Source organism: Telmatherina bonti (assembly GCF_933228915.1).
Source record: "Telmatherina bonti genome assembly, chromosome: 20".
NCBI lineage: Eukaryota > Metazoa > Chordata > Actinopteri > Atheriniformes > Telmatherinidae > Telmatherina > Telmatherina bonti.
In genome coordinates this window covers 13,547,103-13,668,998 of record NC_136618.1, presented here as the reverse complement: position 1 = coordinate 13,668,998, position 121,896 = coordinate 13,547,103, and the positions used below count along the sequence as shown (strand labels likewise).

General features: G+C 39.2%; 4 protein-coding genes across 6 annotated transcripts; 3 read left to right on the top strand and 1 right to left on the bottom strand.

Moving 5' to 3' along the window:
• Positions 1-1,301: 1,301 nt before the first annotated feature.
• Positions 1,302-33,612, bottom strand: relch (RAB11 binding and LisH domain, coiled-coil and HEAT repeat containing). 3 transcript variants are annotated; one of them, XM_079260095.1, is made up of 31 exons: positions 33,129-33,612; positions 28,028-28,117; positions 25,585-25,656; positions 25,378-25,433; positions 25,114-25,227; positions 24,710-24,904; positions 24,177-24,271; positions 23,733-23,862; positions 23,449-23,606; positions 22,201-22,276; positions 22,023-22,118; positions 21,450-21,473; positions 18,242-18,354; positions 18,013-18,103; positions 17,237-17,308; positions 16,989-17,129; positions 16,669-16,833; positions 16,424-16,571; positions 16,139-16,295; positions 14,725-14,848; positions 14,383-14,431; positions 13,556-13,635; positions 11,758-11,864; positions 11,540-11,639; positions 9,503-9,585; positions 7,529-7,592; positions 7,296-7,434; positions 7,037-7,153; positions 4,144-4,232; positions 3,544-3,614; positions 1,302-2,555 (listed from the first exon to the last, which is right to left on the bottom strand). In XM_079260095.1, the coding sequence occupies exons 1-31, from the start codon at positions 33,580-33,582 to the stop codon at positions 2,435-2,437; spliced, it is 3,591 nt and encodes a 1,196-aa protein (XP_079116221.1). In that variant the 5' UTR covers positions 33,583-33,612; the 3' UTR covers positions 1,302-2,434. The 3 variants fall into 3 exon arrangements, with proteins under 3 accessions (XP_079116221.1, XP_079116222.1, XP_079116223.1); XM_079260096.1 differs by lacking the exon at positions 21,450-21,473; XM_079260097.1 differs by lacking the exons at positions 1,302-2,555; positions 3,544-3,614; positions 4,144-4,232; ... (1 more) ...; positions 7,296-7,434; positions 7,529-7,592 and adding an exon at positions 8,732-8,812.
• Positions 33,613-34,250: 638 nt separating this feature from the next.
• Positions 34,251-46,426, top strand: pign (phosphatidylinositol glycan anchor biosynthesis, class N). Its single transcript, XM_079259851.1, has 29 exons — positions 34,251-34,353; positions 34,687-34,989; positions 35,165-35,286; positions 35,413-35,511; positions 35,760-35,866; positions 36,147-36,271; positions 36,359-36,489; positions 36,576-36,695; positions 36,800-36,840; positions 36,931-36,990; positions 37,215-37,307; positions 37,501-37,556; positions 37,755-37,833; positions 38,375-38,557; positions 38,668-38,807; positions 39,269-39,368; positions 39,553-39,645; positions 41,346-41,437; positions 41,857-41,962; positions 42,043-42,151; positions 42,284-42,386; positions 42,492-42,594; positions 44,552-44,638; positions 44,758-44,813; positions 45,158-45,233; positions 45,551-45,624; positions 45,746-45,788; positions 45,896-45,948; positions 46,131-46,426. Exons 2-29 carry the CDS (start codon positions 34,763-34,765, stop codon positions 46,252-46,254), a joined length of 2,802 nt encoding a protein of 933 aa, XP_079115977.1. The 5' UTR covers positions 34,251-34,353; positions 34,687-34,762; the 3' UTR covers positions 46,255-46,426.
• Positions 46,427-49,346: 2,920 nt separating this feature from the next.
• gpr141 (G protein-coupled receptor 141) lies at positions 49,347-50,255 on the top strand (the record flags this gene model as incomplete). The annotated part of the gene is made up of 1 exon (XM_079259617.1): positions 49,347-50,255. One exon carries the CDS (start codon positions 49,347-49,349, stop codon positions 50,253-50,255), a length of 909 nt encoding a protein of 302 aa, XP_079115743.1.
• A 3,767-nt stretch (positions 50,256-54,022) lies between these two features.
• Positions 54,023-62,196, top strand: hnf4g (hepatocyte nuclear factor 4, gamma; the record flags this gene model as incomplete). Its single annotated transcript, XM_079259536.1, has 11 exons — positions 54,023-54,152; positions 57,101-57,266; positions 57,472-57,566; positions 58,236-58,342; positions 58,442-58,591; positions 58,837-58,924; positions 59,339-59,491; positions 60,492-60,541; positions 60,679-60,865; positions 61,761-61,880; positions 62,075-62,196. The coding sequence occupies 11 exons, from the start codon at positions 54,023-54,025 to the stop codon at positions 62,194-62,196; spliced, it is 1,368 nt and encodes a 455-aa protein (XP_079115662.1).
• Between the last annotated feature and the right edge of the window lie 59,700 nt (positions 62,197-121,896).

Here is a 121,896-nt window from a genome sequence, read left to right as displayed (position 1 = left end):
GCTTAGCATCACAAGGCAGCAGGTCAAAGTTCAAGAAGTAGGGTTATTTCAGACAGCTCATGTATGCAAAACTGCACACACACACACGCACGCACACACACACACACACACATATATACACCATAAGTCAGGGAATGGTTTCCATTAGTTTAAAACACACTCGTTACAAAGAACAAAACAGCCACAGCCTGTTTTCATGCAAAGATTTTGGAAGAAGCTTCAAGGGTTAGGCTTCATTTCCCATGAGCACAAGGAAAAGAACACCGGGCAGAAAAACATGCACATTAACCCTCACAAACACACGTATACACAAATGAACATAAAGCAGGGTGGAATAATGCTGCTTAGCCACTATGTTCCAGTGGTTTTAGGATTTGATCTGCTCTGCTTCTGCTCCCTTCGGATGCAGATGTGATCAGTGAGTCATCCTGGTCTCTGCTGTGAGTAACAAGTTCCTGCTGGCGACGTTGCAAAACAACTAAATAGCAAAATTTTTCTTAGGAACCCAGGAAGCAACAGGTTCACACCCGGTGAAGCTACACCAACAAAATACTTTTCACCCTCACTAGAAAAACACTCTACAGATACACATCTAATAGACATGCACGCACACACCCCTCCTCCATTTGTGTATCAGGTATTTGCCCACCTGTCCAGTTATCTGTGATGGTGGTTGAATATTAGCCCAAATATGCAAATATTGTTCTCCTTGACAGGTAGACAGCCAACTTGTGTTATGTTCAAACACTAAATAACCATGACCCATTTTCTTTTTTTAACCAATAAACTCGCTGCACTTTACAGCAGCTCAGTAAAACTGATAGAATTGGATGCAAAATGTTGCAATTACTTCATCACCACGTCCTGATCTCTCTGGATTGTCTGTGAAATGATGTAGAGACAGTGTTACTAGTGCAGTGTTACTCAGAGATCAAGCTTTAGTCCGTGACCAAGTCGTTGGGACAATCCCATAAGATGGACTTTGGTTTGTTGCTCTATGCAGACAATGGACCACATCAAAGGGTGAGTCGTAAGAGACAGTAGGAGTGTTTTTTCTGTGAAAGGATTTGGTTTTACAGCCTTTAACACCTGTTGACACCCTGAGCCATAATCCAAACGGAAAGCTTTGTGTTTTTTGTTCCCCCCCCATCATCACACATCTAAAAGTGCTCGCAGGCAGTCAACAAAGTCTCCACAAGCTCATATAAATACACAACTGGTCTCCATCTTTTATTACACCATGACACAAATTTCAAATATACATAACGAGTACCACCCTCCTCAGTTTGCCTTTGAGCATATCCAAAAAAAACCAAACAAACAAAAGACATAGGCGCAAAAAACCCACTTTAGAAAACAAAAAGTACATTTATAAGAAACACTGCAACACTGAGACGAGATGCAACGGACAGAAAAGGAATAATTAAGATCAGTGTTCTCTTCAACTTCATATTGTCGAAATGACTCATAAAAACAAATCAAAACAAAAAAAAAAAACCCAATTCATAACAGTAGTGATAATCATTTAGAAGACTGAAAAAACCCCTAAAATACATAATAAAGAACAAAACAGTAAAGTGAAGTGCAAATTTCTTTGGAAGTTGGAAATAAGTAGTTTTGTTTTTCTTCATTAAGACATAAATAAGTTATAAAATAGAAGCTATCAAAAAAAAAAAAAAAAAGAAAAAAACCCAGAGATAGACTTTTATGAAATAAAGGCGAAACCATTTCTCTTTTCTTTTAGTTTCAAGTAGGCAAAACCTCTGAGCTGTGCAGACTGACTGAAGAAGCCATCCTGAACAGATGCGCAGCCATTTTCTGGTTGATGTGACCGTTTTCGAACCACATGATGCCTCCTGAAAACTGTACTAGAAAGCCAGCAGGCTTCAGCTCAGACTTTTGTTTTGGAAAGACGAGTAAATGTCTTCTGAAGCAAGATGTACGCTGTTGGAAATTAAATAAAACTCTATGTTTACATCCAGAAATGTCCAGGTAACGAGTTTCTTGTTATCGTGATATCGTCGATGCTCGGATTCCTTCCCCCCCTTCGCTTCTGTTCCCGAAATGATAATGTTAACACTGACTCGCACGGGAAAAGCAAACCCCAGTCCGTGGCGATCATCTGGTTGCGGTGAAGGATTAGGGAGGGGAAACAGGAGCGAAGGGTGAAAACGTCACAGGCTTCCACTGTGAAATAAACACATCTCTTCTCTCCTTCAAGCAGCAGGTAACTTTGCTGCGCAAAAGATGTTTCATCATTTCTATTATCAGCAAAGTCCCATTTCTCCAAACTGAATAGAAAACACGCGTGGCTTTCCTCTACTTTCAGCTTAACCGATGCTTTCTTCTGTTAAAAAGAAAAAAAAAAAAAAAGGAACCAAAGAGAGCAGTCCGTCGTCAGTCAGTCGTTGTAGCTGCTCAGTCAGAGCTGGGATTATTTCTTTCTCTGGAAGACATTCGCCAACATGGCTCCAGAAGTGGTCAGTTGACCCATCTTGCTAAGGAACTTGGTCTTGGCATCCTCACCCACCAAACTGGATGCAATGGATATAGATCTATAAGGAAAAGAAGTTTCATTTTAAACAGGAAATAATAAATAATAAATATACACACACACACACACACACACACACACACACACACACATACATATATATATATATATATATATATATATTGACTGAAAGAGAATGTAAGAAAACAATCTTGTGCTGTCAGAGCACACCTTACCCTTTCTTCTATTTCTAAAGAGGAAACGCAGTTTGCCAATACAACCCCTCCTGATTTTTACTGTCTAACGGCTCCACAAGTTCCTCTTTTGACTTAAAGATTTTGACGGACACTGAGAAATAAAAGCTTTCTGCCATGCGGCTGGATTGCTCAACAGATGGACAAACAAAGTCAAACCAGATATGATGAATCTGTTCATGCTTCGTAGCTTGTTTGAAGTTCCACTCGGCATCTGAAACACTTTTATGAATCTCTTGTGCATGAAGCAAAGACATCACAAGGGAATTCCTATTTTGATAATATTCAGATTATTTCATTCTTGGTTTATTTTTTTATTTTTGCTAAATTTTACAAAGCTGAACACTGAAATGTTTAACGCAAACTGCTTCAAAGATTTTGTTTTACAATTACCATGAATGAAAACTTTTACCTCAGTTTTGCTTTAGGTTTTTGGAGAAAAACTCAAAAGTGAACACATGTAGATCTATTAACGCTTCTTATTCCTTTATAAAAGTACATTTGAAGACCCAAAACACAAGCTAACAAGTTGGAGTAAAAAGCCATCAACATGGCTTTTGTCCCAGCTTTTGTCTCTTTACTTAAACATTTAATCTTTCTCCTCCTTCTTTCTGCCACATAATGATGCTGCTTTCAACACGCCTACACTCTCTTCCCCCCCTTAAGGCATAAAGCCACAGTTCTGAGTCCTGACATTTATTTAAGAGGAAGAATTACATCACAACTTTAGATCCCTTGTTGGTGTTTTAGGCTAAAAGCAGTTATTTTCGAAGGTGACCAAATGCCAGTTCTCACCCTTGTGCGTCTGACATCCCTCTGTTTTCCACCTTGATTTCACACTCTTTGATCATGGAACTGAGGATCACCTGTGGATGGACACAAATAAAATAAAATAAAATAGAAATGACGGCCACCAAAAACATGCAGGAACAGGACGCTGTGAGGTACTGAAGCAGAGCACGCCTGGTGGTTTGCATCTGTTTCTGTACCAACATGATCAAGACAAAAAAAACAAAAAAAACAACAAAAACTTTGCATGCATTTATGTTTTATGGCTGCGGTGTAGCGCTTCCAGACAGAGAGGACTTGCACAGAGGAAAAGAGTTCAGCTGATTGTTAGTCACCTTGGGAAAATGCTCACATGAAATGCATCGCATGAGACTCAGACACAAATAAGTTTGGTACGTAGGAGTGTGACGCTGAAAGATGTAAAGGTCCAGACTGTCTTTAATGTGTTTGATATCCTGGGAGCAAAAGACTGTTGCCGTGTTACTGCACAGATGGGTGAATAATGCACCAATGTATGAATCTGAAGTATGAGAAGTCAGTTTCTGATGAACCCAAGAAATCCCCCTGTGCATATTATTGCCTGCAGATGTGTGTGTGCCTCCTGACCTCGTGCTCCGGAGATAGTTGCTCCATGTCGGCGTGCAGACACCTGAGGCCGGGCAGGAAATGGTTGACCATCACCTCCTCAGAAATGACTGCAGAGCATGTTAAGGGCAGGGAGGTAAAAACAAAAAACTGTGCAATAAATTTAGAATTACACAAAGTTTTCAGACCCTTTAAAGGTTTCCACGTTTTGTTTTGTTTCACAGCAGCCTCAATAAGGATTCAATTAATTCCTTTGTTTCATCAGTTTACACGCAAATCTGCACAATGACCATAAAAAAATGAAAGAAGGCTTCACTGATTCACTTTGTTATGACACTCTGGTGCGCCCGACGTTTTTCAGCAGCTCTAGAGATGCTTAAGAATTGATTTATGTAGCAGTAAAAAGTCTGCACATACTTCCCCCACCGTTCAAATAAATCTCCCAAAAGCATAAGATTTACTGAACATTATGATTCACAAACATGTAAAGACTTCATCGACCAGACTGGGCGGCCGAGCCGAGGATCAGCAGTCACTATGAATGAGGTCTTCTGTGGAGGTATAAATAAAGAGTCACATGATTTCCCACAGGGATGTTTTAAATAGCACCTGCATGACTCTCTCTGATGTGACTTTGATGGAACCAAAACTGCATAATGCACTGAGCATCGCCTCATCAGTACCATCCCCACAGTCGTGCTGATGAAAAGGCCATTTTGCTTTTCCAGTCAAAAGGAGATCAATCAGGAACGACAACTGGTGGAAATAATGAAGCAATCCTGAATGAAAACATATTCAACTATGCTCAAAATATCAGGCTGGGATGAAAGTTTGCATCTAACAAAGAAGCAACAACTATAAAACAAAGGAGAGGCATCAAGAAAACTGTGTGGTGGTCCTCATGGTGATCCAGCTGGAGTCTGATCCTGAAGTCAGTATAGCATCTTTAAAAGGCAGAAATGACTGAACACATCCTGTCCAACCTTCATTCATTCATTCATTTTCTATACCACACCGTCCAGATCAGGGTTGTTGGGAAGCTGGAGCCTATCCCAGCAACCATCAGGCGAGAGGAAGGGACACCCTGGAAAGGTCGCCAGTCCGTCACAGCTGTCCAACATGGTGGAGCTCAAACAATTCTTCCAACATTTATGCCAGAAACTTCCAAAGAAAACATGTGCCAAGCTCACAGGATATTTAGCGAGAAGATGAGAACAAGCTCATATAACACAGGCGAGTTCTTCTTTTTAATGCTGTCGTTGCAATTAAACAATGTCCATAGTTTAGTAAATAATACATGATACGTGACCGTAAAATGTAAAATTTAAACCTGGAAAGTAATTAATTAATAATTAAAGAATTTATAGGATGTCAGACATTGATATCAAAGCTCTTTGAATGGTTTATACATCTATAAATAAACATGCTTTGCCTTATTTACAGACATAAAAAAATCAATCAGTGATGGAAAAAACATAACATAGGTTTTAAATCCTTACCTTTGATAGTGTACTTTATTTTATGCATATATATATATATATATATATATATATATATATATACATATATATATATATATATACATATATATATATATATATATATATACATATATATATATATATATACATATATACATATATACATATATATATACATATATACATATATACATATATATATACATATATACATATATATATATACATATATACATATATATATACATATATACATATATATATACATATATACATATATACATATATATATATACATATATACATATATATATATACATATATACATACATATATATATATATATATATATATATATATATATATATATATATATATATATATATATATATATATATATATATATATATATATATATGTGTATGTTCATATTCTTGGGCTGCTTTGGTCTCCCTGGCAACCATCTGTCACCAAAATAAATAGAAGGTTGCCACTTGGCCTCTGACTGCATGTGTTTTACCACAAACATCAAAAATCAATGGATAAATCTGGAACAAGCAGCAAATGCATCTATATTTTAGGAGATGGCAGTGTGTTCTTTCAGAGTTTGTCACGCTGATTACAAGAAAAAAAAGAAAAAAAAAAGAAGTGCTGTGGGAGGTAAAGCCTCTGAGGTTAGGGCTATACCTCCTGGACTACTGCACTGTGAAATGACAGCCTGACAAAAAGCCACAGGAATGAACCTCTGGCCAGCTGTCCTTTCAGAGTGTGTGTGTGTGTGTGTGTGTGTGTGTGTGAGTTTTGTAGCTGGGTGGGGCGCGGTCAACGGGGCAAAGGCGAAGTAGAGGAAGGTGAAAGAATCACAGAAGAGAATGATGACAGCGTTGGAGGAGAGGTAGCATAGACGCCATTCCTACCCTGGGAACCGTATCCAAGGAGCTGATGTTCAGTCTCACAAGCTTTCTCCTACATCCTTTCCTTTGCTTAACCAACCCTGTAATTACCTCTAGCCCCAAAATGGAGACAGCTTATTTTTCCTTTCTCCTACTGCTAAATGACAGGCAAACTCTGCCAACGCACACAGTCGAGCATACTCTCCGGCTCCAGGGCTGCACTGATATGTAGCAGCAAGCTGTTCAACACACACATTCAGGAGCAAATTGGAGCAAAGTACTGAGTGTTTGACCGGCAAGCTCTAACAGTCTGAAAATGACTCACTGTTACAACAGCTAACCCTGATTCACTGCCAACCATGACACAGACTTCTAGTAAGTCCTCTGGAAACATGTAAGATGAAGAGTTGTTAGAAAAGCATTAGTGCAAACATTTTCTTTTCGGCTTGCATCTGTAGCACGTTCAGTGTATTAAAAATGAAATCTGGGCAGCTGGACCAGCTTACGCAGGCTGGGAACGGTGACCAAAGGAAAGGATACAGCAGCATGAGAGGGCACTGTAGGCCTCGAACAGCTGGGTGGCGATGTCAATCCGCTTGTTTTCCACTGCCTGGCTGTTGTTAGCCAGCGCCAGCTTGTGAAGATGTGGGAGCACGACTTGAAGGGGGAAAGAAAAAAGGCAAACAAAAGTCAGCAACATGAAACAAGAGGTAAAACAAATGTTTAAAATGCAAGCGTGGTGGAACTTTTTTTTTTTTTTTTTTTTTTTTTTAAAATAGATTTTAAAGCTTTTATGTACATTCGTCTCTGAAGCGCGGCTCTGCGTTCGGCCCAACCCTTCCAAACGTCCTAATGATCTCCATGTGCAAAGAGTGCTGATCCTGGTACTGAGGGTCTTCTAGGAAGGATGCCAGCTGCATTTTTACACGCTCTAGTAGCTAAAAACACACGTTAAAAGCATTTTTAAGGATTTACAAGATGATCCTGAATGAATGTCGTCATCTGCATATGTGGATATTTTGCATCTTTTACCTCTTTTTGCGTGACAGTCTCCATGATGGTGCCAAAGGCGGGAATAGTTGAGATCCTCACTGAACTGAAAACAACAGGGAAGCAAGTCACCGAGCATTAGTAGAAGCTGCATCACTCATTCAGGTACTTTCCAAATTCTACATAGTGTGCAAACAAAGCTGGAATCCAAATGACTCAACTATTATCAAAGATACCAAACATATTTCAGAATGACTGAATCATCGGATTGTTGTGTTTTTTTTAAACCAGAGGAAAGCAACTTTGATGACTCCAGAGTATTTCATCAGCAGGGACGTAACCAGACAGCCTTCCCACGTCGCTTCCAGGTTTTCCAAACAATACGACAAGCAGATGTTTACATCAGCTGAAACTGAATATTTGCAGTTGTTACTAACCGATTAGTAATAATGTACTGAAGATAGAGTGAGATTTTTCTTTTGGTTTTATAGCTGGTTCACAAAGACTATGCTGTAGATAATATTTCACTTAAATATGCATTTCACATGTTGCATTCAGACTCAAAGCTTGCAATTTTTTCTAACTACAAAACAACTTCCTGTATTTATCATATAACTGGAAAGGTCACAGGTAACGGCTTCATTGATACTCTTATGAAAATTTAAAAAGGGAAGAGAGCAAAGAATGATCAAATTATTTGCATAAAGCAAGGTTAATTAATTATTAGAGCAATATTAGATAATCATTCCATTATCAGTGGCAATAGAAAAGACTGAAAGGTGAGGAAAAAAAAACAAACAAACAAACAAAACAAATGCCAAACAACTAAAAACCTTTCCTCATCATGTATGGACACAGCTTTACTTTTTTTTATTATTATTATCTTTTATTTCCTAAATATAAACAGTAAGATACATGAAGGATATTCAACTGAGTGCATCATAAGGGATTCTGATAAATAATTATGTGTATAAAAAAGTATACCGGCATTAATGTGTACAAACAGAGAATGATGAGATGAAAAAGGCCTGCATTCCAACAGTGATGCTAAGTTTTTCCTCTTCCATATCACGTTTGTGGAAGTTAAAAGATGCCACCACACTGGGCCAAATGTAAAGATTCTAGTTCGTACTGAAGCCCAAAGAGGCAAATTTAGAAGAAGTCACTGTTTTCCACTGTAAGGATGCAGCCCCACAAAGTGACAATGTTGTTCAGAGATGTTTTCTTGTGTCGATTGACTCACAATTCAGGCCCACTGCACAGAGTTATAAGGGCTGGAGCCGCCCGGCGATCAACTAATGCTTCACTCATGCCTCGGAGAACCAACTGCAAACCCACCACACAGCAGGATGAGAGTGGGAGAGGTAGGGTGGGAGATGGAGGAAAGGGAGAAGTGAAAGGTACAGTTTGAGGGAAAAACAAAGAAGAGAGAGTGAGAGAGAGAAAAATAGGGTAAGAGGGATAAATTGAGAGAGAGAGAGAGAGAGAGAGAGAGGGGGGGGGGGGGGGGGGGGTAAAGATAACCAACCACTAGCTGACGAGTCTGTCAGACAAAGTGGTCCTGCTTCAACCAGGAGGGGTGGGGGAAAGAGGAGGAGGAGGAGGAGGAAGGAGATGGGACACAGAGGAAGCATGCAGGGATGTGCTGCTGTCAGATGTGGGAAATGCACATGCACCTGCAGGAGTTAGTGCTTTTTGACTGATGAGGCGATGAGAGCTGGCGTGAGTTAGTGTTGCAGACCGACAACGCACACATGCATGATGTTAGTAGTTGTGCACAAGAACCACCCCAGCACAGCCTAAACCTTAACAGGAGCCGTTTCTCACTCATAAAAAGCCAAATGGATTCAACCTAACCAGTGTCCAAGAGAGCTAATAAGAACCTGAATTTGAAGTTGCTTTTGCGCTGAATATGCTCCATGCAGGTTACAGACTGGTCCAAGTGTGATAGTTCTCAGGCAGCAGAGAGAAGGGGGAGAGAGACGCGGCGCGGTTTGTTGTTGTTGTTCCACTTACATTTCAGGGTCGGAAGACAGTGTGATGAGAGCCGGCACCACTCTCTGAGCTACCAGCGTCTCATTCACCCCCTTCACCAGCAGCTGATCGGATTGGACAGAGCCAGCCATGATGTCACATAGGTTGGGCGGGGCATTGGGACAAGAGCGAGCAACACCGCCAACAGACAGGAAAAAAAAAACCAAACAAAACAAAGGGGGAAGGAAAAAAGAAAGACAAACACAAAAAAGATAGGAAGAAAGTGATATACAATGACAAGAAACAGCTGCAAGGCACAGTGCGGCGTATCACCAAGTACTTGTACACACACACACACCCGCACGCTTAAACACACGCACACACACAGACAAGCATGCACTCAACTAGCAAAGCCAACATATCTTAACTGCACAAGTACTTTTACAGTAAGGTGAGCGTAAAGCTGTGCTCTTTCCACAGACTCCAGATCAGATTTCTTTTCAGATGAGCCAATTTGATCTGGCATTTGTGGTCGAGGGCCACCTTTCAATCCACAGTCTTCACGATGGACCACTGTACGTTATGAAATGGTGACAAGTGAGGTGTTTTGGGGAAGTGGAAGTACTTGAGAAAACAAGAGGGGACATGAAGACAGACTACCACTCCTCCTCCTCCCCCAGGTTCCACTGTTGGAGCTAAATCCTCATCCCAACATTGGACCTGAGGTGTGCACACATCTGGGCTGGGACTTTTGTCTTAAATGCAAAGTATCTGCTAAAAAACACACTGCAGAAAAAGTGAACAGAGCAGCTACTGGTTTTATGTTTCCATAAGCTGCAAAATACTTAATGGCCAATCAGAAATACTTTTTCTTGTTTAAATTCCTTTGATTAGTCCAACACAGAGCAGGTACAGCATTTTTGTAGTCTTTTCTGAGATGAGTGCACAGAAAAAGGCCCTTAGTTAGCTCAGGATTGTTTAGCCGTACAGCTGGAACCAGAGTTTTGCTAAGCTACAGCTACATTCTTTACTTACACTGAAAATACAGAGCAGCTTAATGTTAAATACATGTTTAAAAGCAGCAGCAACAGCAAGCAGAGCTAGCCCATATACAGTAAACACATCAACAGTAAATGCATATTGTATCATTGTAGGAGTGGATGTCACTGCAGAAGATCATTTATACAGTTCACTAAACTGTAGAAAGGATTAAAATGACTTCATAGCATGCTTAAGCCTCCATAGCATATAAAGGAAATATGTTACAAACACAAATAATCACAATTTAACAACTAAATGACATCATTCTTATTTCATTAATAATGTACACTCACTGGCTACTTTATTTGGTACATCCATTAAACATGGTTAAGATGACTTGCTGAGGTTCAAACGGAGTACCAGAATGAGGACGAAAGGGAATTAATGTGACTTTAAATGCAACTGGTTGCAGAAACAGCTGATCTGCAGGCATTTTTAAAACCATTTCTAGTGTGCCACGCCTGGGGATAAGAACAGGAGAATTAGGCTACAATTCACACAGGCTTATCAAATCTGGACAATAAAAGATGGAAAAATGTCGCCTGGTCTGATGAATCTCGATTTAGGTGGCAACTTTCAGATGGTAGGGTCAGAATTGGATTCATCCTACCGACAGTTCAAGTTGCACAGTGGTGTAGTGTTGACAATATTATCTTGGCACGCTTTTGGCTCAGATGATGTCACACTGATTTCTTGAACATAATGAGTTCACTGTACTCCAGTGGGCTGCATTGTCACCACACCTCAATCTAATACAGCACCTTTGGGATGTGGTGGGATGACAGATTCCCATCAATCAGTCAGCAGCTCTGCAGCAACTGTGTGATGTTATCATGTCATGATGGTCCAAAACCTCTGAGCAATGTTTCCAACAGCTTGATGAACCTATTTCACCAAAAACTAAGGCAGTTCTGAAGGGAAAGGTGGTCCAACCCAGTACAAGGTGTACCAAATAAAGTAGCCTTTGAGCGTGATGTATAAGAAGCCATCATGACAGTTGAAGTCATATGAGTGAGCTGGTGTGTAGGTATTTTGTACCTCAAACATCCGTGCTGCAGTACACCGAACCAGAGCAGATGTATGGACCACACCGTACCACAGCACAGTGAGCAGCAGTTCGTGGTACACTGGGTTGGCACTGACACACACAAACAGATAGACGGGGTAATGTGTCACATTAAAACCTGCAAGTATTTAATCAAGGCTGCAATATAAAAGATTAAATCCATGGACATGTGTGTGTGTGTACGTCTCACCCCAACTCTACAAAGGAGGCCTTCAGGCTGTCGAGTGGTGCATGGGACAGAGACAGAGTCGTCATGACATCCTCCAGGAAACCCACCAACAGCTTGCGATCCTCCTCCTTTATAGATGTGATATGTTTAATTCAGACACATCACAGGATCAACCAAAAGTGCATGTAAATCCTCGGTTCCTGTTGTTACGGTTCGTTTTTCTTGCTATTCTGACATAAACTGTGCTGAGCTGCTGAGGACATTTTTTTTTTTTGTTGACACATTGTGCTTAAAGCTGACACCAAATCCAGCATTCCTCAGCTCCACTGTGTTTGGAAAGTGCTGGATTATTTTGTGAATCTAAAATCAAAACAGAATATGTGGTAAGTGGACTTGTTTTGGTGTGGAGTTCCCCAAATGGCAATAAATGGCGGCTGTAGCTCAGGAGAAACAGCAGTTGTCTTGCAACTGGAAACTGGAAAGTTGGGAGATTGATTCCAAGCTTCCCCTGATCATGTGCCGAAGTGTCCTTGGGCAAGACACTGAACCCCAAGTTGCCCCCCAATGTGCCTATTGGGCTATGATTGTGTATGTTTGGATAAAATTGTCTGCTAAATGACTGTAGAATAGAATAGAATAGAATAGAATAGACCAAACAATAATCCAAAGCGTAATGGTATTCACTTTCTTCATATAAAAATGAGAAGAAGGGGTCATTAAACTAGGGTTGTTTTTGTTTGTTCCAGCGAGACAAATTATTTCTCATTTAGATTCTTCATGTCTTTTGGGCCTAACACTTACCTCCATGTAGCAACATGTACTCATTTCATTAGTTTCTTGTTCAGCTTGTTTTCTTTACACATTAAAAGCGACACACTTCCCACTGTTAATACATGCAAAATGCTGTAAATATTCAATGTATTTAAATCTTAATAGAGCAGACCTGGAAAACAAAGAATCAGCTTTACACACTTCTACACATAAAACGGAGGGCTGCAGACCTTTTTCACAGCAGAAAGTCTGACCGGATGTCGGACAACAAGCTTTCAGACTCTGGTCTCCCCATTAGGGGATGCTGAGAACAGATGCCCAGCAACCGTGGAGACCTAAAAACATCTCTAAGTTTGTTCTGCTTTATTAAATCAGAGCGGTCTTTGAGTACATATGTTCACATATTGTTTTATGGTTTATTAGAAGTTTAGAGCTACAGCAGCATCGTTCCAGAGGGATATTCATAGAAATTTATCTTGAAAGTGACTTTTTTTTTATTTTTTTTTTTTTAGGCAAGCTTTTTTTCTCCATCTCTCCATCTGTACTTATTGTGTTTATTTTTTCTTTACCAGTAACAGATATGCAGGCATCTACCCATCTTAATAAATCAACAAGTGTTCCCTTTACAATAATTTCATAGGGTTCTACATCTTAAAAAACAGGCACAGGACACAAATTTTCTATATTTAGGATGACTCGTTGTGGCAGCTTTACTCTGCAGGAAACTCATGGAAATATTTAATAATGACTTTAAGCATTTTTCTAAGCTTCCTGTAAATACAATTCCCCATTTTACCACATATTTTTGTATATTCATGGTACTGTCATCGCTTCATTAAATTCATAAAATAGTTTGAGTCAGTTTTGCAGAGAAGATAAGAAGGATTTCTCATCCAACACAAACTTTTGTTGAAGAAAAAAGTAACAATATATGATATGCAAAATAAAGCACAGCACCAAATTAACATTTTACATGTAACTGAAGCAGATGCCGAACACTAGAAAGCATAAAAAGATTCGAGCTTTAAGTCAGATGTTGCTAAGTTACCTGGTTATAACATGTCAGGACCCCGGTGGCGTAGATGGGGACGGTGGCTTTGGTCAGAATACCATTCCCTGCTGAAGCATCTGACAAAATAGCAAACGGTTGAGAAGCACTTCAGAATACAAGTCATAAAATAAAGAAAGTGCAAGATAAATGACAGGATATAGAAGTTTGTTGAATTAATTAACATTAACTGCCTCTTTTATCCTGTAACTACCAGAATTTATTAATCTATTTTCTTGTAGTTGTGCTGTACAAGAAGCTATAGAGAGAGACAGAGAGAGTTGTTGTGACTTTATTACGTATGTGACTCAAGTGCAGGACTTATTTTTTTCTGTGGGAAAATCAGGGAAATTACTCCCAACATACAAATAAACATGACAGGGCATGAAGAAAAGAGTTACAATCGATCATATCGTACTGAACATTTGTTAACAAGAACGTGTCTACAAAAAATGTGGCCTCGGTGTACATTACATTGTTGTGGGATTGCAAAAACCCACTGAACTGGGCAATAAATACAAAAAGCTCGTGAAGACGTCAACAGCGACAGGGTCCCAGCACAAACCACATGTCGTGAATGGCCACAATACCAAAGCTAAATTACTTGGCAATGAAAGGAGACCGAGCACCTCCTCATAACGACAGAAACATGTCTGGAATCAGATAAAAAAAGAAAAGAAGGGGAACACCCATAACAGGCTGCAAATAGCTTGTTTACATCAATGGTGTCTGTGTCTTAACTCCACCTATCAACATTTTCATGACAGGGCCAGAAAAGTGTGCAAATGTTTAAAAAAAAACCAGCAAAAACAAAAAACAATCCTTACCAACATTTTCTTCAGATAGACGGAGAATCTCCTGGAACTGTGGTTTCACCTGAAAAGGTCAAAAGGAGACATAAAACATCACCATTTTATTTGTATATCCATCAAATACAGACTGTGCACGTCAGATTTATAATGCTGGAGAAAAAGATGAGGCACTGCACTGCAAGCCCTTTAGCAGGAAGTTGAAATTCACATCTCCAACTTCAATTTAAAGATTTTTCAGAACATAAATGATAATTTGGCCATTTTTCGAGGATAAATGGGCTTTTGGAGGACCTGCTCAGGCCGAACTGAACGTAGCTTCAGACGAGTATTTCATCTCCATGGATGAGATGACTGCACCTTAGTGTTGGTGAAAATCTTGCCGAACGTGCGACAGAACCTCCAGAAGAAGCGAGAGAACTCGTGGACACATGTGGATGACGTGACATTGATGCGACCAACAATCTCTATGAGCTGAGGCAGGCTGGAAGGAGAGCAGATGGACAGACATTGGTATGTACATATTGTCTTCTAGTATTGCCCTACAACATGTGTGTGTATGAGCAGGTGAGCGCTCATACTTTGGGGACATAAATCAATTTAATCTAATCAAAATGCCAAGCACGGCTCACTCTTTGAAAAGCAGAAGCAGGTTGTCGAGTACAGACAATGATGTCATAATGTAACAATCTGTGTACTTAATCTCAGGGTGACATAATTCATTAAAAAAAAAAATTGTCCCAAAGTAGAAGGCAGTAAATACTGTACTGTTTTACTATCATACAATGACAGTAAAACAGCCAAGCATAGAAAAAAAAAAACTATAAAAGAATTTTAACATACTTTAAATCTATATTGCTTATTTGTTTTCTTTGTAAATGCACATTTAGATTTAGATTTCATTTTATATCATATAATAAACAGAAACTATTTGGGTTAATATTGATGTCATAAATCAAATATATGCACAGCTGTGCTCTAATCTAAGATTTAATCCTGTTGCTTTTAAAATTTTAAAAATGTAAATCTTTTAAAATTTAATTTTTTAAAAATATTACAAACCTGAAGTACAATTTTACAAAAGTTGTAGCAATTTTTTCTTAATATGGACTTTTTTCTTCTTTTTTTTTTTCTTTTACAAATAAATAAAAACTGAAATCTCTATAATATCTTTACAGAACCCAAAAGCTAAGTTTTGCTCATTTAGCCAAAGCTGTCTGGCCATGCTCACATTTGATTGGCTCAAACAGAAGGGGCCTCAGGAGGGAGGTCTACATGTGGACCCAGTTTGAGCAGTGGAACAAGGAACGGACCAAAACCATGTGCCGGTCCCCATTTGAGTATACTGGAACACGTCTGACTGCATGTGGGAGTGCTAAGGTCAAACATTTGGGGAAAAAATCCAGGAAACAGGATGTGTGAAGTAAGGTATTCAGTTTATTTAGTGTGTAGAGGGCTCAGACAGGAAGCCCATCTGTATATTTACAGCTGATGTAGACAAACTAGCACATGAAGTATAAAATAATGATGTTTTAGATTAAATTTTGAGGGTGTACTTACCGACTTATTAGAAGTTAGATAAGGTTAGAAAGGTCTGGTTTAAGCAATCAGCATTGTTTAGGAGTTTTGTAAATCAGTATGAGTCTTGAATCATAAATGTTGTCGTTATGGTTACAACTCTTCAAAGTAACCAAAAAAAAAACAGTGTGAGTCAAAGGAATGCCCTCTGAGGGATGGAAATGCAACTTTGACTGAGTGTTTGTGTGTTTCTTACAATTGGTTGACCACCCATAGCAGGCTGTCCCAGCCAGTGGTTCCCTCGTGCTCCAGCTGGTGGTCATAGAGAAGCAGCAGGGCGCTTAGCATCTCTCTGCTGCCGATGATGGTGGCCACATCCTGCAGGGGAGAAGCTGGCCTGGGGAACCGGGTCACTGTAGAACCAAAGGAACAGGTTAAGTAAAGAAGTAGACATCAAACCACTGGTTAAGTAAACATAAACTAAATTCCTGTCATCTCCAATAGGTGACCCGTGTGTGCTTCTGTTAGACCACCATCCCACCTTCTATTGCAGGTAAATCTCCGTGGAGCCTGGCTCTGCTGGTGAAGGGTGCGTTCTGCAGCACCACGGCAAACAGAGGAGGGATAAGGGACTGAAGGGCCGACAGAAAAATATGTAGCTTGTGTTCATCCAGACTGTGCTCTCCTTGCTGCAGAAAGAAGCATCATTTAGCATGAAAAGATCATTTGTTCGGTTTCAAGCCTTGAATTTCTCCAGAAGTTTTAAGTCAACACACGATTACTCACCATAAGTAGTTTTTCTATACGTGTCAGCAGAGAAGGGATGAGTGCAGTGTGAAGGCTGCCAAGTTCTGTAGCCCAGGCAGAAAAGGCAGGAATAAAGACCTGGTGGACAGCATTGACCACTCGCTCTGATGGGTCCCCAAGGGACAGCAGCATTAACTCAAAACCCTGCAATGAACAAAAGAAAATCAAGTCAAAAGAATCAAGTCAGCAAACACTGATTAACAGCTCAAACAGCAGAGATACATCTTTGGAGCAATCATTTTAAGACATAATTAGTCTATTTAAAAAAAACCAACAACACAGTAACAGAACTAAAATACCTGGGAGTACTTGTCAGAGTCATCGATATACCCCATGATAATGCCCAGACTTTTGACCACAGCCTCCCTGACCATGTCAGCTTTATCGTCAGCAAGCATCTGCTGCAACATGGACAACACCAGGGAGCTGCGAATCTCCTTCTGCAGACACACAAAGCAACACAAAAAAATTCTCGCGTTTTTACATTCAGCCACATTTGTGCACTTTTTTTTTTTCCATTTTCATCACGCGCTCAATGTGTTCTTACAGGCAAGTAAGGCGCTAAGGCTCCACACGACTCGGCCACCAGCAATCTCCTCTCTGGATATTTGTGGTTGATCTGTGAAGGACAAATTTAGAAAAAGAATTGTTGGAGGTGAAAGAGAAACAAAAGCTGAAAGAAAAGGAAGGATAGACGGGAGTGCAGCCACTGTGGAATGGAAACAACGAGACGATCATCAACATCCTGACCCTGTGAAAACCACAATTTGTATTTTTCTGCAGATTCTCAGCCTCCAAACTGCTGGCAGCTGCCGTTGCCATGACAGCAGATTTTGTTGAACACGAATGCGGTGACACAGGTGGCAATAAAAACAAAACTGCTCTCACATCCATATCAAGGACACTCATCGGCTTCGTGATAAGAATTTTTGTAAATCCGAAAGTGAAATTAAAACAACACTGAATGGGATTCTCAATGGAAGCACGTCTGATTTTCTGAATGGTACACATCCTGGAGTAAAGTGAACCATGAGTTCACTTTACTCCAATGGCGTCAACAGTCACCAGACTGCAGTCCCATAGAGAAGCTTTGGGATGTGGCGGAACAGCACATCCTCATCATCGACATGCATCGGACAAACAACGTGATGCTATCATATCTATATGGAGCATAATATTAGAAGAATGTTTCCAACACCCTGTTGAATCTATGCCGAGAAGATTTAAGGTATTTTTGTTGGCAAAAGGAGTGGGTGAGTGAAACTTTACAGACATGCACTGTGATGGCAGATCGTTCAGTAAAACGCAGTAAATATACTGTACCTGTTCCCAGCACTGAGGAAGGAGCTCCGCCTCGACACGAGTGGGACCCACATGCTTTGCAAATGCAACGCAGCCCGTCAAGATCATTTGTCTTTTAAAAAAAAATAAAATATATATATAAATAACACAAGCACAGTTAACACTCCTGAAATTAGTAAATGTGTTAAAATGGTTCAGTTAATAACAACTATGCAGACGACTGGGCCAATATGCATCTAAATATCCATACCTCTGCTCATCATCTGGTCTTTTAATTAAGTTAAAGAGGATGTGGAGGAGCTGGTCCCTCTCTTTAGGCTCCGGGTGAAGGCATGCAGTACACAAGATGAGTGGAATCAACTCCTGATGTTAGAAAGAGAGACAGAAAGAGCTGCCATCAGATTTCACCACTATTTGCTAAATCTAGTAAAGGATAGTAATTGTTGTCATATAGGTTTGTCAATCTACGGAGGAGCACAAATAGGAAAGAACAAGGAAGTGTTTAAGGAGGAGAAGAGTCGGGGACAAAGGGAAACAACAGGGTCGCCTCTGAAAACCAACAGGAGTCAGTCAACACCGCTGACAACATGCTTACCTGTCATACCTTGCTGGTGTTACACACTGACTCATTTGGCTTTGGAGCCACATACGGGAAAAGCTTACCAAGTTGCATGCACATACTCGACACGACTCCACACTGACAGACACACATACACCTAAAGTCCCCCCACCCCCGCCCCCCTCCTAAAACGGAGCTCTATCCCAGAGTTCAGACAGAGTTCGTGGGTCTTGCAGCCAAAGGGGAGAGAGCTCAGCTGCCCTTGATGCAGGGCCTCCACGGCCAAACTGTGGTCAGCCCCACATTCCCGCCACACACACCGAAATTAGAGAGTGCACACAAAGTTAAAAATATGCTCCTTTTTTTTCAGTAAGATATCATATATTCCTGTCAAGTGTTGGAAGAACAAGCAAAACCCCAAACACTGGATGGATGGATGAACCCAACTCAGAGACTCTGGGATGAGTCACCGGACCGACGCTCTGAAGTCAGTGCCATGCTGGCAAACTTTTAAAGCATAAAAAAAAACAAAAACCGGTATTCACACGTCAGTTCAGTCCGGGAAAAAATCAGTTCAAGGGTCACAAAACTGCAAAAATCGGCAAGTGAGAAATCATTTTAGCTGTCACATTCAATCTTTTCTTCCCCCCTGTGGCCTCTGAAAGTACTATGAAACTTCTTAAGAGTTGTTATTCAAGGTCTGCCTTGATAAAAGTGGAGGAATTTATAACGAGAACACATCTAAAAGCCAAAAACCACGCTGACCCTTTTCTATTTCTGAGCGAACATCAGCATTTCTGATGTGAAGACTCCTTCAGGAGGCGAAACATCTGACCCGTCCTGGGTAAACACTGTGGGCAGGTAGAGCGGACAGAACGACGCCAAGATTCACAAACAGCGGCCACGATGCTGCTCTTCGAAGATCAGAGGTAGTAAACCTTCTACAAAGGATTAGTCTATAGATCTATCGCTCTTTTATCGGTAATGTTTCAACTAATTCTGGTTTTACTTAGTAGTGATGGTTTTGTGGGTTCCCTAACTTTTCCTCTACTGAAACATTTTGGGTTGAAAATCCTTGTAGAACCCTGACTCCTCAAACATGATGATCATCAAGTTAAATCTTTAACTTGTTCAAAATCAAATGCCTGCAAAACTAATGCCATATTTACATTAACTGTATGCACTACACAGTAATGTCTTCAGCCCTAAATCTCCCGTTTGTTTCCAGGAAAACGGTTTGTATATGTTGCCTCATTCTTCTAGATATTCACGCTGTTGGTGCATTAACTCATTAATCCAAACACCAACAATGCGGCTGATAAAAGAAGGTGCTGAGCACCCAACTTCTTGCAATATCTGACTGAACACCATTTAACAGCTCATTTTCAACACAGCAGGAATGAGCGAATGCATTCTTAGTATTTTTCTTTCATAAATCATTCCAGTAATATCTGTGCTTCCTTCTTCTGTCAGAAATTTATTAAATATCCAAGTAGAAAACAAAAGGATGTCAATTTGCAGAGCCTGCATGTACCTTACTCTCTCCATAAAGCAGAGCTTTGCTCTAGCAAATGAACACAAATCTCTCCTTTTCTACTAGTGCAAATAAAGAGTACGACGAATGCAAATCACATTGCTCCACTACAAGCCATTCCTGTATCTGGAAAAAAAGCATAATGATTTACAGATTCTGATAGTACAGCCAAGTGGCAGGCAGAGTCCCGCTATATCATACTACCGTTTCAAGTCAAACACCTTTTGTTCTTAAGTGGGTGTCACATTCAAACAGCTAAAGGTGTGTCTCCACGCTTGCGGTGGTTTGAAAGCTTCATGTTGCACGGTGGAAGCATGAGCAGCTGCATGTGTGTATGAATACACACTGTCATGGGCTGTGGATCTAACGGACACAGTGCAAAGTCCACATCAATCTAAAAGACACCCCTAAACATAATGTTCTGTTTTGACTTTCTTGCCAGCCTCTCCTTTCCATTTGTTTACTCTGATTTTGTGAAGAGATAAAGTTTTCTATAACTGCCTGTGGTTAATTCCAGCAAGGTAACCATGGTGATATGCAAAGCAGCCCCTCTTTGAACAAATCCAACCTGACTTACCTCTTTAAGACACTTAAATTTAATGTGCTATCAGGTTTCAGTGCTGCGCAAAAGACAGTGTTTGTGTACACAGTGGCTGACATTCACAAAACGGTAACTGCATGCAGGTAGTTAGTGTGAACGCAACACCTTAGCAGATGTCTGCATTACAGCTCAGAGCAAGCAGCTCATTCAGTTCAACTCCATTAAAAAAAATCCCATTTTTCTTTTCTTCTCAAAGGAAAAAAAAATAAAAAATCAGTTTTTAGAAAAAATAAAATGGACTTAGTTTGGCAACATTAGAGAAAAAGCTGGTTTATGTTTAGTAAATCTAAGAAAAACATGAACAAAAGAAAAAAAAACCTTTATTTAGATTCAGAGATATAGCATTTTATTGGAAATCTGTTTCCATTAACTGCTACCACTGCAACTAAAACTGCAAAACCCCAGTAAGCAAAGAAGCTGCAGCAAATAAAACAGAAAGGGGAACAACGGGCAAATAAAAGACAATATAAAATACAGTATGACCTGTATGAAGCTAAAACTGCTGAACTTAGTCAAACATTGCATTCTGCATGTTCAAATTACACGTCAATTTCTTTTAAAAAAAAAAAAAAATGTTCAGACTAACATAAGTCTTTTTTTTTTTTTTTTTTTTAGAAATGCCTGAACTTTGCACATGAAAAAAACGAAGAAAAAAGGAAGAAAAAAACTGTCTGTGTCAGCAGTTGTAGCTTTGGTCATTGTTCCCATATTTCTGATCTACAGGTCATGTCAGAACCATGCAGATGAGTGCATGAAAGACTCACCTGGCAAAGATGTGCAACCATTCTCTAGAAGAGAGGCATGCATGAGAGTGAGAGAATGAGTGAGACGAAGAGAGAGGAATAAAAATAAAACCAGTGAAGGTAAAAGGCAGCAAAATGTAAGAGGGCGACAAAACTAGCAGAGGAGAAATTATGATGATGACTGGTGAAAACCAGTGCCATCCTAAAAGAAGGCACAAATCCATCAATAGATGAGACACAAGCCAGCAAGGTTGACTTTAAGACTGAAAATTTCTAAACAAATTCTCTCCAAATATGTGACATGGATGCAATTTTAAAGGATAAAGGGTTTTTTTGTGACTTTAGAAGGTTTGACACATTTGTTTTTTGGTGTTTATGGTTGGAAAAAAAACAAAAAAAAAACTACCCAATTAAGATTTTAATTAAAAGTATGTCATCACATAAAATATAAGCTGAATCTTTGGAGCACCTTAACCTTGCTGCTCTGTGTGTATCTATTGGACATTAAGGCAAGGAGCCTGCGATGAAAACAATGAAGGCGGAAAACAGGGAACAGACGAAGAAGAGGAAGAAGAGCAGCAGAAATGGGATTACCTCTCGTTTAGCAAGGAGGACATTGGGGACGATGTGAGGAAGACAGCGGCCCAGCATTAGCATCACACTATCCTCGCTGTCTGCTATACGTGACACCTGGCGACAGGGGCGATAGCATAACGCTGCTGTGCTGTTCTGAAATGTATCAATTTCATTTGGAGTACTTTGTGGTGCTGACCTCTGCTCCGAGGCGGCTGTCGGAACACATTCTGCAGAAGGACAGCAAGGCTTGCTGGAAGGCCGGGGATAGTTTCCTAGAACACCAGAAACAGAAAATGAGATGGTCCTGTCACAACTACGAACTTAGAGATCGTTCTAACCACTGAAAAACAGGATGAGACTGAACCATGCAAGGAAGAAAGATCCATTCTTTTTCTTTTTCTTGTAACTACTCTAACATTTTGAAAAAAATATATACATACATATATTTTTAAACTATATCTAGTTGGATTTTTTTTTTTTTAAATTATAAGTCAAAAAGGGCATATTTACTCCAGGCAGCCACTTAATAATTGTTAACTACTTCCCTCTAGTGGTTATTTTTGTTACTGCAACAAAATGAGTGAGGAGACTTTAGTGGACACTGTGGGGCACTCAAAGTCACCATGGGTTCCCTCCTGCCACTAAAATGAGTAAAGATGACTCAAAGGAACTGAATTCATAGTTATTCATTTTATTCATACATTACTTACATATTTATTAAGACAAATCAACTTCTTACAAACACACTCCTAGTGACACAAGAATAATCATTATCTACTGTGTAGCACATATTTACATGGAGAACTTTTAAAAATAAATTTTAAAAAAAGGCCCCACTAACCAATCTGTAACATGCTGCAGTTGAAATAGAAAAGTGTTTTCTGTGAAAAGAAATAATCTGTTTCACCGTTACCTGGGAGTCTGTGGCAAGACACACAATAAATCAGTTTTGAAAAAAATCGAAGCCCTTTGAGTGTCAACAGTGAATCGCCACAAAACTTTTAAGAAGTTGCTGAAACGGAAGCTTCGATTTAGCTTGTTTGGTTCAATCAAACCCAGCCTGTGATAGAAGCAGCCATTGTAAAGTGGATTGATAATTCTCGGCTGCAAACTGCTCCCTTGAGAAGACCCTTGGTGATGGAAAAGGTAGATGGTCTGGCAATAAGCCCAGGAGGAGATACTTTCAGAGTTTCCACTGACTGATTTAAAAAAAATTATTGTGGTGTTTCAAAAAAATTGCATGAGGAAGTGACTGACACTGGAACAAATGGTTGTTTTCAGTCTTTTTTTTTTTTTAGACTAGTTTGCTTTTTTTTTTTTAAATTTAATACGGATAACATTGTTTGTATGAAGGTAATCCGCATGTTAAGGAAAAATAGCCTCTGTATAACCAGGATGGTTGGTATGTTTTTCACAAACATGTACATCTTCTCCTCAACCTCACCTGTTCGGTTGATCGAACTGGGCCCGTGGCTGGCTCTTGATTTTTCCACATGACGGTAGGTGGGGCTGTGATGAGTTCTGAGTGGACGGAGGGCCTTGGTTATTTTCAGCCTCTGAAACGCCTCTGATGTCTAGATACTTGCCGTTATCTGTAGGAGGCTGAAAGGAAGACCAAATTAGGATAAACGAATGAAATGCCCACTAATTTTATTGACTGCATTAATGGAAAGACACTGTTCTGATACGTCCTTACACAACCAGTCCATAGACAGAGTAACAACATACCACACAGGGAGGGTCAGTGGGGGAAGCTCTGGCGGTGGAAGAAGAGGAGGGGTTAGGAGAATTCTGGGAGCCCAGGTCCAGTGTGGCAGGAGGTGGGGAGGAGACGGTCCTTTTCAGAGTCTGAATCTCACTGTGAAGCAAATGAAAGACCTTGTCAACAACGCCATCTAACTGTTATCAGCGAAGCAACACAGAAATTAGTGGCAGAAACAGTAAAATGTCTCAAAAGTTTTTGCTTGTGGGAAGACAACATAAAAACTGCCTCCAACTCTGTGATTCTTTCATTGCATGTTATTATAAAGCAGAATGATGAATACACACACCCAGCCTGGTCGTAGCAGTAGTGGTGGACATTATTAACTGTAAAGGGAAACCTCGTCAGCATCAAAGCACACTGTGCTTTAGCCTGTCTGACACAGAAGCTTGTACCATTTGTGCACATACCTCTGCAGTTTCTTGATCTGCTCAGCAAGGCTCTGCTTCTCGCTGCTAAGTAGGCTGAGCTGGTACTCCAACTCTTGAACCACCTCCGTTTGTTGCTATTTAAGACATAATTTGAGTCAGATGTGTTGAAGCAGGGAATCCATGAAAAAAACTGCAGGATTTTGGCCGTTGAGAACCAGGGCTGGACGTCACTGGACTGGTGAGTATGTGTACAGACAGAGACTTGATACTTCATTTTGAATAAGACTGTTTCAGCAAAACATCACAAGTTAAATCATATCGGAGCAAAATTGACTTGTTCCACCTATTTATCTAACTGTGCATCTGTCCGATTCCTCTCGGACAGCTGCAGTGGGTGTCAGACTGTTTACATGTTTGCAGAGCACTTTTTCCACGTTGAACACAACACATACATGCTTTTATATGTTCCTATTGTTACTGCAACTTTGCAAAATCTGAAGCGACTGCGTAATGCTGCTGACGTTCCATCACTTTTAGTTAAAACTGAATGAGAGGTTCATTTTAACACACACCTGCTGTGACAAGTCGGGCTTCTTTGGGGTCTCTTGAGGGATGCAGTTTCCTGTGAGATCACCAAAATCCACCCCGACTGACACATCCACCATGTTCTTCAGTGAGGAGAGGGTGCTGCCACAATTCCTGTAGAGCTGCAGCAGGTCGGGGGGCTTTGGGATGTTGAGGCCGACATCGTCCCACAACTCAAAGTCCTAGGAATAAATAACAACACTTGTTTGTTACATGCATTTATGTAGCTCTAAGCAGGACACAAGGTAAAAAATCCAAACTAATGAATGAATATGTTTTGTCACATGACCAGTCATGATTTTACGTCTACCTCCTTTTCTTCCTTCTAACTACATCTAAACCTTTCTCACTCCATCTCCCACAGATGCAGCAGCCACAAAAAAGCCGTTACCTGATCATCGTTTTCATCAGAGAAGGTGATTGATGAGAGTTTGTATTCGTTTTTTAATAAATATTCATTCACAAGGAAGTTTAAGGCTCTTTTCTCCAGTGGACGTATAGGCTCCTGCGGTAGGAAGAAAACAGAAAGCTTGTCAGATATTGACTCAAGCCCTGACAAGTTATTGCTTCGCTTTGAATTTAAAGGAAAATATCTAAACTATTGATTGATTTTAACAAAAGAAAACATTTTACAAGCTTAAATGAGATTCCCCACCTGAATTTCAGGGCTTGACTTGAGGTTTTTTCTCTCCTGAGAGGGCAGTTCGCTCTCTGAGAAATTGAGAAGATATTAAATCTTTGACAGGATGCTGAACATCACTTTATCTACAGGAATGAACTCAATAAAAAAAAAAAAAGAAAAGAGAAAGCTGAAACAAAAAAAAGGGTTCAGGTGGAGAAGAAGTTTAAAAGTACGCCACACCTGCTGCCTGAGTCAAGTTGGCGCGCAGAGCCTGAATGGTCTCCTTTGCTTTCCGTAGCTCAAACTCCAGCACTGGACAGGAAATGACAACACACACACACACACACACACAGGAAGTGGATCCAACCAAAGACAGGGAAGAAACAAAACAAAGATGGGCATAAAAAAAAAAAAAAGAAGAAATAAAAAAAAAAAAAAACAACGACACAAACAGATCAAGAGTCATAAAACGGAACAAAAAAAGGAAGCATGCAAATCATGGGTTTAAAAACACATGCAGCAGAGGTACGTGGTAAAGATGGCTTGTGTTTGTTTGACAGGTGTGGGGAATGCATTGAGAGAAATCTCAATGACTGGATTCCCTGCCCTGATTTCCCCCTTTTATTACAAATATGTGCCTGAATGAATAAAAATGGGTCAAATTAAGAGTCAAACTGCAGTTAATGTAAGGAAAATAATCCAAATTCTGAAATCATCCTTAATAATCTAGGAGCTGTCTGACACAGGTTTTGTTTGTTTTTCCAAACATTTCTTATTATTATGTAATTAGACATTTGGATTCAAACCACTCAAAGGACAGCCACTGCTCGGGGAATTTGTCATCACCGATCAGACCATGACACAATATAAAACTAATCTCTATTGCATCTTTTTTTTTTTTTTAGCTCATTACAAAAACATATTGTTCAGAATACCACCATCAAACTGCGTCTGACATTTTACATAGCCAGAAGCAGCAGATGCTTGAATAGCACAATTTGCAAAAATAAAATCTGCATTTCTAATAGCTAACACTGAATAAAGGCAAATATAGTACACACAAGATCGTACGACACGTCAGAGTAATACCACACGCAAAAAAGCAATGGAGCAAGGAAACAAGGTTGCGTAGCTGTGCACTGAAAATCTGCTTTTTTATGTTTTGCTCCTAAAATAAACAATGCAATATCCAGGACAAGGGTGAAAATCAGCTGTGCAGTAGTTCTTCATAGAAAGCATCAAATACAGGCAGGATTTTAAGCTCTGATAACAAGTCGAGATCCATCATTTTTTTATGATCATTGCAAATTTTCAGTAGTGTCAGTAAGCCTGCAACACTGAAGAAGTAAATATCATAAACACTTCATCCTTTCTTTGTCTACAAGGTTTTCTAGCAGATCTAGAGTGCACAGGCTGCAATCGCAACAAAATGGAAAACAAAAAACTGAAAAAAGGGAGAAAGAAAATAAGAAAAAAAAAAAAAGCTAGTCTGGATGGAGTGACTTGTCCAGAATTTCACTGGGGTTTGATCAACGTCAGGAGGAAGCCAGAAAACCCAGAGTCAGACAGCTGGGGGCAGGCATCTTGGCAAGAATAACAGGTTGAGGGGAGGGGGTGAGAGCAGGTGTGGTTGAAAACTAAAGGAGGTGGGGAGATGAGAGAGATATGAGGGGGGGGGGGGCAATTTTGTAGACGGGGAATGTGTGTGAATAGAGGTCAATTTGAAAAGATGCACAGTTTGTATGTAAAGGTGAAACCAACATCTCTGCTGCATGGTTTTAACTTCGCCCTCGTTGTGGAACACGTCGTTTCAATCAGCTGATCAAAATCAAACCATTTAACTGTTAATAATAAAGATCAACAGCTGAAGTTTCTGTCCACAAATCCATGCTGCCGCTCTGAACTGGGACTTTTTGGGGCTCAGCGACCTACACTGGTAATGCATTAAACATTGTATTATGGCAGCATGGACATGGCTAGAAAGCCAAGTGTTCATGTTGGCGTCATTAAAGACAGATCAGATCAAGGCTACTGGTAGGTGACAGGAATGCACCCTGTTTCTCCTGCATGCTGTAATAAAACAATAAAAGGATTTGTAATGATCTAAAAATACTCACATGGAAAAGGATAACAGGCTCATATTTAAGCAGCTGCTCTTAAAACCAGCACGCGCTGATGTGTCATTATTATTAGATTAAACTGTTAATTTATTTTGGATTTAAAAAAAAAAAAAAAAAAAAAAAGCCTTTGCATAGTGTGTCACGACAGAGCTGCAGGAGGGGGGGAGTGTTATTTAGAAGAATGCTGAGACAGGTCTGCGTACCAGAAATTTCACTGACTGAGTCCACGGTGTGAGTGCTGATAGGAGGAGGCATGTTTACCTTAACCAAGGTGGGTGAATAAATAAATAAATAAAAATAACACACTGCATGTTGGAAAGTAAAATGTGTTGACAATACTTCCACCGTGTGGTTAAATACATCATGAAAATTAACATAGTTGGATGTCACAGCTCAACATGCATGCTAAAGCAGTGACTGTCAGTCATTAATGCAGCTTTCAGGTGCCTTTTTTTTGTTTTTAACTCTCCCAGCCAGCCATTATCTTTTCTCCTGATCTTACATTTCCCCAAAAGGTGAAACAGGCCTCTGACGTTGAGGCTGGTCAGTCTGGTTCATCTTACCTGCAACCCGTTCGTCTGACTCTCGGTTGCCGTCATCTGAGTAACGTGCGAAGTCCAGAGAGTCCAAGGTGCTAATGCTGCCTGCTCGATCTGAACAGAGACACAGAGGAGAGATTTAGACAAGGGTACAATCACATATGGTAATTATGTGATTTGACAGATGATCCCACAATTCACAGAGCTTAAAAAACAAAAAAAAAAAACACGTCACAGTGCATCAGTGGGATGTGTTCGATGAGGGCTAACTGCAACACAGATTCAGACAAGCCTGTAAATCTTTCAACAATCTGAAGTGAAACTTAAGTAAAGTTTCCTTTAGCTTTATAAACTGAGATATTTTTACTTTATGAACAACATAAATCAGTGATGGTGAAAGCTAACCCTGTCATGAAGTGCTCATTTAGCTGAACTTAATGAAAACACCCATTCCACATGAGTATAAAAGTAGCAGAAGCATTATTACCTCAATAACAAAATGAAGCTGATAAGTAAGCATACTCATGCTCACATTTCACTGAGAAAGGCTTCTCTGGTAGGTTTGTCAGTGTTATTAGCTTTCTTCCTTTCCACAGCAGTGCATGTGTGAGATTGGCCTATTTGCTTTCTGATATCCAGAACCAGGAGAAGGTCAGGCAAAATATGGCCTTTTTTTGGCCTAAAAGCCAGGCTTAGCAGACCTCACGAGCACAGAATGCGTGAGCAATGAAGAGAAGATGAAAAGACAGAAAAAAAAAGGAGGCTAATCTGTAAACCTGACTATGATTAAATAAATAGCGTTTACAAAGTAAAAGGATGGTGAAACTATGATGCCAATATGATCATACAAGAACTGACAGAAATGATTTCTTTTGTACTTAAAATACTTTTTACAACAAACTTCAAGACATGTGAAAATAACAAGACTGGATTTGTTCATTGTATGTGTGTGCGTGTTTATCACATGTATAACCATGCAGATTGACCCAGGACACACACCCTCTGGGTCCTGTGACCGAGAGCAATGCAGCGCTGGATGTGTGTCATTGCTCTGTTATGCTGGTTTCAACTGGGTTTTCCTGTGAAGACCAGGATTTCTGCTGTGAGTGGCTACTGTTTGCATGTGTGTATGGGGAAAAGAATGCAGTTCTAGTGTGCACGGATGCCTTTTATTCATGCATGGTTGACCTTTTATCCTGTATAGACACAAAGACCCTGAATAAATCCTGCTTTAGCCAGTAGAAAGAGACAGTGACAGAGGGATAGAGTAAATACATCATTTAGTACTTGACCAAAAACAATGTTTAAAAAAGAATGGGTAGAAATAAAAGAAACCAGAGAGAATGGACTATCAGAAGCAAGCCAGCAACCTCATTTAATTTAATTGAGGGATATTTTGGCAGGACTTACCCAGATCTAGAATGTGGTTATTATGAAGATGAGACACTGGCCAGCAAATTATAAAGACCGCAGAGACATGACCACAAATCTGTATGCACATTTTGGTCTCAAAATCACACTTTGTAAATGGATTTAGAAGGAAAATTACACCACTGAACCTATGTAGATAGAAGAAATACATCTGAATGGTTTGTTGTCACAGCAACAGTTTTGATGGAAAACGTTTTGGTACTTTGAATCTATTTAGTTGTGCAAATAACAGTCAAACCCTAGTACACAGTTATAATCCACGCTGAGATTGTGACCTAAGATGCTTGCACATAGACACCGGCATAACCCTGCACAAAACCACCTGCATGTGGAGACACACAAGTAAACACACATACTTCTGAAGGGCAGAGAAATATTAACAGCCAGCCAGTTGGAGCCAGCTCAAACGACATGGAGGCTTGCCAATACTCCAACTATGCCATCAATCACCGTCTCACACAATACCAAACCCCCCCTAACTTACTGCCCCGAGACAGACAAAAGGATGGAAAGACCAGAGAGAGCTTATGTGCTACTAAATGGTGAGGGTATGTTAATCATTAAAAACCAAAATTTATTGTAATTGTTTTTGATCAGACTCCCTCTATAGGTCAGTCAAAGCAGCCGATTAGGTTTCTGTTCCCTTTTCAAAAGAAACAGGGAGAGCTTGGTCACATCTTTACAAATTAGTATTAATATCACTGCTGTTTGGATATTTAATAACAGGGCTGCTTTGCACTTTTTAATGACGTTTGACTGAGAATCGTTGCATTTATATGATAAAATCAGAAATACAAGTGTGACAAAATGATCAAGAAAATGTCTAGAATGAAGCAAGCAACGCTGAATGAATGCAGGAGCGTCTTTCCTCCTCTGTGTATCTGTCTTTGTGTGTAAAGTCGAGACAAAGACAAAGATTTCAACAATTTTTACAAAATTAAAAACTTTTTAAAAAAAAAAAGGTTTCTGTTCAAAGTCAAGATGGGAAGTCATCAGCCCCAAATGTCTATAAGTGAGGTAAAATATCTGCATTCTCTCTCAGTAAGGACAGGGGAATGCATTACAATTTAGTCATAAGCTCCATATCTGATTTTACACTCATAGAAATTATTGTTACTTGACTCAACAACAAGGTTACTGGAGAATGTAGGTCTATGCAAAACAACTTAGATTAGATAAATACCATATTACTGTGCATTCTATGTTACAAAAAATGACACTATCTTGTGTTGCATTGTCTATCAAGCACATATTTTATACATCCCCAGCCCTTCCTGATAAAAATATTCTTCTCACTCATTGCCAGGCTAATCAGGGACAAAACAAAAATATCAATAAATCCACAATCTTTCCAAAGTCAGTGAGTTGTTGTTACATAATATTTATTTCAATGTTAAACATAGCATCTCAAATATAGAACTTAAGTGAGTATCTAGTGGTTTTATTAACTTATATAACATATTATATGCCTACAACAACTAAAAAGTATTCAGTTTCTTTGCAAAGGCTTTTCACAAAGCTATACTATACATTTTCATGCAACAATTAACATGACTGCTCTAAAATCTGTCACTTGAACTTGAACTACCTGACAGGCCAATGATGGGGCAAGGGAGTATCACTCATACCTCCTCGCTGCATATTAGAGATGTGGTGGAAGATGTCTTGGTGTCTCATGAGGCTGCAGATGCAGCACGCTGTCAATGCCATTAACTGCTTATAGCTCACAGGCACAGGTTGTGTAATCATAGTGATCTCATCAAGTACATGCCTGGCAGGTCACCTGATGACTTCTGTTATTCTGTATAAGATGATACATAGATCTCAATAAGGCATTGTTTAACCCAGATATAGATAAAGGCAAAGTTGAACCAAGCAATTTGCTATTAAATAATCCACAAGTTCTTGGTGCATCCTTTTAAAAGCTGAGTATTTGTGTGCTGTCACATAGTCTAGTCACATGTTAAAGCTACAACATGGATCTTTTCAACGCCATTTGACTGTCTCTCTCTGTAAAAACAAAACAAAACACACAGATCATTCCCTCGATAACGACTACTTAGATATGCCTGACTGTTGTGTTGCAACTGGGGAGTCCATCAAACAAGAAAAAGATCATTCCAGTGATCACATGATATCCTGGCTATCAGATTAATCTGCAGAGGAAATATGACAAAGCCTTGGGCGATGCATTTCTTTCATGTCTACTTATCATTTGTTTCAGGGTTTTCATTTTCTGTGTAAGACAGATTTTACATTTCAGTTTCTTGCAACTGCCAGACCTAAAAAAAAATCTGCAACCCTTATTTTTAGTTTATATTCACTGGCTCTGAGATGTACAATGCTGGAAATGCTACAGGTCTAAAATAATTAGAGTAGCAGTGCCACTACTATGACATTAAGCAATTCCCAATCCCAAGACTGGATTTTATCTGGAAGTCCAAACAAATACAGTTTGAAATTTATGATGAAAAAATAAAACTAACAACTAAAAACTTTTTCTCAGACAACCAATGGATAGATTTGAGACATAATAAATGCATTTTCACATCTTAATTTGGAATTACAGTCGAGGAGGCAAATTACACTCACCTGAGTGGCACGGCACTTTATCGTCAAGTTTCACAGATCATTAGAAAACAGGTGATGGTGGAAAAAAATATGTTTAAAAAAGAAAAAAAAAACAACAACTTTTTCCTGCCTGCATTTCCCAAACTAAATCACATTTAAAATTACTACAATAAAGAATTATAACAAGTCCTTTCTATTATTCAAAAAGTACAAATGGTCCATTCATATGGTTCATAACAGTAAAAAAATGTATTATTACTAAGTAATTATACCTAATGTTGTATTGTTTTATGAGTGTATATGTTTCCCAATTTAGCATACTTTGCTTTAGTGGGCTAACAATTCAGATGAAAAGAAACATGGTGCATTACATTGTAGGTGTAAGTTCAATGGGGCCAAAGTCTGAAATGGGACCACTAAGTTAGTCTTGTCACTCATATTCCCTTCAATCAAGGGACCCTACACCCAGTCAAAGCAAATGTGGAGTTTGAGCTACCATCTGAGCTCTAAGCAGTCTTTATTTGTGGCTTGGGCTGTAACTATGGTAACTATTTGCATACTATGTGTGTTATGAGCCTATTTCCAGAGAGCATACTGGTAAAAAATACACGAGGACGCTTTCAAAAAGCGATGGTCTAACTTTCAAATGCAAAATAGCCTTTTTTGGTATCTAAATTATTACAGTAAATGAATAATTTCATTAGTGGGAGTAGGTGCATTAAGTCTTTTACTGTTTTTTGCAGCTGATCCTCACCTCTGACCTCGCTGTGGCCTGAGTACAAGGGCTGTTTCCCACAGGGATCAAATGCCCTGGTTGTACCCGCTACAGGTTTGTCACGATATGACGCATCCGTCCACTTTAAGCAAGCTTATCACGTTTTAAGATATTTCCTTGGGCTTTATGCTGTTTACAAAGACATCTGACCCTTAAAACCCGTTTGATGACTGCGGCCCTCGAGCGGTGTAGCAGGAGCGGCAAGATGATACTTCAAGATCAATTGCCTTCCAAAAACCGCGTTTCAAGCTAACTTTAGCTTGCTAGGTTGGCTTTGTGTAATGAAACATTAAATATAGAGCATGCGAACTGCTGCGAATAGCATCGGGAGGAGCTAATGTTACTTACTCAGTGGTCCTCCAGGTCCAAGTACCTGGTCTTTGGCAGGTGGAGTGCCGCTCTGTCGCTCGAAGTTGCCAGGGTTGGAGAAATAATCCCTCAGCCGCGGAAGCTCCCTACCGGCTTCCAGCAGTTCGGAGTGAAACTCCAGTGCTGTTAAAATGTACTGATCTCGTAATAGCTGAGCAGCGATAACATCCGTAGATACCCGTGTCTCGGCGGTGCCTGCCATGGAGGAGGTGGCCGCGGCCGACACCGAGATGCCCTCACCACTGGGGCTCGTCCGGTTGCTAGACAGCAGGAGCGTCGGAGGTTCGACGTCTGCAGGCGGGGAGAACGGGTTGCCTGGCGGTGGCCCTGGTGCCCCTTCACTAGGGCTTCTCTCTGTGTCAACTGTTTCATTAGGCCGCCTTTCCGCTTCTTCTTCAGAATCACTGAGATTAAAAGGGTTGACCGACGCCATTTTTCCACTATAAAGATTTTCTTTCTTTTTTTTTTTTTTTTTTTTTTAGCAATCTAAGCTAGCTAAGCAAATCAGACTCGCTTCTTCCTGAATGGATAGAGGTGTAGGTGGCTTTTTGCAAGGGAAAGAAATGCGGAACGATGATTGGCCAAATTAGACGTACGTAATTCTAAAGCCCGCCTATTTTACAGGATAACCGGAAATAATTGGATATGACAGAGGTAACTGGGCAGGGCACGTTGGAGAGTTGACAGCTTATGCTAGTTCATATATTGTAAAAAATAATTATAATAATTGTGTAAATAGTTAAACTGTACTGTAATGGAAGAACAAAATTATTTATTTTTGCAACATTTTAAGACAAAACCAACTAAAAGAAAAAAACGTGGTTCAACTACACTACCCATAATTCAGCTGCAAAGCAAATGCGTCAACAATCAACGTCGGAATCACAACAAGGAAGAGAATGCTCGTGGTGCCTGTATTTCTTGCAGTAATCTCATTAGAAAGAGCGGCAGTAGGTTTTGTAAAAGGAACTACTTATAGATTAGTTTGATCTAGTTTTGGAATGCAGGGCCTCGATCTTCCCGGTTCTCTGGGCATATAATTAGTCATCTACGAAGGTTGAACTGAAGACAAATCCGTGTAGTCTGACAAATGAATGAATGGCCAAAATATGGAATAATGGTTTATAGCTTGGTTCGCCCATTCCTTCTTGAAGAAGACAGCATCTGCTGTTTAATGCAAGGGGTCCATTGATGAGATATACAGGTAAGGCTTTGAAAAAAAAAGTTTAATGAAGTAGTTGATTGTTTTTCAACATTTTGATAGTATGCTGGTAGAGATTCCAGCTAAGTTAAGTGTGACATTAGTTTTTGGACATTGGCTAATGACATATGGTGAACGGATTAGACCTGCCCTTAAGCAGCCTTTTCATGGCCAATGCTTTTGTTTAACTTGTTCTACACTAATGCTGTTGTTGTTTAATGTAACTTTTAAATCTGTTTTATTTAACTTTTAAATCCTGAATGGAAAGCCAGACTGTATTTCTGTCAGTTCTTTGTTTCCATATGTTATTTAATTCTGTCTTTTTTTTTCTTTCAGTCTTTTTCATTTACCTCTAGACAAAATCTCCATTCCTCTTTCTCAACTATCTTCATAGTTGTTGTTGTCACTCAAAATGAGGATGATCACCTTTTTTATGGTTGGACTGACAGTCCATGTAGTCTTCTTCCTGTCCATTTTTGACATCTACTTCACCTCTCCCTTGGTCCATGGGATGACACCACAGAGCACACAGATTTCTCCCCCTGCTACCAGACTGGTGCTGGTGGTGGCAGATGGCCTCAGAGCCGACAGTCTCTTCACTCTGCTCCCCAACGGCTCATCTAGGACTCCATACCTGAGGTCAGGAACAGATTTTAGTTAGTGATCTCTCATGTGGAGTGTTTGTGGGCTTATTTATTCTGTAATTGGAACAGTATGTTTTACAGTTTTTAGCATCAAAAGTGGGATTGTTTTTCTGCTCTGTGTATCATTAGCAACAAGCATGAGCATATATTTGTTTGTGTCCTTACATCAGGAGTGTTATAGAAAAGACTGGTACCTGGGGTGTGTCACACACACGTGTGCCCACTGAGTCCCGGCCCGGTCATGTTGCCCTTATCGCAGGCTTCTATGAGGACGTTAGTGCAGTTGCTAAAGGTGATTCTTTGACAACAACAAGCCAGAAGTTTTTTTATTTATATTTTATTTCTGTCTGCTTCAGAATATCATTGTATGATGTATCTTTTTGTACTTAGAGTTGACTGTGTTTGTGCATATTTTCAGGCTGGAAGGAGAACCCTGTGGAGTTTGATTCAGTGTTTAATGAGAGCAGATACACCTGGTGCTGGGGAAGCCCTGATATCTTGCCCATGTTTGCTAAAGGTGCTCGCCCTCACACCTTCATGAAGCTCACATATACAAACACTAATGCAGTTCTTGCAAAAAGCAAAATGTTACAGATGATGTCTATAAAAAATACAAATTTCAGCTAATCATAAAGCATGTGCTATGATTTATCATCACATCATTTGTACTATTATCTTTTCTTTAATTTCCAGATGTTTGGATAGTAAAAGCATTAAATTATTTAATGAAAATTTAGTTTAATTCCCTGGTTTGAATTCTTGTAGGTGCCAGTGGAGACCATGTGTACACCCACACATACCCAGCTGTGGAGGAGGACTTTGCCTCCACAGATGCCTCCAGGCTGGACAGCTGGGTTTTCACTCAAGTCAAAGTACGGTGGTGGAAATACCAAAAATAAATCTAGCTACTGCCATTGATCTTTTCATAATAATTAATTAGATTTCCAAAATCAGTTTATAAAAAGAACTGGCTGATGTAAAACACAGATGGACTTTATACTCACACAGTTCATGCTCTGAGTGTGAAGCCATTTTTATTCATTTCATAAGCCTGTAGCCTTGTTTTCATATTATTAAGAAACAGAAGATTTGCATGAAGATTTGCACAATTATTTTAAAAAGACATCAAACAGCCTTTTCTCTTTGTAACAGTCCTTTTTTAAGTCAGCGAAGACGAACTCCACCCTGAAGACCAGTCTGCTCGAGGATAAGAATGTCTTCTTCCTACATCTGCTTGGCATTGACACTAATGGACATGCTCACAGACCAATGTCACAGTCAGTTCCTTTCTTTGAGTTTTTCTTGAACTCAGATTCCTCCAAATCTGCACTGACCAATGAATACTGTACTTTGTTTTTTTGCAGGGAATACCTAGACAATATTCATCTGGTGGACATGGGTGTAGCTGAGATCGTGTCTGTTGTTGAGGAGTTTTTTGGTCATGATGGCAGAACAGCATATGTGTTTACCTCTGATCACGGCATGACAAACTGGGGTAAGATTTAGTGGTGGAATAATTACAGAGTATATTAAACTGCTATATTTTCCTTTTTTTAAAAACTTGTATACATGTGCTTAAAGGCTCCCACGGAGCAGGCCACCCTTCTGAGACACTCACCCCTTTAGTGGTGTGGGGAGCTGGAGTTAATAACGCCCAGAGAGTGACAGAACCTCAACCATACGAGGATGGATACCTGAAAGGTACTCTGAATCGCTTATATTTACTTTATCCTCTAGTTTTAACACCACATGTTTTGCTGAGTTTCTATTTTTTTCCCCCACATATTTCCTGCTGTTTCTCTCAGATTGGAAATTGGAGCACATTCGCAGAGTTGATGTCAGCCAGGTAAAGGTCACAAAAAAAAGACACTTTGGGGGAATTTGGCTGTCATGAGTTAATCAGTTTTAATCTTATGCTCTCCTGTTGTTTCTCCAGGCAGATATTGCTCCACTCATGGCTTCCCTCATTGGTTTGCCCATCCCTGTAAACTCAGTTGTAAGTCAGTGGATAAACGGCAGACAGAGAAATAATCTAGTTATTTTTATTTATAACCACTCGCTGCAGTACCAGAAATGCCAAAACCGACTTTTTGAAAGCACATTTAAGTCACTGCAAAAACAGTTGAACAGATTTTATGTGTAATAAAATATTTTCTAACAATCACAATCCAAACTCTGAGTTGTTGTGAAAATCTAAATGTTTTCTATGTGTCTGTTCAGGGTGTGTTGCCGCTCCTCTACCTAAACAACAGCGACCACTTCAAGGCAGAGAGCATGTACACAAATGCTATTCAAGTACTGGAGCAGTTCCAGGTATCACAGCAGACATTTTTGTTATACATAAGCTGGTGTGTTGATGTGGAATGACTCCAAACAAGAGAATTAAAGCTTAGTTTAATCTGTTTGGGACATTTGCTTGGTAACTCTTTGACTTTCTGCATGATGTGACATATTTGTGATGCTGTTATTAAGCACAGTAATTCATATATATCTGTGTTTTTATTAGATGAAAATGAAGCAGAAAAAGGAAACTACTTTGTCTTTTCTCTTTACACCATACCAGTAAGTACAATAAAAGTAATTTTACTTTGAATTTGTGAGAGATCAGTTAAGAGTTCTTAAGAATGTTTATTAATGCAAATTAAATAGGGTAATTTTTCAGCTTTTATGGTTGTATTTGTGTCAAGGCAAAGATTTCGCCCTTATGTTGTCAATATCTTTCACACTCCGTCTGTATTTCTTTCTTTTTCCTTTTTTCAGACACTTGACTGAGTCAAAACAAGCAGAATTCATCCATAAGGCACAAATACTGATTCAGCTAGAGAAGTTCAATGAGGCTGTAAGTATAAAGGAAAAGTTTAAGTTTGATCACAATACAATATTAGACTGATTTGATGTTTGCCAACAACACAAATTTTCCCATGATACTTTTTTCAAATTGAGTTCAGGAGCCAGCGATCAATAAGAGGCAAAGTCACATGCTGATTTAACACAAATACTTCCATTCAGGTTAAACCACAAAAAGCTACTGAAAAAAGTATTATTTTATTCCTGAGCCCAAACGTTTAAATGCAAAAATAAAAAAGCGCTTTAAAATCATCAGTAAAAAAAGAAACTAAAAGAAAAGTTGTTTCTACATAAGACTATTTTTTATGTTTTAATGCACCATACTGTTGTTTTACTGACTGCTGACTGATACAAACACACCATATAACACTAGAGCTGCATTGTTGAAATAAAAACCATTAGACTGATTTTACATGTTTTTTTTTTTTGGCCTTTTTTTAAATTTTTTTTTTATTTGTAATAAATGTTCCTTTTCACTATAGAATATTTACTAAAACACTCCCACTGATGTAGCCTGATCTGTATCCTGTCAGATTTCCCTGTGCCAGTCTCTGATAGCTTTGTCTCTGGAAGGACTGGTCTACTACCACACCTATGACCGCTTCTTTCTGGGCTGCAGCGTGGTTCTTGGATTTGTTGGCTGGACCTCATATGTCATCTTAATCATACTGAGAACTCACGCCAGCCTCAACAGACACCCTAATCTCACCAAACAGGTTGGGCTGCTGATGTTTAATCTTTGCATATTCACTTTATATTGCCTCTAAAACTGGTTCATGAAACTTGAAAGACTTGTTAAGTTGGTATTCATCTTCTGTGTGTGCAGATTCCCAGTCATAATTTAGCAAGGCTATGTTTATGTGTGGCAGTGGTGATTGCAGCGTTCCTGCTCATCCAAAGAAGCCCTCTTACTTACTATGTTTACTGCCTGCTGCCTGTCCCGGTGTGGTACTCTGTATTTAAAGAGTGAGTAACATACAAGTGGAAAAAAAAATCTTACTTTTCAAGTAACACACATGAGGAGTGAATGAATAATGGATTCAGCGTAAAGTGCTTTGAGTGCCTTGAAAAGCACTATATAAATCTATTGTTGTTTTATCCACAAATATACATCATTATTTCTATCAATTATTTAGATTCCTATTTGAAGTTCTTTGAGAGTGATGTTGTAGTCAGATAGGATTTCCAACATACTTGCAAACACCATATAATTGAATTAAAAAAGCAGATGCCATTTACATTGACATATAACCCAGGACATATAACTCCTGGGTTATATGTCAAACCCAGGAGTAGAAAAGCAATAATAACGCTCTTTGAATGAGTATTTCTGTCTGTTTTTCTCCTCTTTGAAAGGAATAGCATACTTCTTTTTCTCTTCGTTTTCATAGTAGAAAACATATCTTCTCTATGGTCCCTGTTTGTAGATCTGGAGCTCTTACAGATTTGATCCAGTCAGCCCCCTCCCTGCCACTGTGGAAATGTTTGGGCTACTTTTTGCTGGTGGCATGTGGGATCGAGCTGCTGGTAGGTGTTTCTGAATCAATTATTTCTGCTTGTGTGCAGATAAATGTACGGCTCTTTGTTACTAAAAAATAAACCAAGTAAGTAAATAATATTAGTCTGATCACATAGTTTTATCTTACAGTATATTAGGGTTTATGGGAGATGGCTGCATCTTCAGTGATTGTTTTACCTCTGCTGCCCCCAGGTGGCGAGTTTCTTTCATCGTGCCATGCTGACTGTAGGCCTGGCTGTCCTCTCCCTGTGGCCCCTCCTGTTGGGACTTTTTGGCAAGGCAAAGGTAACTTAATGTCAAATAATGTTGCTGGAGTGAAATTTAACCAGGTAAGTAATGTCATTCTTAATTTACATAACTTTTTTTCCTCCAATGTGGGATGTAAAAAAAGTCCCTACCAGGAAGTTTGCTACGGGGTTTTCCATGAAGAAGAGGAATACACACACTGTGGAAAATGTTCCAATTTAAAGTACAATATTATACTTTCATTAGAACTACACTCCATCACTGAAACTATTCTTAGATTTCCTAATCAGGTGGTTTCATTTAAGGTATGGATTCAATTTTCAGAATCCTCTACAGATAAAATATAAGACCTTTAAACATGGAACTTTGCAAAGAAACTTCCAGACCTCCAAAACCTGAGGTGAAGCATCCGGTTCTGTTAGAGTTGAGCTAATGTTCCTGAAGTTTTTGTTTAAAGCAAATGAATCTGAAGTTGGAGTACTATCCCAGCATTAGAAGATTTTCATCTCATCATCATGAAACCTACAATGGATCATCAGCTGATTTCACATCTAATTCAATTTTATTAGAATAACTCAATATTTAAAAAATAAAATATGCCATGATTTTATAACTGATAAGTGATTTATAAAATCTACATCATGATTCAGTTAATCCATTAATGTTTTTATTAATAAATTAAACTGAGTGTGACTTGTATATGTATTGAGACATTTCACCATCCAAACTTTAAAAGAACAACCAAACATCATCTAGTTTTACAAATTTTCTCTCTACATCCACAATTATTTGACAAAAGTTTGCTTCCTTGCAGTCAGCTTAGATATCTGCCTTTGAGTCCTACTCCCATACGTTGCTGCGGCCCTGAGGGGAACACGATTGTTTTCTGAGGCCCGGTCCCAAGCCCGGATAAATGCACCGGGCTGCGTCAAAATGAGCCATCCGGTGTAAAGCGTGTCCCAATTCACGCCGTGGCGACCCCTTCAGAGGGACAAGGAGAAAGGGGATCAACATTTACAAATGGGGAATAATTCATGTAAATGTTTATCTAAATATACAAGATTAGAGCCAAACAGTAATTTTCATTCCAGTCCTGGGCAGGTTGATGGACTTAAAACAGTACAATACCAAGACATCATACATAGACTACATTCATTCATTCATTCATTATCCTAACCGCTTAGTCCGATTAGGGGTCAGGGGGAAGCTGGAGCCCATCCCAGCAGTCTTTGGGTGAAAGGCAGGGTACACCCTGGACAGCTCGCAGTCCATCGCAGGACACAGACAATATGCTATATCATAATCAAAGGACAAAAGGTCAGTCAATCTGTTTTACCTAAAACTCAGTTACCATCTTAAAATGTTCTACTGGATACTCACACATTAATCCTATTGTGTTAATGTCTGTGTATCTGAGCCTCTATTCCCCGTTTTTAAATCGCGGCTCAAGTGGTAGAGCCGCTTGTCTTGTGACCTGACCTTGTGACCTTTATGTATTTTAATGTGTGTTTGTGTGAAGATTTTAAGATGAAAACTCATGAAAAGAGCCATGTTTTTGGGTAGGTGTGATGTAAACCGTTTCTGCATTGCTGCAGTCGGTGAGAGCTTGCTGACTAAGAAACAGCTTCGTGCAGTATAGCTGCTATGTGTGAAGCGCTCATTGAGTTGAACAGATGCTCAATTTTGTTGGATTGTGATCATTGCCGCTGACAGTTATATTTATCTTTGTTCCTGTGTAGTTTCGCTCACTCAGCTGGTTTCTGGGCTGTCTGTGTTTGGCTGCCTTTCCCCTGATGCCAGTTGTGGGTAGAGAGCCTAACCTACACCTGGTGTGAGTGCTTCCTTCATTTCTTCCCATTTCTCAGAATGTTTAGCACAATGTCTCGAATAATACTCAGAAATCACACTTAGGTCAGGTCAGTTACACTGAAATAGTTTACTTCGACATACTAAAGAAAATGTCTTCAGCAGTGCTGACGTGACATCTGACGTGACTGATGGGGGAATAAAAAAAACATATTTCTGGTCTCAGTTGAAAGATGTTGCAATCAAAATGAAAGCCACCCATAGATGGCAAACTACATAAATATCTGCATATTTCCTCTTTTACTAACACATAATGGTCTTGCTAGAGAGGTTAGAAGAAGATAAGTCTTTCATAAGTTGTTTATTTCCAGCAGAAGCTTCACACAGCATACATGTGTTTGCATGAAGCTGACACATATCATCCTGGGATGTTTGTGTACTCAGTACTTGTGCAGGTCTGCTCACTCTCTTCACCTCTGCCTGTTTCCTGTGGTCATCACATCGGAGGACACCTCTGCACTTCAGCGACAGGCAGCAGTTTTTCATTCAGGTAGCTACGATGCACTTTGCATAGGTGCTTGTTGGGTTTCGTCACTGAGTTTAGTAAATCATTTCCATCAACCGCAACAGATGCTCCACGTGGGTGTGTGCGCGTACGTGCCATCCCTAACACACTCCAGCTTGCAGCAGAAACAGGGCCTGCCACTTCCTAATCAGATCATCAGCTGGATTTCATTAGGTAGGAGGGTTGGAAGCAAGCACGAGATGCTGCCGGTGTTCAACACTGCAGAAATTCCAGATACATGCAGGTTTTTATGGACTGACCCGAAATAAAAAGACGTGTGTTCAAACTTCTGTTATCTTCTCCCAGCATCTTCTATATTTGTTCCTTTGCTGAGCTCTACGCGTCTTTTCCATCGACTCCTCAGCATATTTTTGTCTCTCACGTCCACATACCTGCTGCTCAGCACTGGGTGAGACATAAAACACATCAACACTTCAAATTAGATGTTGTATGGAGAGTTATCATTCCAGCAAAATGCATTGAATATCTTTAATATCTGCTTGCTTCTTACTAGGTCAGAGGCGTTGTTCCCCCCAGTGTTATCTTGGTTAATGTTTGTGTGGATCAACATTGAACAGGAGGCATTGCTCGCTCAAGGTGTCTCTGGCAGGCAAGAGGTAGATGTTTACCTCAACCTCATCACATCTGTTTCAGATTTACAGGGGCTACTTTTTTCTTTTTTCTTTTTTTTTTTTTTAACTTTTTTTTTAGAAGTATAGATATAGAATTAATTTAAAGATTATTTTATTTGTTTTTAAATCTTTAAATGGTCTGGCCCCTCCTTCCCTCTCTGAGCTTCTCCATCCCCACACTCCTGCTCAGTGCCTCAGGTCAGCTGACCTGCTGCTCCTGGACGTACTGAGGTCCAAACGGAAGCTCAGAGGGGAACGAAGCTTTTTCCTAAACTGTGGAATGAGCTCCCCCTCCACATTAGACAAGCTTCCTCACTGTTCATTTTTAAAACTTATCTGAAGACCCATTTTTATTCCTTGGCTTTTAACCCAGTGTGAATATGCTTCTGGTCAGTGTGCTATATTTTGGTTTTAATTTGGGTTTTATTTGGTTTTATTTATTTCTTCATTTTGTTTTATAATTTTATTTAATTTTTTATTCCTTATATGACCTATTGTTTTATTTATTTATCTAGTCATTTTAGGCTGATGTACAGCACGTTGTCCCAACTTTGGTCGCTTTAAAGAGCTTTATAAATAAAGTTGAGTTGAAAACAGTTAAAGTCATGGACCTGAGATGCTTAACCTTAACTGTATAAAATAACACCTCTTTTATTCAGGATACTTCTCTAAAGGCAGATTTGCACAGGTCATCTTGAGAAAACATGTTTCTAGTTTAAGTTTACATTTTTTTCCCTGCTCACCTCTTTAATACACTGAGGGTGATAATTTAATTTATAAAGCACTTTTAAATCCAGTACGAGCAGAAAAAAGTGCTGCGCAAACAAAACTTAAATAATCCAAGAACCCCATAAAAACAGTGAAGCACGGTGGGTTAAATGAGTCAAATAAATGGAAACAAACGGTTAAAGCTCTTTAAGCTTTCTGAAGTCTAAATAGATCTTCTATAAACAGACAAGTTGAGCAGCGAGTACAAAGACAGATCAACTCTGTTTCTGTATTTGCATCTTGGAACATCTGATTGGTCGAAATTCTTTAACTTGAATATGATGAAAGATTTAGCTTGAAAGGCTGAAGTCAGATCAACACAAAATAAAACCATAACCCTTTGATGTGCAGTGGACGCCTAGTTGCATTCTGTTTTCTAGTATTTTCATAAATGTGGACGGTATAGTTGCAAATTTGCCACTTCAGTGGACATTAGGAGAGTCACCCAACACCACGCTGCCACTCACTGAAGAATAAACTAATTTAGTATCAAATTTCATATACATGAACATTTAGTTTACTTCTGTGATAAACAGGACAAGATTATACTGCTCACTTTTTTAAAGAATATTTCTGCTATATAAATATGACAATATATTAGTTTATAAGTTTTTCTATAGAATGAATAAACTATGTAAAAAGTCAAATACTATTAAAGACAAAGGAAAGAGTCTCTGTACATGTCAGAGTAAAATATTGCATGTAAAAAAAAAAAAGTGGCATTCAGGATTAACATGAATCCATTAACAAACAGCAAGTCAGTGGATTGAAACCGACACTGACATTAAATAAAAACACTTTTCCCTCTCATAACACTGAAATCTACAAGACTGTGTGTTCAAATAGTTTAATCTCAGTCTTGTTTTTATTGAGATTAAACAAGTTTAGATCAGCAGTCCGTTACATGCGAGCAGAAAGTTTAGTTTTTATTTTTTGGTGACATGTAGAGTTTGGTCAAAGTCAACAAAGACCACCTGCACATTGAGGGGGGGCTGGACCAAGAATGGAGCCTTGAAGAGCTCCACACATGACAAAAAAAGAGAAAAATATTTGTGTGGACATAAGAAGCTCACACACTCATGTCAACCCCCTGTGTGAACGACCCAGCTCTTCATGATGTAGACTGATCTGTGTTTGCTTTGTAGACATATTGTCTTCGTGTTTTTTCTTGCAGTTGTCCACTATTGATTTCTCATCAAACATTGATATCAGCAAGATCCGACAACTAAAGCTGGATGACATCAGAAGAGCATATTTTTTTGTATCCTTTTTCATTAGCATTTCCAACAGTGATTTTGATGAAAACACACACACAGACACACACGTACAAAACGTTTCTTGTTGCCTCTGCTCTTTTTTTCTTGACAAAATTTTCTTTAGGTATTTTTTATAATAACAGCTTTCTTTGGCACTGGAAACATTGCATCTATTAATAGGTATATATTTTTGTGCTGTTAATGACGGTAAAATTACAAGTGGTTTTTTAGCCAGGTTTGCATGATGTGTCATTTTTCAGGTTCTTCGCACTGCATTATTTGTATACAGGAAGGAAACAAGTTCCCTGTGAAGACAGCACTGACTAGACCCTGACTTATTTGCATCATTTAGATAAACTACTGTGTTGCATTCTATATGTCTTTATATTTCTTTGGGGGTGGGGGGGGGCTTTAGGCAGTTTTAATATATGTATTAATCCAAAATACCCTTCAGTTGAGATATAAAGAGAGAGGTTGGGCTTTGTGTACATTCACTTACTCTGCTTCTTTCTCCTGGTGTTTAGCTTTGACCCGGCCTCTGTTTACTGTTTTCTCACGGTTTTCAACCCCTTTATCATGGGAGGGCTTATGATGTGGAAGGTACTGTTTGTTGAGTACGTTCTTTCTACATTACATGCTTGATTTCCAGGGCAGAGTTGCTGTCTTGCAGACTGGTTCAACATATACAGACGACTTAATGTGTTTTAATCTCTCTGTTTTGCTAGCATATGTGCATTCTCAGCAGCACATTTCACCTCCTGGATCTTTTTTTTTTTTTTTAAATGAAAAGCTAAGGTTTCTGATCTATTATTACCTAAAGGTGTTTTAGAACTTGCAGAAATGTCTATGCCATCACTTTTTTCCCTAGAATTATTCATGTATTCCTAAGTTTCCACTTGTTGTTTTTGTTCCTTTAGGTTATCATTCCATTCATCATAGTTATGTGTACATTTGAGACCATCCAAGTTGCAACTCAGCTCTCGTCAAGAAGGTAAACTTTTCCTGCTTCACCTAAAATAAGACAGCAGTGCAAGTTTAATCAGCCCTTTGGATCATTTTATTACACCCATAACAATACCCATATTTATTTTTCTTTTATCATTCTTTTGCAGTTTGTTCCTTATTGTTCTGGTTATCTCTGATGTGATGGCTCTGGTAAGGCCCGTTTTGCCAGATTGAAAGGTTTTGACCAGCAAATGCAACCATCTTTTTTTCTCCTTTCCTTTTCATACAATTTTGAACTAACCCCTCCTTCTCTTCAGCATTTTTTCTTCATGGTGCAGGACTATGGCAGCTGGTTGGACATTGGTACAAGGTAGGTTAACTAGAAAACTGGTTTTGTAAGTATTAATTAATAACAAATTAATACCCTGACTTATTTATAGACCTTCCCACCCCCCTCTCTCCTTGCATTGTTCTCCATCAGATCTGCTAGATTTACATTTACACTTAGACATGTTTCATTTGATTTCTGTATTTATTTTTGCTCTTTTGCAGCATCAGCCACTATGTGATAGTGATGTCAATGACGATCTTTCTGATGCTGCTCAGTGTGGTCACACACATGCTCACATCACAAAGACTCTTCCTGTGGAGGAAACCCAAAATGCACTTTCCCTAAATGAACATGTGTTTATGTTTTCAGGTGGCTGGTTATAAGTATTTACTATTTATCTCTTTTTTTTTTTTTTTTTTTTAAATAAGTTGTTTTGTGTTTCATGCGTATGACAAATTATGCACTGCTTTTTTAACAGCAGCCCAGGTCTGCTGTCTTTGGATAGAGGGTTTTTATATGTATTTATATAACTTCAGAAACAAAGTTTTCATTAATCATTGCCCAATGTGACCCATTGAAACTTTAATGTTTGACCATGAATTAAACTTTTGCTAAGAGTGGAGATATGTGATCTAATGAATGATAACTTCTTTAACTCTTAAAGTGTGCAACACTGTTTCCTGTTAAAAGTACCTGCTTGTTAACTGGAACAGAAAAGGGGACGTTGATTTGACTTATTGTTGGTATGTATTTGTTAATAAAAAATGTAGAAGGGAAAGGAAATCATGTGTCTTTACCAATGGGGTGATTTTAGTATTGCTGTGCGATAGAAAAAGCAAATTCCAGCCACATTTTTGCATTTAGCAGCATCTTGGCCTCCTTCTTATGCGTTCAGAAAAGGAGGTTGTGTGCGAGTCTGCTGAAGGCATAGCTAGTTTGGCAAACAGTAGGAAATTTGCTCAGGATAAGTTTCAAGGAGTCCTGATATTGCCTATATGTCAAGTGTGGGATGCATCTGGGAAAAATAGCTAATTTTGTGCAAAAAGTGCATTAAAGAAATCATAATTTATCAAGTATGGTGGGAAAATACATGCTAAAACAGCTTTTTTAGAGGAAATCGTTGAGTTACTGGGATGTTGAGGTTTGAGGTTCCTTTGCAGCTTTAGTGACTGGACGACTTGCATTTTTTTTACATAAGTGAATTCTGCATCATACCAAAGAGAGCTTGATGACAAAATGAGGCCATTCCTCAGAAAGTCAAAATTAGCATAGAAGTCAACCTGCAGAAAAAATGCCCAGTAAACTTATGCCATACACACACTGGCTTAAATGAACAAATTCTAGCCATCCCAGCTGCGGGTAAACAAGAGTGCACTCATTAAAGGACTAACACAGAGATGGACAACCAAACACACTTATTACTAGCTAGACTTTAAAGACACAAGTTAACTTACAAGCATGTTCTTAGACTATTAGAGGAAATCGTAATACCTGGCAAGAACCCATACATGCACAAACTACACAGGGAGGCTCCAGCAACGCAGTGCAGTCCAAAATACAGAAAAGCACTGATTAATATAGACTTGAAAGAATACGAATCTGCAGTGGCAGGCTACTTCTACACAGTATGTCTGTTCTCAGAGATGTGTTGCATCAACATCACATGGTGTCAGTTTTGTGGTCAGAGTAAATGCAATGTCTTCTTTTCTACTTTGTGTCGATGTGTTTAATGCACTGAAGTGTTAAACTACTGAAGCAGTCTTGTTAAAAGTATTCAAATGAACATATAGAACATCATGCTGATTTCCTTCCCTTGTTTTTGCATGTCATATCCTGTGAAGGGATGACATGCTGTACATTCTAACCCCGACCACTTACTATGCCTTTCCTAATGGTAGAAGAGGAATTCAGTGTATTCACACACATTACCTTGCAAACATGTTGCCATTAGAGGATGCAGGATAGATCTTATGCATTCATTCTGATTGGATTAGTTATGGATCGAGCCCTCTGTCAACACCACAGCTCTAACCACAACATTTCACACACATCTCTTTAGAATTTCCAAATACTAGACCATGATGGGTAAAATCTCACGACTAGAAAGTTATGCTTATATGAACTACTAACTTAGGTCAGTATTTTTTCTTTTTTTACTTAGAAGATTTTTTCTATTGTGCAGTCACTGTTATGTCATAACCCTGTTTACCCTGAATGTAATGTCATAGCAAACATGTCAAGACTATTTATTAAATTAATCATTTGACTTGATGTAAAATTATATATAACATTAATTTAGTTTGAATTGAATATTGCACTAAGCAAATTTTTCAAGAAGTATAAGAAAACGGTGTGTGTAGTAGTAGCAACCAGAAGGAGGAAGCTTCCAGCTCTGTGGTTATGCTAATGTGTGTGTGTGTGTCCGTGTGTGTTTGTATGTGTATGTAGTTGTCTGTTGTTTCTGGCAAAGCACTCCCACAGAGACAGACAGACGTAGACAGACAGAAGGTATGCAAAAGGGGACGGTGGTTTCTGACACAGTCTATTTTCACATCTTCAGCTTCCACCTGCTGCTGCTACAAAGACAACTTTTCTTCTTTTTTACTTTAGACATTCCCTCATGCCAACAGCCTGAACATTTTATTGCTCTGATGGCATTAAAGTAGTGCAGCGTGGAGACATTTAAGAGCAGTAGGCTAACAGATCTTCTTTGAGAGAAACGGTGAGTAAAGATCAAGTTTAAGCTATTTACCTCATTCATTTCACATCAGTCTGATAGCTGAGGTGCATGCCTGTTTCTTAACACGGCTACCATAGTTCAAACTGGTGCTTTGTCTAACATATCCATGCACAGCATTTCAATTTATCTCTCCATCCATATCTAACTAATAGACAGATATATGTATGATTGTTTCTTGTCAGATTGTCATTGTAGTATTTTAGTAATAAAGCAACAAGATGCTCGTTGATTCTTTGCCAACAGATTATTGGAAGCAGTGTCTAAGAGTGTTATCTGAAAAATACCCATGTTTGCTCTTTCATTCAAAGCTATAATTATAAAAGAGTCAATTCCTTGGTCAGATGAAATTTGGCTGAGATGCCACTGGAAGAAACACTACACTATATTTCTCTCCATAAGGATGGACTGTAAAGATGTCAGTCTTGCTAATGGAATGTCTGCTAAGTTTGGTGCATAGACTTACTACTGTTGGACATGTATCTGTAATATTAACAACAATAGAAAAAAACTGAGCAAATATCAATGTACATATTTTCTTTTTCTGTTTTGCATTTTGTATTTCTCTTTCTTTTTTTCTTCTCTGTAACTCTGTTACACATTTACCTTCCTCTTTTTTTGTTCTCTGCCACTTGCGTCAGTTTCTCCATCCTCCCTTTCATTTATCTCCTTTCTCATTTCAGCACACTTATCCGCAGCCATGATGAACACAACATCTTCTTATACCACCTCCAACCCGCCAAGTGATGAGAAACACGAGTACAGAACAATCCTGCTGGTCATCTACTCCGTGGTGCTGCTCTGTGGCACCATTAGCCTGAGCCTGATGATGCACATCATGAAATCCAGCACAGTGTCCACTACCTCCATCGCTGTGCTCAACCTGATCTTTGCCCACTTCATCTTCCTTTTCACTGTGCCCTTCAGGATTTACTATTATGCAACTGAATACTGGACACTTAGCCATGAGTGGTGTAAAATGGTAAGCGCCATGATTCACATCCATATGTACATGTCATTTATCCTCTATGTGGTCATCCTTGTCACCCGCCTTTTGACATTTTACCACAGAGCTGCACAAGTGGCCTCCTTCCAAAGAATGCATGCGGTGATTTGCAGCGTTTTGGTCTGGCTGATTGTGCTTGTTGTAGTCCCTTGCAGTATCCATTTCTTGTATGGCAAAGACCAGAACAAATCTACGAACCAAATTAACGGCACGGGACATTGCTTCAAGTTTGGAAAACACATTGACAATGAGTCCAAATACAGGGAGGGGAACTTCTTTATGAGCACAGTGATTATAGTAGTGGCTCTGGGGTTGACAGCCCTCCAAAGCAATGTCCTGTGGGTTTTATACAGGAAACATCGCCAGGGATGCACCTCTCAGCAGGACTTTGGAGCTCAGCTGAAGAGCCTCTTCTTTGTGCTAATCATGGTGATCTGCTTCGTTCCCTACCACATGTTTCGGATGTACTACGTGGATCACATTAAAGACCTGGAGAACATTAATGAGGTGTTTCTGAGTTTGACCACTTTTAACTGTTTGGACATGCTCACCTTTTTAGGTGGGAGAACCTGCAACATATGTCTGCCAAGAAGAGCAGTTTGAAAAGTTTTAGTACATTGCCTGTATGTTTTTGTGTGTTTTTGGAGACGATATGATACAAAAGCAGAAGGAAGAATTCTTACAGTCTTCATGTATTATTTCTGGGGTTTTTTTTTGTATTATTCTAATCATCTTAAAAGCCATAAAAAGACTAAAGCTCTTATCTAAGCTCCAACAGTCATGCTTAGCTCTGCTTTATTAGTTCCATCCATTGTATCATTTTCTGCTGTTTTTATGACCTAATATTTGCTTCTTTAAGTATTTTTTTTGTTTGTTTTTATTGGTGCTTTTATTATGTAAAACAGAGAAGCAGAGATTATCTTGCAAGCTGCAGTTCTGTTTTGTTCATTTTTTATATAATTTGTTATCTTGTGGGTAAAAAGTAACATTTTTGATGGAATTTAAAGTCCTCCTGCCATCTGCTGGTTTTTCCTTGTAGTACTTTGTTCAAACTTGGAATTTGTCTATAAAATATGGAACCGAGAATTGTTTTCTTTTTTTTTTTTTCTTTAAAGTATTTAAACATCTCGTCATTGTCTTATGAAACCAAATGTTCTGCTTTTTACTTGAGAAGAAAAATAAATGTTTGAAATCATTCATTTCTCCTCCATATTTTGTGAAACATTACCTCAGACCTCTTGGATGTCCTGCGTCATGCACTCAGAGGTGGTGGCAGAGGCCTGGCCTAACGTTCACACACACACACACACCTGGTGATCTTTTCCTTTTCGTTTTTTATGGCTCTGGGTTACTGTTTAACATCCCCACCCTAGTTTGAGTTTGTTTAGTAAATCGATCTAATGACAGGGCTATGGTGGCGCCATCCAATGTGTCGCTTCATGAATTATAGGCCGCTTAGCTCTCCAACCTTCCTTTTTAATGTTGTCCAACACCTTTACCACTTTCCAAAGCTCAGTGTCCCTTAGCTCCATGGCACTGTGAGCGCTGATCACTGTCGGAATACAGCGGCACACCTGCTTAAATGCACATACCACACGGAAACAGAAACACAGGTAAGTCAGGCTTTACTTCTAATATAAGCTGCTTTAGAAATGCAACATATTCACAAAGTAAGAATATTAAGAAGTTTTGCAGCTGAAATAGAGGAAGTGAGACCTACCTTAACTACTTTGCAAGGAAGTTTCCTAAGAAGTTCCTCTAAATCACGTGGTTTTGTAGTTTGCTGGTTAACAGTAGGATTCCTTGATTAACACACACGCCGCAGTTGCTGCTTTACAGTATGTCCTGTAGCAAAGACATGGGAAAACAGATAAGATAGACTCACTTTGTCACAAATGCTGTGCTGTAAAGATCATGTGATAACCCATTTCATCCACACAAGGACATAAACAAAAGCAACAGATTGCTCAGTTCAACATTGTATGTTTCTCTTCTGATGCATCACCACTTTTCAATATACCAGCAATGAAAGATACCCTCATTTTTATGAGCCAATCACCAATAAATTGGTACAATTTACAGTGTACGATCAATACTCTCAGATGAATGGCTGTAACACTTTTATACCTGCAGCAGTAAGTGTTAATGACAGTTTTCTTTTGAACTAATCATAATAATTGATTCATTTTTGAGCCTGTAATATGTGATGCTGTGTTGAACTTATTTTGGATTATAGCATGTTAAATATGTGTGCACTGACTAAAAGCACTCTGGGTTCACTACCATTGAAGAAATTATTCCTTATACACCATTCTTGAGCACATTATTCTAATATTTAAGAATCTTTATGGTGAGGCTGGTTTCTAGTTCTGATGAACTTCTGCAAAAACTAATATCCATGCAAACGCAGTCGATAATGTCGAGCTTTAGATGTGAATACTCGTCTGCTGATCTGTCTATCATTTACTGTTGCCTAGGTTTCAGGAAGTAGGGGTTTACAGGACTGACTTGAGAGACTGATCATCATCTGTGACTATTAAAACCTCCAGTCTAAACAGAGGTAGTGGTATTATGGCCAGTTCACACAGATATTGCCTCTTAACGCAGGGTTTTATGGCTCCAGAGAGCATTTGGTTGGTAGGCGGAAAAAAACATTTCCCAGTAGTGTCCTGGAAGAAGTCATAACACCTGTTTCTATAAACATATTAACCCTGCTTCTTATTAAGTGTATCCCTAATATAATCCCTAATATAATAAATAATCCCTTTATATTAGGTTTATAACAATTATGTGAACAACTATTACACAAACAGCCATTTAGGTTTCTGACTTAATACATTGTATGTTTTTCTTAAAGAAAGAACAGAAAAGTACTTGAATAACTCGGCTTGTTGTCTTTGCACTTAAAGGTGATGGTGCTCTATGTATGTTTAACCAACTTCATCACAGCTAACTAATTAACTCTTTTCTTCATACACACCGAGTCTGTCCTGTTCCGATTCATCTGACACAGCGTCAGCGTGTTTGGAAGCAGAAAACAGGATTGTAAAATGAAAATTCTTCATTTATTCCAAACTTGATGAGTCAGAAGACCTAACCTTACTGCCTGGTTAAAATATAATCTCTGTATCACTTCTCCCACCCCCACCCACAACCTCATTTCTTGACTCTTGCCTCTGAACACAGTTAGTTCGCCCTCCAGTATCATTGGACATTTTTAATGAACATGTGGCCAAATCCTAACTGCCTTTTCTCTTCATACTCTGTTAGCAATCTGCAGATATGTGCATTTTTATACCAACTGTGCCAAAACATTATCCTCCTATCTGCTGAAATACACTGCTGCTTTTCTGGTTGGTCCACTGGTCACTGATCCAGGTCATCAAATCACCCATAACACCATCACTTTATCATTTACTGCCTCCTTTCACACAATGCTTTTAAATAAGATTTACTGCAAACAAACGATTGATAGAAAATAAGTGGGTGGAGATATTTAATTATACATGATGAGAATATATTATTGTGTTTGTAGCATTCTTACCTCAAAAGAGGAAGGTTGGGGGTGGGGGTGTTACCTTTACTTGTGATTTCTACTTTTGAATTCCTCTTCCTCTCTTGGCATTACTCATGAAAAATGACTTACTTTATCAGTTAGAAATCTCAAAGAAGTGCGAAGCGTCTGCAACAAGTTTTCCCCACTGATCTGGAAATGAACTCTATTAGCTGAAAAAAAAGATGTCAGAAAAGGAGCGATGAGGTTTGCATGAGGTCGAATCATTTAGCAAAATGGAGAATTAAAGGCTGAAAACAAAGGGGTTGATTCAGACTGAGGTGTTATGAGTTTGAATGTGTGAGAGATAAAGGAAGTTATCAGTGTTCTCTAATTCATTCTGTGTTTTTATAGATTATATCTACTGAAGGGGTGGTGCCATTTTACTAAGGTATTGATTAGATTAGGAACCCTAAGGTGGCCACACACACTTTCATAAATCCATATGATAACACACATCCTTTTGGGCATAATCATGCACACACAAGCTCGTATAAGCTTGCACATACAGTATGCGTAAATTATAGAATGTGACTGATGGAAATGTACTGCATAAAATAATAAAACAAATGGAGAGAGAAGAGGGGAAAAAACCTTCACTATCTACTCATACTCATGATAAATGTCAGAGAAAAGAACAGATAAGTCAGGTGTAATAAGGTGAGAGGTCTTCGCTCAAGCTCCGCCTTTTTCCTTGTTCACGGCCCAATCGGATGGCATCATATCCCAAGGATCTCCCTTGTCATATCTGTAGCAATTAGATGAAACAGAGATAGTAAAAGAAAAATAAGAGAAGAGAAGAGGAGCTGAAACAGGAATGAAGTATCCTCCTGCTTCTCAGAGTAAATCTCTATTAGAAATGGAAGTAGCTAACTACTGCGAAGGCCTGGATCCATCATACAGTACTCTGGGATTTGAGAATGCAGAGGTTCTCTATGGAGGAGGAGGTAAGTCACACACTCAGAAAGTCACAAAATGTGTGCAAGAGACTGGAAATGATCCTCAGTATGTGTTAACTTACAGCCAGTCATGTACGCCAACCACAATTTTACAAATTAAACACAGTTACAGTAAACATACATACATCATTTTCATAACCACTCACACTGTAGAAAGATGTACGTCTCACAGCTCCCACAACGAAGTGGGTAACTGATGCAAACAGAAATAGGAGGAGTCTTGGTCTGCAGCCTCGTCTTTAAAATGATGCAGCTTATCTTAGTTTGGGTTCATCACACTGAGAACTGTGAGAGAAAGTGCGATAGTTACAGTAGCTTGAAATACACTGATGATGTGAGAAAAGATGAAAGCAAATGAGCAGCTGTTTCAAAGGCCTAAAAAGCTAACAGGTTAACACAGGTTAAGTGTTTCATATCAGCCAATTGTGTGTCCATCCAGTTACTGTAGCATATTTTCCACATGCCTATTGCTTGTAAATATGTGTATGTATCTGTGACTGTACTGCAGGTCATCTGTCAATGTCAGATACAGACCACTCCATTAATGTGCATCCTAAATTTTCTCTTGGCAAATTAATGAAGATGAACTCATAGAAAGCAGCTGATTTGTTGATATGCTGATCTGAAATAATGTGCATTTTGTTCTGTAGAGTCATCCATTGCATTACTGTCCACCACAAATCTGCACTTCTGTTTGCTGATTTGTAATGTTCTGTCCATCCAATTTGACAGGGTTCTGAAATGTCCTTTGAAGTTAAGAAAAAAGGGGAATTGTGTTACTATAAATGTTGGTCTTACCAGTCTTAACAAGGTCTCAGACTTTAATTCCTTTGTTAGGATTAGGACTTGTTCACAGTCATTCTGCAAGAGATGCAGCTCAAACCTTTTGGATATGTTCAATTCTCAAACCCTAACCCACCAGTCAGCAGCTACAAAATCCTGTAAACAGCATTTAATTAACATCACTGATCATCGTCCAAATCAACACAAAACAGCAAAAAAAGAAACACAAAAAACAAATAAATCAGAGCAGGTTTATATATTTAGTAGTTCAAAGAGCTGTGTAGGCTTAAGTCCTGGAAACTCCAAAATCTTTCGAATAGAAATTACTGGTGGGATTACTAATGCAGGAACCTGAAACCCCAGTTTGACAGCAACTGGGAAATTTAGCAGGCTCTAAAGTGTTCCTGCACTGTTCTGATGACACCTGGAAAAATATGATCTTCATGGAAAACAAAAGTAAAGCTCTCTTGTGTCCGAGTGCCAAATTTTGGTGTCCGAAGTTTACAAGAAAAAGTCTTCATGAAGCTGCTGATATGTTCTGAAGGAGTCCAAACAAACTTCTGAGCGACAAGGAGCAAAGACATGTATGGAGGAAAAAAGACAAAAGGCGATACATGATGGAAACAGCATGACTGTTGGTTAGATCGCTTCTGCAGGCCAGTATTGTAGAGGGTGGTAGGAGAAACTTTTCACTGGATGAAGCAAGGATCCCCTCATGGGGATCCTCCATGTTGGGGGGCGCACCTGTTTGGGGATGTTGGTAGGGGTTCTACACTTCAGCCAAATGGCTGTGGTGTGGACCCTGGTCTGCCCCGGCATGGGCGTTCCCTGTGGCTGTGTCTCTGTTGGTCATTCCTGGGGCGGTTCCTGACATGGACGGATACCCCAGATGTTGTTTCCGCCCAGCGGTGTCAAGCCAGATACAGATGACAGAATCCTGAAGTTATTAGTTGTTATTTTGACATTAATGGTCAGGGGAAGGGTTGGATTGTCTGCGTGTGTGGGTAACGGGCGTGTGTGTTTAGAAGTGTGAAACTGTGCTTTTGTATGAAAAGTGCTATACAAATAAAGTTTGATTTGGATGCAATTGGAGCAAACATTGCAACTTCAACTCCCCCCACCTAGCTGCGAAAAGCCAAAAGTTTCTCATATTCATAAAATATTAAACCTAAAAGAAAATCTGTGAATTAAAAAAAAATTATAAAAAATTAAAAACGAGCAAAATTCCAGCAATACTTCCATCTGCCTGTAAAAGTGTCTGGAATTGTGATAATAATATCATGTATTTCCTACTAAGTGTCAAGAAAGTTGTCTAAACTTCTGCATTGACTCTTGAGATGTTGGAGTGTGTTGATATCCTGGTTTCTTATTTGAACCTTTTATAAAATCGAAGCTCTGTCAAATGCTTTCTGTGAATCATTGCCCAAACTTTCATGTGTCACTGTGCCTGATCCCCCCCCCCCCCCCCCCCCCCCCCAGCAGCAAGGGAATAAAAACTGTAATCCACCTAGAAACTAAAGTTATTGTAAGCTGTAATGTAGTAAAGTATGTAGCAGGAGATATCTGCCATAAAGATAGCTTGCCAAACTAGAACCCACCTCAGTGATATGGTGATGTCAGATCAGCACTTGAACGGAGAATTAGTCGAACATTAACTCATCTCGCACTGATACACCTTGGTGTGGGACTGTGGAAAGATGTGTGCAGAAAGGATGTCAGCCTATCAAGCTTTTACATTTACAGCAGCATTATATTGTGCTCTGCGTGTGTGTGGCTCAACTGATTAATAAATACACAGACAATAATTATGAGTATGTGTTCAACTATGGTTCAGATTGTGGTTTTGATGTCATTAAAGAGTAAAAACAATCGATTGCCAGTACCGTTACATATTCCTGATAACTGACCTGGCATTTATTGTTTTTCCTGATTGCAAAACACACAAACGACTTTGCAGTTATCCAAAACCCCAACACTGCACGGAAACATCAACATTTTCTGTTAACAGCAGGATATTCTTTCAAATCATTAGACTGTATTGTAAAAAGTCATTATCAGTTTGTGTTGACTTGTAATATGCTTCAATGTTTCTGCTGATCAATATGCAAGCGTATTTAGCTGTGTGTGTGTGTGTGTGTTTCTGCATGTTTCAGACAGTATGCCAACAGAGCCAAGCCACCCTGGTCCAGAAGGGCTCAGCAGTAACTGTGCAATCTGCGGTGACAAAGCTACAGGCAAACACTACGGGGCGTCCAGCTGTGATGGCTGTAAAGGCTTCTTCAGACGATCCATACGCAAGAGCCACGTATACACCTGCAGGTACAACCAAGACACACCGTTTGAGCGCATGTACACACTTTTGAAAAACATGTATCAACATAAGTCAACATGATCTACATGCATAAGTGTGCAGAAACAAATGCATGCACATCTATGCTGATCTGGCTGTTTTGATGTATCACATCTGGTTTTAGCATGTCTTCTGTAAAGCTTTACTATAAGATTATGTGTTTTTCCTATGTAGGTTCAGCAGACAGTGCATTGTGGATAAAGATAAGAGGAACCAGTGTCGTTTCTGCAGACTCAACAAATGCTTCAGAGCTGGCATGAAAAAAGAAGGTAAACAGAACGTAGTGATAAACTATTACAGCTCATTAAAAAACAAATCATATATTCATATACTAAGAATTTATAGAATATAGTTGAAGGTCTGTAAAGGCTTTTTTTTTCTTTTTCTTCAGTTTATACAAAGATGACCTGATTTGTATTACATAGCTAGTTTTCAGTACATTTCTATGTTGTCATGAAGAGGATTTTTATTCTCGCCATCGAGACAAAAACAGGTTTAAAAGTGGTGGCAACGAAAGAAAAACTATCGTCACAGAATCTCAAAGCTTCTTTAAGATAATCGAAATGGGCTTGATCATAAAAGATGTGATTACTAAGTGTGTGTGCGTGTGTATTTATGAGGCGTATAACCTTGGCACAGAGTTTTATGACATGTAATGATGCGCTATTCAAACATGTTGTTCTGGATTGCAACAGGTTAACGTTTCACTCCTCTTTGCTGATGCCAGCCTGTATGACTATTTTCCTAAATATTAACTTCCAAAGTATCTGTTGTTATCATTTCTATTCAGGACACACACACAACCCAGCTTTTACTACTGATAAATACCAACTTGAGTTTATTCCCTAAATCTCTAAGCTGCAGCCCAACATGAGTGCAAGTATGCTGCTTTACTTCTGATATTATTCCAAAACAGTGACTGTAGCTTTTTATGTTAGCTGTACAGAACGAGAGAGATCGGATCAGTTCCCGAAGAAGCATCGCTGACTCCCAGGACCTGCCACCCATTACTATTTTGGCACAAGCGGAATCTTTATCCCAACAGGTTGAAGGAATTTTCAACACACGTCTACTAAAGAGAAAAGTTTGTATGTTAGCTTCACCAGTCTTCTTTACTGCAGTTTCTGTTCCTCTTTTCCTACAGATCACTACTCCGGTAGGACTGGCAGACATATCCGAGTTGAAATTGGCAACGGTAGGAGACGTTTGCGACTCTATGAGGCAGCAGTTGTTGGTGTTGGTGGAATGGGCCAAATACATTCCTGCCTTTGGAGAGCTGCCACTGGATGACCAAGTAATGACATTTGATGTACACCAGCTTGATCTGTACATTTTAATTTTCAGTTTATTTGGTTTGAATTGAAAAGAATCCTTCCTTGTAAGAAGAAAACACTCGTGCAGCTTTTTAAAACTAAAAATACAATGCACTTCAGTACAAATGTGGAACTTTTTCCATGTATGTAGAGCAAAAAGGGAGTTGTTATTCCACAGCTTGTTTTCTTTGTTTAACTGTGTGTGTGTGTGTGTGTGTTCCCCCAGGTGAGCTTGCTCAGGGCTCATGCAGGTGAACACCTCTTGCTTGGGGTTGCCAAAAGGTCAATGCCATTCAAGGACTTCCTGCTTTTAGGTAGAAACTGACCACTAGAGTGGCATCTTATTTCTGTGTGGTGTAATCATGTGGTTCAGCACTGGTGTGTGAACACTAAGAATGATTAACTAAAGCTTTATGTGTCTCTGCGACTTCAAAGGTGTTTTTGTAAATGACATTATTCATTGCTGGGACATTTACCAACATCATACAGTAAACAAAAAGCTCCCAATGACAAATACTCAAGCATATTTCTTGCATTACCATATGTTTTAAGAGCTTTTCAAGTTATTTACCATAGTCCTGACTAAAACCTTTAGATAGGCCCCCCCAATGGCAAGTAAAAGGGAAAAAAAATCCCAATAATGCCCCACCTCGTTCACACCCACATACCTTTCTATTCCAGCCAACTTGTCTCCACATTAACACACATTTTGCCCATTCTGCCTACAGGTAATGGCTGTACGATTCACAGGAACAGCCCTGAATCTGAGATTTGCAGGGTAGCCAACAGAGTCCTTGATGAGCTGGTCCACCCCTTTCAAGACATTCAAATAGATGACAACGAGTATGCGGCTCTTAAGGCAATTGTCTTCTTTGACCCAGGTAATGTGTGAAAAAATGAAAAAACATTAACTTGGCAGCCATTCAGGCCATTTGTGTGGTTTTTTTCTTTAATAAAGCAGCTTTTACTCTTTACTAGAGATGAGTGTACATTGCAAGATAGATGGATTCTCCCAAGAAGACGATCATTTAAGGATCAGTCTCTTTCGGCTTCTACTTAAACAATAGGAAGTGGCAGCTGCATGTGTTAAAAAGTGAGGTTAGCACATAGATTGCAGTGGCATCCGTCCTCAGAAGGCATTTCTTCATTGAAAGTACAAAGGAAAACACATTGCAATGCCAATATTATGATTCACCACATTATAGAAAGAAGGTCCAGCCCATTACTTACCAGATGTGGAAAGTGCTCTGTCTGTCAAAATGGAGTTCTGCAATCTTTTGTGTTTAATCACAGTGGTGTAGAGATATTTCATTTAGATGCACAGTTTGAAAGAAAAGCATGGAGACTGGATGAGTTCAGAACACATTACTATCACGTGGCCACAACTGAATTATCTTGTTCACACATGTTAGTCACACTAGATGTCGCTACATCATCCAAACTGAACCACGGTTTCATTTTTGGTCTTGTACTGTGCTGACAGACAAAAATTCAGATGCTCAGTTGAATACTAGAGATGATAAATACAGTGAAGACAAAAAAAAGGCAGAATTTTAGTGCAATATAACAGGATTTTATGTATGGTACGGATGAAATAAGTCGTTAAAAAGTGTCCAAGTTATATTTTCTCTCATCGTTAAACCCAGTCCCTCCTCACGGCTTTATGTGATTACCGTCTTTGTCCCAGTTTAGTGTTATCTGTGTCCCCTTTCTTTCTTCCTCACATAACTCCCTCATTTTAACTTCACATCCCATTTTGACCGAAATCATTCCAGCAATTTCACTCACAATTTGATTACCTGGTATACAGTTGTAATAATTTTTTGTTGTTGTCATGTCCTTCCATCCCTCCTTATCTTACCCTCGCTTTCTGTACTTCAGATGCAAAGTCTTTGCGGGACCCCTCAAAGATAAAAGCCATGCGTCTGCAGGTGAGTCACTCATTCTCGCCATGTTCTTTCCTTTGGTTTATGTATGTAAATAATTTATTTGCAAAGTCTATAAACTCAAACTCGCAGCCTGCTTACAGCAATGGGTGTTTGGCCTTGTATGTTTCTGTGTTCTTCAGGTTCAGATGAGTCTGGAAGATTACATAAACGACCGTCAGTACGACTCCAGGGGTCGTTTTGGTGAGCTCTTACTCCTGCTGCCCACCCTGCAGAGCATCACATGGCAGATGATCGAACAACTCCAGTTCATTAAGCTCTGCGGCCTGGCCAAGATAGACAACCTGCTGCACGAGATGCTGCTGGGAGGTGAGACTGCTGCTGTTTGGGCTTATAACTGTCTATACAAATAAGGTGACCTTCAGCACAGTTACTCAGAAGAGAGTGTACTTACAGTATGAAGCATTGTAGAAAACAAAAAAGAAAAAAAAGCATGCTCAGTAAAGTTTTCTGGGATATATACAAAAGCTAAAAAGTTCAAGATTGTGTGGAAGAAACTTTGCATAATCCACTTATATATTAGGCAACGCTGAAATAGACAATACAGGCTACATGATGTGCTGCTAGGGATATTTGCATGCATATCAAACTGTGTATAAATAATATAGTCTGAAGTTAAAGCTAGAACGCATCAAATATATTCTCTGGTGGGCCATGACAAACAATTCAAGCATAAGATGAGGTGTAAAAAGAAGTAAAAAGTCATCTCCAAACATGTCCCGCAGTTTTCACCGTGCAGACTAAAAAAAAAAAAAAAAAAAAAAAAAAAAAAAAAATCCTCCTGGAAATGACAGCTTGTCTTAGATGACAGTATGCAGAAAAAGCAGCGTTCTTTTTTTTTTTTTTTTTTCAACCATGTTGTCACACAAAGCAGCAACAACAAACCTGCTGCTATGCCAATTTTGTTGAGGCAGTATTATATTTACTTATGCGAGCTGACAGCGATGCAGTTTATTCACAAAAGTTTGAAACAAAACAAATAGTTCACCAAACCAGGCAATTAAATTTAAAAAAAAAGGAAAGAGGAAAAGGGATTTCCCAGTGGTTCTTATGAGTGATCAGAGTGAGCAGTCCGACACAGCGCAGTAACACTTAGTTTAGCATGTTGCTGTCAGAGCTGCTTATATTCCAGCATTAATTATGTAAAACATCTTTCACTGTGGTGGTTACAACTCTAGCATGTCTGTGTGTGTTATATACGCAGGACTAACAGCAGAGCCCACACACCTGCACCACTCAGCACACACCCAGTTGGCTCAGGACTCTGTAACTGGACACACACTGGTCATCAGCGCCATGCCTGTTGTTCACAATCCACAAATTGGTAAGATCCCTGAGAACAAACAATAAAAAGTTAAAATGATGCGTGCAGTTGCACAAATTACAGTCACTCAGTCTGGCATTTATTTTAACATTGAATTGATAAAAAGTCCATGTATGGGTTGTGAGTTTTTACACTTTGCATCCACACGTAAAAAATTAACCAAAATGGTGGTGTCATTGTCTTTCTTCCAGCAGCATCACCAGACACTCCCATCCCTTCACCGCCGCAGGGTCCTGCCTCAGAAATGTACAAACATTTTCCCCAGCCTCTCCGCTCTCCAGCCAGCCCATCACAGCCCACACAGACGGACCCCTGATTTTTTCCTCATATATGTCTGACATGGGATTAGATTTCTTGTACATTTTTGCAGAGTGAAAATATGAAAGCACGCTCTGTTCAGTATGTGTGGCGAGACTTTACCCCACTCATGTAACAGTAGCTCTGAGAATAATCACAGCAGCCATGTGTAGCTTTTTTTTTTTAAAAATCTCAGCAGCAAAACTGCCACAAACCTATTTCTCAGGAACCAGTGCGGGAAGTTCGCTGGGTGCGTCGATCAGATCAGTCTCTAGATTGTGTTACAGCTTGACTTAAACCTCATCAGTCCTGTAGTCATCACACAGCAGCAGGGATGACTTTAGCTGAATTATTTAAATGTCCAAAAGTGACAGCAGGATCAGACAGCTGGAAGCTCGTTACGCGCTTTTCAAAGCAACAATTTCTCACAAATTCCAGATTTAAATGTAAAATCATCTGGAGTAATGCAGCTGTCCCCAGGATGATTCCTGAGCTCTGACTAAAAATAATTTGTATTCATTTTATTTTCCTTCACATGGACTCTCACAGTGAGTTTTCAGTTTCACCACACAGGGTTTTTCTAATAAATATTTGCCCTCGCTCCTCCAGCCTTCCATTTACCATGAATTTACCATGAATTAATAAAGCATGCTGGAGCAGTTTGGAGTTTGCTTGGATAATGTGAGAAACAGGGAGGGACAGGGCGGCCGCCGTGCTGATCTGTTACCTGCAACAGTCTGAATCCAGCTCTGACCCTGCTGGGCTAGCTTGACCTGACCCATAAATACTTTTGGCCTCAGAGCAGCATGTTAGGTAGTGAAGATAAGTGTGTGCAGAAGAAAATGATGCAGCAAGACATCAAATTACACTACTATGTCAAGAGACAAAGCTTCCCTGTTAGTTTCAGGTGGGCTTCCGCTGAACTAAGGGGATAGCAGAGGATCGTGCACACAGCTCCGCAACTCTCAGCACAACACAATGGATGTCTTGATCATTTGTAAATCCAAAACAATTTTATTGTCAATTAAACTTGCAGTTTTCATTTTTAGTTTTTATAGTTAAGGAAGTTTATAGTTTTTTCAAAGGGTATTTCATCATGCTACATGTACAAACATGCAGGTCCTGATCAGATTTCTTTTGCATCTCACAGAAAAGTCAAATTTAATATGTCTCCTGGATTTTTATGGCTACATCAGCCTGTTTTGTAAATTTATTGTGCAGCATCTCTTTTTATTGTGGTCAGGAGAACGTACATGAACCTTAGTGACACAAAAGTGCTTCAAACTTTAGATCCTTTAAACTACTAATTTTCTGTTTTAATGTCTTTATTGACTTGCCACCCTAATGATCTTATGTGTGCAGTTTATTACTAATCAAATGCTGAAATCTAAAAATATGCAAATATCTAATATTTCATGCAATCAAAAGTTTCATGTAGGGGGTGATTAAAAGAATATTTTAAAAGCTGCCTTCAGAATGTGACCGTACAAAGTTACGCCTGCAACTAAATGCCGTTTTGTCTTGACCTTGAGTAACTATTTAAATAAGAAAAGTTGCAAACAGTTTCAACATATCAATTATTTTCAATATATTCTTTGATTATTTACTCATAACTTGGGCGTTTAAAGAGGAAGGACTTCAAAATTTCACTTCCTGGAAAAAAAAAACAACTTAATTTAATTTGATTCACCACAAACTGCAACATATTTACAGTTTACGTGCATTTTTAGCAGCTTAAATGTAGTTATATGTAGTTTTATGAACCCCATCTACAGACCTAAAAGGAAAGTGGAGTAAATGTAATATTTAAATTGCATGATGTAAATTGCATAACTGGAAATATTCCTGTCACTAACATGTTTAGTTTTGTTTGTTTGTTGCATGCTAATAATGTGTACATTTCCGAATTTTTTTCATTAATTAAAATAATTAAATACAGCATATCTCTAGATGAGGTATATATGTATATTATATTAAAAATGTTGTGCACATATTTTCTTATGCTCTTTTTTGATCAAGCAAAATTAAGTAAAACAGTCTCAGAGGGGAAAAATGTAATTCTTTTTCATTCTTTTGGTTTTTTTTCATGTGTTTAGTCGAAAATGAGAAACGGTCCAAACAGAAAGATGACAAATTGAAGAAGTATATTTCAAAGCGGTTCCATGCAGTAATACAGGTGGTGTGTCTATTACTCCCTTCATGGAAGCCATCATGTTTTATATAGTCACTCTGGTTCTGGATACACACTTTTTTATCCAAAGCTTTATTGGCACACTGCTGAGACCAGACTGTCTGATGATGCCGTCAATCTAAATCAAAGCAATTTTATCCATTTGCTCCTCTGAGAAAACACACTTTGTGACAAACACTAAAAACCAAAACAGAATGCAAAATGGTCATTTAGACTGAAACCAAGTGGCCGACTGTACTTTTAAATCTGTCATTTTCTTTCTGACTATCCCCACACAATCATTGTGCGTTTATGTGTGTGCAGCGGATGGGATCGGGGGATGAAGCTGAGAGCTCTTATTCTCTGTATATTGTTGTGTGACTCAGAGAAAACTCTCAGGTTATTTATGGCAAAGGAGATGATGTTGTCTAGAATCAACATTGCGAAATCCTTCTATCAACTCCATAATGTACAAGCTACCAGGCTTAGGTCAAAACAACACCACCTACGATGGGGAAATGTGTGTAGGTGCATATACAGTATGTGTGTATGCTTCTACCTGCAATTTATTTATAATCTGAGCAGGTGCATGTGTGTACTCTCCAATATGTGTGTTTTTGGAGGTGCGTGCATGTGCGTGTGTGTACCCAGGGAGCTTTAATCAAAGGGCCTATAGTGAGGAGATGTGGGGGCCTTGTCCCTCTCTTTTTCTGCAGATAAAACTGAGTGTTAGCATGCCAGTCACATATCTCATCTGAGACGCATCGCTCTCCTCCACACACCTCACCGCGGCCCACACTGACAGCCTGCTATTACACACCAGTATGATGCTTGCTCCACCTGAGGAGGATGACAAAGGGGAGAGACGGGAGGGGGTTGGGAAACAAAGGATGGACAGGAATATGAAATGTCTTTTTTTGTTTAGTTGCACATCTGTTTGACTAAATGAGGATGTTACCTTTCAAAATGTCCCCAGTCTCAGCCTCAGTTTAAATCTGGACATACAATCATACTTTTTTTCCTCCCTGTGGTTAATGTAACCAAAGGGAGGTTTAATGTAACTACTCTTAGGTTTAACTTTTCTGAAATAATTCACTGTCAACCAAATTTGCTAAATGAAAGCACATGGTTAAGACCAACTAATGTCCCAAAATAGAACTGTTATAAATATAAAGGTTATGTTTTTTTTTTTTTACTCTAAATTTAAAGCAATATTGTTAGTCTAAAATGATTTTAGACTAATCTGGACATCAGTTGTTTCTTCTTCTATCCTTACTTCCATTGGTAAATAAAGTAAGAATCCACCTGGCATCCAGCTTCTCTCTCTCATGACACTAGATGGCAGTATAAGTCTACGGTTTCCTGATAGATGGCTTTAAAATGGCTGTTATTCATGAGCGGTGCCCTTCTACTGCCACCCGAACCGAAGATGATTTGGAAAAAAAAAAAAAACTAAAAACAATGGCCTAATCATAATGTTTGAATTATTTATAATAATTAAGCAAATCCATGAAGAGTTGACAACATACTAATATGCATATTGAAGACAGAATTATTTAACATTATTAGGTGTTTATTTTCTTATTTGGTTGTTTTTTTTTGTCTTATATTTTTCTTAACTAAACACAAATGTTTTCACGTATTATATCAATCAAAGGTGGTTTTGTAATTTAGTCTGTTTCAAGAAAGGTGGAAAATGTTTTATATAAAGTGCTGCAAAGTCACACTTGCTTCTGCAGCATGCTGGGGAACATTGGTAAAGTCTGAAATGAATGGCACATGACAGCGACCCCAGATTAGAGCCAGAGATTGCAGACTATCATTCCTCACCAGTGCATTTACCCATAATTCCCCTCTGTCCGTAACATATCCAATGATTCCTCCACCAGAAGACAAGGTGAGGTGGTATGAATCTCTCCTTGTAACTCTGGAATGAATTTAAAACCTCTCCTGAGTGATTTTCTGTGTCTCTGTCCTGCGACTGTGTGTGTGTGTGTTGAATGCATGTGCGGTTTCTGATTATACCACAGGATGGGTGAAAGGAAGGAAAATACAGCGACAGCTTCATTTCCAAAGCTGAGTTCACATAAATGAGGGATTAAAGTAAGCAGGAGGGTGTGGGTTCACCTCGGTCTTCAATGACAGCTTTCCCTCCTTTAAATCACTCTTTTTCTCCCTCTGTCTACCTCTTCCTGTCTCACACCTCTTTAAGTCTCCACATCAATTTGTTGTCTTCCACTTGAACTGTCTCTTTCCCTTTTCAGAATATCTATTTTGCCTTGTTACTGCTCATTTTGCCAGCAGACAGGTAAAAAAAAAAAACAAAACATTAAAAAAAAGGAAATGCTTACTGATCTGTTGGCTACATGCACAGTGATTTACATAGGTGCAGGGTGATGGGGTGCACTCTACATCATGTTGATGGGGAATAGGTTAGAGCAATGAAATTAGGGGTTAGAACCATTCAAGGGTGTGTGTTGTGTGTGTGTGTGTGTTTGTTGGGGTGCATTAGGGAAATGAAAAGGGGTGGACCACTGATGGGTTCTGAGATGCAGACTTGTTAGAATAAAGGAATATATAAAGGACAGGAGACAGAGGAGATGACAAGGTGGATGATAAGATGAGTAGAGCAGTAATGAAAATGGTCCTGTGTACCCCGAGATTACGCTGGGAATGAGATTGGAGAGAAAGAGGGATAGGCAGCAGGAGGAGGAGGAGGAGAGGGGGGTGGGGGGTGTACGGCAGAGGAAGGAATGAATGGGGTTGCAGGGAATCTGAGGGGGAGTGGAAAAAAAATGGAGAAATATGGAGACTCGTATATGATGAACAATAGTGAAAGTCAACTGGAACAGACATGGCGTGTTGGCGTGAAAGGAAAAAATGGGAGAGAAGAGAGAAGAGGAGAAGAGGTATTACAACTCAGGACGATGCAGCCTCACTCTGAATGATAAGTGTCTGGCACACTCCGGGTTATGGGAAGTTCACACAAACAAATGACTCCCATTTGCCAGAGGCGAGGGACACAATTGAGAAAGAAGGGACAAGAGAGGAACGGGGTAGAAGAAGAGAGAAGGGAGAAGGGGAGAGGGAGGTAGAGAAAGCTATGATTTCTGATAAGTCCATCTACATTGAGGGAAGTCTTACTCCTTTTCGCTCATCTAATGTTGTCTCAGGTTTGTAGCGCACACTAAAGCACCTTCAATCCAAAGGATATTAGGAGTCCTGTAGAGAAGCACAGTGGAAGTCTGAGCTTGGAATCTTAAATTATAGGCGGTCTATGGACCTTGGTCAATAATACTAAATGTATTGCAAATTGTAGAATGTAGGTGGGCTATGTTTTGCACGATGAGAGGTGATATCAAACAGTAATAAGGGTTGCATGAATGCTGCCCTTATTTATACACAGCGGCATGGAATCAAAGCCAAGCATAGCTGGATGCCTCTCTTTGAAAATGACTTCACTGCAGCGGTTTTTAACCAAAAGTCCTCACATCTTCATCTTAACCACGCAGGGAGACATGTTTGCTTCTTAGTCCCACTGTTTAGGTTAAAGGTGGCTTAACATAATCAGATATTTAAGGGTTTGTTTGAATAAAATCCTATAACAGGAAGCCTTCGTAAGAACACTGAGCAGAGCTAGTTTTTGCTATAGGAGAGCTAAGAGGTCTAGTTGATGCTGTTAGCCTCAAAATGAGCTCAGAAATGTTAGTAGGAGTATCTTTTTTTAAAACATGTGCTTCAGTTTTCATTATTGTCTGCGTGCTAACACTTGGCATGAAATACAAAGCAGAAGCTAAATAAACATAAATAGTTACCACATTTTCAATTTCATTAGCTAGTCTAATTGATTTTTTACCCGTAGTTCATCAGTAATTGCCACTGTGAAACACACAAACATCAGACATGATTAACTCAGGTCAATGACCGACAGTGTGGTTGGTATTTTAGGATCTTAACCAAAGTGGCGAATCAGCAGGAATTTTACAGTTTTTTGTGGAACAGCACTGGACGGTTAAGTCCGATGCTTTGTGACTGTTGAGCATTTCTGCATGATGACTGGCAAAGAAGTACACACATGGACACAAAAATGTGTAAAAATTTAAATACATAGTGTCAGTATGTTATCCAAAGCCCTATCATCAAATCTGGTTTTAGCCGCTGAGAATCAAGTAGGATGAGCTTTTGACCATTTTCATGTTCGGCAGTCAGAGAAAAATCCATCAGACAAGAGGCAGAGGTGGCAATTTCTCCAGTGGCACTTGCATCAATTGTCTGTAATGTGATACTTCTGTCATAATACAAGTTGTTTCTCGTGTGGTCATTAACCATTAGTTTTTTCAGTTGCCCAGTCTTTTTTTTTTTTTTTTTAAAGTTGATTGCTCTCCACACGAATAAAAAACAGGCACAAGAGAATCCTTCTGAAATCTTCAAGACCATTTTAAAAACTGCAGGAAGTTGCCTGCAGAATTACATATAAATGATGCAGTGGGTATTCTTATGACAGAATTAATGTCTAACATGCATAAATATAAAAAAAAACATGCATGACTGATGCTTCAGCAGAAGCAGCTGCTTGTCAGCACTGCTGCAGTGAGGCAAATCAGTGTGAATCTGATCATTTCCGAGTAAATTAGGTTTAATCAAGAAAATAAAATAAGATCTAAATGCACCTGAGGAAGTTCAGTTAAATTAGACTATAGCCACTTTTATCTCCAGTTTACAAGACTGCAGGGTCTTCATTTCAAATTTTATCATCAGAAACAAACCAAGTGTAAATAATTTGTCTTTCATGGGAGAGGCGAGGCGTTTCATTTCCAAAACAGCTCCGGATCTAACTATTTTACCTCGAAATTAGAACTGAGCTCACTTAAAAAGGTACAAAGGAATTCACTGTAAGCGTGTAATTAATTTTATATTACTATTTACCTTTACGTCAGTAAATTATGGTCTCTATAGATGTGTGCTCCACATACAGACACACACACACAAGCCGTGACCATCTATAGAAAGACGGTGGTGGTAAAAAGGGGAAAAGTAAGAATTTTACACACATGACTTCCTGTCCTAATCAAGAGCTTTCTCAGCTCCTATCTGAAAGATACACATGACTGACTCCTTCAGTGGGATACCTACACAGCATGGGTGTGTGATGAGACAGTAAGTGTATGTGTGTATGCACGCTTGCCGAAGCTCACCAAGCCTGCAGCGGAGTGGTAAAAGATATTAGGCCGCAATTGCAAAAAGATTGCAAAAAGTGACATCCTTAATATAGAAAGATTACTGTGTGCAACATCACTTTGATTTGAGCTGAATTCATTTTCCCCCACCGACAGGCTTCTGGACATCTCCGAGCTCTGCAGAACGGATGCAAAAGCCTTTGTGTTAGTGCGTACAAATGCAAGAATTTGTTAACATGAATGTGTATACAGTTCGTTTGAAAGCAGGAGAGTGAAACACAAATGTCATTTCTGACAATTACTTTTGGCAGATGCACTCGCTACACCTGCTTTTCTCCAGAGAATTGATTGATGCTTTGGCTTTAAGCATGTTTGGACATCAAAACTCAGAAAAAAAACAAACTGTTGAGCCATGCTTGATTGTCAATTTCTTAGTCAAACGGCAGAGATAGTAATGGAAACTGGGCAGAGGCCGTCAGTCACTACTACTCAGCAAACAATAAATGTAACTATGTCTGAAGATAAAGTTTGTGACCCTCTCTTAATTTCAATAATAATAATGATATGCAAACCATGGATATAGAGAGAACATTTCACTGTGGAAAAATGTGGCAACACAGCGGGGAGTGGTAGCATTGTGGTTACAGAGGCGGGCTTGGGTCTGGGTTTGAGTCCTCAGAGAGCCTGGAGGTGATTCATTTTGGGCCCCTGATCAAGGCCCTTAATCCTTAAATCTGCTCGAAGGACACCAAAACATAGTATTCAGCTACTCTAAATCTAAAAATAGATAAAAGTTGTTAACCGTGGCTTGATAACAACATAATCTGCAATAAAATCAGCTAGAAAACTACTATAGAAACATTTCTAAGAACTGAGAGTTCATCAGTCCAACATACAGAAGCACATTGTCTTTATGAAACCAGGAATGTTGCCATTTTTCCTGGGAGCGGATGTCCTGCTCAGATCACTAATAACAATTCTGAGAAGTGATAACAAACCCAAGAAAGACAGAAAACACTTGCAGAAATGTCCAACGTGCAAACTTTTAAATGTTATTCATTCCTTCTTTACAAACCACTTGGTCCAGTTAAGGGTCAGGGGAAGCTGGAGCCTATCCCAGCAATCATTCAGTGAGACAAACAACAACAGAGAGACAAACAACGATCCACGTTCACAATTTAGAGTAAAAAACAAACCAAACATGCATGTCTTTGGAAGGTGGGAGGAAGCCGGAGCATCCGAAGAAAAACCCCAGCTGAGGTTCGAACTAGCGACCTCCAAGTGATATGATGGTTTTTCAGTTTGAAGTTTAATTCGTGTTATATTCTTGTTTCAAGTGATCTTTGATTTGCGCTTTAGGGTGTGTTCTTTCCATACTGAATTAAATAAATAAAATTGAGCATTGTAGTTGAGCTTTTTCTATTTGTATTAGTTATAGCTTTATTTTATCCGTCACACTTGGTTTCAGTCCCACCTGTTGTGCAGTTGATCGTCTCTGTGTAAGTACTGTGATTTCTTCCGTGCATTATCTGATCCTTTTCCATCCTATCCCCGTTTATCTTTAGATTCCCAGATTAACTTTGTCTGTTTAGTTCGTTATGGGTTTTGCTTTTTATTCTCAGCTCGATTTCTTTTTTTTCCCCTGACATTGCAGCATCTTCTGTCACTGCCTGTGTTTTTGGCTTGTAGTCCTTTGCATCCTATATCCTTGTTTCTGACTGTGGATCATGACACTTGTCATGCTTTTATATGCTAGGTCCTTAGTAAATGTTTTGTTATATCATGAACAAATGTGAATTCTGTTATACCATAAAGGTTTGTTTATTGCAATAAATAAAGCCAATAAATATTACTATTAGTAATAAGCAAATCTGTGTGTCAGGTACCCTTCAATTTGATGAAAACATGTTGAGTTCATTCACCTCCTATACTGCAGGACCTGCAATGTAACTATTGCACACACTCACATTGTGATGACGATGCTCAAACGATGTGTTTTGCAGATCTAAAAACATTTATAACCATATCAGAAAAGTTTACACAAGTTGGATGATGAAACAAGACACTGATCTGAAGCAAACAAATGATTTCTGACCAGTGTTTGAAAGAGAAAAAGATGCAGTGATGACAGAAATAAAAAATGATGTAATGTGGGAATGTGTGAGGACTGTTCACCTGTCAGTCAACCATAAATATTCATTTAGTGAATAGAGGATTGTACAAAAGGTTCAAAATTTCTCTTTATTAATGTGCACAACTATCGTCATCATAGTTAATATTCTAATCATGACAATTAAATTTACGTTACACAATTATGTTACAATTATGTTATATATTATATATATATATATATATATATATATATATATATATATATATATATATCAGGATCTATAGGTTACTTAAATGTTACATTTTTTTTTAAATTATTGCAGCTAATGAAGACAAGGATTTCATTTTCTTTTTTTTTTTGTTGTTTTTTTTTTGTTTTGCAGTACAACTATTATGAAACAAGGCGTGTCTGAGTTTAATTTTGTGTTTATCATATTTTTGAGACCTATTTCATCACCATATGGTAAAAACTTTGCCAAAAGCTCAGTTGTTTATAGTGTGAAGTGTGTCTTGTGCCCCCTGGTGGACAGTTTCATTCACTACAACAACGCAATACGTTTGCCTTAGCAAATAGTAACATACATTTATATGAATGTGTTTGCTTATTTGTTTTTGTATTTAGTCATTTACTTATACATTGTTAAAATGGTTAAATTAAGATTTAAGATAAAAAAAAAGAAAAATCCTCCGTACATTATTTACAGTGTGAGGCTTTAAAGAGTTAATGACTGTGTGACTGGATAAAAATACAACTTATGATTACTTTTAGTCATTCATTTCATACATGATTCCCTGTAGTCTTTACAACAAATAAAGCCATGATGGAATCATATTGTAGTCAGTCAGCCAGAGTTCTGGCTTGTACTGTTGTACAAAGTAAAGAAGATTTTCTTTGATACCTTAAAATAAACCCTGTTATTAGACTTGTGTGGTACACAACGTATGATGTATCAGTATAGCCAGCTCCATAGGCCAAATCATTTTATTAATTAGAACACTTCCTAGAAGGTTTACATCTCATTTCCACCTCATTAAAATAACAATCCCGATCACAACAGCCTTCAACACAGCTGGTGTCAAGTGCAGTATCAAATCTGGGACTGTGCCAGGGGAAAAGATGTCAAAAAAAGTCCCCCCGCCTCAGGTCAAAATATTCTCAAATCCCTGAGGTGGACTTTCAGAATCAATCGGAAATAAAGTTTTTTTAGTGTCGAGCCTGGAATCTGAGCAGGACAAATGCACCAGGGAGGTCCTTTATTTAGCTAATTCTCTTCTATTTGAGATGTACATATTTCTACTGTGCTTTGATAAGGCCTTGGGGACATGCATGTTTTAATTAGACCTGAGCAGCCTGGTTGAACAGTTCATAGGAAACTTTGAACATTTTTGCTGAAAGCATTTCTCTCTTTGTGACAGGCAATGTGTAATTAGTGGCATATGTGCATTTGCATATACGCACCCTGTGACATGTTGCATCCTATTTGAATAAGCAGACATGTCTCGATGTGATATCCCCGAAGTGAATACATGAATATGAGCCGCTAATTATACCAATCTTGCAAATGATCTATTTAAATATGAATATCCTTTCACTTTGCATTGTTTGCTCGTGGCTTTTTTAGTCAGTGAGTTGTGCGGTCTTGTTTGTGTCACCTCCACCTGGGCTGCAGTGGGTATTGTCCTCTGTTTGTAAATGTCTGCATTCTGTTTCATGTGTCAGTGCACATTTCTGTCTGAAAGCAGGTACATGGTCTCCAGTGGAGAATGACAGTGTGTGAGTTTGCTTTACACAAAGACAATAAAAGCTAATCAGTGAGGCCGTGATATATATGACAAGCAGGGGGAACAGGAGAAGGCAGCTTGTGAGGACGTTTGCAGCATCCACCTGACAAACAAGCTGCAGAAATTAGACCACTGCCACATGATCTTGTTATTCCGTCTTTCCTCATTATTTCATGGTCTCTGGTAACAAATTCATATTTTACATTTCAGCCTCCCTGTTGGAAATGGTCAGCTCCTCTTTTTACTGATATTTATAACTGTTGAGTAGGATCGTCTGATTGGTCGATTGGATAATGTTGGACAATAGCTGATGATTGAATTAGTGTAAGTGGATAACATTGTTGAAAACAAAACATGTATCATATTTGCTACAGCTGGTGTAACTAAAAAATAAGATAAAAATGCATAAATTCAGATTTTCTTTACAAATACCTTAAATACAGTAGAAGTGCCATGGTTCTTAGCTTTGTTGCCTTTGTATAATAAAAGACAACAATTTAAAAGCTGATCATTTGACATTTACTGATTTTGTTCAACCACACGTGCATACTGACATTTATTTTGCACTGTCCTGGACTTGTCATTGCGCTGCAGCGTCCTGAGACTGATAAACCACGCTCCACAACTTTGTCTTTTAACCCAGATCGTCATGCATCGGCTGCAGTTTGCGTCATCGCTCTGTGTTACAGACCAGTAGCTGGGTATCAACACGCATGCCATTTTGGATGTGCACCATGGCTGATTCAGTGAACGAAGCCAAAGCATACATTACTAAAGAAGGGAAGAAATGAAAAAAAAAAGGAAGTGATAGAGCAACAAATAAGAAAAGAGTTCAGAGTTCATTAGTGATGTTTTAAACCACAAGATAGAGAAATATTTAGATGCAACGTGGAGCCAGAAAATTTCAGTCAGCTTGCATCAAGAAAGGTGTGAGCACATTCACGCAAACCATTGATGGTTCAGGTTCACTCGTATACGAGCTGGACCTCAAAATGAAAACTAAATTATGCTTCCTGCTCTTTCAGGTTATATAAGGACCTACTTAGACTGAGATGTATACGATCAACTTGTTGTCAAACCAAACTTCCATTAGCACATCATCCAGCAAAAACAAAGGATGCAGCTGGTTTTGTTGAACAGCTCCTGCTGTAAGAGGTCAAGTCTTTGGCATTTACAGAATACTGGCAAATAAATGTATTTAGTATGGTGGTGTGATCAGATATGTGCCTCTTGGTGAAGCTTTATTCATGTTTATGTTAATTAGAATAACTTCCTGTTTTAAGGTGAGACATTAAACTTTGGCCAAAGACACAAATGAAAACTCAGGCTTTAATCATGTGCAGTTTGAGACTCTAATGGTCAATTTTTTAGGATAATATGATCAAATCTGTAGGAGACTTTGAACCAAGGTGACCAACTTCCTGTTTGTTTGGGATGAGGAGGTTTAATCTCTGCAGCTTAGATTCAACATTCCCCAAACATTTGCATTTTTGAGGGCTTTTTTTTTTCAAAATAATAGATTGACTTTTTAAGCATGTTTGGCCCCCAAAACTGTAATTCATTAGCTGGTAAAAATGAACACTAACAATACAGAAGGTCAAGATCAAATTATTTTCTTTGATTGCTGAATGACAAACTGCGGCAGTAAATCTGAAAATTTTTTTTTTTTTGTAAATGTCCTCAATTAAACCAGCAGAATCTTTGTACAAGAAAGAAATCTTCAATACAGCACAAAAACATACTGTGTATGAAGCACATTTACAATTTCACGAGTGCAAACATTAAAATGTACCAATATAAAATATTTTCACCAGCTTAAACAGAAATACTACAGGTTAAAGGTTCATTCATTTTTTTCTATATGTCTTTTTTTTCTTTCCATTTTTTTTATACAGACTGGTGATATGTAATTGCACTCATCTATGAGTCTCTGATGTTTGCTGCTAAGTGTGGCGGACAATGAAAAGTCTCTGGACAAAGCGAGGCCAGGCTGATGAACACTACTCAGGCCTAATTGCATGCTAGTTTTGATGTAAGGCAATCACGAGGTCATCTGTTTGAAGTGGATAGGTTTGTTTGATCCATCTTTGCGCGAGTCTGTGCATGTGGGTGTCTGAACGCCTTATCAGCTACCTGGAGTGATTAAGTCTGGCATAAGAATGGAGGAAAAATATGTTTTTGTATGTGCATGTGTAAACAGGCCCAAGTTTCTACATCTATATACACAAACTGAAGTTTAATAAAGGTCTGAGCCTGCGCTGTGTGGCTGCAACAATCAATCAATCAGCAGCACAAACTACAGGACACTGCTGCTTTCAAACTCATTAAAATGAGCAAGGCGTAACTGAGAAATATACCCTTTTGCAAATTAAGTTGTGTGTCCTAATTGTTTTCATGTTTTTGGGCCTTTCGACAACTTCAGAAGGCATTTGTTGTTGCTTGATGTATGCTTGCAGCGCCCGAGGCAGTGTTTTTTTATGACCATTATTATTCAAATGAGCTAGAAATGTGTTTTGAAAGTCCTAAATCATTGAGCATGAATGGCTACCCTTGGCGTTTATAAATGACTTTCCACACAAGCAAACCTCCGCCTGCATGGCTTACTCCACTGAGCTCATTTGGGTATTTGAGGCCTGTCAACAGAATTTGTGTCAGTCGTCCAACAGAATGACAAGTTGCATTAAAAACTTTGACAAGATTTTTCACTACTGTTTTGGACTTTTTGAGTGATAAACAGTGTTGTTTTGGAAGAACAAAAGGTGGTTAAAAAATGAGCTCGCTTTCTGTTCAGCAGGTGAAAACCCAATGAGGTTTTTAAGATGAAGTTTCTAATGTCGTGGGAGGGTGCACCTAACATGCATGCCAGGTCATATAAAAATGTACATTTTGCTCATCAAACGACTTCTTTAGAGTTTAATGAGTATAATTAATCAAATTTTCTAGCCAATACATTTATGTAATGTCCCATCAGCCATCTGGGGATCAGTGTGACCGTTCAGAGTCACACACCAAGGAGGAAATCCTTACATGATCATTATATGTATACTTTTCCCATTTAAAACTGATTTTGTGATGACTTGATCTTTTAGTGCAGTGATCTTCAACGAACAAACTCCATATGTTTATATGAAATATTAAGTGAGCTGAAATACAACTGGCTGAAGGATTTTGTGCATAATTAGTTATCCAAAGCCACTTTGTTAAGTTAGATTTTATTAAGACTATAAAAAAAACAAAAAACACACACACACACTTACACACACAAAAACGTGTGCAGACTCTTCACTGAACTAACATGTATGCATGAAATCTTGATTACATTTCTTAATTTTACTCCCATTATGACGCCTAATTGTTTTATTTTTCTTAAAGTTTTGTTTCTAACTGTGACAGTATACTGTTAAATAGCTGTGTCTGAAGTAGGGTTTTTTTTTTTCCAAGTCATCTACTGGCAACACTAAGGAGCTTTAAATGTTAAATAAGTTAACAGAAACCAGTTGGATGTGCTTATTAATAAGACAACGCAACTGTTGAAAACACAGCTCCAGATGATGCTAATAACCCGACAGATTAAGGGCACATTCACACTGGTGGTGTTTAGTTCATTTTAAACAAACTCTGATCTGTTTCCACAGAAAGTACAGCTGGTTTGGCATGGTGTGTCTCATTCAGAGACTGGTGCAGCTTGCTTACAGTGGGAAAACAAACGGATCATCCAGCGAGCCAAAGGGAGGAAGTAACGATCACTGGCTCATCTGCTTGTTCCTACTGGGAAGCCTCATTTAAAAACCTCCGTAGACTACATAGATTTGGTGTTGCTCCATTATTTACTTGTAGCGATGAGCCAGCTGAACGGAAAGTATTCTGTAGAGTCAGGTTTTCTTCGTCTTCCTGCTGTTTTTTAATTCTTGTTCAGTTGTTGTTTTGGGTATTGCCAGCAAAGCACTGCACGAAAGCAAAGCAAACCAAATGAAGATGAGACATTTTAAAGCTAACCAAACCAAATCTTCTGGACTATCTGTGGAATTAAATGTCATTAATGTCTGCATGTCTACATGATGAGATGGGGAATGATAAAAGCTGCCCATGTCTTAACAACGATATAAAACAAAGCATCTTTGTTTAATTTTCTTAGTGGAAATAAACACTATTGCGCCCATTATTATATGAAGAATCCTTCCAGTTGTCATTTCTAAAAACAGAAAATACAGTTTGTCATGCTGTTTTCTAAAGTATCGACTGTTATATTTCTGAAGGGATTTTTTGTGGTGACATGCAGAAGATACACTTGATCATCTGTTAGAAAGATCAGATTTATGAAACAAGCCTGACTGGCCATCAGTCTGGACGTTTGGGCTTGTTGCCAAATGAAAGCGAGACTGATCAGACTCTTCTCTGTGTCATGGCTAAAATTCAAAACATCTTAAGTGCCTAAAGCTTTTAAACTGAACGAACAAATAATAGCAAATTACAAACGGTACCGATTCACTTGAATTTTACATTAGAGAGGCTACAGCAGCTTGATGAAGAACAGTGGCAATAAAAGTCAAATACACTTTTTAAGATAATATCCTTCCACTGTTGCAGCAGCTAAAACAGAACTAACTTCTTTCTCGACTGATAAGATTTGGTTTTTAGATATTTCTTATCTGCTTTACTGCCCAGAGTCAGAGTAAAACATCCTGCTTATGCTAAGACAGAGGCGACACTCGTATGCACACGCATACAAATGCACGCGCGCAAATTCAAACTTAATGTCTCATCTTCTGTCCAGACACACACACACACACACACAAACACACACACACACACACACACACAGATACACACACAGACCACATCTTGATTAGGTTTTCATAAAGTCTGGGACTATGCTGAGTCTGTAATTGACTTTGACAGCAGAAGCCTCCATGTCCTATGGCTATGTTAAACGAACAATTTACATCTTCATTTCAAATTCTACATGGATAAAAAGCTATTAATTACATTAGTCTGCGGAGAGTCATTCCAGCTGCGTAGAATATGTGTGTGTATTTCTGTCTGTGTATATTCCCCATCCTTATATATATCCACTTTTGCTCATTTGTATATTAATGCTGTCTTGCGGCCAAACAATGCCCTGTAAGTGCTTCTCCAGAGATGAGTTTATGAGTGTGGAAAGGACTTTTACTTGGATGTATTGCTTTGCAAAGCAAACACATGGCTCCTCCTATATGAGCATTTTTATGGACAGGGGAACATTTATTAAATCTATTGACTTGGCACTGGTTGCACAGGTGTCGAGCTTCACACCACTTTCAATTTATTGTTTGTAATGCTGTTAGTTAGGACTTTCAGAACACCTTACAGTGCCTTGTGAAACACAATCACTTGATAAATTCACCTCGCCTGTTACTTAAAGAAACCGTAAAGCAGGACACAGAGATAGGCAGATAGCTCAGATTTGATTAGATTTATAAAAATCTATATAACAAAAAAAAAAAAGAGGAAACTGTTTTTGCATGACAATCAAGGAACTTTTTTCTCTTTCAGAGTGCTTCCTGTCGGCTTCAAAGAGCGCTTTAAGAGGCTGCGAAAGTGGCTCACTGAACAACAGCGAGAACAGAGGCATCTCAGCCATCATCTCTCAGCCATCTGCTTGATGGGGAGAACAACACAGACCCCTGTGTTTGCTTTGGAGATAGAACGATCAAAGAACAACACTAACCACATAATGAAGGGCCAGATGGACCTTATATGAAGTGGAGAGACAGGGAGAACCACAGTGAAACGGAGACGGGGGAGAGGTGTAGACAAAATCAAACTGCAAACGCAACAATCTTTTTTTGTAAAAAGAGAGAGAGAGAGAGAGAGAGAGAAAGAGTGAGAGGTGTGCGAAAGGGGGGGGGGGGGGCGGGGGCTGGTTATGATGTGGTGAAAAAGTGCGAGCCATCTCGTCGCATGCAGGCTGCCTGCGCTGAATGAGAAAGCTAAAAGGTAATTTCACGGATAAAGAGGAGGCCTAATGCATAGAGGTAATGTAGCAGGGGATGGAACAAAGGCAAACTTTCATCTCTTTAAGCTTGGATGGAGAGAGAGTGAGAGAAAGCCAGAGAAAAAGCTTTGATGCTTTGAAAATGATAATAACAATCTCAAAGTCAGGCTCAGAAGAGAATGTGCACCCCCTCCTCACCGCCACCTCTCTCTCTCTCTCACTCTCCCTCTGCCCCATCCCCTCCTCTTCTGCCCCCTACCACTTAATACAACCGCACAATGACTGTCTAGGACAAGGTGGGCTGTGGGTGTGTGTGTGTGTGTGTGCTGGTGCGAGGAGGAGGGGTTGGTGGGCAAATTGTGACACTTAGGGCCTCCAAAATTACTTGCAGAACAAACACAAAGATGATGAAAATAAAGGGAGTCATTATTATCTGAGATTAGAGGACTTTTGTGGACACACAAAGGGATGAATTTATGAAGACATGACATTTCACATACGGAGGACATAATGGAATATTGAAATATAAGCGTTGATATGATTCAGAGATGGCTGTTTTATGCTTTTTCTTTTTGTTCTACATTAAAGACAGGAACAAAACTTACTTAAAGTTTTTTTTTGCATAAAAAGAAAAAAATGTATTTGAAGTTCCTTTAAGTTACATCACTTGGCATCCTGGCTCCATCTGCTCCAATCAGGGATGGCAGATGCACAAAATAGCAGCATTAACTTCGAATTTAACATCTTTCCAAGACTTGACTAACTTAAATTATGTCTGCTTAAACCAAAAACGCAAATCACATGGCATGCAGTCATGTATTTACATGAGAATAAGGTGTTTAGGAAATATAATAACCGATTTGCCTTGAGTAATGCTTTACTACTGCACAATTTTTCCCAATTATCAGTGAGGTATGGACCATTTTTATTGCCTTTTATTGTCTTTAAATTGAACAGATGATGCATCTAAATGCGTCAAACCAATTTCAGTGTTAGAGCTCCTGATCTTTGACCCTCCTGTGCTGGGGGGGTAAACCATTAGTTGACTATGTTCAGTCACTTTGTGTGTAATCCGCATGAGTGTGTGAGTGCCTATCAAGTGGAGCACCTCCCCCACTTTTCTTTTCTTTCATGGAAAAACACAATTTAACACCCAATCTTCAATTATTCAAACCATTTGCTTCAAATGCAATCTGACCCAGTAACACTATCGCTCATCTCTAGAGTGTATCATGGATGGCTTAAACTCTCTAAATATAATATTTAATATTAATACATGTTGCTAAGCGAACTCATGTAAATACATTGTTATATTATTATCAAATTGTCTATATTATTTATGGTTTTGTCCAAGGTGTGGCCTTCTCCTGTTGATGGGAAGAATTTAGTTCACATCACAGATTGAATACCTGCATGAAATGTCCTTGTGTCTTCCCTCATTGGCTATTCTGTGCTGGTTAGCACCAATTGGAAATAGAGAAAGCCTTTTTTCTCTATCCTTCCTGCTCGTTTCTTTTTTTTTTTTTTTCTCTCCTGACCCTTCACAGTATCACCAGACCTCAAAATTGCCTTGAATATATAAATGCTAATGCTAATAACTGCTAGCAGGAGAAGATAATGTCCTTGAATGGTACAAGAAAAGATCCTTTTCTCTTACATGACTCACTGCTTCTGAATAACATTAGGAGAGTTCACATTCCAGCCTTTTATTTTTTTCTCCCACTCTCTCATTCACTTTTCTTTTTTCTTAATTTAACCCCACACTCCCACCCCCTCTCCAACTCTTGCCTTCTTTTAACAGAAAAAAAAAATCCAACTAAAGTGTAAAATATTAATTCATTTATCTGAGTGATAAGATCTTGCTGGCTCGCTTGAAAATTCCAACGACATCAATTTGCCATTAAGTCAACCCAACGCACAAGCAACGAGGCCTCTGGAGCCGGCCTGTCTTTGCATCCTCCTCCACATATTGCTGCTCCGTTTTAATGCCTCTGGAAGCTTTTCATGGTAGGAATTAAACTATAATACTTGTTTCAGTGGCATGCATGTTAATGACCGAGGCAAAGCTGTCAGTTAAGAGACAGGAGAAAACAGCTGCAGCGAACAAAATGGCCTCTTGTGGAACCGCTGAGGATGTCTTCAGGACTTTTTTTTTTTTTTATTGTGTCTCTAAAAATGGAGATCATCCTGATACTAAAATCCCTGCAGTTCTTCAGTTGTTATTGTGAATTCTGATTGGTCTATGTTTAAGAGTGTCCAGTGGGGTCCAAAAAGCTTCTTAGGCCTTCCCAGTGTGGCCTGTCAGCAACAATAGAAGAATTAAAGGACCCTGCTCTGGCAAAAAAAAAAAAAAAAAGCCCCATGACATGAGTAAGGAGCTAAATATTCCATTGTTTCATGCAGGAACTTGCTTCTCTTTGAAGATGGATGTGAAGGGAGCTGTGCGGTAGATTTGCCCTTGCCTAAGTTTCTTAAAAATGAATTATTTCTCGTTTGGCAGGCAGCTCTCCGGAGGTGAGAGGCTGCCTCTTTAACATGAGCAGGTATCAGTCTTAAAACCGCTCAAAGTAATTGTACCTTTGAAGTCACACACATCACAGATGGCATAGTCAATATTGCACCAAGTCGTCTGGGTACTTTCCTCCAGTTTCTGCTGTACTTAAGCTCTTTTTCTCCTCACACACACACACACAAATACATTATTTGTCAAAAACGTTTTATTAAAAGAGGCCAACCATCAATCGATCCCGCAATCACTCATGCAATCACATTAATCATTCCTCTATGCCTTATTTGCATCATTTGGTATAAGAACACTCTGTCCCCAAGAGAAATGTACTTCACAGCTACTTCTTGTTCTGCACAGTCTTTTTGACAGCGTAGTGCTCGTATCATGTCAGCAACGTTCAGTGAGAGCAATAGTCACTGATAACTGCCATTAGATTTCTCAGAATTTCAACTGAAGCAACTTTTCAAGGCTGTTTTTTTTTTTTCCTTTTTGTTTCATCAACTTCATTAAAGTTAGCAGTGCAGTTCTTTTGTAACAAAAGACTTGGAGTAGTTGAGGATCTAGCGGCAAAAAGAAGGGCTTAAAGTTAACCTCAAAATTTGTGGGAGCTTCATTGTATAATGGTGTTTTATTAACGTTAATTTTATGACACTTGAATACCCTGAATTTGCATGCAAAATAGAGATTTATACAGATGATGCCGATAACTGCTTAGCTCATGCAGAAATAAATAAAAATGAGATATTTAGCCATAAAGATTTGATCTTTTTGGTATAGATTACCTCATTTTAAATTAATAACTACAAACAAACAGGCAAAAAGAAAAGATATACCCGGCCTTTACCATACACATAGCAGCAACTTTATTACATCCGCCTGAAAATCCACCAGGTTTGACCGTCTTTTGTCTTCAGAACTACCTTAATTCTTCATGTATCATTTTTTTGGAATCATTTCTCAGAGATTTTGCTTCATATCGACATGATAACGTCATAAAGTTGCAGCAGATCCATGATGAGAACCACCTGTTTCACCCAAGCTGCAACCTCAGGCGGTTAAAAGTAAAGCCTAAAGGGAGTAAATCCTGACAGAGTACCATGTTAAAAGGCCAATTTCACAGCAGAAAGAATCATGTTTGCAGCCTGGTTAACAAAAAACAAACAAACTATTATTTCTTTTTCATAATTCATTGTTTTAGAAATTAATCTCAAAATTAATCACCTGATATATTCTATCATTTCAAACCAGTCTGCCCATTCTTCTCACCTCAAACAACAAGACATTTTTATCTATACAACTGCCACTCACTGGATTTTGCCTCTTCTTTGGGGCATTCTCTTTAAACTTTATATTGTTTGGTATAAAAATCCTCGTAGTCAGACGTGCCTCTCTGGCACCAACAACCATGGCACATTCAAGACCATTTAAATCCCATCTCTCCCTCAATCTGATGCTCAGTTTGAACATAAGCAAGCTGTCATGACCATGTCTACATGCATTAAGTTGCTGCCATGTGATTTGCTAATTATCTAATTGTGTTAACAAGCAGATGAACAGGTGTACAGTACTGAATAAAGTAGTTAGAAAGTCTGACAGTCATCAGTACAAAAAAAGAAAATCCCATAGTACGACACCACAACTAATCTCTGACAAGCACCAAATAAGGAGATAGCCACAGGTAGCCACATTCAACCACAAAACACTGACAATGAGCACAACAGTTCTGAAAAACATCCATAAACAACAAAGTTTTAAGGGGAAACGAAGGAGCAGACATCAATCCATCTGTGGTTTTGTAATGAGAAGATGAAACAGATTAATCACAGAGACAGAGGAGCTCCTCTGTCTCTGCAGGTATAATGCTCTAAATCATTACCACCTTTCAGAGTCGCTGCTTGAAAAGGTGTTGTTTCCAAATCCTTGTGCTGCTATCTGATCTTCTCAAAAACAAAATTTATCAGCAAAGAACATGAGCGAGACAGACAGTAAGGTCGGCACTGTCAGCTCGGGAAGAACAGAGGAAAGAAAAAAAAAAAAAAGGCTAATAACACAAACAGAAAAGTGCATTGAGACAGAGAAGCAGACGGTGCAGGAAGACAGCGGGGAAAGTCAAGCTTGAGAGGTTACACAAGTTTCCTGCCTTGATTAATAAAGTCTGGCTGGGGCTCAGGTCAGCTTGCTGTTCATCGAGCGCAGCTGCAACCTCACACACTTGCACACACTTGCTGCTGCCTGCCAGCTTAGCTGTGTTGACGGACATGCCCTGGCCCCTTTTAATTGTTCTTCAGATGGAGCCATGCCCAAGGCTGAATCTGTTAAAATTACAGATGCCGTTATGTTTGTGGCCATTTATGTGTCTGAATACAGTACTTGTGCTGCCCTATTCTGACATTTGATATGGCTGAATTGTGCATTTTAAGACTGCAGGTGAAAGTATGCATGTATGTGGATATCTGCTGGCCAGTCAGCAAAACCAATGATAATACAATAATAAGGTCATATCAGTATTCATCTGACAGGCAGGAACAGGGTGGAGTGTTGATAGATATTATATTAGACCAGTCAAGATTAAGCACATTCACTCAAATACATACTCAGGTACTTTAGGCCTAACCCCTCATAATGGGTCCATTCAGACACTGCATAATGGGGATCCTATTTCAAACTGGATTTAAAAGAATCAAATAAAACATGTCATTTTGATCAAAAAGTAAGAAACACTCACCAAAATGCATCATTAGGACAGCCCTTGCCCACAGTTTAAGACATTAGGGGCGTTTAGCCATAAGGAGTGGTGAGCATAATGGGCTGGGTGTGGGTTCATCGGGTTGTCTGCTAACATTTTTATTGCCTTTTTCCTCCATACTTTACCCATTAAAGAGTTGGAAATGTACAAAAATTGTGTGCCAATTTGCTAGTTATTTGCCCGCTAAATGTTGAAGCACTTTGCTGTCATTTGGGGTGATCAATGCTTAATGAATTAGTCTGTTTTTCACCTCCGTTAAAGGCAGACATGCTTAGCACCTTCCCAATCCCTCAGAGACCCTGTCTGATGGAAGCCTTCCACCCCTAATTTATGAAAAGTGAGGAGCTAAGCAGTTCATGCGTCTAGAAGTGCTAGCTTTTTGGTAAATTGCTTTTTGTGAATTCACTTGAGTCCAAAACGGAACTCAACCTCAACTTTCATTAAACGGAGGATGAAAGAATGTCTTGAGAAGTGGCGGAAATACAGGGGAAAACAGAGACAGAGAGACTCGAAGATAAATGGCAATAGCTCAAAGCAATGTTTACATGATGGGAATGAGCGTCCTAATGCAGTGATGATTGCTGAGTGTTTCCACTGATTCCATTTAGCCTATTGAATTAGCCGGAGCTGGAGTCAGCATGCTGGCCCCAGTGCTCCAGAAACAGACACCAAGGCATCGAAATCCAATTAAATACATTTGTTAAATAATGTAATGATTGCCCAAGCATACTTTTCAGTTGGATTCCATTCATTTCCAGCCATAAAAATGCCATTGTTTTCGAAGCTTCGGAAAAGGTTATGCAGATTGATAGAATTAATTGTCTGGCAGGCAAAAAATGTCATTAGAACACTTAGATGGCCATGATGGCCCATTTATATCCCCAGTCTGTTAGCGGCCGGGCATTTTAATTTGTAACTTGACATGATAATGTGGCTGGTCCCCTGCTCACAGACAAAAATATTACATTGATTAAAAGAGACCTTTCATTCCTCCTTCCCAGTCGCTGGACATGCAGTATCCATACCCCCGTTAACTTTATCTCACTAACATTTAGTTTGCCACGTAACAGCACTAATCAGTAAAATGCATATTCAAAATCACGCAGCCAAGTGTAAATGGACGTTAGTGCAAAGGGTTGTGATAAAACTAGCTTTGTTCTCAAATATATAAATCAAACTTTGAGAATAGCTATGTGTAAACCATGACGAGGGGCAGCACATAAAAGCAGATGGATGGTTCTTCTTGTAATATACAAGAAAAAACAAATACTTAATGTAGTAATACTTATGTTTATTATCAGTTTTAAAAAAGCCAAAGACTTTGTGTTTCCAGATATATATATATTTTTTTGATGGTGGACAGAAGCCACAGTCAATGATATTAACTGTGGCACTTAACCTGAAGCAATCCTGACATTAGCTACAGCAGCATGTCTGAATATACTGACCAGACTCCAAACACCTCCTCAGAGGTCGTGGTCTTGGCTTGAGACTGAATTAGACACGGATGGAGAGCTCTCCTGCATTATTAGTGGGGGGAATGGGCTATGTTTCCACAGTAACATATTCCAGGGTGAGAAAGGACTGGATCATTAAGCCTGACTGGAGATTTCAAGGTGAAAGGTCAGAGGCACTGCAGCCCAAAGGGAGAAGTGTGTGGATCTATCGTTGCATGAGGCTCACAAACATAATAGCGATGCACGATATGAAGCAAATTGAAGAAGAGCTCTTGAGTCCTGGCAATTAAAGAAAAGATATTCCCCTCACTGAGCAACTTAGCTTGGTTTCTCCTCGTCTCCATCCTTCAAAAATCTGCCTGCGAGCGTGTCGTAGTTACAAACTTTCTCAAATTTTTTAGTAAAAAAGTGAAACAGATGGATTGTAGTGATCACAGTCCTGTCTTACTTTCCCTTGTTTGTTCTTTTGGAGCTGCTTCTGCAAAATATTTAATTTAATCCAATAATAGCTCCAAATGGCTTTTTGATGTATCTCACACACAAACAGGTAAGTGTGTATCATCAGTCATTCTAATTACACATCTAAATAATTTATTTAAAAAAAAACAAAAAAAAAACAAAAAACAAACAGTTACTGATTTTTACTTGGTTCAAATTAGCTGTCAAAGATATTTTATCACCACCTTTTTGTACAAATGCAGGAGGAATATACCTGACAGAAGTCAACATTTACAAATTGTGTTAAAGCAGTGATTCAGCGAGAATAAGCCACAAGCAAAGCGCGCAACGAGAACACAAACAGACGCGTTTGCTGCTTAGCAGCTAATGAATGCCTTCATCGAAGCTCCATTTTTTTCTCTCCCAAGTGTCACAGTTGCCGAGCTTCTGTGACACATTTTTTTTTTTTTTTTTTGTATTTGTGCCATATTGTCTTTGAAACTGATAAAGCAGAATGATCAAAATACTTGGCGACAAACGGAGAGCCACTGGTTTGGATTTTTGATTTGCGAGACTGGAAGGTGCGAAACAAAGAACAACTGATGACAGTTTCTACTGTAGTTCTATATATCGTTATCAACCCTTATCAACTTTCTCTTCAAAGCAGCCAGATATGTTGCATGTCCACACTTTGTACCGGGTGTCTTACACTAGAAAGGATACACCGCTGGTGCCTTGTAAGATGATGTATGTGTGCAGATGTCTAAAATTAAGATCTCAGCTTCGCTAACAGAGACGGTGCTCAGAATATTAGGAATAGCACTTTAATAACAAGCCTCATCATTTCACGCCATCAGCGTGTCAGTTTGCAGGCCCTTATTTTTCTACCTGTGTCTTCAGTATAATCTGAATCTCGCCCTCAGGAGGGATGCGATCTGAAAGGGAGAAATCAATACAGAATCAAAGCATTCACGTGGACTCCCCCCTTAAACTCAGCTCATCTCAGGGAAAATATCAAAAACAAAAACAAAACTCATTCCCAATGTTTTTCACAGTTGGTTTCCACATGATTTTGACAGGCTAGGAAAAACAGGCAAGCCAATCTTAAAAGACGACTACCAATGACTCATAAATCAGTACAACTAATCCATTATTTAACATATAGAGACCCACATATACCGTCTCTGATTTTCAAGTATCAAAAACAGTGTAAGCTACTTCTGGATTCTTTCTGACCTCTGAAAAAAAATAAAAATATGCACAAGGCAAAATGGAGCAAGAAAAAGTTATTTCAAGTAGCAAAGCAAGATCATTGAATGTGATTGCTAATAGTGTACAAATGTCTCTTTATTATTTCCTGCAAAGTCAGAGTGGGCAAAACAAAGAAACACTGCATAAATAACCTGGAATGGAAAAGTATCTATTGGATGCCCATGCTGTATCCGACAACAACATTAGTAAAATATCCGTTCCACTTAAGCTTCATACAGCTTTTGATTAAAAAAAAAAAAAAAAAAAAAAAAAAAAAAATCAAAAATGTGTTGCAAAAACAAAACATGCCACTTTTAATGTAAGTTAGGAGCAATGAATCATTGTTCGGTCTTGGTTTTAGCTTTTTATTCACAATCAAATATGCCAATTAAAAGAAAATCTTTAAAAAATAGTTTGTTGGCAGAAGGATTTTATCAAACTGCTCCAACAGTGGCGTAAAAGGCTGCTGCCGTCACGTTGCAATGCTCCGTCTAAGCAGCTGAAACAAAGACTCTCCAGGAGGTTCATGTCAAAACATCTGAAATGTAAAAAATGATTTTAGAAAGCCAAATTGTAATTCCATCAACAGTCTATTTATATTATAACATTAAATTTAACACCGAGCTGAGCCCTGGAGGCCTTTTTTTTTTTCTTTCTTTTTTTAAATGTGGGTGTGTATGTATTTTCTTTTACAGTGAAATTCAATGCAAATGGCTTTTGGAGCACATAAGACGCAAAGCTTCAGTAAGCAGCATTGCTTCGTCACTGGCGCTGAAAACAGCTGCTTTGTCGAGGCTGGCAGCATCTCTGAGATATACAAATGTCTTTCTTGTGCATCAATGTCAAGATGCAACAAACCTTGGCATTGTTTGAAGCAAACACTATCATATAATTGAGGAATAAAACCAACATGAGGTGTTGGTGGAATAAGTTGTAGCACTTTGGTTTTGGGGTCATAAGTTTAATGGGATTTTTTTTTTTTAACTACTCATAGTTTAACTTTGAGAAACTTAAACTACATATTATGTCTTTTTAAACATTTTATAATACTTTTGAATTACCTTTAAATTTAAGATTTAGCGATAATTCACATCTTTCTGATTAACAATTAACCCCTTCTTGCTTGTCGTTTGGTGAACTTTAGCAAAAATTGTGCTTGTTTATACCATTTACTTATGGAGTTGTTCTTTTACAAACGTCACCTGAATTAAAATGATTTAACTAACAGATTGGCAGGGCCAAACTGATCATTTATCAAATCAAACTTTATTTATAAAGCCCTTTGCAGACAAGAGCAGCACCAAGTGTTTCTCATGATAAAAACTACATTTGAATTTATATAAGACTTTCACACACAAAACATCAAAGATCAATAACACAACTGATCTCTTTTTCACAGATACTCCATCACACCCACTTAGCACACACATGCAACCTCCACCACTCCCTCCAACCCCACTCCTTTCTTTAACTGAAACAGCAATATAAAAACACAACTGGTAAGAAACATCTGAGGATAAACATCTGGATTGACTTTCTTGTTAAGAAATGATTAGGGATACATATACACATGGAACCTCTGCAGTGCAGACCCCACCACCCACTCCAACCATGGCCATCTCCACAGCAATGACCCCCGCAGGCCGAGTAGGCACAGCTCCTGACTTGGAGGATCCACATGAGGAAGATACTGGAGTTAAAAAGTAAAAATAGTCAAGCTCTTCACAATGATCCATTAATTTAAGACAAGTGTGTTGAATCTGGGAAATATCTAAAACCTGCAGGACACTGGCCCTCCAGGACTGGAGTTTCAGATTCCTGGCTTAAGTAGTTACATAAGAATAATAAATCAATGATGCTGAAGTTAAAAATTCTCAACACAAAGCTGCCAATGAAAGGTAACAAAAGTTAACTTTTGCAGCCTTAGAGGCTGAATTGTGGATTGCAGTGTGACACCAAAGCAACAGGAGGTGATGTGCAGACGGTGTGACCAGGTTCCCAATACTTACATGAAAACGTTCGATAACAAATCACCCCATTATCATCTGACGTAGCTTCACGTGTTTTAATTAAGCCATGTACAGTCACATCACCATAAATGTGGGAAAATGGGGCGAGGTCTAATCCAATACTCCATCAGTTATTAATAATGATCATATTTTGTACTTCTGTTTGAAGCAGTGCACACTATGGTCACACACCAGGAGTCTGGAGGGGCTCAGATTACATAAAATCCATCTTATTTCAGTGTGGATCATCAAAAGCTCTTTATTATCCCTTTTTAATATCAGAAATCTGTGGCACAAAGAAGCACATTGGAAAAAAAGTAATTCCAGCTCCCTGTAACTTACATCTCTGGTGGCACCTGCATAGGGCTACTTCACTGAACCTCAGTCATAGAAAGGGTGTAGAATGAGCCCCCCCATTACATCCGAGGGTGACTGAATAACAAGTGTGAGGCAGTGAGAGAAAGGTGGAGAAAATAACCTCAATTTACACTCATTTTCACATTTCTTTGGCAAATGTTGCAACATATTGGGTTTTGCCGTTGCACAGCCTGTTTTCTGTCCGGCATGTGTGTGTGTGTGTGGCATGTGTGGACAATGGGCAGACTCTCCTGCTCTCCGAGTTGTCCTAACCCCCTGTGGCGAGGCTGAATAACACACCTCATCCTGGGCTTCTTTTCTCCTGCTCACTCATTTTCACCCTTGCTTTTTCTCTTCTTCCAAAAGGCTGAGACAAAAGAAGGCCTGTGTTATTGCCATTTTGTTTGTGTGTGTGCGTGTGTGTTAATGTATGTGTGTATCTGGACGTCCTGTCTTGTTCCTTCAGGAAACGGTGCATCAATGGGCTTTATGTAGATGTTTAAATAGCAGCCACCCAGGGTCTGTCGGTAAATTGCTGTTCCCATAACTCTGTCTGTGTTTTGTTTGCATAATACAGAAACTCGATGATTATCATTAAAAAAAAAAACAAAAAAAAAGTATGTATGTGCACTTATATTCGTTCAAGGAGGACTTCATGACTGCATGCAGTACATTACATGTGTTTTCCCTTGATAATACAAACAGAATGCAAGGATTTGTAACTATTTTAAGCCCATGCACATACATAAAACATCACGTAATGTGCAAATGGACAAATGATGTTGTTTTGAAAGTGAAACAATTTTTTGCATAAAAAGGATTTGAGTTAAAACTTTCAGTTTTTCATTTCAAAGCAGTTTGAAGCATTTAAGCAGATTTAGATGGAACATCTACTCTTTTTCTTTTCATCATCAAGTTTTAACAAACTTTGCTCATTAGCAGTTTTTTTTTTTTTTTTTTTTAGAAAAGTTTCAAAGCCTGTACAATCTTTTTTATCACATATTCGAGCATAAGATCATGTTCAGGATTGATTTGTCTTTTCTACAATATTAAACCAAAATAAAAGGTTTTAGTAATTGCTAATCATTGCATTTATGTTCGTTTTACCCAGCATTTCAAATTCATTTAATGAGAAATAATTGTGTTTATAATAATTATTTTTCATCACTCAACTCTAAGAGATAACATATGACCAAACATCCTTCATTTCAGCCTCTTAAGTGTGTATTTGATGTATTTTGTTGTCTGTAAAACCTAATCAGGAAGATTCCTATTTGACTCCCGAGCAAAACTAAGACTGCGTCAAACACAAAGTCTAAACAGCAAAGAGAAACGAACAGGCCCTTCATCATCGCAACTCTGCTGCAGTGTAATAAATTAAAACCATTACTCTAACCCCACTATAATAATAATAATCTTTGATACACTGTAGATTTATGTTATTTATCATATGAAAATAATGTTTTTTTCTTTTCCTAAAGCCATCCCTTGCTGATTAAGAAAAGACTGCTGCTTTAACAAGGACACAAATGATCAAAGACAGCTCCCAATCTACATATCTGTCAGTTTATCTCTCTGTCAAATTACCTCGCACATCTCACATCTCTATGTGGCCATTACATCAGATTACTTGGCAATAAAAGCAAATCATCATGAAATTTTTTATCTAGATTTGCGTCTGCATTCCACAATTAATCCTTTACTTCCACCAATCTCTCCGATCTCGATGCCCGTCTCCGAGAACCATTTTATGCCCGCTTCAATTTTTCACAGGACTTGTGATGAAGTGCAATATTAAAGCAGGTAGAAAATGCTCATTTTCTACTCATCAGCAGGCCCAGCATGCGAACGGGAATTTCCTGTGGTGGCGTGGAAGAGGAAACGGATCACCGAGTCTCCCTGAGGTCCTGCAGAGTGATTAGGCTTTCGGATAGGAGATCATCAATTCATACTGGGATCTATACTGGACATAATGACGGGGGAGTTTGTGTCTGTGTACAGTACATGTGTGTTTGTGTTAGTGTGTGTTTGTGGGAGGGAGGAGAGGTGGGGGGAGATAGTCAATTAAAATGTGAGGCAGGCTAAAGAGAGTGATTATGTGCTGACCTTTCCAGCAGTTTTAGACACCCTGAGCGTGAAGGGGTTATAAGGAAACCTAAATGGAAACAGACAGAGCGCGCACACACACACACACTTAGAAATACAGAGTCTCCATACACAGCATGCCCTGTGGATTGAAATTAATTAAACTTCTAGGTGATTTAGTGGAGGCTGATTGGAAGCTAATGTCCTTCTGACTGTTTACCTGCCCAAAGCTGAAACAACACACACCATATCTAATAGGCTGAGGAGTGGGTGGAAGAGTGTGCAGCCATACACACGCACTGAAAAAGCTGTCTGACACACTACAGAGCAATTAACGAACTTCCTCAGCTGAGATTGTGTGTGTTGCAAAAGCAATTGTTAAGTATGACCAAGTGATACAGCGAGCTCAGAAGCTGGAACTTTATTTATGCTCAGGATAAGTTTACAGTCAGTAAAGTGTTACGGAAACAGAGCAAAACTCCAGTTTGTTTCAACAAAGCCCTGACTATCTAAACTGTTGGAAATTGAATACAGTATACAATAAATATAGCAAGCAATGACGTCAAAGTTCAATGTCTGGAAAAAAGTGAGCTAGTTAAAGTGAGCTGATTACAAACAACCGTGGAGTAACAATGAAGAAATAATGCTTAGCATAATGAGGAAATTTGTGTTTATTTGATTATTTCTTCCCTTTGATTCTAAAACGCGTGTTATTACATACACTTTCTTGCCAAAAGTATTTACTCACCCATCCATATAACTGAATTCAGGTGTTCTGGGAACTTCCAAGGTCAAGGTGTATAAAACTACAAGCATTTGTAAAGGAATGGGTCTCTCTCTGAAGCTTGGTAAAATCCACCTTTATTTTCTTGCTGCTAAGTTCTCCACATCCAACTGTCGGTGGTTTTATAGCTAAACTGAAGCTAGCAGCCCAGCAACAAAGTGGTAGCCATGCAACATGACAGAGCGGGGTCAGCGGATGCTGAGGTGCGTAGAGCACAGTGATCACAAACTTTCAATTATTGCAGACCTCTAAACTTCATTTGGACTTCAGATTAGCTCCACAACAGAACCTGGACAGCTTGGTGGTTCGGTTTTCATGGCTGAGCGGCTGCATCACCAGGTGCAATGCAAAGGGTTGGATGCAGTGGTGTGAAACCCACCACCACTGGACACCAGAGCAGTGGAGATTTTTCTAGAGTGACAGAGCACACCTCTCCATCTAGCAATCTGACAGATGAGTCTGGGTTTGGCAGCTGCACGGACAGCAGCACCTGTTTTACTGCCTTCTACCCATAGACTGTATATAAAGCAGCTCTGTGACGTCATCCATAGGTTTCTGAAGAGCTGAATTGAAGCTCGGTGGGCGGTTCCTACCATCGCCATCTTGGCAGCGTCATGCACGTCGTCTCGCCCGGAAGATACAAATATGGGCAAAGAGGTGGAGCTGAGAGGGCAGCTGTGAGCGTCATGGTGGATGATTGACATCAAGTGAACTTCGAGCTTTCTGTAGCTAAAAGCTAACTGAGCTAACCCCAAGATAACGGGAGCTAACCAGCTAACGGAGGTAAGTGGGCTAAAGCTAAGCCACGTTGTTAACCGGCTAAAAACCGCGGTTGTTCTACATTCTTCTTACTTGAAGCGTGAGGTCCAGTACCTGTCAATCAAAAGGACACACCTCTAAATATGCCAAACTTCGAGATTAAATTACTTTTAAGAGGCAAGTTAGAAAAAAATTCACTCCCCCCACAGTTGTCATGAAGGTAAACCTGACCTATTAACTGAAAATGGATTTTTGAACCAGGTTGTAAACATGTTTATTTCTGCCGTGAAGTTGACCTTTTTAACATGGGAGTCTATGGGGATTTGCTCTGTTTTGCAGCCAGCCCCTAGTGGATGAAGGGGGAACTGCAGTTTTATGCACTTCCACATAGGCTTCACTTTTAACCGCCGGAGGTTGCCGCTTGCTTCTACCACGTGTGATGTTTGAAGGAGGGGGGATTATGGTGCAAGGTTGGTCTCCGGGAGCTGCTCTTTGCCCCTTAGTTCCAGTGAAAAGAACTCTGAATGCTTCAGTATGAAGAGATTAAGGGATTTTCAACAATTCCATGTTCCTAAATTAATGGGAACAGTTTGGAGATGGTTCCTTCCTATTCCAACATGACTGCACACCAGGACACAAAGCAAGCTCCAGAAAGACATGGATGAGCGGGTTTGGTGTAAGAACTTGACTGATCTGCACAGGGTCCTGACCTTAAAAGGATAGAACACCTTTGGGGTGATTTAAAGTATAGACTGCAAGTCAGACCTTCTTGTTCAACATCAGTGTCTGACCTCACAAATGTGCTTCAGGAAGAATGGCCAAAAATGCGCTAAACACACTCCTAAACCTGCTGTTCACTTCTAGCTATTCTAACTTCAAAGGGTGGGCTGATACCATGTTAAACCCATATGGCTTAAGAATGGGATGTCACATACGTTTGCATGCATGTGAAAGCAGGTGAGCGAATACTTTTGGCAATATCATGTTGGAAAATTCATCTTTCCACTGAGCTTACACACATATTTATCTGTAGGACTCATGCCACAGAATCACTATCCCTTCAAGTTATATGTTGTTATATATTACAACACCAGTTTGCACAATAAACAAAAATTTCCTTATATTTTATGCAAGATTTACATTTAGAAAATTTAAAATTGTAGATCTGCATAATAAAGACTAGCCAGCCTCTTTATAAGGAAAAAAAAGATGTAATTGGTTGATTTTTTTAATGTTTGTATAACTGGCAAATGAAAGTCTGAGACCTGCAGAAACTGATAAAGTCAAAATCTTCTCTTCTGAACACAGTAGGTGGCTGTTGATCATTGGAAGTAGATATTCTGCAACACAGGAATAAATCAGAACATCATGACAAATTTCAGCGACAGTGTCTGTTGACTGAAAGTTGCACATCAGCATTACAGAAGAGGGTCCTCACACTGAATACCAGCTTTTCCAGAGTAAAAAAAACACGCATGGTCTGCATTTTCAGCATGATCGTCGCAAATGCAAAGATTGCAATGCAAACCAAAGTGGGAGAATGTGTTTGCTTCAAGTGTCGAACAATTTGTTTAAACAAGAGAGTGTTGAATTATTCATTTAGCTAAAAAGGAAGAAAGTACTTGTGATATTTTTAGATAGATTAGTTACTTCATTGCAGCTTTCCCTCAGAAGTCAAAGGCAATATTTTTGAAACATTTTCAGTGTGTTCATATCTATAAAACAAATGAGTTTTCTGGGGAATCAGTTCTGCGTGTCTGTAAATGGTGACCTTAGCATTTCATCCATGGCTCAGAAACGGGCTATTGTGTCAGGAAATTATTGTGTGAGCTGTTTTGGTCAAAACATTGAGATATTCTGAACCATAGCAATCAACTCTGGAAATGTTCCATGTATACAAATCTCTCTTTTGGTCTGCTTGTTGTTGACACTGTTTACTATACAAGGATGCCGGTTTTGTGTGGTTGGATGCTGTGAATGTTGTGTATCACACTGAGGTTCACCAATCTTAACAGGAAGTTAAATGTTACGGGTATAAGGGAATGCGTTACGCACCGTCTCCTCACAGCAAGAAGGTTTGAACCACTATGGCGCCTTTCTGTGGGACGCTTTCTCTTCTTCCCTCAGTCCAAAAAACCATGCATGTTTGGTTTATCGGTGATACTAAATTCCCCTTTGAAGTGAATGCGAGTGGTTGTTTGCTGCTCGGATGGACTAGTGACCTCCCCAGGGTTCCCCGTTGTCTCTCGCCCGTTAGCAGGTGGGATACACTCCAGCCTCCTCCATTGAATTTGATCAAGCAAATACAGAAAATGGATGGATGACAGTCATTTTCAATCAATTAAAAGGAATGAGGAAGAAATGGTTGTGTATTAAATGTAAGATGTAATCATTTCCAATCTGACAGAAATCAAGTGGAAGCTGATGTGAAATATATAAACTAAACATTCTATGAGTCAGCCCTGGAAAAAAAAAAACAACCTTACATTTCTGCTCCTAGATACAGAGGCTGACAATAATAACAGAAAGCATAACGCACATTTGCATTTATATCTGAAATCCATGCTTTACAACATGGCCCTGACATGCAGCTTCATGCCTGGGAAAGTCTGTTATAGTGTTATTTGCGATATTTAATCAATTCATTCCCATGTTTAAGTTTTTGTTAATTGTGCACAAGTTCATTTGTGTAAATGAATATCTCAAGTCGGTGCAGCTGAAATAAAAAAGCAATGCGCTATAAAAGCGTCATGCACCATGAATTGTGGAGTGGAGAAGGGAGACAGACTCTTTACTGACATGAAATGATGATCTCACAATGAATGAAAAAGTGAAATGCATAAGAAATAGCAGCATATTGGCAATATTTTAGAGAACAACAACAACAAAAAAAAAAAAAACCCACAAACAAATAAATAGTTTTAGTATTTCTTGGAGTATTTCTCATCTACAATGAGAGTAACCATTGGTTTTGGTGTGAGAAACTGATTTGCGGCAAAATAACTCAATTATTTCATTTCTAAACACAAAATGAATAAAACCCACAAACTAATTGTTTCTTGTGTGTGCATTATACTGAAATGTCACATGAAGACAACAATTGTTCAAGACAATTAACAAAATAAAAGAAAGAAATATTGTGAGATGTTGGTTAAATATGAATGTAACTATTCACGCTTTGGAAAAGCTCTTCTAAAATGACATCTACTGCTGAATTTCCCATAACTGCACCCTTAACTGCTGTGGTTATCAGTGAGATGAATGTGCTAAAGAGGGCAATGACACGTTGGCTCTTATCTCTAATGTTCATTTCCACCAACGACATTATCAACTGTCCTGCAGCAGCGCTCTACATGAGCAACAACGTTTCTGGCTTCCATTCAGAAATGTTGATTCTTTCAATTCCTCCGCGCATTCTCCTAACGCACAGCAAAGGGTAAAAAAAAAAAAGACACTAGATGGTGATAAATATAAGAAGCAAGAGACAGGGGGCTGTGATGACACTGAAGGTGGACGTCCTGTGTGGGAGACAATCATCTCGCAGGCTGGCTGTCCTTTATGACTCTCAGGGCTCATAATAACCCTGCTAAACGTTTATATTAACACAGCATATCAGCCTTGCCATCAAAGCAGTCAATGATAGAGAGAGAGAGAGAGAGAGAGAAAAAAAAGCACACGTAATTATACCTGGGTCTGGAAATGAACTGTCGTTAGTTTCATACACGTAAGGAGGGAAGGAGGGAGGAGAAACGTGAGAAAAGCAGAGAAGCAAAATCTAATTTACCCCTTCAAATCACATTCATAGGCTGGGACTGCTGGGGACCTCCTGAGAGGAAAAGATGACAGAGAGAGAAAGACTTAGGAGGTTGAAAAGGTCAGGGGACCTCAGCTTATGGGAGATAGCCAAATATTATGTTAATATGGACTCCATTTTACATACAGAGCTAATCAGCGTGGCCCAGAATTAAAGGGGCAGATAATTAATTCTAGAGTAAAGGGTTATCCTGCTTGCCTATTGTCTTGGCAGGAAAGAGGAGGGCATAGCGAGAGAAGGGGGGATGAAGAAAGGGTGAGGAGTCCCTCGGCCTGTGTTGAACATGCAGTGATAAGGGACGAGCTGGGACACAGGCATGAAGCGACAGACCAGAAGAGGAGAGGAGGGATTCAAAGAGGAAAGTGCAAAAGTATGTTGGATGGAAGTCACACACAAAGGCAAATCTTACAGAAAGCTCTCAGTGTGGGAATGATGTCTGCAAGGGGGATTTTTTTTTCTTCACCTTCTTCGCATCTATTCTCTCATTTCTTTCATTTGGGAGGGAGGGAGACATATGAAGGATGAACTGGCTCGTTTGGACAAGTTGGGTGACCAATGCATCCAAAGGTGTGATAATGGTCTTTGATAAGTGTGCTTGATGTATATGCTGTCAGCGGCGTTGTGAGGTATAGGGTAAAGGTGTTCGACTTGAAAGTAATCTGTCTTAACAGATAGTACAAGTCAGTGAATCATGCCGAGGCCGAAATCTAATTTTTCTCTTAGAAAAAGTGCAAATAAATGACGGAAGGGTGAGACGACTTGATTTGTTTCTGATGTAGCTTCACATGATTGCTTCTCTTGTTTCAGGATTGTGTTTCCTCTGACTCTGTGTGAGAATTCTTCAGGCAAATAGTGATGCGTTCGTATGAAATTCCTCAGGTACTGCAAGTTATATTTATGTTATTCTTTATGTTTAAGGCTTGTTTTTTCCCTTTTGTACTGCTTTGATTAAATGACGGCAAAAAAAGAAATTGTACAATGATTTTGCTTTTATAGGAGAAGTTTCAAGGTTATGTAGGTTTTTCTTCATTGACATCAATAAAAACTTTTTTATGAGTTTTTTTTTAGATTTTGTGCAAAAAGATCTGAAATTTTACAACATGATTAATTTTTTTTTTTAAAGTTTCTTTTGCTGTTACATTTATATTTTGAGTCTCACAAGTTGTACGTACAAATACCAAACTTCACTTCCATTCTTGCATATTTTCTGACATTTATTTTTCTAGGAAAGACGTTTTACACATGATTTGTAGATTGACTGACAGAAAAAAGAGAATAGCAAAGGGTGGTTTGGATTTAATTTTTTGTGTGTAAGATATCAATATTTTTTATTCTTTTTTCTGATTTAATAACCAGATTTCCTTCTGTATAAATATTTGACTGTAATACACAAACAAACTAAAAATATGGATTCTGAATCTTGCTCTCAGAATTGTGATTTCTGTTTTGTAAAAGCATCCAAATCAGTGTATTTTTTAATTGGTGATACAAAAAAAACCACAATAAAACGTTAGAGTCAGTAATGAAGAAAATATATAAAATTACTTTAATAATAGTAGTTAATACAGAAGCTCATTGGTAAAGTGTGTTCCTGCTGCCAAGCATGCATTCCAACTGTCCCTCTTTCCACAACAACGCCACTAATTCTTCTCAACGTGGACTAGAACTACACATAAATGGGCTTGTATGGACAAAAAAGGTACACAACCCTCCACCCTCTTGTTTCTTTATACTATAAGAATATGACACTTCTTGTATTTTAAAGGAGTATTTCCAGGGAAAGCAATTCTACTTGGAGTCATTTTCCTGAAAGTGTACATTTCAAAGCAAATTGGGAGTATAGATGCATCTGGCGTGTCGTGCCATTTAAGACGAGAGCGCAGGATCGGGTACATATCATGCAGCAAGCTACTGGTAGTAAAGAGTCACTTCGTTGACCTCAGAATGGTCTTTAATTCTGGCAAAAGCAACAACATCAGAGCTTTTGCTATACGCAGCTTTTTTCTTTTATGATGTTTCATGCCTTATGTACTCCAGCACAGGCTGTCTTTTTTTAAAGTGTGTGAAATGAATCAATGCAAAGATGTAAAAAAAAAAAAAAAAAAAAGCATCTTTCTTTTACCACAGGGTAAGAAAAAAAAAGGTGTAGTAAAATGTGGTAAACTGTTCCACAGCCTGAAGCTGAGTCCCTCTTTATTTCTCTGCCTGGAGAAACTGAACTGATTCTCCGTGTGTCTCCATCTTTCCATGCTCATGTTTAAATCATAAGGGAGACAGCCTCATTACATGTGACTCCCTCACCTGCCACTACAGAGGCAATATGACATGCAAACACGCCGCACACACTTCCACATACGCGCACACATTTGTATGTACAAGCCGAAATGTCCAGAACTGCATCATTTGTACACAAATATAAAAATTATAACTAGACTACGATGCAGTTTTTTTTTTAAATGAATATGCCATTGCACCTTTGTGTGCATGCAAAAAAAACATTCTGCATGTGCACGTGCACACACATAGAACTATATACCCAGCTTAAGTAGAGTATTCCCTGTTTACATGGACTAATGTCTGTTAGCAGGTACTTACTTTGAAGTATCATCCTCCATGCCTGTAGAGCCAGCTCAGATTATGTTGAGGCTGTCACTAAAGGGTATAAACAGAGGCCCACACACACTCGTAACCACACTCACTCATGCACGTCAAAACCACACACTAGCACGCATAAACACTGAGAGCTTACATTGTATCAGTCCCCCCCCTAAGCAGTCTAAATGCATCGTCTAGCCGGCCTCAGAAGGTGTGCATCACTGTTCTGATTTACATACATGAAGTGCAGCGAATGCAGTCTGATGTTTTCACCTCTGCAAAAAAGATTACACCGACTGGTGCTTTGCTACATGAAACGTTCCAGCTAAAATGTAATTTTTCCCCCCATTGTTGGGGGATGAAAACCAGGCAAACGACAAAAGATAGGATATGACAGAAAAGATATGGCGGAGGGAAAGGGGAAGAAAAGACTGGAGGTAAAGAGGGATAAAAGAAGGAAGATTCAAGTCTTTGATATTCCAGGAATTGGGGCTCTAAGGGAAAGAAAACACTGTAGTTTGTGAAGTATGATTATGCAAACTTGACCTGTGGTAGGTGAGGAGAAAAAACAAAAAAAAAACCCAAAAAGGACTACGTTCAAGTTTCACGTGAACCCCTTCTCTTCTCCTCCTTTGCTCTCTTTATTCAAACTTCAGTGCTTAACACTACATTTAAACACTTAATCAATTGACCTCCATTGTGGGCTAATCCTTAACTGTGCCTAATTCATTGAGCTGAAAGTGTCATTCGACGGAGCTCTGTTCACTATCTTTTCAATGACACTCACCCAAATGGGACTAATATGGCCTCAAAAGATTCACTTAATTTCTATCGGCTCCATTTAGAGGAGGATGAGTATTAATGTGGGGAGAAATAGGCTCGATTCAACCTTGTTCCTCTTGTTTCCGCTCAGACTGAAGCTTGACATCTATGTTCAATTTACAAAGGATGTTTTGATGTTTTAGGTTCTTGCAGTGTATGAAAAGTAAAGTGCAGCAATGTTGAAGCCGTTCAAACGTGCACAAACACCTAAAAAGCCACTGGATTTCTTAGCTCAGGTCTGGGGAGGGAGGGGAGGGGCTACTGTCTTTATGAATTTTAGCCAACGCGTTTTTATGGAAGCAGCGTTTTGCTGGTTGAATCTGAGCCGCGTTCAATGGTAATGCAATCTTCTAAGTTTTACTCCATTTTCTGTCTCTTCTGGCTGGAAGATCAGAGTGTAAATCTCAGACAGGATCCCATGCATGTAAAAGTACTTACACACACAAATATACAAGACATATAGATGATTTTTTTTTTCTACTAACATATGAAAGCTATATTTCAGAAACCGATCTAAAATATATCAAATAAAAATCAATCAAAATATCAGTCTTTACTGAAACACATGCCAGTCCTTACTTCACCCTTGATCCAGGTATTTGAATGGGATACAAAGAGATGGGAAAGGGAAAGAAAGAACTGAGACTAAGGACATGAAGAGGACAGAGAATCCAGGAAACAAAAAAAAAAAAAGAAAGGGAGAAAGGTGAGAGAGGGAAGACACAGATGGGAGAAAAAGAGAAAGCAAGTGGACTAAGAAAGGAGACAGTTACAGTCAAGGAGATGATTTCTGGTGTCATTACCAAGGAGAAAAACCACCTATCTGAATCCCGAAACCTCATCTGATTTTATAGTTATTCTGCAATCTAATGAACATAATGCAGTTTTATCAAGGCACCAATCACTGCAAGATGCCTTTACTTGATTTCAGCCTTTCTGGAAATCACAATGACATAATTAAATTGCAATGACTGCGACGGTCCGAAAGAGCGGCATTTTGCCTGCTGAACCAGCCCAGAGATCATTTGTGCTTTTGGATTTATCAAGGAATCATTAGTGTGTTATACCTCAAGGTCATTAAGGTGTGATGTTAGCATTGTAAACAATACGGTATAGTCTGGAGGGCTGTTTGTTGGGGAAACATTATCTGCAATTTGCCTTCACATTGCATATCTCCTCATCTCAGCGAGGTACTGGAGGTTCATTGGTTCTGATGAATCAGGACTGAAGAAACATTTACTCAGGGACGTAGCTTCAGTTGTTGGCAATAACGCTGTGGTCTAAATGAACTCCAACTATGTAATTGTCAGGGAATTTTTTTTTTTTTTTTTTTTTTTTTTGTTCTTGTTATTGAGAGGCATTTTTGTACAATTATTTCCATTTCCACTGTCAGATATATAAGCCATTGGAAGGAGCAGACGGCGCGATGGTTATCATAACTCAGAAATGCATTAAAAAATAACTACACTGCAGCTGTCAAAGACAATTGCATTTACACGCACGCACACATTCACGCATGGGTGAGCACTTTAGGTGCGCGTATGCACAGATGCAAACGTACTGAGGCGAACTCAAACACATTCAAGTGCACACATACAGAGGGAGAAGGTGTTCCCACAGATAGTGGAGTCGATGTTCTTAATCCAAAGCAGACCCCATCTGTCTCCCATTATAAAGACTCTGCCTTAGCCCCAAGAATGTCTACATTTCATAAATATTATCTGGGCCTGGCAAAGACGGCCGGACAAAAGCCAGAGCACAGAGCGTTTCTCAGGGCCGCATCAGGGCATAATTAGCAATCATAACATCATCCCTACATGCCATATAGTCTTATTTTCTGCAAGCCTCTTAATTGCCTTGAGGTACAAAAAGGAGGGGGAAAAAAGAAGAAATTCTTCAATCTAGAAATTAGAAGTAATAACTACCTAAAACTGGGTCAACTATTTTTTTTTTTTTATAAACAAAACAAAAAAAGTTTAATGAAATTACTGCGCTGGACACGAGGGCTATAGTTTTTATTTATTTCATCTCTCAGGTCAAATGCATAAAACAAACTGGTCACTTTTATTCATTAATCTCAACATGCCAGAGCAGCAGGACAGAGAGAGAACAGGAGGGGTACAAGAAGAGGAAAAGCAAGAAGAAGAAGAAGAAGAAGAAGATGTAAGCTCATTACTGAGACAAGTTTTAAAACCAGGGTGAAGAAAGGAGAAAAGTAAAAGTTAAGCACTTCCTGAAACTTTGGCTTCCTTCCTTTCCATCTTTCTTGAAGAGTTTACCCCCTCCCTACCTTCCCCCACCATACCACCTGTACTCCCTCCCTCCACCCCTCTCTCTTACTCATTCTCTCTCTTCACTCTCTTTGAGTTAAGGAGGGTAAGGTAATCGTAATGAAATGACCCCGTGAGGCACGATGGCAGCCCTCGCCTGATAAGTTATTCCTGACTGGCTTTTAAGCTGCTGTCAAGCAATTTCCCTTGAAACCTTGCTTTGTTTTTTAAGGATGGTGTGTGTAGTTGTGATGGTGGCATTGGTAGTGTGTCTGCATGTGTGGTGATGGTGGTACTGGGTGGAGGCGGAGGGAGGGAGGGTTGCTTTGACACCCCTACTTGTCTCCCATGAGAGGTACAGATGACAACCTAAAGGTATAGGTATGTGTGTGTGCCGAGGTGTGCACACGAGGGTGTGTCTATGCATGAGTGCAGTGGGAGACATCTCATAGATGACAATCCTGCTAATTGAAATGACAGATTATTCTAATGTGCAGAAAGTCATTAAAAACCCAGCCGCCGTTTTTCTCCCTTTTTTCTGTTTCCCCTCGCTGAGAATATTTCTGACTCTAAGTCTGAGCTGGAAAATCTGCACTTAAAGGGGATGTTAGCTTTCCCTGCCTTCAAGCTCATGATTATTATCAGGATCACCTGCCACATAGTTAACATCCAGGAGATACTTTTTCCAACTTTTACTCAAATTAATACCAATGCTAAGTGATGGGGGGGGGGGGGGTTTGCTGGGTTGGACGGTAAATTTTCAATTTGCTGTTGAGGGTAAAAACTGGTCTGATGACTCACAGTATCCATGATTATCCAGGGACACAACTGCATGTACAGCTGGATTATTTCAGCTTACCAGTGGCTCCGAAAGGCTAAGACACATTCCCATTACTTCCTGTGTTATCTCACTAAGCACAGTGCACATGCTACATTGCATTTTTATTAGTTCTGTATATATGACAACAGTGAAGAAAGCCAGAGTCAAGCTAAAACCAAGGCAACAGTATCTGAGCAAAGGATCATCCAATGTGCCTGGAAATTAAGGTCAAGTGTCAAATGTTTATTTTTGTTCCTCATCCCCAGAGTGTTGAAAACTTTACTTTTCTTCCTAGCTGGGGTTTGACACAGAACAGCACAGTGCATCTCTGAATATGTGGGATTTAAAAATAAAGACAAAAGTCTGCTAAAAGAAGCATTGTTAGCAGCAAAGCCATGCAATGCAGATGCTTGGTTCCAACCCACAACAGCACTTTCATGGCAAGTATTGGTAAGTTTTGCCCAGGGTCTCTGCAGGGGGGGCCTACCATTCATTTGAGTCAAAGGCTTGCCAGGATATAAAGTTCTGGCACATTGCAGGCTGCTTGAAGATCATAAATAAAAGGCACAAAGAGTCAGTCAATTTTTGTGCATCCAAATACTTCCCTTTTCCTCTACTTCCCTGTCTGAGACATAAATATCCAACTATTTTTTAATTTTCAGTCCTTCCCTTCCTTTTTTTTTTTCTTTTCTTGCTCCTCACTCGAGCAAGCAGACTACACTGATATGGCGTCACAATATCCTCAAACATTCTGCAAGCTGATATGGTTTTTCTCCATGCAACAGATCCAGACAGCTAAAACACCAGCCGGGGACACATTTTTCCATTTCTCTCCTCTGTCTCCTCTCCTCCTCCACTGACATTCAGCGGAGGTAAATATTTAACAGCATGCTATTGAGTGCCGTGTGCAGTGTGGCACAGGCCGGGCTGTGGTTGAGATATGTATATAGACAAGACTGTTTTATTAAGAGTCGCTGCAGACATATTAAGGTAAAGTATGCCTGACACCTGGGGAGGAAATTGCCAGTATATGACACTATTCCTCAATACTGTGGCAGCTCGCTTCAGTGCAATTTTGCACAAGGCGAGTGACAGAGAATGACATGCAGAGAGGGAGGGAGAGAGAATGAGAGAAAGATGAAAAAGTGAGTGTGTGCAAGGTGGTTCGAATCGAGGGGTGTGTCTCCAGGTGTGCGCGTACAGTAGATGTGTGCGCATGTGTGTAGGTGGCGCGGTGTGGTGACATGCAGAGTTTGTAATTGCCTTACCCCATGTGAAGGATTGGCCCAGAGATTGTGCTGTTTACCTGTGCTTTGCTATGGTTGCCGTTTGTGGGTGTGATGGAGGGGGGAGAGGGGACTGCATTGAATGATTAAATTGGTGACACTGGTGTCTAACTTGTTGGCAAACACATACAGGTATATAGAGAGGCAGATAAATGTAGTGAAATGTGTCATTTATGCACCAGATGCAGCCCTTTTAGAACTTCCCAGTTCCTTTCCTCCTTAAAGTACCTTCGTAAAGTCATGGCGGGGTGGTTGGGCAGAAAGGCAATCCTGCGACACGACAGCGCTTTACACAAAACCCATTTCCATTCCAAAACATCAGCCTAAGAATGGAAAAAAAAATATGTTACCTAACATCATAAGTATGTCCAAGTATGAACGCCTTGAAAATAGATATTGTTCCATGAGTGCTCACTTTAATTTATGACTCACTGATGAATCATTAAGTGGAGCATTTTTCATAAAAGCATATCTTTTTTTCTCTCTCTTTTTTTTTTTTTTTTTCCACATAGGCCTTTTTTTTTACACACACACACACACACACTGACACACAACTAATCACACAATCCACCCTTCTAAGACTGAGAAGGCCAGTTTTAACACAACAGTGTGTTTTTACTTCTAACACCTAGAGGGCGCTGTTGTCCACAGTCTCAGCTGCATGGACAGACTGAACTGCCTGTGCTGTCTGATGGCCTGCCTTGAAAAGACACCAATTCACACAATTACATTCTAATTAAAAAGAACAACCTAATTAACCCGGAGAATATGTCCTATAATTCGGTAATATTAACATGATCATCCTTGTGCTTGTAAATGATTGGTGATAAAAGCAAAAGCAGAAATTAAAGCCACTTACTAATTAAAATGGGGAGATAAACATGGGCTTGTGAAAATGAGGGAATTGGGAAAGACTTTATAGTTTTAAGTAGTTTTATTATTACCGTGTCAAATATGAATTTGAGTAATCATATTTTCTTTGAAGGCTCAACGCTGTGATTGGGATGAGCGGAGCATCACACAGCATGCTCTTCTCCTCGCCAACTCCCCAACTTGATATTTCAAGAGCTACACTATATCTTAAAACATGCAGAACAAGAGTTGAGCTGAAAGTGATACACTAGATCAAATTGCTATAATAAATTCTTTATAATTCAATATAAAAAAAAAAAGAAAAATAAAAAAAACAGAGCGCAGACTTTGTCATTAATACATTTCCCAACGTCTTCCTTTAGCATTCCCAGACACGTCGCTGCACGCAGGAATGGCAGCACTTGACTGCTCCTGACTTGTGATTCGAAAATTGAACCAAAGGACAAAGAGGTGAAGTGAGGATGAAGTGGAAAGACACAAGGATAGAATGAAAGTGCAGAATAGCAGCACACTTTTCTGGCTCATCATCACCATCTATTCCCGCTTGGCAATATATCTGTCAAAGCCCTCATCACCATCCCAAGGTAGAGTCTTCCACTGATAATGACCCATTTAGGTAAATAGCTCTGATCATCAGCACAGTAACCATTATCATAGATATATGGACAAGTATGGAACTACTGAGGTGTCACTAGCAAAGTGAATCTGTAATTTGTAGATATATATGTATAGATGAATGTGTGTGTGTGTGTGTGTGTGTGTGTGTGAGAGCATGTGTGCAACACTAACCATCCAGTTAAGCATCATTAACATACAGCTATGGCTTTCTGACTGAGTATCTGAAAAGATACATTTGGCAAATAGTCTTACTATTTAAAAGCTAATTTCTGTCATTATAAAACAAATGTGATTCGTTTGTCGAAAGCACTGATTGAAATGTGAGAAAATGAATGTCTAAATGATCAGGAGGCCTCTTGCTGGAGAGGACTGAGGCTGTCAGGCTGAGCTCCACATGAAAAACAACATACTGGAACAAAAATATTTAAAGCATCTCTTCTTTCAGGACTTCTATTGTTGTGCATCAGTGAATATATACACGGTACGCTTTTGGATTGCTGCACACTCAAATGACACCGCTTCCTCCTTAAAGCAACACAACACATATGGGCATCTCTGCAAAATTGAACTGATGAAGCACTAATATATATGTATTACTTTTATTCAAGTCTTTCACTTTGATGTGCTTTTAGTATTCATAGTGATGCGCAATCAGGAATATGCTGTGTGTGTATACTTGAGTCATATAAGACTGTCTGCTCTTCCAAGATTTAAGTAATAAAATGACATATATTCTTTCATAGATAGATATAAGTGCAAGTGTTCTGCATTAGCATAATTCCATGCATATTGCATACTTGAGTATTGCATCTTTTAATGCCGGTCACAATCAATTGAAGGGCAGAAAGAAAAAAAAAAAAATAGAGCACTTGTTTTGATAAATTATTCTGTTGCAAAACCACCACTGGAGAGCTGTTTCCAATGTGTATTAGCCATGTAATGTCCAGGAATTAGCTGGAACATGATGTGTGGAATGTGCATATTTCCCTGTCCTTCACTGGAAAAGTAATAAATTATGCAAATGGAGCATTCCAGTGATTACTATTTAATAAAGCAGCTTAATTAAAATTCAAGCTTTAAAGATGTGTTTTGTAGTGACAGTATGGGTGTAAGATGTACATTTGCAGAATCGTATACAAAATCAGTTGGACACACACTCACATGGAGGCAGTGCAGGCGGTGTGTGGCATGGCCCGAGGCTATCCGTCTGCCGTAGTGACTCCTGACGCACCTCCTGCCTGCATCACACCATCAGTCATAGCAACACTGCTTCTTTTTCCCTTTTATTGAATGGACGGAAAAATGTTTGATGCAGTTCCCTAACTGAGAGGACCTCTAGGTTTGTTCTAATGACCTGAGGTTCAAGGCCATGCTTAAATGTCCTCTCCTCCTCACAGCTGGGGAAAAAGAAAACACCGTTCTGTCACACCTACAGTGGAAAAAACTACAATCAAAGAGAAATGTCAGAACTTTAAAAATTGCAGCTTAGACTGCAAACTTCATCCTCACTAATATGTGGTAAATAATGAATGAATGTTTATGTTTGATCCTATCCAAGACTCATGTACTACATGACCCTGCCAGATTACCAGGGTTCATCTGTTTTTAATTACAGTTACTGAATGTGAAATTGCAAGTGTTGCAGAAGGGGCTGCAGGCGGTTTTTTAAAAAAAACAAAAAAAAAACCAACTTTTCACTCTCTCTTTCATGTACATAATACACTGAGTAGCAGTGAATATGTTTATGTAAAACTACATGAATCATATGCCTGTATAGCTGCTTTTTTGTCCTTTCTAAGAAATGTCACATTACTCTGATGCTTTATCATTCAATCATAATATCAACTGGACTACAACTTGGTTTTGTCGTGCGTATTCCCTCCCTGCACAGTTTGAGGTTTGGATCACAAAGATTTACTGTACATCATGCAGATAGGGACTCACTTTCCTTCAAAACAGCCAATATCAACTTATTCCAGCCCATTATGTGTCAGGGTAACATTCAGAAAATGAATGTCATAAAAACAGTCATGTGTCCTTATAAAAGTTAACGAATACAAATATAAACAGTGAGACATCAGCATAATTTCATATAGTACATCATGAACAGCGCTCAGGTAGTTTGTCTGGCCTCCGCTGGCAGCGGCGAGTGCTTGAGAGGAGGTAGTTAGGGCCTGGTGCTTTGCCAAGCCAAACTCCTGAAGCATGCAGAAGGCTAATGCTCTGCCTCTGATGTGTGGCTCTGAAAAACCACAGGACCACTCGCAGGGTCCACTAAAACTCCATCACTCACTCACACCCTGGCAGACGGAGGAGAGAGCGAGCGCACGTTGAAGGAGGACGGGAGGGAAAGAGAGAGATGGAAGTGAAGAGGGAGCAAAGGGAAAGCGAGGAAAAGGGTTGTGGGGGTTCCAGTCACGCTGTTACAACCGCATGATTGAGGAATGGCTGCATATGAAGAGAGAAAAGGGGAGAGCAAGGCGGAAAAATAGAGTGACTGTATAGCTGGGGTGTCTTAATGCATATTCCATTCATCTTTTTGCCTTGAAAATTTCTCATTCCTCAGTGGTGTGGGTAAATCAGATAGCCTGTATCAGATGGAAACCAGTGGGAGATTCTGGAGTAGATCAAAGGTGTGGCTGTGGTTTAGATAAGTCTACACGCCATCCCCATACAGTTCATCTGTCTTAAATGGCTGCTCATTTCTCTTGTCAGATAGAAGAAAGGGTATATATAGCTGTGATTAAGATGTCTGGAGCAACTCGCTCAGTCTTTAGTCAATTGGAGGATTCCAAGGCCTTTGTTGCCATTGCATCACTGCAGGAGATTTGTTTCATATTAACTGTTGCTCTAGGGCTCTTTTCTTTTTTTTTTTATTTGACATACTTGTGTTCCTGTGGAGTAACACTTTTATTTGGCGCACATCTCATAATTTACAAGTCATTTATGAGCCAAAGTGCTTATTGTGATTTCATGGTTAGCTTTCTAAAGAAATTTGCAGCCAAGAAAAATAATGTTTCAGACACTTGAGCTGCAGCGAACATGTATTTCTAAAGAAAAGCCCACATGGTTCAGAACCAAAGTTGATTTAAAAAAAAAAAAAGAGTTAAAAAGGCATGTTTTTAAAAGATTAACATACTCCTCTAATTTCAAATGACTGGAGTTCCTTTGAATAACAAGTAGGATTATGGTGGCTGTAGCGGGAGGGGTGTTGGAGAGGGGGAAGGGGGGGGGGGGGGGGGGGGGGGGGGGGGCATTTAATCTACGTCATATTCTATAAATGTTTCAATAGACCATAGTCAATTCGATGGGCTTTCCTTACTGTGTCGCTTGTGAGCAAACCAAAGGAAGATTTTCCCTCCCACAGACGACACTGCTCTTCAACAACGTGATATGCCTGGTTTGTGGTCCAGATTTATTTTCCTCACTTGTTTACATCGCCATGAAATGGTTTCCTAAGTTGCCTTTCAAGTGATTTCAGAGGAGGACAACAAGTCCTACAATCCATACAGCCTTATCTGTCATTTGCTCATGCACTGTTAAGACGACTCGTAGGGAAACTGGAAACTAGTGCCCCTAGAGCTGGAGGTATTTTATGTATCTAATCCCAGTCGTCCTTTCTGGCTCTACCCCAGAGGTAAATCGTGTCTTTTTGTTTAGGAATCAAAGCATAGTGGTCTTCCAACTATTTAAATTGTCCCCAAAGACCCAGCTGAAGGGCTAGATGACCAGTACTTATTGATCCCAGAAGAAAAAGGTCTGTATACATCTGAAAGCTGAGGATTAGAACCGAATGGTAGGACTAAGGGGGGGGGGAAGCAAGGAAGCAAACTCCACTTTAGTACAGGGTGCCTTCGATCATGGAACTACACAGAAAAACAAGTAATAAAAGCACATTTGTTACTTTATGGTTGGCTTATAGTGGTAGAATGACCTGGTCAGGGTTAGCAGTGTACTAACTTTACAGATGTGGGGAGGGATTCTCAACCTCTGTGGTGCAACACAGAAATGATCCAAAAATGTTATTTAGCTCTGAATATATATTATTATTGTTAACTGTGCCTGGATCATAGCGTTAGGTAGACTAATTCAACTGAAAGGAAATACATTTTTGTCCCAGCGTGACCCATTTCTAATGACAAATAGCAACATTCTGTTTTTTTTTGGTCTTTATTTTTTCAAATCAGACTAAAGTCACATTTATCTGTGGTCCTAAATCAGATTCATGTTTTTCAAAGTGACCTCAGTCAGAACAGTTTTCCCTAGCATAATTTTATCAGCTGTGATTGTGCAACAACTACAAAATGTGTAAATTACCAATGTGAGCGCAGACTGCTGTCTGACACAACATGTCTTCTTTCGTCCAGACGGGCTACTTTATGGCCATCAGCTGAAAAATAATTTAAACTATAAGGAAGAAAAAAAAAATCAGAATTGAGCATTAAGATCTTTGAACACTTGGAAAAGCTTTAGATCCTGACCCAGATAAAGATCCTGCAAGAAATGATGGTCAGAAGAAAGCAAAACAGCAAAAGTTATCTCTCCTCTGGATTTACTTTCACTGGGGACCCAACAGTGCTGACTCCTTTATGTTTGGCATACGTGTATGTGTGTGTGAGGTGGAAGGGGGGGTGGGGCGGGGGGTCTTATCAGTGCTATGGTCTCAAACAAGCTTAAAACAATGTCCAAACAAAACACCTGCCACTTCAAAACGAGAACATGGACTGTTTTGTTTGACTTGTTTTTAAAGTTGTCGTCAACATGAAGGCGGCGCCGGATAAAGCTGGCTGCGAGGCCTAAGTACTGCCCGGACTGGACGTGTTGTATTTGAACCTTGAATTTTCCCTCGGGGATGAATAAAGTATTCTTGTATCTTGTATTTTGTAACATGATGCTCAGTTCTGATGTGGTTGAAGAAACAACTCAAGTCCCTCTAAGATAAGATAACACAATTTCTACATGTACTGATGACATGTCTGCAGACATTAAAAGAGATTGCAGACATTGTTTTGGAATTTAAATAGGCCGGAATTTACAAACGGAGAACATAAATAAAAGTACTATATTGTCATGATATATCCACTATTATGACGAAAGGGGAGCATTTTATATCTTTAGTTTGATGGTGTGCCGCAGTTTTTTCATTTTTTTTTAAATGTAAAACATGTTGCACGTCCTGCAAAAGGTTGATAAACTGGATTAATGGACATAGAAACATATAACATGGGAATAGCTAGTCACTTTATAAACATTTTTTTATATAATTTGTGAACATTTCTAGCTTTTTGCAGATAATTTCAGGGTAAAAGCCAGAACAGTGCCATTCATCTGGAACACATAGAAACACAACATATGATGACAAATTAAACAAAATAAACATAAGATGAAATAATATTTTTAAAAAAAACAAAACATCACAAGCAGCAAAGAAAACCATTGCTTTCTCCTGCTTGGTATTAGTAAACTTGGCATTCAACTACTTTAGTGGAGCACAAACAGAACTCACACACTTTAGATATTGAGTCTCTTGCTATAGCGCCATGATGTCACTGGCAAACAGTCAATGTGGGGAACACACGGCTAAACAGCGAAACAATTTGTTTAATCATAAAGTGCATTTACATAAGGCAACGGCTGCATAAATGAATGCATAATTGAACAGGTTAATGCATAATGTAGCACTCCCCAGGGACAATAAATAAAGTGCCTTTTGAAAATGTGTGAGACAGAAAAAGATAGAAAGAGAGAGAGAGGGGAGAGAGAGAGAGACAACACCACCCGCCAAGCGCCAACAAAACATGAAACGCGTTCAACGAGACAATGCCAAGGCCAAGAAGGTAGAAAGAAAGGGAGAAGAAAGAAAGGAATATGGCAGGAAATAAATAAATAAAAAGGTGAAGCCTTGCTAAGAGGATTTAGGGACATGCTTCGTTTCTTTCCATAATCTGTCTATTAGTACCAAAGTATTTCCAGCTCTCATAACCATGGCAGGGACACTGTTCAAGACAAGCTCACACACCAGCACAACTTAACCGTCTCCTGGGAATTCATCCCTCACTCCCTGTTTGTCCTTTCTTTCTATTGCTGCTCCTTTCTGCTTCCATGGCTGTCACCATCCTCTCTTCTTCTCCCAACTTGTTATTTACAAAGACCTCTTCTTCTCTCAGCCCAAAGGGATTCACTGAGACACAGCCGGTTTGTCAAGCTAGAACAGATATCAATAAGCGTAAAACTTCTCATCAAGATCAGAGGAGGCCATCAAGGTATCCAGACACGGCTCTGCTTTCTCACATGGCGAGAAAGAAAAAAAATCTTACATGAGGTGTAAATTACTGTAAGTCATACAGTATGTGCAGGTTACGAAGAGAATCCAGTTTTTTCTTGACTTAAACTGGGACATCAATAGATTTAGTCAGTTAAAAATGAAAGGAGCCATTGAAAACAGCCGTACAATACAAAAGTGAAAAGCAGTCGGCCGCAAAAATTTGCTGCCTTGACAGCATATGTGAAACATGTAAATAACTACAGCAGACATAAAGATGTTGAAAGCCAGAGGTTTCACCCTTATAAAGTGGAATCACTAGTGTAATAGATGAGATGATGTTTGGACATCTCATAAAGCCTGCCAATTCATCACAGGCTAATGACGCTTGGTCAGCCTGCTTTCACAGCACATTTAATAGCAATTGGCAGCCTCCCAGCATCAGTTCTTTCAACATACAGGAAAGTGATCAACATCTACATCTTAATGGGCAATTTGCTTTAATAACCATCAGTATATGTGCTTGAAGGGGGGGGGGGGACAGAACTGCCATATTTGAAGGTTATCATGGCACTTTAGGGTCACATTATTTTATTTGGTCTATGCTTAACGTTGGACAACCAAAAACCATTTACCTACATTTAGGAAAACCTTGTGGTTTTGCTTAAAATACAGCCTTTGAGATTTCCAGCCACATGTTAAACTGGGTTGGAATCTTCACCGGACAAGAACAAATGGTTGCAGGATGCATCTATTTCAGTGTTAGACAACTTCTTCTAAGATTTATTACATTGAAAGCTTAAAAATTCAGCAAGAGGGACTAAATAAAGTTAATGGTTTTAAAGTGTTTGTGACATTTTGGGAATGACAAGAATTATCCAATGCTAAAATGTTATGGAAACAATATCTGCATGTATGGAAAGCCCACAGGGCCTGCATGAGGCTCAAAGCAGAATGTGATGTGAGGCCTTGTGATCACCTCAGAACAACATATTACTGTTAACATGATCATTGTACATACTGCAAATTTAACTTATCCATTCCTTTACAGAATTTGTCTTTGTGTTGCATCATACTAGTGGTCACTCTGGCTTTGGGTATTAACCTTACTGGGGTAGCAAAAAGAAATAATGGCCTAGAATTCATCTGTGCTTTTCAAAATGATTGTTGCATATTGAACTTTTATTTGAAAATGACATAAAACCTTACAGAAAAAAAAACACAGATTCCAGAATAAATAAACTCATTTATTTCCCTTTTAAAATCCAAAACATGCAATCTTATCTTACAAAATGACTCCAAAGCACAACTGACTTGTCCTTGACTTGTGCATACTACAGAGGCTGCAGCAGGAACTGATTAAACCAGCATTATTTATGCTTTGTTTCATTTACATTTAGCTGTATTTCCATTTTCATTCAAATATTTAGTGATATTTGTAATTATCACTGTTATTATTACTTTATTCACATTATCTTGACATTTCAAGTACACATGAAGGCCCCCTGATGGTGTGGGGCCTCCAAGAGCCGGCTTAGCTTACTTATACATTGGGCTGGCTCCAAGAAGAAGCCAGTTCTGAACAGAAAGCCATCACTCCAGTGGTTTTAAAGTTTATACCATTGATGTTTGGCATCAGAAAACCCCAATCTCTAAGAGATAGTTATTCACAATTAATAAATAAAAATAAAAAAATTGGGTTTTTTTGTTTTTTTTTTAAAGAACAAAAAAGATAGTTAGAATGGTAAAAGTTTCTGTCATAAAATACTAAACCATTTAATTACCTTTGAATAAGCTATGATGGCACAGTTTGATGGATTCACTTCTTCTATTCAGTATACTGATGGTCTTCGTGAATATAATTCCAAAACTGGACAGATGTTAGATTTACGTTTCAAGTATCACTCAACTCTGTTGTAAAATGACCAAAATAGCAGCAGAAATGCCAAACTCATAACTTTGAAACACTCAAAAACTAAGTGGTGAAGCCAAAGTAGCTATTTCCACTTAATATACAGCCTTTGGTTTGGCATGATGAGTCCGGTGGTGATGGTTTAACTGCAAGCTAAGTGGGTTTTCTGTGGATACATCACATAATCAACATCAAACAATCTTCTGCAATCACAATGAATAAATAAACACACACACAGAGTAAATATTCAAGTATGTCAGAGCTTCCACGTGACAAGAAACATCTCTCTGTATGCAGTTACATTAAACTGATTAAAAAGGATTTTTACCATCAGCTGATGATCTCCCGCTGCACCCGCACCTACTTAAAACCCAGATGAACCAGCAACTGGAGGAAAGCGGAAAAAAAACCAAAACAAAACAGAGCGGCTGTACTCATTAAAGCGGCTGTTATGTGAATCTCAGAGTATACTCAGATACCTGTCAATGTCTGTTTGTGTCCTGGTGGCCCCGCAACGCAAATGTGTACGTGGCTGTCAGGTAAGATTGCTGCACTTACACCGTGATGTGTCACACCTGATTACGGATACATGTTCCCTTCTTTCCCTCCCGCATGCCTGCAAGTATGTGTGATGCGTGCGTGAGCGTGTGACAGGCACGCATCAGCCCAGGTTTGGCGGATGATGACAGCGCCGCGACCTCTGATGACGCCCTCCATTTTGTCACCGGCGAATCACGCAGATTACCCCCAGCGCCATCTTCTTACTCTGTATGCTAATGAAACAGAGAGCGGGAGTAATGAGAAGAGAGTGACAGATAAAAAAAAAAAATAAAAAAAAAGAGTGAGGAATTGAAGGAATGGCGCTGGAAACAGTGTACAGTATGAGAGAGAGCGCGTCAGAGGCACGGGAAAGGCTTTGAAATGCGTGGAACGGCGGAGAAAAAATAAGAGAAAACACAAAGAGGGAGGCATGTGTGTGAGAACACACACTGTGTGAGGGAGATGAAAAACAAATATGGGATGTGGGAGAGAAAGAAAGGGAGAGTAATGAAGGTCATCAGCAGCCATAGTGGGGCTCCCTTGGATAGGAAATTTAAGGAGAGGTAGGGGTGGCTCTGGTGAGTATGATGAATATGATTAGAGGTGTGTGAGTGTGTGACAGTAATGAATTCAGGGAGTGGGATAGAAAAAAGGATATAGGTCTCTGGGAGTGCTGAATTTCAAACATGGACACCGACTGGTCACTGCTGGGGCTCTGATTCTCCTAGATATGTGTGTGCTTCCATGTGTCATGAGGTGTGAGTGTGTGTGTGTATGTTTGTGGGGTTTTTGTGGGTGTAAGACACGGTTTGCTGTAATTTACGTAAAAAAAAACAGAGACTGAAGCAGTTTTGTCATCAGCTAAAAGGCAAATTTCATTATTTTGCTAATATGGAACATGATGACTCTTTTTGATGTCTCCTTTCGTTTTCCTCTCTGCTCCCTCTCTTTTTCCAACTACGTCCACGCCTCCCGCTGCCTTTTTTGTCTATTTACCTCACCTCCCTCACCCCCCTCCCCTCCCACCAATTCAGAGGATCTCTTCTATTCAGAGCAGCCGTCCCTTTCAAGGTTGAAGAAAATGGCCATGTGTCTGGGTATGAGTGTGTGCGGAAAGTGAGAGTGATTTTCATTCATGGTCCTGCTGAAGGAGGTGATGGTGACTCACCTTCGGCCCACAACAACACACACACACACACCTTGCACATCTTCCTCTCCTCCCTGTCTTTGATGTGTGTTTAAGTCCATGGCTAATCAGGTAGCATCAGGCCTAGTCCTCATTTCCCCTTCACACCAGCCCCATTAGGGAGCAGGCTTTCTGGAGCGGCCCGATAAGGACAATATGCTCTTCTCTAGCACTCTCTCTTCCACATATACCCTAAATCTCACACTACTCTCATTCTTCCTTTGCTCCCCTTCTGCTCTTTTCCCATCGTTTGCTCTCCAGCGCCTCCTCATTCCTCCATCTCTCATTCTCCCTGTCACAGACTTCTCTCACCTTTAACTTTTCTTTCCATCTCACCACCTCTTCCTAAAAGTCCCATTACTCCTCCCTCCTCCTCTTATTTTCTCTCCTTCTTTCCCATATTAACCTCTCTCCTCTCTAAATCACACACTATGCCGCCATCTCTCCACTCCTTTGTCAGCCTCCCTCAACATCCATCTCTCAGTCTGCTTCCATTCCCGTTCCCAAAGTCATTCCTCAAATCCCCAGTAACATTCTTTCAGTAGCTTCCCTCATGCATCCCTCTTTCACTACCTCTGTACCTCTTTCCCTGTAGTCCTCAACTCTTCCTCCCCTTCAAATTGCCTCGTAATCTCAGGCTCCCACCGGGTTTCCTACTGTCTTAAACTGTACCATTTTCCACCTATTTCCTCTTACTGCCAACTTTACCTCTGGGAAAAATGTTCTTGTCTCAGAGAAAGTGGCCACATTGTCAACGTAGCCATTTAGAGATGAGAATACACACATGAAAATCAGCTAAATGTTCTCTGTGAGTCACTGCAACACTGACATACACTGTTAAAAAATGTTGTGTTTGTGCACACATACACACACACACACACACATCATTCTGCATATACTAGAATGAAGTAGTGTTTTGAGGATTCCCTCAAATTTGCCACTTTGATCCTGTAGAGCTTCAGGTTTTCGATGGTAATCTGCTCAAACACACCTAACTCAAATGAACGGCTAATCGTACAGAATTTGACAACAAGCCATTCGATCCATTTAATTTGAATTAGGTGGGTCGGAGCAGGGAAGCACCTAAAACCTGCAAGCCAGTGGTTCTTCAGTCTGAGATCCTTGGTGTACTGGTAAAATTTTCAGTGAAAATCTACTTTAGTCAAATTATAATCTATGGTTTTTACTAACTTCTATGGAAAATAGCTACAGCTGTTCTGTGAAATCTTCAGAAGAATGCTAGAGAACATCAGTGATGTTGCAGATATGTTTAAAGCAAGGTTACATTGTTCACATCTATCTATCTAAAAAAACATATACATACATATATATATACATACATACATACATACATATATATATATACATACATACATATACATATATACATATACGTATATATACATATACATGTAAAATGATAGAGAAATGACACATTCAAATAAACCTTTACCATCACTGCAGGGTGTGCACGATTTGCTTTAGTGTGGAGTATCTCCACCCATCTGGTGCTTCAATTTAGTTGAAATAAACACATAAAATCACCTGCAAACATGATTCAATCCAGATCTGCTTACAACATCAGATATGAACACAGGTTTTGGTTATCATTATTAGCATGAACAACAATAACATACCCACCATTCGACCCAAACTGCAATTAACTCACATAAAAACACATAAATGGGAACAAGCAGCAAATCATTTGTATCATGAAATATGGAACAAATAATGGCTCGTAAACACTGTAATGAGTGCTGCGATGATCAACAACCTCTTTGTCTCTGTCTCTCCATCTCTCTTGGTGGAGGGCCCACTGTTCCCAGGCAGTCCAGCGCTAATTTGGGATAAAAAGAAAATACTGACTCGCAATATTTTGCTGGTTTACCGCAGATTTCCAAGGGACCACACATACAGGAGCAAAGTACCACACACCCTCGTTTGATGAAATTAGGTTAGGAAGGAGTTTGTTCTGAGCTTTCCGCCTTTGTGTGAGAAGAGCTCACGGTGTGGAAATTAAGAGCCTGCATGTGCTTGTGTGTGTGAGAGGCTGACTAATCCCTCCACAGCACTGAAATGAGTTAAAAACACATCAAAGGAAAGCTTAACCTCTGTGAAACCTCACCGGGTTTTCAAGAACAACAAATGATCATTCTCCTCATTGTTTCCAGGGGGACTCTTTTCACCGCTGCGCTGCCGACTTCCCTCAGTCCTTGGAGTTTTCAAAAAGCTTGTGGTTTCATTTTTAATGACTGTGCCATTTGTGTAAGTGTGTGTGTGTTTGTGAATGAATACAGGTGTGTGCATGTGTGAGAAGATGCATGTGTGTGTGTTTGCACATTTAAAAAAAAAAAAAAAGGATTTTTGAATGTGACATTGCAAATGAGGAAAACTAACAAGGACATGCAGCTCTGCACTAAATCATTAAAATGTCTGACCAGACAACAGCTATGTAGACACAGAACCAATGAAGGATTAAAAAAAAAAAAAAAAAAAGGGGGGGGGGGGGGGGGGGGGGGGGGTTGGAAGACAGGTGGGTTCAACAGTGACTGGCAAGATAAAGGGGCCAGTAGCGGTCGCTGGATTCTCATTATCACAGTATAACAGTACTTTTTCCTGCATAAATCCTGATATTTCTATTCTTTTTGTCTTGATTCAGACACGTATGTATTAGCACGTTTCTTGTTCAAATGCTAACTATATAAAAAGAGGTATGACTCACCTGAGCCAGGAGTGATTCACTCGGAAAAATGTCTATTGACTGCTTTAAAACTAGAAAAAAAAAAGTGTTTATCATAAAGATTTTTCTGCCAAGCAATGTACTTAGCAGGAAAGATCTTTGTATGACTCAGCAGTGAAAGGCATTAGAAAAGCCTAATTATGCAACGCTAACAGCTAGCCGCTGTTACAACAGCTCTTTTAAATTAGCTTTCACTGGCAGACTGTATGTCACTGCAACACACCTGATTCACATCAGTGTGTATTAGACAGACATGTGCAGAGCTTCTCTGAGTCTGAGTCAGGTGTGTTCCAGTGGGGACACCTGGAAGACATGCAGGACACCACCCCCTCAAGGACCTGGATTGAGGATCCCTGCTGTATGTGAATTAGTGGTTGGTGGTTCCCAGATTCTCAAAGAGTACTATGGGAGGAAGGGCCTTTAGCTATCAGGCTCCTCTCTTATGGAACCAGCTCCCACCGTGGGTTCGGGAGGCAGACTCCCTCCACACCTTTAAGATCGAGCTGAAAACCTTCCTTTTTCATGATTCTTATAGTTAGGATATGAGCATCTCTTGAGTTGGAGTCTGCATGTACAAGACCCAACTATCCAGGCTATGTTCATTGCTCTTATAGTTATGGGTAGTCTAGCCATCCATTACTTATGTAGCAATGGGGATGTCACCTGATGCACTGAGAAGTACCTCACTCTATTACTCTATTGTACTAATGTATAAATATGTGCCAATATTGCCATCTCTAACTTATTTCTCCTTTTTTCCGCAGGTCTTCCTGAATAAATGCAGTTGTACATGTTGATCTTTCTTTCCTGTCCTCTCCACCCCAACCAGTGGAGGCAGATGGCTGCCCTCCCTGGTTTTGCCGGAGGTTTTCTTCCTGTTCAAGGGGAGTTTTTTCCTTCCCACTGTCGCCTCGTGCATGCTCAGGATGGGGGATTGGATTGAAGTCATGATTTGATGGAATCAGTTGGTTTCTATTATAGGCTATGTATGAATTGGTTGGAAATTATGTGTATGTTGATTCGTGTATGTAATGTGCCCTGTGACAACATTTGTTGTTCATAAAGTTGAATTGAATTGAAAGTGGAAGCATAACACAGTTAAGGCACTCACATATGTATCTGTTTAATTTTCCGTCGGGGTTGAAAACAACAGAGAGACATCAGTTAACAGGTATTAAAGTAGAAATGAAACAATAAAACAACATCTTGGACATTAAACATCTAATACACTCAATCACACACATCCCCAAGGGCTGAGGTTGAAACTACAGCGCAGACGTACCCACACATGACCCTTCTACACTGACTGCAGCAGACACAGGACACATGGCGAACAGCTGCAGTGGAATCAGAGGCTGCGTTACAGCCGTTTACATCAACATCTGCACCATGTCTGTGGACACCGACGTTGTGCTGTCCTTCATTTGTCCGTCGAAAATCCACAGCATACATTATATTTAATCTAACACTTTTGCAATAATTCATTTCATCTGAAGACACTATAAAGTGTTTGAGTGTTGAGTGGTTCGTATTTGTTGTGAAACATGATTCCAGGACATCATCGTGAATGTTTGCCATATTTGCTTAAAGGTTTTGTATGTAAGATTTTCAATATTTTCAAAATAAATTAACTAATAAATTAACTACAATCATAATAGTTAGTTAATAGATAGTCTTTTGAACATGTAGGTTCCAGTCTGTTCATATTTGATGCGTTATTAAATTATAAGTTTAATTAATGACAAATGACAAAAAGGACTCTTTTTTTTTTTTTTACTGGCAGGCAAACATTTAAGAAGGGTCTTTGTCATTAATTAAACTTGTAATTTAATAACACATCAAATATGGACAATTATGATTGTAGTTATTTTTTCAGTTAATTTATTTTGAAAATATTGAAAATCTTACATACTCCACTTTTAAAGTCCTGATATATTTTCAGAACAGATGTCAGAGTTTAGATCCATAAGAAAAAAAAATCTAAATATATTTTCTTGGAATAAATCCCTTTATGCAGCCCCGCCCCACCCTATGGGAAGAGTGGAACCGTGGGACTTGACTCTGGCCTGCAGGACATTAACCTCATACTGAATATGCTCCCTGGTGAGAAGCTGAGGATCAAAGAGTCATGGCAGGTCAAAGTCTTCAGGGGGCTTCATTTGGCCTGATGCCTCTCCGTCCTCCCCGACCAAGCACCTTCCAGGAGGCGGAGACGGCGGGCTCTCTGGTTAGCATGTCCCGCAATGCTTCACCTAAATCCTTGGACTCACCTGATTCGTCCACCACAGATCCACCCGGCTCAGCCTGTGTTGCAATCCCTTCCACAGACATGACACTAGGAGGATGAGGAAGGCCCAAGGAGGGGGGAGGA

Excerpts from the sequence above, each read along its gene's own strand:
- relch (XM_079260095.1), bottom strand. The coding sequence starts at position 33,582 with ATGGCGTCGGTCAACCCTTTTAATCTCAGTGATTCTGAAGAAGAAGCG. Across the intron at positions 28,118-33,128 it reads TGGACCTGGAGGACCACTGA|ATCGAGCAGGCAGCATTAGC; the intron begins GTAAGTAACATT and ends GTCTCTGTTCAG. Across the intron at positions 25,434-25,584 it reads CAACTTGACTCAGGCAGCAG|AGAGCGAACTGCCCTCTCAG; the intron begins GTGTGGCGTACT and ends TCAATTTCTCAG.
- pign (XM_079259851.1), top strand. The coding sequence starts at position 34,763 with ATGAGGATGATCACCTTTTTTATGGTTGGACTGACAGTCCATGTAGTC. Across the intron at positions 38,558-38,667 it reads ACCCTAATCTCACCAAACAG|ATTCCCAGTCATAATTTAGC; the intron begins GTTGGGCTGCTG and ends CTGTGTGTGCAG. Across the intron at positions 39,369-39,552 it reads CATGTGGGATCGAGCTGCTG|GTGGCGAGTTTCTTTCATCG; the intron begins GTAGGTGTTTCT and ends TGCTGCCCCCAG.